This window comes from Ranitomeya imitator, chromosome 2 (genome assembly GCF_032444005.1).
Source record: "Ranitomeya imitator isolate aRanImi1 chromosome 2, aRanImi1.pri, whole genome shotgun sequence".
NCBI lineage: Eukaryota > Metazoa > Chordata > Amphibia > Anura > Dendrobatidae > Ranitomeya > Ranitomeya imitator.
In genome coordinates this window covers 461,882,771-462,026,949 of record NC_091283.1, presented here as the reverse complement: position 1 = coordinate 462,026,949, position 144,179 = coordinate 461,882,771, and positions in this window count along the sequence as shown.

Sequence of the window (144,179 nt, the reverse complement as noted above, 5' to 3'; positions counted from 1 at the left end):
GTCAAGTGACCCCATCATGAGAACAATATTTGCATAAGAACAAAATTCACAGTATCATAATGGTTAGTACATTACAAGAGATATGTACTTGAGATCAGGGTCTAAAATACAATCTTAGTCTAACCGGGAAAATGACAAGCACCGTATTTAGCAAGAACAATCTATAGGGCACCCTTGCAACTTTCCGTTCCCTGACAAAGTCTAAAAAGCTTTCTCTGGCGCTTTAGTGTTAGCCGGATCCCATCACATATGCAGTCTCTCCCCTGCCCACTCCCAGTTCCCTGAAGCAACGGCCCATCCCACACGTCTCCTCGTCATCCAGCCCAGGCTCATGTCTCTGGCCTCAGGGCTTCTTTGGTCCTTGACTGCCGACAAGTGTGTCCTTGGTTGTATCGATGTGTGCTGATCCTCAGCTGTTGACTGGCGTTGTCTGGGTCAAGAGCCTTGATTGGCTTCATACATCGTCGTCTGGGTCTTGCTGGTACATATGGCTGCTGTCAAGCTGTAATGGCTGCTGGAGCTGCAGCAAGACCAACTGTCACTTCCCTTGTTGCCAAATGCTTCTCTCTGCCTGTTCAGGTCTTTTATTTTCAGCACCACACAGGTGTCATTTGACCTGGTGTCATTCCCCTGGGGACCATGTACTTCCTTCTTGGTTTCTGCAATCACAAGTCTTTCTTTTTTACTTTCATCTTCAGTTTTGTCCAGCAGACAGCAGTGTTCGCTAGGGTTGAGCGACCTTCACTTTTATAGGATCGGGTCGGGTTTCACGAAACCCGACTTTTGGAAAAGTCGGGTCGAGTGAAATCGGCCGATCCTATAAAAAAGTCGGGGTCGGGGTCGGCCGAAACTCGAAACCCAATGCAGTGCATTGGGTTTCCATGGTTCCCAGGGTCTGAAGGAGCGGAAACTCTCCTTCAGGCCCTGGGATCCATATTTAAGTGTAAAATATAGAATTAAAATAAAAAATATCCTTATACTTACCCTCTGACGCGCCCTGGTACTAACCGGGAACCTTCCTTCCTTAGAATCAGCCTTCCAGGACCTTCGGTGACGTCGCGGGTGACGTCGCGGCTTGTGATTGGCCGCGCGAGCGGTCACATGGGCGGCCGCGCGGCCAATCACAAGCCGCGACGTCACCGCGACGTCACGGCAAGGTCCTAGAAGCGTGGATTCGAAGGAGGAAGGCTGCCGGTTAGTACCAGGGCGCGTCAGAGGGTAAGTATTGCAATATTTTTTATTTTAATTCTATATTTTACACTTTAATCTGAATTCCGATACCAATTCCCGATATCTTAAACATATCGGGAATCTGGATCGGAATTCCGATTCCAGATTCAAAAGATCGCCGACTTCATGGCCGACCCCCCACTGGGGTCGGGTCGGGTTTCATGAAACCCGACCTTGCCAAAAGTCGGCGACTTTTGAACAATTTCGACCCGTTTCGCTCAACCCTAGTAGGCTACTTTCACACTAGCGTTAACTGCAATCCGCCGCAATGCGTCATTTTGCAGAAAAAACGCATCCTGCAAAAGTGCTTGCAGGATGCGTTTTTTCCCCATAGACTTGTATTGACGACGCATTGTGATGGATTGCGACGGATGCATCGTGCTTCTGCGGACCGTCGGGAGCAAAAAACACTACATGTAACGTTTTTTGCTCCAGACGGACCACTTTTTCCGACTGCGCATGCGCGGCCGGAACTCCGCCCCCACCTCCCCGCACCTTACAATGGGGCAGCGGATGCGCCGGAGAAATTCATCCGCTGCCTCCATTGTGCAATGCGTTAAACGCTAGCGTCGGAATCTCTCCCCGACGCATTGCGACGGGGAGATTCCGACGCTAGTGTGAAAATAGCCTTAGAGTTGCTCAGTCTCCCTTGTCTATCTCTCTACATACACATTTTCCCAGCCAGGGCCCATCTAGTGGTCGTGGCCTTGCTCCTTACACTTGTACTCTTAATTTTTGCCAGAGGTGTATTTAAGTAACTTGTAAAAATTCATATCTTTATGGTACCTGAAAGTTAATGCATTAGGTAAACACTAGCAGTACTGTTTACCTGTTTGATGAAGGCAATGCTCAGGTTGCTTTATGTTGAGGTGGGTCAAGTCAGAGGTTATCTAGGGTCAAAACTGTGGTAAAGAGAAAAATAATATTTAATCAGAACACTACTATGTCCAAATTGTATCCAAATAACTATTGTGCCCAGTTTTTTAAACACCATATATACTATTCAATGAATAAAATGTCCGGTGAACATGAATATAAGATCCCTTTAAAACGGAGTCCTTTTAAAAAATCCTCTAGATAAGTCCCCCCCCAAAAAAAAACCCTGGTGCTCTGTAAGAATGCGGATTCACTCACATAAGGGATTCTATAAATGACAAGGTAATTTCTCAATACCTGTGATGGAGGTAATGGCATAGATTGAGAATTGTCCGTAAGTTCCAAGCAATAGTAGAGCAGAGTTACTTAGCTTAGTGATTGTAGTAGCTGTGTTCACTTGTTGGCTTCCAGGCAGCTTGTGCGAGTGCCGTCCCGGCCGGTGACAGACGCTCGCGCGGCCTGTATTTAGAGATCCTTGCGCGGTGCTCGGCAGGACCTTTGTGACGTTCAGGTCACGTGATCGGCAGTCGCATGGTGCCCTTGAAGAGACTACGGATCGCAGTAGGAGCCAGAAAACCAACGCGTTTCAGAAAAATGGCGGATTCCTTCATCAGGGTGGTAGCCCTCATCATAACCATAGTTGTAGTGTAGCACTATTCTAAACTTAAATATTTGGCTTATTAGCAAACTTTTTCCTTTTTAACTTGGTACAATAATTTATAAATTGGGCAACACCATAATTTTACTGACCCACAGAATAAACAATTATAATTAGGATGAGCAGTTGTAAACATGCTTGCCCGGTTTGAAGGCTCATTCAGAGCTTATTTGACCCTCGTATTGAACCCCTATAGCTCAATATTCCTGTTTAAGAATTGTAACTACAAATATTATTTGTGCAGATTCAACTATGAAAACACAAAGCCTCGTCATTGTAATGCATGCAGGCACAGCAATTATAATTTTATTATTTTATACAAAAGTCTTAATTACGTAATCATCTATCCGGGAGTGTCATCCTGTGCCGCTGTATCATGAAATAATTCACCCTGGGCCATTAGCGGCGGCATGTAGTAAGAACAGACTTGTTGATGATTTTATGTTACCCAATAATATGTCAAGTTCTTGAAATGTAAATAAGTGGATGATAATTTAATTAAACAGAAAATACATGTAGACGTAGCGCTGGTCGTCTGTGAAACTTTAGCCAATTAGAGTGACGGGCGCTGTGGGATAACGGCTTTAAGTGACCCAATTTGCCAGATAAATATGACATTTTCATAACTGGCACGGTGTTAATTGCTTGCAGATATTGTGATGATTTGTTGTCTTGTGATTAAAAAGTGATGAGAACCTGTCCAACACTTGATGTGTGAATCTCAGAAGGATGAAAGCCAGTAAATGCGAAGATAGAATTATTTAACTCCCACGAGACAAAGGCAAATAGTATTATGATAAGAAAAATTATTCCTTAAAGATGTCATTGCATCCATATCTACAAGATGTCATAAACGTCTGTTAAAAGCGGGTACCATGAACCTTTCTGGCTGAATACAAGTCACTAGAGTTGAGCGACCTTGACCTTTTTAGAGTCGAGCCGGGTTTCGCGAAACCCGACTATCTCAAAAGTCGGGTCGAGTGAAATCCGCCGATTATGACGTAAAGTCGGGATCGACCGAAACACGAAACCCAATGCAAGTCAATGGGGCAGCATAGTCGGCAGTGAGTGGGGGCCAGGAAAACACCTAGAGTGCCCATTTTAATGTCAAAACCATCCATTCTTCTTAATGAAGCTTGTCAAGCGTAATTTACCTTATAATAATTGGAAGGCATTTGAAATTGGGGGTCATTTGGCTAAAGTTGTGGTGGGTAGGGCTGGTTCAAGTAATTAGTGGGCCCAGGAAATCTGGACCACGTCACGGCAGTGGAGCAGGGAGAGGTAAGTATTTCAACTTTGCAAGTGCTGTGAACCTGAGCAAGCAGGGGGGGCCCACTCGTTGGCATTGGCACTGGCACAGGGCCCCTCAAAGTACAGCGGTGTGTTTGCACGGCGGGGGCGCCTCCCACCGGCAGCAACACTTTTGCGTGCCATGAGAGGCCCTGTGCCAGTGACGTCGCCAACTAGTATTCCTCCCCCCACCTGATGAAGGAACCTGCACTTTCATCTGCACCTTCCTGTTTGTCCCCGTGTAAGGTGGTATGGTATGCGGGAAGGGGGACCTGACTTTCAGCAGGGTCACAATCTTGCAGTGTAGCGTGCACGGGAAATGTTGCGTTATGGGTCAATGTACCAGCACACTCATCTATCACTGGCTGGGCAATGGGCAGGATGAGGAGGAAACACAGATATAGGCCCAAAGAATAAAGTGGGCTAAATGCAGTTCAAAATTGGTAACACAGGACTAATCAGGGGGCATTGCAGTGGAGGACAACTGGAATGAGAGGCTGACACAGAGAGTAGGCCCAAATCAGTAAGTAGTCGAAATGCAGTTCAAAATTGGCAACAGTAGTAAACAGGCGGCACAGCTTTGTTCAGTGGAGGAGAACAGCAAGGAGTGGCAGACACCGATAGTAGGCCCCAACCCAACTAGTAGGCCAAATGCAGTCTAACATTAACAACTACTTAACGAGCGCCTGAAAACGGAATTTCAGGACAGGAAACCAGGAGAACAGCAAGGAGCGGCAGACACCGATAGTAGGCCCCAAACCAACTAGTACGCCAAATGCAGTTGTTCCGTTTAACCACAATTTAATGAGAGCCTGAAGATAGAAGTTCAGGAAAGGCAACCTGGAGAACACCTTGGAGTGGAACACACCATCTCTCTACACCCCATACCCAATTTGTAGGTCTAATGCAGCGTAGTTTCCAACAACTACTAAACGAGAGCATGATGATCGAAGCATTGGCGAGGAAACCTGGGGAACACCTTGGAGTGGAACACACCATCTCTCTACACCCCATACCCAATTTGTAGGCCTAATGCAGCGTAGTTTCCAACAACTACTAAACGAGAGCATGATGATCGAAGCATTGGCGAGGAAACCTGGGGAACACCTTGGAGTGGACCACACCATCTCTCTACAGTGGAACACACCATCTCTCTACACCCCATACCCAATTTGTAGGCCTAATGCAGCGTAGTTTCCAACAACTACTAAACGAGAGCCGGAAGATCGAAGCTCAGGAAAGGCAACCTGGAGAACACCTTGGAGTGGAACACACCATCTCTCTACACCCCATACCCAATTTGTAGGCCCAATGCAGCGTAGTTTCCAACAACTACTAAACGAGAGCCGGAAGATCGAAGCAATGGAGAGGAAACCTGGGGAACACCTTGGAGTGTAACACACCATCTCTCTACACCCCATACCCAATTTGTAGGCCTAATGCAGCGTAGTTTCCAACAACTACTAAACGAGAGCCGGAAGATCGAAGCAATGGAGAGGAAACCTGGGGAACACCTTGGAGTGTAACACACCATCTCTCTACACCCCATACCCAATTTGTAGGCCTAATGCAGCGTAGTTTCCAACAACTACTAAACGAGAGCCGGAAGATCGAAGCAATGGAGAGGAAACCTGGGGAACACCTTGGAGTGTAACACACCATCTCTCTACACCCCATACCCAATTTGTAGGCCTAATGCAGCGTAGTTTCCAACAACTACTAAACGAGAGCATGAAGATCGAAGCAATGGAGAGGAAACCTGGGGAACACCTTGGAGTGGAACACACCATCTCTCTACACCCCATACCCAATTTGTAGGCCTAATGCAGCGTAGTTTCCAACAACTACTAAACGAGAGCATGATGATCGAAGCATTGGCGAGGAAACCTGGGGAATACCTTGGAGTGGAACACACCATCTCTCTACAGTGGAACACACCATCTCTCTACACCCCATACCCAATTTGTAGGCCTAATGCAGCGTAGTTTCCAACAACTACTAAACGAGAGCCGGAAGATAGAAGCTCAGGAAAGGCAACCTGGGGAACACCTTGGAGTGCAACACACCATCTCTCTACACCCCATACCCAATTTGTAGGCCTAATGCAGCGTAGTTTCCAACAACTACTAAACGAGAGCCGGAAGATCGAAGCAATGGAGAGGAAACCTGGGGAACACCTTGGAGTGTAACACACCATCTCTCTACACCCCATACCCAATTTGTAGGCCTAATGCAGCGTAGTTTCCAACAACTACTAAACGAGAGCCGGAAGATCGAAGCAATGGAGAGGAAACCTGGGGAACACCTTGGAGTGTAACACACCATCTCTCTACACCCCATACCCAATTTGAAGGCCTAATGCAGCGTAGTTTCCAACAACTACTAAACGAGAGCCGGAAGATCGAAGCAATGGAGAGGAAACCTGGGGAACACCTTGGAGTGGAACACACCATCTCTCTACACCCCATACCCAATTTGTAGGCCTAATGCAGCGTAGTTTCCAACAACTACTAAACGAGAGCCGGAAGATCGAAGCAATGGAGAGGAAACCTGGGGAACACCTTGGAGTGTAACACACCATCTCTCTACACCCCATACCCAATTTGTAGGCCTAATGCAGCGTAGTTTCCAACAACTACTAAACGAGAGCCGGAAGATCGAAGCAATGGAGAGGAAACCTGGGGAACACCTTGGAGTGTAACACACCATCTCTCTACACCCCATACCCAATTTGAAGGCCTAATGCAGCGTAGTTTCCAACAACTACTAAACGAGAGCCGGAAGATCGAAGCAATGGAGAGGAAACCTGGGGAACACCTTGGAGTGTAACACACCATCTCTCTACACCCCATACCCAATTTGTAGGCCTAATGCAGCGTAGTTTCCAACAACTACTAAACGAGAGCCGGAAGATCGAAGCAATGGAGAGGAAACCTGGGGAACACCTTGGAGTGTAACACACCATCTCTCTACACCCCATACCCAATTTGAAGGCCTAATGCAGCGTAGTTTCCAACAACTACTAAACGAGAGCCGGAAGATCGAAGCAATGGAGAGGAAACCTGGGGAACACCTTGGAGTGGAACACACCATCTCTCTACACCCCATACCCAATTTGTAGGTCTAATGCAGCGTAGTTTCCAACAACTACTAAACGAGAGCATGAAGATCGAAGCAATGGAGAGGAAACCTGGGGAACACCTTGGAGTGGAACACACCATCTCTCTACACCCCATACCCAATTTGTAGGCCTAATGCAGCGTAGTTTCCAACAACTACTAAACGAGAGCATGATGATCGAAGCATTGGCGAGGAAACCTGGGGAACACCTTGGAGTGGAACACACCATCTCTCTACAGTGGAACACACCATCTCTCTACACCCCATACCCAATTTGTAGGCCTAATGCAGCGTAGTTTCCAACAACTACTAAACGAGAGCCGGAAGATCGAAGCTCAGGAAAGGCAACCTGGGGAACACCTTGGAGTGGAACACACCATCTCTCTACACCCCATACCCAATTTGTAGGCCCAATGCAGCGTAGTTTCCAACAACTACTAAACAAGAGCCGGAAGATCGAAGCTCAGGAAAGGCAACCTGGGGAACACCTTGGAGTGTAACAAACCCTCTCTCTACACCACGGAAGGGCTGATTCTTAGGAAGGAAGGCTGTCGGAAAGAAGCAGGGCGCGTCCGAGGGTGATTATATTCTTATTAGGTATATACTCACCCTCGGACGCGCCCTGCTTCTTTATTTGTAATGAATGTTTATTTGCAATGTGGTTTTGACTTACTCTATTTTTTTGGTAAATAATGATTTTATTATTTTCATTGTTTTGCATCTTCTTGGCAATAATATAAAGAAGACGCGACGGGACAACACTCGGTGGATGCCATATCTGTGTTTAAAATTGAAAAAACCTTTCAGTTAACTACTTGCAGGAGAAAGTTATTGTAGCTGGTGGCCATTTTTAGTACTGTACCAGATTTTTGTTGTATGTGTTTGTTTTTAATGTTAAAATGTCTGCATTTGATATCTCTCCAGTATTTTCTTTTTTATAAGCAAAATACTTATTTTTATATTTTCTGATGTTGGTTCCAGGGGTACACGGGCAGCAGTGGTGTGGTCAGTGGAGGCCTAGTGGAAGGAGTGACCGCAGACAGGCATCGAAGGCCTAAAATAATAACACATGGCTGTAGGCAATTTTAAATTGGTTCCAGGGGTACACGGGCAGCAGTGGTGTGGTCAGTGGAGGCCTAGTGGAAGGAGTGACCGCAGACAGGCATCGAAGGCCTAAAATAATAACACATGGCTGTAGGCAATTTTAAATTGGTTACAGGGGTACACGGGCAGCAGTGGTGTGGTCAGTGGAGGCCTAGTGGAAGGAGTGACTGCAGACAGGCATCGAAGGCCTAAAATAATAACACATGGCTGTAGGCAATTTTAAATTGGTTCCAGGGGTACACGGGCAGCAGTGGTGTGGTCAGTGGAGGCCTAGTGGAAGGAGTGACCGCAGACAGGCATCGAAGGCCTAAAATAATAACACATGGCTGTAGGCAATTTTAAATTGGTTCCAGGGGTACATGGGCAGCAGTGGTGTGGTCAGTGGAGGCCTAGTGGAAGGAGTGACCGCAGACAGGCATCGAAGGCCTAAAATAATAACACATGGCTGTAGGCAATTTTAAATTGGTTCCAGGGGTACACGGGCAGCAGTGGTGTGGTCAGTGGAGGCCTAGTGGAAGGAGTGACCGCAGACAGGCATCGAAGGCCTAAAATAATAACACATGGCTGTAGGCAATTTTAAATTGGTTCCAGGGGTACACGGGCAGCAGTGGTGTGGTCAGTGGAGGCCTAGTGGAAGGAGTGACCGCAGACAGGCATCGAAGGCCTAAAATAATAACACATGGCTGTAGGCAATTTTAAATTGGTTCCAGGGGTACACGGGCAGCAGTGGTGTGGTCAGTGGAGGCCTAGTGGAAGGAGTGACCGCAGACAGGCATCGAAGGCCTAAAATAATAACACATGGCTGTAGGCAATTTTAAATTGGTTCCAGGGGTACACGGGCAGCAGTGGTGTGGTCAGTGGAGGCCTAGTGGAAGGAGTGACCGCAGACAGGCATCGAAGGCCTAAAATAATAACACATGGCTGTAGGCAATTTTAAATTGGTTACAGGGGTACACGGGCAGCAGTGGTGTGGTCAGTGGAGGCCTAGTGGAAGGAGTCACCGCAGACAGGCATCGAAGGCCTAAAATAATAACACATGGCTGTAGGCAATTTTAAATTGGTTACAGGGGTACACGGGCAGCAGTGGTGTGGTCAGTGGAGGCCTAGTGGAAGGAGTGACCGCAGACAGGCATCGAAGGCCTAAAATAATAACACATGGCTGTAGGCAATTTTAAATTGGTTCCAGGGGTACACGGGCAGCAGTGGTGTGGTCAGTGTCGGCCTAGTGGAAGGAGTCACCGCAGACAGGCATCGAAGGCCTAAAATAATAACACATGGCTGTAGGCAATTTTAAATTGTTTCCAGGGGTACACGGGCAGCAGTGGTGTGGTCAGTGGAGGCCTAGTGGAAGGAGTGACCGCAGACAGGCATCGAAGGCCTAAAATAATAACACATGGCTGTAGGCAATTTTAAATTGGTTCCAGGGGTACACGGGCAGCAGTGGTGTGGTCAGTGGAGGCCTAGTGGAAGGAGTGACCGCAGACAGGCATCGAAGGCCTAAAATAATAACACATGGCTGTAGGCAATTTTAAATTGGTTCCAGGGGTACACGGGCAGCAGTGGTGTGGTCAGTGGAGGCCTAGTGGAAGGAGTGACCGCAGACAGGCATCGAAGGCCTAAAATAATAACACATGGCTGTAGGCAATTTTAAATTGGTTCCAGGGGTACACGGGCAGCAGTGGTGTGGTCAGTGGAGGCCTAGTGGAAGGAGTGACCGCAGACAGGCATCGAAGGCCTAAAATAATAACACATGGCTGTAGGCAATTTTAAATTGGTTCCAGGGGTACACGGGCAGCAGTGGTGTGGTCAGTGGAGGCCTAGTGGAAGGAGTGACCGCAGACAGGCATCGAAGGCCTAAAATAATAACACATGGCTGTAGGCAATTTTAAATTGGTTCCAGGGGTACACGGGCAGCAGTGGTGTGGTCAGTGGAGGCCTAGTGGAAGGAGTGACCGCAGACAGGCATCGAAGGCCTAAAATAATAATACATGGCTGTAGGCAATTTTAAATTGGTTACAGGGGTACACGGGCAGCAGTGGTGTGGTCAGTGGAGGCCTAGTGGAAGGAGTCACCGCAGACAGGCATCGAAGGCCCAAAATAATAACACATGGCTGTAGGCAATTTTAAATTGGTTCCAGGGGTACACGGGCAGCAGTGGTGTGGTCAGTGGAGGCCTAGTGGAAGGAGTGACCGCATACAGGCATCGAAGGCCTAAAATAATAACACATGGCTGTAGGCAATTTTAAATTGGTTCCAGGGGTACACGGGCAGCAGTGGTGTGGTCAGTGGAGGCCTAGTGGAAGGAGTGACCGCAGACAGGCATCGAAGGCCTAAAATAATAACACATGGCTGTAGGCAATTTTAAATTGGTTCCAGGGGTACACGGGCAGCAGTGGTGTGGTCAGTGGAGGCCTAGTGGAAGGAGTGACCGCAGACAGGCATCGAAGGCCTAAAATAATAACACATGGCTGTAGGCAATTTTAAATTGGTTCCAGGGGTACACGGGCAGCAGTGGTGTGGTCAGTGGAGGCCTAGTGGAAGGAGTGACCGCAGACAGGCATCGAAGGCCTAAAATAATAACACATGGCTGTAGGCAATTTTAAATTGGTTCCAGGGGTACACGGGCAGCAGTGGTGTGGTCAGTGGAGGCCTAGTGGAAGGAGTGACCGCAGACAGGCATCGAAGGCCTAAAATAATAACACATGGCTGTAGGCAATTTTAAATTGGTTCCAGGGGTACACGGGCAGCAGTGGTGTGGTCAGTGGAGGCCTAGTGGAAGGAGTGACCGCAGACAGGCATCGAAGGCCTAAAATAATAACACATGGCTGTAGGCAATTTTAAATTGGTTCCAGGGGTACACGGGCAGCAGTGGTGTGGTCAGTGGAGGCCTAGTGGAAGGAGTGACCGCAGACAGGCATCGAAGGCCTAAAATAATAACACATGGCTGTAGGCAATTTTAAATTGGTTACAGGGGTACACGGGCAGCAGTGGTGTGGTCAGTGGAGGCCTAGTAGAAGGAGTGACCGCAGACAGGCATCGAAGGCCTAAAATAATAACACATGGCTGTAGGCAATTTTAAATTGGTTCCAGGGGTACACGGGCAGCAGTGGTGTGGTCAGTGGAGGCCTAGTGGAAGGAGTGACCGCAGACAGGCATCGAAGGCCTAAAATAATAACACATGGCTGTAGGCAATTTTAAATTGGTTACAGGGGTACACGTGCAGCAGTGGTGTGGTCAGTGGAGGCCTAGTGGAAGGAGTGACCACAGACAGGCATCGAAGGCCTAACATAACAAAAATGTCAATACAATGGTATTGTCAGTGGCAGGCATTGAAGGATGTCAGCGCATAGACTAAACATTGGTGGAGCTGTGAGATAATTTTGCAAGTGGTAGAGCACTGTTTGAGCTGGGGTGGGGGGAAACTGTCTTGTGGCCGGCGGTACAGGCCCAGGGCCCCTCATATTACAACGGTGTGTCTGACGTTGGGTGCGCACCACCACCGCCAGAGACACTTTATTGTACTAGGAGGGACCCAGTGGCAGTGCCGTCGACCAAAAGCGGGCTCACCCACCTCTTCAGACAAACTGCACTCTCACGGGTGCTGTCGCCAAGTGTCGATACCACGGCCCCGTGTGGGGAGTTTGGCCATTTAGTGAGGTGTAAACATGTCGTATGCTGGACAATCAGGTGCAGAAAATTACGAGATTGGAAAAGGCATTCAGAATAGTTCACAGGCAAGACCTTTTCATAGGAAAGCTAGGTGTCAGCCGGGCAAGGTGGGGCAAAAGATTTCGAAATCCAGTTGTGGTTCATTTTAATGAAGGATAGATCATCTACATTTTGGGTAGCCAGACGAGTCCTTTTTTCTGTTAGTATTGAACCTGCAGCACTGAATACTCTTTCTGATAGGACACTAGCTGCCGGGCAAGCAAGCTCCTGCAATGCATATTCTGCCAATTCTGGCCAGGTGTCTAATTTTGATGCCCAGTAATCAAATGGGAATGACGGTTGAGGGAGAACATCGATAAGGGATGAAAAATAGTTTGTAACCATACTGGACAAATGTTGTCTCCTGTCACTTTGAATTGATGCTGCAGTACCTGTCCTGTCTGCGGTCATAGCAAAATCACTCCACAACCTGGTCAGAAAACCCCTCTGGCCAACGCCACTTCTGATTTCTGCCCCTCTAACTCCTCTGGTCTGCTGGCCCCTGCAGCTCGTGTGAGAACGATCACGGGCGCTGTGTGCAAGGAATGCCAGAAGCAAACGGTCAACAAGAGTTGATTGTTTGGTTGCTAATATTAGTTCCAAGTTCTCATGTGGCATTATATTTTGCAATTTGCCTTTATAGCGAGGATCAAGGAGGCAGGCCAACCAGTAATCGTCATCATTCATCATTTTAGTTATGCGTGTGTCCCTTTTGAGGATACGTAAGGCATAATCCGCCATGTGGGCCAAAGTTCCAGTTCTCAAATCTGCGGTTGTGCTTGGTTGAGGGGCAGTTTCAGGCAAATCCACGTCACTTGTGTCCCTCAAAAAACCAGAACCAGGCCTTGCCGCGCCACCAATTTCCAGTGGCCCCGGAAAAGCTTCCTCATTAAAAATATAATCATCCCCATCATCCTCCTCGTCCTCCTCCTCCTCTTCGCCCGCTACCTCGTCCTGTACACTGCCCTGGCCAGACAATGGCTGACTGTCATCAAGGCTTTCCTCTTCCTCAGCTGCAGACGCCTGATCCTTTATGTGCGTCAAACTTTGCATCAGCAGACGCATTAGGGGGATGCTCATGCTTATTATGGCGTTGTCTGCACTAACCAGCCGTGTGCATTCCTCAAAACACTGAAGGACTTGACACATGTCTTGAATCTTCGACCACTGCACACCTGACAACTCCATGTCTGCCATCCTACTGCCTGCCCGTGTATGTGTATCCTCCCACAAAAACATAACAGCCCGCCTCTGTTCACACAGTCTCTGAAGCATGTGCAGTGTTGAGTTCCACCTTGTTGCAACGTCTATGATTAGGCGATGCTGGGGAAGGTTCAAAGAACGCTGATAGGTCTGCATACGGCTGGAGTGTACGGGCGAACGGCGGATATGTGAGCAAAGTCCACGCACTTTGAGGAGCAGGTCGGATAACCCCGGATAACTTTTCAGGAAGCACTGCACCACCAGGTTTAAGGTGTGAGCCAGGCAAGGAATGTGTTTCAGTTGGGAAAGGGAGATGGCAGCCATGAAATTCCTTCCGTTATCACTCACTACCTTGCCTGCCTCAAGATCTACAGTGCCCAGCCACGACTGCGTTTCTTTCTGCAAGAACTCGGACAGAACTTCCGCGGTGTGTCTGTTGTCGCCCAAACACTTCATAGCCAATACAGCCTGCTGACGTTTGCCAGTAGCTGCCCCATAATGGGAGACCTGGTGTGCAACAGTGGCAGCTGCGGATGGAGTGGTTGTGCGACTGCGGTCTGTGGACGAGCTCTCGCTTCTGCAGGAGGACGAAGAGGAGGAGGAGGGGGTGCGAACGGCTACAGCCAATTGTTTCCTAGACCGTGGGCTAGGCAGAACTGTCCCAAACTTGCTGTCCCCTGTGGACCCTGCATCCACCACATTTACCCAGTGTGCCGTGATGGACACGTAACGTCCCTGGCCATGCCTACTGGTCCATGCATCTGTTGTCAGGTGCACCTTTGTGCTCACAGATTGCCTGAGTGCATGGACGATGCGCTCTTTAACATGCTGGTGGAGGGCTGGGATGGCTTTTCTGGAAAAAAAGTGTCGACTGGGTAGCTCGTAGCGTGGTACAGCGTAGTCCATCAGGGCTTTGAAAGCTTCGCTTTCAACTAACCGGTAGGGCATCATCTCTAACGAGATTAGTCTAGCTATGTGTGCGTTCAAACCCTGTGTACGCGGATGCGAGGCTAAGTACTTCCTTTTTCTAACCATAGTCTCATGTAGGGTGAGCTGGACTGGAGAGCTGGAGATCGTGGAACTAGCGGGGGTGCCGGTGGACATGGCAGACTGAGAGACGGTGGGAGATGGTATTGTTGCCACCGGTGCCCTAGATGCAGTGTTTCCGACTACGAAACTGGTGATTCCCTGACCCTGACTGCTTTGGCCTGGCAAAGAAACCTGCACAGATACTGCAGGTGGTGCGGAAAATGGTGGCCCTACACTGCCGGAAGGGATGTTGCGTTGCTGACTAGCTTCATTGGCCGAGGGTGCTACAACCTTAAGGGACGTTTGGTAGTTAGTCCAGGCTTGCAAATGCATGGTGGTTAAATGTCTATGCATGCAACTTGTATTGAGACTTTTCAGATTCTGTCCTCTGCTTAAGGTAGTTGAACATTTTTGACAGATGACTTTGCGCTGATCAATTGGATGTTGTTTAAAAAAATGCCAGACTGCACTCTTTCTAGCATCGGATACCTTTTCAGGCATTGCAGACTGAGCTTTAACCGGATGGCCACGCTGTCCTCCAACAGGTTTTGGCTTTGCCACGCGTTTTGGGCAAGATACGGGCCCGGCAGATGGAACCTGTTGCGATGTTGATGCCTGCTGCGGCCCCTCCTCCTCCGCTTCAGAACTGCTGCCGCCTGCACCCTGTTCCCCCAATGGCTGCCAATCAGGGTCAAGAACTGGGTCATCTATTACCTCTTCTTGTAGCTCGTGTGCAACTTCGTCTGTGTCACCGTGTCGGTCGGTGGTATAGCGTTCGTGATGGGGCAACATAGTCTCATCAGGGTCTGATTCTTGATCAGCACCCTGCGAGGGCAATGTTGTGGTCTGAGTCAAAGGACCAGCATAGTAGTCTGGCTGTGGCTGTGCATCAGTGCACTCCATGTCAGATTCAACTTGTAATGGGCATGGACTGTTAACTGCTTCACTTTCTAAGCGAGGGACGGTATGTGTAAAGCGCTCCATGGAGTAACCCGTTGTGTCGCCTGCTGCATTCTTCTCTGTTGTTGTTTTTGCTGAAGAGGACAAGGAAGCGACTTGTCCCTGACCGTGAACATCCACTAACGACGCGCTGCTTTGACATTTACCAGTTTCACGAGAGGAGGCAAAAGAGCTAGAGGCTGAGTCAGCAAGATAAGCCAAAACTTGCTCTTGCTGCTCCGGCTTTAAAAGCGGTTTTCCTACTCCCAGAAAAGGGAGCGTTCGAGGCCTTGTGTAGCCAGACGACGAACCTGGCTCCACAGCTCCAGACTTAGGTGCAATATTTTTTTTCCCACGACCAGCTGATGCTCCACCACTACCACTACCCTCATTACCAGCTGACAATGAACGCCCCCGGCCACGACCTCTTCCACCATACTTCCTCATTGTTTTAAAAACGTAAACAAACTAACGGTATTTGTTGCTGTCACACAAATTACACGGTGAGCTATAACTTCAGTATGATTTAGCTACCCCTTTACAGGTGAGTGAGACCACAACGAAAATCAGGCACAATGTTACACACTCTGTTGTTGGTGGCAACAAATGAGAGAGATGCCACACACGCAGGACTGTCACTGAAGCACAAATGTAAATATTAATCTCCCACTGATTTGATTTTTTTTTTTTTAAGGGAGACTTTAGGAAAAAAAAATAATAGAATAAAATGATTTTTTCAGGAAGAATTTAGAAACCAAATAAAATAAAATGATTTTTTCAGGGAGAATTTAGAAAACAAATAAAACAAAAAAAGGCTTTCTATGGCCCACTGAGTGAGAGATGACGCACAGAGGAGTCAGGAGTGGCACACAAGCCCAGAGGCCAATATTTATCTCCCACTGATTGATGTAGTGATTTTTTCAGGTAGATTTTGGAACCCAAATCAAGCTAAAAAAATAATAGGCTTTCTATGGCCCACAATTGGAGAGAGAGAGAGATGGCACACCCAGGAGTCAAGATTGGCACACAAGCAGAAAGGGCAATATTAATCTCCCACTGATTTGTTTTTTTTTTTTTTTTTTTCAGGGAGACTTTAGGAAAAAAAAAATAGAATAAAATGATTTTTTCAGGAAGAATTTAGAAACCAAATAATATAAAATGATTTTTTCAGGGAGAATTTAGAAAACAAATAAAACAAAAAAAGGCTTTCTATGGCCCACTGAGTGAGAGATGACGCACACAGGAGTCAGGAGTGGCACACAAGCCCAGAGGCCAATATTTATCTCCCACTGATTGATGTAGTGATTTTTTCAGGTAGATTTTGGAACCCAAATCAAGCTAAAAAAATAATAGGCTTTCTATGGCCCACAATTGGAGAGAGAGAGAGAGATGGCACACCCAGGAGTCAAGACTGGCACACAAGCAGAAAGGGCAATATTAATCTCCCACTGATTTGTTTTTGTTTTTTTTGTTTTTTCAGGGAGACTTTAGGAAAAAAAAAAAAATAGAATAAAATGATTTTTTCAGGAAGAATTTAGAAACCAAAGAAAATAAAATGATTTTTTCAGGGAGAATTTAGAAAACAAATAAAACAAAAAAAGGCTTTCTATGGCCCACTGAGTGAGAGATGACGCACACAGGAGTCAGGAGTGGCACACAAGCCCAGAGGCCAATATTTATCTCCCACTTTTTTTTTTTTGTTCCAGGGAAAATTTATAAACCCAATAAAAAAAATAATAAATAGGCTTTCTATGGCCCACTATCTGAGAGACAGAGAGAGATGGCACGCTTAGGACTGGCACACAAGCCCAAAGGCCAATATTAATCTCCCTTTTTTTTTTAAGGGAGAATTTATAAAACCAAAAAAAATAAATAAATAGGCTTTCTATGGCCCACTATTTGTGAGAGAGATGGCACGCTCAGGACTGGCACACAAGCCCAGAGGCCAATATTAATCTCCCACTTTTTTTTTTTCCAGGGAAAATTTATAAACCCAATAAAAAAAATAAAAAATAAATAGGCTTTCTATGGCCCACTATCTGAGAGAGAGAGATGGCACGCTTAGGACTGGCACACAAGCCCAAAGGCCAATATTAATCTCCCACTGATTGATTTATTGATTTTTTCAGGTAGAATTTAGAACCCAAATAAAGCAACAAAAAAAAAAAATGGGCTTTCTATGGCCCACTGAGTGAGTGATGATGCACACAGGAGTCAGGAGTGGCACACAAGCCCTGAGGCCAATATTTTTCTCCCACTGATTGATGTAGTGATTTTTTCAGGTAGATTTTAGAACCAAAATCAAGCAAAAAAATAAATAGGCTTTCTATGGCCCACTGAGTGAGAGATGATGCACACAGGAGTCAGGAGTGGCACACAAGCCCTGAGGCCAATATTTTTCTCAGACTGATTGATGTAGTGATTTTTTCAGGTAGATTTTAGAGCCAAAATCAAGCAAAAAAATAAATTGGCTTTCTATGGCCCACTGAGTGAGTGATGATGCACACAGGAGTCAAGAGTGGCACACAAGCCCTGAGGCCAATATTTTTCTCCCACTGATTGATGTAGTGATTTTTTCAGGTAGATTTTAGAACCCAAATCAAGCAAAAAAATAAATAGGCTTTCTATGGCCCACTGAGTGAGAGATGACACAGACAGGGATGGCACTCTAGCAGAAATGTCAATCTTAATCTCCCACAAAAAAAAAAAAAAACAGGGAGTGTCCTTCAATTACTATCTCCCTGCAGTAATCTCAGCCAGGTATGGCAGGCAGCAATAAGGAGTGGACTGATGCACAAATTAAATAAAAAGTGTGTACAAACCAAAAAGATAGCTGTGCAGAAAGGAAGGAACAAGAGGATTTGTGCTTTGAAAAAAGCAGTTGGTTTGCACAGCGGCGTACACACAGCAATGCAGCTATCAGGGAGCCTTCTAGGGCAGCCCAATGAGCTACAGCGCTGAGGGGGAAAAAAAAAAAATGTAGCTTCCACTGTCCCTGCACACCGAAGGTGGTGTTGGGCAGTGGAAATCGCTACAGCACAAGCGGTTTGGTGGTTAATGGACCCTGCCTAACGCTATCCCTGCTTCTGACGAAGCGGCAGCAACCTCTCCCTAAGCTCAGATCAGCAGCAGTAACATGGCGGTCGGCGGGAACTCCCCTTTATAGCCCCTGTGACGCCGCAGACAGCAAGCCAATCACTGCAATGCCCTTCTCTAAGATGGTGGGGACCAGGACCTATGTCATCACGCTGCCCACACTCTGCGTTTACCTTCATTGGCTGAGAAATGGCGCTTTTCGCGTCATTGAAACGCGACTTTGGCGCGAAAGTCGCGTACCGCATGGCCGACCCCGCACAGGGGTCGGATCGGGTTTCATGAAACCCGACTTTGCCAAAAGTCGGCGACTTTTGAAAATGAACGACCCGTTTCGCTCAACCCTACAAGTCACCATCAGGAACCATATGTCTTAAAATTAAAATTCACCACTATCGCTGCATTTTTCCAAACAAATTTGATTCACGACACATCTCAAGTATTTGGTCCCCACAAAGCCTCAATCACATCTTCATCGAGTCTGCCTTGGATTACAAGAAGAGATAGGATTTGCGCAAGCAACATCCAGAGAAAACCTGTGGTTAGTTCTTCAAGATGTTTGGAACAACGTCCTTGTAAATCAGTAAGCAAGTGTATGCTGTTTTGAAGACAAAGGCTGGTTATACCAAATATTGATGTGATTTGGTTAATTTAATTTGCATTTTGGTACTGTATATGTGAGGTCATGATCTGTCATTTAGACTTTATTGCTCAAATAGGAAAGTCTAAGTCACCATTTTTGTCAATTCATCAGCATATTGAGATTGTCTTGCAAAAACCAACATGTCTACCATTATAGTGCTGTAAGGCCGGCGTCACACTAGCGAGTTTTACGGACGTATGAGCGCAGAAAATACATCCAGAAAATACGCATTGCACACGGCCCAATGATTCTCTATGGGGCAGCTCCTATCTGCCGTATATTACGCATCCGAAATATACGGTATGTTACGGGCGTAGAAAATCGCAGCATGCTGCCTTTGTCAGTGTATTGCGCAAAAAATACACCAATGAAAGTCTATGGGGGCGATAAAATTACGGATTACACACGGACCATGCGTGTGACTTGCGAGAAATACACAGCGGTGTTCTATAGAAAAGCCGGCAATTTAGCGCGGTGTACAGTAAAATCACACTGACAGAATAGAATAGGTAGAATAAATATGTCCACATAGTATAGGTATATATATATATATATATATATATATATGTCAGTGAGACACACATAGCAGGCTCCTGGGTGTAAAATGATTTAACCCCTTCAGATGGATTTACAGCATGGGACAAGACTGTAACGACGGAAGGTATGTAATATTGTTTGTTTTAACTTTGTTTCAGGTGACAAGGGTCTTCAGGTGGATTAAGAGTATAATAAAATATTAAAACACCCTGTACCTTTATTTCATTAAAATACTTTTTAATAATGTGTCTGTGTTTTATTAACCATTTCGTACTATTGGATAATGGATAGGTGTCATAATTGACGCCTCTCCATTATTAACCTGGCTTAATGTCACCTTACAATAGCAAGGTGACAATAACCCTTCATTACCCCATATCCCACCTCTACACGGGAATGGGAAGAGAGAGGCTAAGTGCCAGAATAGGCGCAGATGTGCCTTTTCTGGGGTGGCTGGGGGCAGATGTTTTTAGCCAGGGGGGTCCTATAACCATGGTCCCTCTCTAGGCTATTAATATCGGCTTTCCCACTCTGGCGGAGAAAATTGCATGCAAGCCCACGCCAATTTTTTTCCGGGATTTAACCCTTTAATTTAATAGCTAGAGACCCCAAATTTGACACAAAGACACTTCTTACATTACTAAAGAGGAATATGTAATAAAAGAAGGGATATGAGATGGTTTACTGTATGTAAACCATGTCTCATATCCTGTCGAGTTTGTGAAGGAGGTAGGAAAAGCCGGCAATTGAATTACCGGCTTTTCTGCTATCTAGCGCTGAATTAAATATAAATATATATATATATATATATGTATGTATGTATATATATATATATATATATATATACTAGATGGTGGCCCGATTCTAACGCTTAGGGTATTCTAAAATATGCATGTCCACGTAGTATATTGCACAGCCCATGTAGTATATTGCCGAGCCACATAGTATATTGCACAGCCACGTAGTAAATTGCCCTGTCACGTAGTAACTTGCCCTGCCATGTAGTATATTGCCCAGCCACGTAGTATATTGCACAGCCCACGTAGTATATTGCACAGCCACGCAGGCGCACAGGACCTGTGATGACGTCGCGGTCACATGACCGTGACGTCATGGCAGGTCCTTCTCGCGAAGGCGCGCAGGGCCTGTGATGACGTTGCGGTCACATGACCGTGACGTCATGGCAGGTCCTTCTCCCATACCATCCTTGGCACTGGAACCTGCCGCTTGCATGGAGCGGTCACCGGAGCATCGCGAAAGGTGAGTATATAATGATTTTTTATTTTTTTATTATTTTTAACATTAGATGATTTTACTATTGACGCTGCATAGGCAGCATCAATAGTAAAAACTTGGTCACACAGAGTTAATAGCGGCGGTAACGGAGTGAGTTACCCACGGCATAATGCGGTCCGTTACCTCTGGCATTAACCCTGTGTGAGCGGTGACTGCGGGGAGTATGGCGCGGGTGCCGGGCGCTGACTGCAGGGGAGGGACTAATCGGACTGTGGCCATCGCTGATTGGTCGCGGCAGCCATGACAGACAGCTGGCGAGACCAATCAATGACTTGGATTCCATGGCAGACAGAGGCCACGACCAATGAATATCTGTGACAGACAGAAAGACAGAAGTGACCCTTAGACAATTATATAGTAGATGTGTCTCACTGACATATATATATACAGTTAGGTCCATATATATTTGGACAGAGACAACATTTTTCTAATTTTGGTTATAGACATCACCACAATGAATTTTAAACAAAACAATTCAGATGCAGTTGAAGTTCAGACTTTCAGCTTTCATTTGAGGGTATCCACATTAAAATTGAATGAAGGGTTTAGGAGTTTCAGCTCCTTAACATGTGCCACCCTGTTTTTAAAGGGACCAAAAGTAATTGGACAGATTCAATAATTTTAAATAAAATGTTCATTTCTAGTACTTGGTTGAAAACGCTTTGTTGGCAATGACTGCCTGAAATCTTGAACACAAGGACATCACCAGACGCTGTGTTTCCTCATTTTTGACGCTCTGCCAGGCCTTCACTGCGGTGGTTTTCAGTTGCTGTTTGTTTGTGGGCCTTTCTGTCTGAAGTTTAGTCTTTAACAAGTGAAATGCATGCTCAATTGGGTGGAGATCAGGTGACTGACTTGGCCAATCAAGAATATTGCACTTCTTTGCTTTAATAAACTCCTGGGTTGCTTTGGCTTTATGTTTTGGGTCATTGTCCATCTGTAGTATGAAACGACGACCAATCAGTTTGGCTGCATTTGGCTGGATCTGAGCACACAGTATGTCTCTGAATACCTCAGAATTCATTCGGCTGCTTCTGTCCTGTGTCACGCCATCAATAAACACTAGTGACCCAGTGCCACCGGCAGCCATGCATGCCCAAGCCATCACACTGCCTCCACCGTGTTTTACAGATGATGTGGTATGCTTTGGATCGTGAGCTGTACCACGCCTTCACCATACTTTTCTCTTTCCATCATTCTGGTAGAGGTTGATCTTGGTTTCATCTGTCCAAAGAATGTTCTTCCAGAACTGTGCTGGCTTTTTTAGATGTTTTTTAGCAAAGTCCAGTCTAGCCTTTTTATTCTTGATGCTTATGAGTGGCTTGCACCGTTCAGTGAACCCTCTGTATTTACTTTCATGCAGTCTTCTCTTTATGGTAGATTTGGATATTGATACGCCGACCCCCTGGAGAGTGTTGTTCACTTGGTTGGCTGTTGTGAAGGGGTTTCTCTTCACCATGGAGATTATTCTGCGATCATCCACCACTGTTGCCTTCCGTGAGCGCCCAGGTCTTTTTGCATTGATGAGTTCCCCAGTGCTTTCTTTCTTTCTCAGTATGTATCAAACTGTAGATTTTGCCATTCCTAATATTGTAGCAAATTCTCGGATGGGTTTTTTCTGTTTTCGCAGCTTAAGGATGGCTTGTTTCACCTGCATGGAGAGCTCCTTTGACCTCATGTTTACTTCACAGCAAAACCTTCCAAATGCAAGCACCACACCTCAAATCAACTCCAAACCTTTTATCTGCTTAATTGAGAATGAAATAACGAAGAGATTGCCCACACGTGTCCCTGAAATAGCCTTGGAGTCAATTGTCCAATTACTTTTGGTCCCTTTAAAAACAGGGTGGCACATGTTAGGGAGCTGATACTCCTAAACCCTTCATCCAATTTTATTGTGGATACCCTCAAATGAAAGCTGAACGTCAGAACTTCATCTGCATCTGAATTGTTTTGTTTAAAATTCTTTGTGGTAATGTCTATAACCAAAATTAGAAAAATGTTGTCTCTGTCCAAATATATATGGACCTAACTGTATATATATATATATATATATATATATATATAGACTGTATATATGTTTTTACGAATATTGGAGCCGATGGATCCATGATATGTCCATTTTGCAAGCCTGCGAGAAAAAATTGCCGTACGGAAGCCATACGGATGCCATACATATGACACACGGATAAATTTGTGCGTAAAAATCGCATCCTCGCATTGAATATGGAACAGTGTTTTGGTACAATTACTGCATATTACGGCCGTAAAAAGCGGACCGTATTTACTTATGCCTATTGTGACGCCGGCCTAAATGAGAGGGGAAGTTATGCATAGGACTTACCATTGGTCTTTCTGGAGATATCTCCAATGACCTGTCCATATGATGGATGGGCTTTTCATGTCATTACGGAAGGAGGCACCATTGGCACTAGTGGTTTGGGCATCCAGAGCTAGTGATAGATTGCGGCGTATACGTTTTGGTTGATCATTACTATGCACATTACTCTTATGATGGAAACCTGTGTTCATACTTTTTCACTTTGCTCTTTCTAAGGCCATGATTATTTTATTTGTATGTTGGGGCAGTAGAATAAAAAAATCAAAATTGCCCCACGTACCACGAAAAGACATCTATTATACCATGCGGTCACTTCAGACCCCAAAGCATAATAAATTTAGGGAAGGGGTTGAAAATAATAAAATGCATAATACTCGCCTTTCCTAGGCCCTCACTTGCCCTTACATCACCTTTGCCACTGCTCTCTCATTTACGTTCTTCGATTCTTCCGCTGCAGAAACCAGTGCTCGGCCTTAAAAGGCTAAATCGTGGGGTGAAGCACATCATTGTCACCCGAATCATGGGCTTCAGCAATTGAGTGATGGAAGAGCCAAAGACTGGAGCGGAGAGCTGCGACAGAGGTGGCATAAGGATGTGTGATGGGCCTAGTACATGTGAGTATAACGTATTTTATTTTTTGTAATCACCTCCCAGAAACAAAAAAAAAAAAAACATTTTTCTGGATTTGTAGAAATCTATTCAAGATTTAGAAATTGTGGAGACATTTGTAAAACTTTTGATTAATTCTGCATCAATTTGCTCATATTAATTGGTTATAATATCTGTTGTGTCAACACAAAGGACAACCATGGGCACACTTATTTGGGCATCATGCTGAAATGTGCCTATTACACCGTGCGGTAGTAGCAAACATGGCCAACAGTAGGTACCAAACTGGGCAACATTCAAAGTAGTGCAGGTACAGAGCACAGTCCGCCCTTGTGATTCTATAGTGCTCACTCATATCATAGAGGAGTCACTGCTCTCAGCTGGACAGTCTCTGACTTCCCTGGGCATTGGCTCGGCTCCTTTTGTTGCAGACCAGTTTAGTACACTATGGCTGGTCCAAACAACGATAGCAATTGTTACCATCCAACTCTCGTGTCTCCCCTTTTCCTCATAGATTGTAAGATTGCTAGCAGGGCCCTCACTCCTCCTGGTATCTGTTTTAATCTGTGTTTATTGTTATGCTGTAATGTCTATTGTATGTACAAGTCCCCTCTAAAATGTAAAGTGCTGCGGAATATGTTGGTGCTATAGAAATAAAATTATTATTATTATTATAGTACACACTTGTGATGCGGAGATCCAGCAAGAATGGGAAGCCTTTGAACAATGTAGACATTGTAGAGCAGTGGTCCCCAACTCCAGGCCTCGAGGGCCGCCAACAGTGTAGGTTTTCAGGATTTCCTTAGTATTGCACAGGGGTTGGAATCATCACCTGTGCAGATGATCACATTACCACCGATGCAATACTAAAGAAATCCTGAAAACCTGCACTGTTGGCGGCCCTCGAGGCCTGGAGTTGGGGACCCCTGTTGTAGAGCGACAGATGTGGTAGCGCTGGTATCCCTTTAATAACACTCATCTTCTAAATAAATTATTTCTGTAATGAATATCTGTTCTATAGTGCCGATTTCTATCTCTTAAATGTTTTCATTACCGACTCCTTATTTTATTCCAGACAGGGTATAATTATAATTAGATCTATTTTATGTGTTTTTTTTTATGCTCCTGGGAGACAATCAGAAGAATATGAGTGTACGACATTGGTAATGTTGATTTGCTGTCTGACAGAATCCATTCTAAGACAAGTGCCAATTCTGTACTGCAGATAATCCTATTAACTAGTAGAACCCATTTTTATCATCTAAGCAGTCAGAATATGACACAATGGTAGGTTAGTTTTGATGCTACTCCCTAAATCACCATGAATATCCAGGAGTGGTTTCATTAGGCTGGTTTGTATTTTACCAAAGTGTATAGTAGTATTATTTAGATATTCTTTTGCTGCGTTAGATACCTTCCTTTGTGTATGGAACTATTAAATGTTCACTATGGTGGTTTATTATTTGATCTCTGTATGTTAAGGGTGACTGTCGCCACAAAATGCCTATAAAGATTATGCTGCACTGTATATTTTAGTGGGACAGTGCTTGAGAATTACTTTTATTGCAAATGAGGGTTTTTTTTGCGAACCCTTGGTGTGGCTAAGGGTTCTGTGCACCATTACGCCCCCTTAATTAGCATTTTTGGAGACTTCCCCCAGCTCTGCCCTGCGTAAGCGAGTGCTGCATGATCTCAGTCTCAGCCCATATATCTGGGCATGAGCCCGGCTGTGCGCACACTGTTAATGCCAATCTCCTTCTTGGAAGGGTCCATTCCCATCCCTGTCACCTCCATAAGGCCACTCACTTGCTACACTTCAGGATATTAATGTTGTTAACCACAGGCACAGAGAAGAGCCAGGTCAAATAATGCACCCTCCATACTGTGTGCACACTGGCACTGACTGTGTGCACATGGCCAGGCTTAAGCAGTGTCAGTGTGGACAAGTTCAGGTAGTGCTTACTTTGAGGAAGCAAGTGCCAACAGGCAAAATCAGGGAAAGTCCCCAATATGCTAATTGAAGGGGAATAAAGGTCCTCGGCCACAGCAAGGGTGCACTGAAAAATCCTTGTTTGCAGTTGAAAGCCATTTCCTCATGCACTGTAACACTAATATATGCAGTACAGTTGGGTAGAAATGCATTTGGTGAACAGATTCCATTTAAAGTAGCACTCCAAGTTTTGTTTTTCACATAGAATAGTAATTCGCCAGCAGTATACCAGCTATGTAATTTGTTTTATCCATGCTCAATTTCATCCATACATTTCCAACCGTTCATTACTGTCATCTGTATCATGTGACCTGTGAGAATTCTTCAGAATATAATTGTAACAATGCTGTTTAGACACTGTACAGTATAGTATTCTTGCACTGCATGGCCGGATGAGGCACTGTCTAGCGCAATATTTATTTTGGAAATGCTATAGAAATTTTATTTAGGCTTCATAATCCTGTATATTGTAAATTGTGTTTTGCAGCAGTAACTCCTTTTAAGCTTTGCAGTTATGTGGAAGTACAGATCTGAAGACTTCACTCAGTGCTGGATAAAGTAGAGCTCAGAGTGCCAAGTGCTAAGTGGAGGAGGAATAACGCACACTGATTCTACACACAACAAGGGTTAGAGGAATGAACGTTCATGTTTGGTTTAGTTAGGCTCCATTTACCACTAACACCAATGAGCTGAAAAGAGAGTGAGTTGGGTGTATGTCTTCCCATGTAAAAGGGGCATTAGCCTCCTGCAGGGAAGTTATGGCAGGTGGCATGTGTGAATGTGAAAATTTAGTTATGAAATTTGTGTAGAGCAGGATGCAAGGCAGCACCCAAGTGAATCGATGTATTGATCCCCTTGCCCCGTGCCCTGTCACTTTGCATTGTAAAGGATTGCATTGTAAAGGAGTGGGGAAGCCGTACTTTAAAGATTTTATGGCTATATAATGCATTATGATGTGTTAAATGTTGGATGTGTTGTTTTATCTATTTTGTGGCCTGTAAGAGTTGGTTAGCTACAGACAGGGTTAACTATTAGAGCCAGCCAATGGTGGGAGAAACTAAGTGGGCAAAAGGAACTAGGTTCTTGTTGATAGCCAGACAGGTAGTTTTCCCTTCAGGATACTGTTCCCTATGGTCCTGTTGCTCGCAGACCTGCATTGAAAATGGTGTTTGTGTCCAAAAAAGGGAGGCCATTATTGGATAGCATGTTCTGAAGGAAACCAGGCAAAGGGAACTAAAGCAAGGACTAAGTAAAAGGAGGATTAATCTCAGGCAAATGGGTTTAAAACAAACATTATCTACTGTATACTACATAAGAAGCTAACATGCAGCCTGACCTGAGGGTCATAGAGGAGAAGATGGCTAGGTTGGGACATGTCTTCCTCTACTGGGAACTGAAAATGCAGTGACACACCAAGGGGAGTGTGTCCCTCATCAAATGGATTTTTAAAGTAGTAGTGAGGAGTCATACTGATGTACCTCAGCTAATGAGGTCCTCACAAATCATCTGGTAGTTGAGACTAGCTGTGAGGGTCCACAGAGACACACCTCGACCCATGTGGTCCTCACAGGGAAAGATGGAGCTTCCCTCAAAATACTGCCTATGCATTAAGTGATTGGATTGTTTATGATGGAACAGAAATCATTGTTCTCAGCAGCACATTACCCTGTGAAAACTGCAGATATGCTGCCTAGAAGATGATACTGCATGGAGACAGATTGATCTATTAGTGATTGTTCTGTCCCCATCATTCTCCCTCAGCCTGTGTAAAGAGGCCAGGAAACAAGCGTTCAACGACTTCAATATTGTTGATCGCGCTCGTTTATGGTGTGAACTCTTGCATGTAAATACAGCCAAAATATTTCTGTGTGATGTTGCAATGTGTTAGCATTTGGGACCCCACTTTAAACTTTTGGCCAGGGCCCCTCTTTGTTTAAAACTGTCCCATCATGCAAAACTGCCTAAATAATCTCGAAAGTCTGAGATGGGTAAAAATAGGGAAAAGTGTTACTGCCAATTAGGAATGGAGGTTTGTGGCATAATAATACAGTGAAAAAGGTGGAAAGTGGAAATCCTTGCTGCCCGCCTCAACTATGCATATATGGCTGATAATTATGTAATTCAGAGCATACTGTGAGTCCAACTCCATCATTAAAGTCAATAGCCCCAGCAGCGGATGCAGACGAATCCCACTTTGCTGGTGTTTGCATATAAGCCCTGAAGGAGACCCTCTTCTTATGGCAAAACTTGATGCAAACATGGCCTTAGGGCTCATACTCAATTGCAAGTAAAATCTACGAGTGCAATCTGATAAAAAATTGGATTGCACTTGGACCAATGTTATTCAATGGGTGACATCTCATCTGCGATTTTTTTTCTCAGCCGAAATTGGACTGAGAAAAAAATCAAAGCATGCTGCAATTTGCTGCGTATCTCAGACGAGACTCCCTAATGCAAGTCAATGGATGCGAGAAAAAAACGCACAGCACTCGCACCATGTGAGCGCTGTCCGTTTTCTTCATACCGGTGTCCTTTGAAAAGCTGGTAATTCATGTGCCACTACTGTAAAAATCACACTGACAGGTTAAAATAGAAAAGACAGAATAGATATATACATATAGGATACATAATATATATATATATATATATATATATATATATATATACACATGTCAGTGACACACACACACATACTGTATATATGTATTTATATTACATAGATAGAGAGATAGATAGAAGAAAAGCCAGTAATTCATTTGCCGGCATTTGTAAAATCACTGCAGGAGCCAACAGGATAGGAGACATGGTTTACATACAGTAAGTCCATGCAGAATAGTTAGATATACAGATGTGTGTGATCAATACAATTAGTACAATGTGTGTGCAAATTTCTGGACATGTTTTTAATTCATAAAAGATTAATTGGAAAAAATGGCGTGGGCTTCTGCGCAATTTGAAAAAAACAGCAGAGGGAAAGCCAGCAACGTCTGTTTATAGCCTGGGAAGGGGGTAATACCCATGGAGCTTCCCAGGCTATTAATATCAGCTGACAGCTGTATACGTAGCCTTTACTGGTTTGTTAGGCATCGAGTTCCTGCCTCTGCACAGGGGGAATCTAAAGCCATGTCTGCTGCGGTCTCCCATTCTTCTCCAGTCGCAGTGGAGTCTGCTCAGCGGAGATGTCGGTCCCAGTGCCTGGCCAGGACAGATATTGCACGTTTAGTTACTGCTGCCCTTCCAGGTTCAGCCATTATAACTAGTGCTGTTCAGCGGCGAGTAGGCACTCCTGTGACTAAGTCCTGCTTTTCCCCTCCTGAGCATGCCCAGGGGAAGACCTCTCATTGGAGGTGGGGGGTCACATGCTCAGGTCCTGTAGCAGCTCCTATTGGTCCACTAGGAAGGTTCTGAACTGCTACAGCCATGCGCTATTATCATTTGTGTTTGGCAGTTGCCAGTGGATACTCTGCCACACTGTATATAAGTGGTGTGAGTCTGTTTAGCCTTGGGGCTGTACACTCAGACAGGCAGCTAGCGTCAGTGGGGGCAATTAGCCTTGGCTTAGCATCTGGTTCCTTCATGTGTGTGGTTAGCACAGAAGAGTTCCAGAGCAAGGACAACTTTTAGTTAGGGTTTTAGTTCCTGTGTACAGCGCGACTCTGTGAGGCAACAGAGCTCACTTTCATTTCACACGGGGTGAAGTTTTGTCCATCTGCCATTACTTGCAGCAGGTATCTCTGCACGGTGGACCCCAGACTGTGAACGCATCTCGTATCTATCACACTATTACTTGGTGCATTCCGCTAGCCCTAACAGGGTTCCCCATAATTAATATCCAGCAAAGGCTATGCAGACAGCCGCAGGCTGATATTAATAGCCTAGGAAGGGGCGATGGATATTGACCCCCTGGCTAAAAACATCAGCACTCAGCTGCCCCAGAAAAGGTGCATCTTAGCCTCGCTCTTCCCACTTTCCCTGTAGCTGTGGCAAGTGGGGAAGTAGTTGTGCGGTTGATGCCAGTTTTATATTGTAAGGTGACATCAAGCTGGCTTAGTAATGGAGATGTGTCAATAAGGCACCTATCCATTACTAATCCTATAGTTGATAAAGGATTAAATTAAAGACACAGCCAGAATAAAGTATTTTAATGAAATAAAACACTGAACACAGTTTGACAATGTTATTGTCACTTCTAATCCATGTGACGCCCTCGATCTCCTCTAATAAATAAAAAAATACCATACAAACAATATACCCATACCTGTCCGGCATACAGTCAGTCCTACGTCGTAATCCATATCTAGTGGATATACAGTTTACACTTCAGCCACATGAGGTCTGGCATTGTCCTGCATTAGGAGGAACCCAGGACCAACCGCACCAGCATATGGTCTCACAGAGGGTCTGAGGATTTCATCTTGGTACCTAATGGCAGTCAGGCTACCTCTGGCGAGCACATGAGAGGTTGTGAGGCCCTCCAAAGAAATGCCACTCCACACCATTACTGACCCAGGGCCAAACCGGTCATGCTGAAGGATGTTGCAGGTAGCAGATCGCTCTCCACTGCATCTCCAGACTCTGTCATGTCTGTCACATGTGCTCAGTGTGCACCTGCTTTCATCTGTGAAGAGCACAGGGCGCCAGTGGCGAATTTGCAATCCTGTTGTTGTGTAGCACATGCCAAGGATCCTGCATGGTGTTGGGCTCTAAGTACAACCCCCATCTGTGGACGTCGGGCACTCAGACGATCCTCATGGAGTCGGTTTGTGCAGACATATGCACATTTGTGACCTGCTGGAGGTCATTTTGCAGAGCTCTGGCAGTGCTCCTCCTTTTCCTCCTTGCACTAAGACTGAGGTAGCAGTCCTGATGCTGGATTGTTGCACTCCTAAGGCCCCCTCCAGGTCTCCTGGAGTACTGGCCTGTCTCCAGGTAGCCCCTCCAGCCTATGGACACTACGCTGACAGACACAGCAAACCTTCTTGCCACAGCTCGCAATGATGTGCCATCCTGGATGAGCTGCACTACCTGAGGTCCTTGTCTGGGTTGTAGAGTCTGTCTCATGCTACCACGAGTGTGAAAGCACAACCGACATTCAAAAAAGACCAAAACTCTTAAATGAAGCTCATCAAGAGAATGCCAAGAGTATGCAAAGCAGTCATCAAAGCAAAAGGTGGCTACTTTGAAGAACCTCGAATATAAGACATAATTTCAATTGTTTCACACTTTCTTGTTAAGTATATAACTCCACATGTGTTAATTCATAGTTTTGATGCCTTCAGTGTGAATATTCAATCTTTATAGTCATGAAAACACAGAAAAATCTTTAAATGAGGTGTGTCCAAACTTTTGTTCTGTACTGTATATATATATATACAGTATATATATATATATATAGTATTGAAGAATATTTAGTTTTAAAAGGATGGGTACGGTTGTGTATCACAATGCAATTTTAACATGAGCTTTTACATACAGAGAACTGTCTGATGACCCAGTGATCATCTGCAATCAATAAAAGTCTGTGAATCTGTCAGAGTGACACCCGCGCCTGAATTATGTCACTTTTGCATACTGGAGCCTTTCTTTAGATTTTTGTATTGATCTCCCAAAAACACTAACAAAGTTGTCATTCTACTCCATGGTTGCAATAAAAAAAAAACCCGAATGTTCTTTATTTCTACCCTAGAAGCTCATAGTATGTAATCAAACACAATTTTGATTTTTAGAAAACCAGTGCAGCTCTTGAAGCTGAAGACTATGCCTGAAAATCTGTTTTGCTGTAAAATAATATTCAATATACACTTCCAGCTCCTTGGCTACAGTTCCTGAAATTACAGGTATGATATAAAAAATCATTTAACTTCCAGCAATACAAGTAAAAAGTTCTATGTGATAGATGCCATCCACCTGCAGCATGAAACTTAGAACTAGAGAAAAGTACATCAGAATTTGTCAAATTCACCATCCAGGAAAATGCTAACATTGTTGCTTCACATTTGCCACTATTACCTCTATGCAGCTTTAAAATCCAAATCTAGTAGTTTTTTTAGACCTTCAGTAGATGCCATTACTCTTGTGAGCACATGATCTATCCAATATGATCCTAACAGACCGTTTTTTATCTCCCCAAGTGAAAGACCTCTGCTTTGAAGTTGTAATCCAAATTAGGCAGAGAAAATTTTTCAACTGTGAACAGGCTAAGGTATTGATTGGCAGCAACAGAGGATAGCGATGCACTAGCCGTTTCTGTGCACAAAGCAGAGACAGTTGTATGGGCTGACAGTATGTTTAATAGGCAGTTTGCTCCAAGATCGTACATATGTAAGGAGGAAAACCGGGCTGTGGGTGCCTGTGTGAGGCCAGGTCCGGAACTGTCAGGGCTGCTTCCAGTGTTGCCAAGGGGAAAAAATGGAGAACCGGACAGGACTGATGACCTGGTAAAAGAGGGCATGGTGAGCAGAGGGAGGAGAGAGCAGGAAGTGCGGGAAGAGTCAGAAGGTTCCTGTGGGCAGAGAGTAGAGACTGGTGCAGACACAAAGGGAGCACAGAGCTGAGACCCGTCTGAGGGCCCCGTGGGAACAGGGAGCGTGCAGTGAGTTGGGTGCACCTCCTGACAGTGTGAGCAGTTCGCAGTAAATAATGGGTGCCAGGTGCCAGATCGTGAGCTGTATTTCCCTTTGTGGACCGGCGTGAGCCGAAGCACGCACCAGGTGTGGACTTCCTCAGTGTTATCCTCTTCGGTTCTACTGATTGATGAACTAGGGGCTCAACTGGTAAAACCGGAGATGGCCCGTTTCCGCCAGAAGCTTGTTCCTATGTTGGTGGGAAATGCCTGAAGACGCCATGCCGGCCGCTGCTGGGACTACAACCCTCATCAGGCTGCATGCGGCTGAGGAACATTGAAATCACAATAAGTTTAATAATAAGACTGTTGTGCTATATTGCAATTTCATTTGTTAATGACCTGTTGTCTCCCTGCTAGGAGTTTTCTCAATTGTTATAAGTGAATTGCATTATTGTTAACCCTAGCTCTGCATTCCCTGCCTTCCGGTATCCCGATACATGCTTACACATGCGTGGCCATCAAGAAGTATTGCAATGTATTGATGTTATGGCAAGAAACAGTGACATTCCCTATCTACATTACATATTATTTTATTATATTATGGATGAATTTATCCACACTATTTAAATTACTGGGAAAACTCCTGTACAATTCATTAGACTATGTTTCTATTGGCATTTTACCGCTTTGTGATGTATTACAGATGAAAGCTTGCTCATGTGTGATGAACATACCTGCGGTCAGATGCAATTAGATTCTCTTTCTTCTCTCAATGTTCCATGTTCCAATGAGAGAAGCCAGAAGAAATGTTAATCAGTACATGACTGACGCAAGTAGGAAAATCACATGAGTGGTCATGTGTTGACTGCTCAAATCGTCCACAGAGCTGAATCTTACCAGCATGCATGGAACTATTAGGATTTTGCATGATACAGTTACTGCTATAGATTCTGCATGGGCTTCAAAACCCTTTTGTAATATTTCCTATTAGCAGATGGTACATAACACCATGATGTAAAGCAAATAACCCTTAATTTTCTACGATGATATAGATAAAACATCAAGTTTATTACGTTTAATTAAAACCATGACACAACAACAACCAGATTTACACAAAAATAACACACAACCATGCACTCTAGATTGCCACCGATAACACCATGATGGCAGACTCAAACTGTCATGTCAGGTCTGACAGATGATCGGAGAAAAATACTGTTTGTTTCCAATATTAACTTGCAGAATTAAGCATAACACACATAATACTTAATATTGTACTTACACACATGATTCTGATTCTATCATATTGTAAAGGGGAGACAATGTCGAACACCCTCTTTTAAGACTTGGTCTATTTTAACCTCATGTCAGCTGCAGTTTTCTGTGTAAGGGGATGGACAGGGTTAACTGTACGTCCGGCCCATGGTTTGTGGAGGAGAAAGTGGGCATTAGAAGTTAGTTCCTCTTTTATCAGTTGGTTCAAGTTCCACTTCAGAGAATGAAGAGACAAGCATTGTCAACTGTATTGAGTGTATGTAAGAAGAGCAGACTCTCAGAAGGTAGTATGCTCTAGAAATATCAAGTAACAGAGGCAGCAGTTCTTCTCATAGCAGGCAAGTTGAGACACCTACTGAAGGTGACTTTTAAAGCAAGAATTTTAGAGTTTGCCAGGTCTGGAAGTCTTAGTGAAGGAATAGAGGATTGGCCAGGCTTGGACATGGTCATAATGTACAGCAACTGGAAAGACTCCATTATATAGTTCACAGAGTGTAGTGCTGGGTGCAGTGGTCACAGCAAAACACATCAACCCATGTGGCCCTATACTGGAAAGATGAAGGTCCTCAGCGTAACCTGTTGTACTTCATCAATGTTCTTCACAAGTGTTGTGCTGCCGTCCAGAACCAAAATATTTGTGCCTCTGACATGTAATGCTTTAAACTAGGTATAGTTGAAGAAGATTTAGACATTATACAAACTCTAACAGGGCTGTTGGATGAGAATATACATGACTGAGGATCAGGCCCATTACAAGAAAAAAAGCACCAGGTTGCTTCCATTCAGGGAACTTGACAGTGTTGACATTTTCCTCAAAGTTGTTGAGAAAGACCTACTGTATATAGAATTCAAACAAACGGCGTGGGTGACTTTAGGACCAATCTCATACAATCTGATTGTGAGGCCCTAACTGCTTTGGAGAGAAATCAACAACTAATCATAAAACCGTCTGACAATGGGGGTTACCTGGTGCTCCTAGATCAGAAGCAATATTTTTCTATGTGTCAGCTCATCCTACAGGATTCTGAGACATATGAGGTAATGGATAGAGATCCGACATCTGAATACATGAAAAGTTTGACAGACCTGTTAATAGAATATCTAGAATCCCAATTAATATAGAACACTGAATTTGTTTTCTCGTGTCTGCATTTCCCACACTACCGTCCTTCTATGCGTTACCAAAGATCTATAAAGGGTTCACCCCTTTGAAGGGACAACCAATTGTATAGGGTGAATTCTATAAGCCAGAAACTTGGCATATATGTGGATAAAGTTCTGCATCCATTTGTGATGTCACTGTCATCATATATTAGGGACACGTCTCATGTGCTGATCAAATTCGATGATGTAACCAATAATGAAAATACCTTTTTAGCATCTATAGATGTTGAACCCTTATATAGTAACATCCCGCACTGGACAGGTCTAAAGAGGATGGTTCACTTCTTGAAAACACAGGCTATACATTGTGGGGGTCATACAGTTAGGTCCATATATATTTGGACAGAGACAACATTTTTCTAATTTTGGTTATAGACATTACCACAATGAATTTTAAATAAAACAATTCAGATGCAGTTGAAGTTCAGACCTTCAGCTTTCATTTTAGGGTATCTACATTAAAATTGGATGAAGGGTTTAGGAGTTTCAGCTCCTTAACATGTGCCACCCTGTTTTTAAAGGGAACAAAAGTAATTGGACAGATTCAATAATTTTAAATAAAATGTTAATTTGGGTTGAAAACACTTTGTTGGCAATGACTGCCTGAAGTGTTGAACTCATGGACATCACCAGACACTGTTTTTCCTCCTCTGCCAGGCCTTCACTGCGGTGGTTTTCAGTTGCTGTTTGTTTGTGGGCCTTTCTGTCTGAAGTTTAGTCTTTAACAAGTGAAATGCATGCTCAATTGGGTTGAGATCAGGTGACTGACTTGGCCATTCAAGAATATTCCACTTCTTTGCTTTAATAAACTCCTGGGTTGCTTTGGCTTTATGTTTTGGGTCTTTGTCCATCTGTAGTATGAAACGACTACCAATCAGTTTGGCTGCATTTCGCTGGATCTGAGCACACAGTATGGCTCTGAATACTTCAGAATTCATTCGGCTGCTTCTGTCCTGTGTCACATCATCAATAAATACTAGTGACCCAGTGCCACTGGCAGCCATGCATGCCCAAGCCATCACACTGCCTCCGCCGTGTTTTACAGATGATGTGGTATGCTTTGGATCATGAGCTGTACCACGCCTTCGCCATACTTTTCTCTTTCCATCATTCTGGTAGAGGTTGATGTTGGTTTAATCTGTCCAAAGAATGCTCTTCCAGAACTGTGCTGGCTTTTTTAGATGTTTTTTAGCAAAGTTCAGTCTAGCCTTTTTATTCTTGATGCTTATGAGTGGCTTGCACCGTGCAGTGAACCCTCTGTATTTACTTTCATGCAGTCCTCTCTTTATGGTAGATTTGGATATTGATGCACCTACCTCCTGGAGAGTGTTGTTCACTTGGTTGGCTGTTGGGAAGGGGTTTCTCTTCACCATGGAGATTATTCTGTGATCATCCACCACTGTTGTCTTCCATGGGCGCCCAGGTCTTTTTGCATTGATGAGTTCACCAGTGCTTTCTTTCTTTCTCAGGATGTACCAAACTGTAGATTTTGCCACTCCTAATATTGTGGCAATATCTCGGATGGGTTTTTTCTGTTTTCGCAGCTTAAGGATGGCTTGTTTCACCTGCATAAAGAGCTCCTTTGACCGCATGTTCACTTCACAGCAAAACCTTCCAAATGCAAGCAACACACCTCAAATCAACTCCAAGCCTTTTATCTGCTTAATTGAGAATGACATAGCAAAGGGACTGCCCACACCTGTCCATGAAATAGCCTTGGAGTCAATCGTCCAATTACTTTTGGTCCCTTTAAAAACAGGGTGGCACAGGTTAAGGATATGAAACTCATAAACCCTTCATCCAATTTTAATGTGGATACCCTCAAATGAAAGCTAGAAGTCTGTACTTCAACTGCATCTGAATTGTTTTGTTTAAAATTCATTGTAGTAATGTCTATAACCAAAATTAGAAAAATGTTGTCTCTGTCCAAATATATATGGACCTAACTGTAAGCTGTTGTTTCAAAGCTGATGTCATATATAGTTACCCACAATTACTTCCTTTTCAATGGAAAGACGCACCACCAGCTCATGGAAACTGTGATGGGGAGCCCCTGTGCCCCGTCGTATGAAAATCTCTTCCTGGGCTGGTGGGAAAAGACCATAGCCTTTCAAGGGGACACCTGGTGGAGTTCTTATATTTTTTTGTGGACTAGTTTTATAGATGATGTTTTGTTACTTTGGTCCGGATCCGTTCAGGAGTTTCATCTATTCATCTAATGCCTAAATTATAATAGAATTGGCATGAGGTTTATGTAATAAATTAATGAAAAGGAAATCCCTTTTCTGGATCTTATCATTGACAGATATACTAAGGATAAAATTATCACATGAGCAGGCCAAAAATCCACAGCCACAATGGCTTATTAAGTTGGAAAAGCCATCACCCATGTCCTATAAGGAGAGGAATCCCAAAAGGACAATTCATGCGGATATGGAGGAACTGCTCAGATGTATATTACTTTCACATACAGAATCACAAATTTTATGGCTGGATTTAGTTTTACCAGGACACAGACATCAAAGATATTCTATATGAGGGACTATGCCGATTGTAAATCAATGGGTGTTGTAAATATGGCCACCTGCTCATGCCTCCATAACTATACTGGAAAGACCAAAAGAGAATTGATGAGAAGATTGGGAGAACACCTTGGGGCATATCAGGTGCACGAGGGACACCATTTTGGCAAAATTTGGGGTGTGTTATAATCCGATAGAATTTATAATCTGCAAAATACGGTAGTTGTATGAAAACTGATCATCCGCGGATGTCAGACAGGCATAAAAAATGGATACACATATGGCACATGGATAAAAATCTGATGAAAATTAGAAAACAATTGTCTGAGTTTTCAGGGTTAAACTCAGACGATTTTTAAAATGCTCATCTACAGGCGCCCTTAACATTCACTTCTTGCATTACCAGGCTCTTTGAACCTTATCATCCTGAAATATTGCAGAAATGGATGACTGCATACACTTTTCTATTGGGGACCCAATATAAGAACATATCATTCATTTTTATTGCCTAAACAGGTTTCCACATTGTAAAATAGGTCTTAAAATAGAATAATTCAGCTTCATGGGAGAGAAGTCAATAGAGCAGCGGGCAAGTAATAGTCTTGGCCTAGCGACGTCTGAATTGAGGTCCTCTAAAATAAAAGCTGTTCTCCACATCTCTAGCATAACAGAAGAAATATATGATTTATCCCTTGTCCGAATGTAAACACCACAACAGAATGAAAGAGGCCCCGGAGTTTTCGGCCAGTCTGAGCCATTCCTACATAAACCAAGAGCTAGTACCACTGTGGGAACCTTAAAACACAGATTGGGTCAGTCATTGTGTTGAGCTGTAAAATACCATTGAAATGCTGCATGGGGAGGCTTAAATTACAGAGGCTTGTAATTCTGGAAGCTGAATTCCTTTTTACGGGAAATTGCGAATGATTTGACCAAAGGTTGATGCCTGGGGAGCCCAATGGAACTTAAACAGTCTTCAATTACTCAGGTCAGTGCCTGTACTATCTGACTTTTAAAGAGTCAGAACACATATTTTGCCTGTTGTATAAAACATCATGTAGGTATATGCACACACACTATATGTGTTGTATATGACGTACACACTACTCTGTTGCTGCACTGTATCTGTCAAGTTGGTGGCCACTGGCTACTACATCTGTTGTGGATACATCAGGGTGGTCATACACAGTGGTGTAACTACAAAGTTATGGGCCCCAGTGCGAACTGTCAAATGGGGCCCCCCACCATGCCAAAATATTTCTCACCCAAATTCACATTTTCCCTATTCATTTTGCACACTATAGCTTTATTGTAAAGTTGTATAGTGTTGCCTCAGTGGCAAAAACTATCCGGTGCCCCATCCTGGTATATATTTGTCCCCCGAACTGCCATTGTTATGTAATGTATAAAAGAATATAAACCATTATACTCATCAGGGCTTACATAGAAGTCATGGGGATCTGTTTAAGAAGTATAATGCACTCCTTATAATATAATGCACCCCCATAGTCCTCTATATAATATACTGCACTGTTCATAGCCATCCATATAGTATAATACTCTCCCCATAGTCCTCCATATAGTATTATACACTCCTCAGTCCTCCATATAGTATAATACACTCCTCAGTCCTCCATATAGTATAATACACTCCTCAGTCCTCCATATAGTATAATACACTCCTCATAGTGCTCCATATAGTATAATGCACCCAGGGCCGGATCTGGCAATTCTGGAAAATGCCAGAAGGGCCTTTGTGGTCATGGGCTGCCTTGTCTGCTACATTGTTAACAGAATCAGTGTTCTCAAGACAGCCATACATCCATCAAGAGTTGTGATGGAGCACAAAGTCGCTGAATCCGTCACTTACCCCAGCAGTCCACAGATATCATTAGAAATATTGGTGTTGTGTAAAATCTTCCTTTCCTCCATCCAGAGTAATATTAATAATATATTTCATCTGGTGCTTGGGGACAGGGACAACATGGGCCTGTGTGATTTCAAATGCCAGGGCTGAATTTCAGCCCCAGTCCGTACCTGAATGCACTGAATGCACCGCCATCGTCATCCATAGCTTACAATTCACTTCCCATAGTATAATGCACCCCATAGTGCATAGAGATTGTCTTGTGCAGGCATGTACTACGGAGGACAGAGAATAAACTTCAATCCAATATTGCAGCCAGCATGCAGCCGGCGGGTAAGGAAAGGGTGAATCAAACACCCGAAAACCCCGCCTCTATGGCTGAAAATTGTTCCCTCCAAATTCAGGTGACAGAGTCCCTTTAATCAGCCCAGAAGGCAATCAGCCTTCTGGACTGATTAAGTAGCTCCTTTTCACCACAAACGGCGTGTTGCCTCCAATTTTTAATTTTTTTTTATAATTGAGGTTTGGTATTTGCCTGGGGGGCTATCTTTGTGCTGCTCTAATTGTCTTTCTTTGTCTATCTATCTATCTATCTATCTATCTATCTATCTATCTATCTATCTATCTATCTATCTATCTTAGGCTGGTTTCACATTTGCGTTTTTTGCCGCTGCGTTTTAGCGCAAAAAAACGCATGCGTTTTGTTTTCCTATATTTTACATTAAAAACGCATGCGTTTTTTTGTACGCGTTTGGCCGCGTTTGACGACGAATGCGTCTTTTCTATGCTTGCGTTTTGTTGCGGAAATGCAACATGTAGTAATTTCTAGAGGCGTTTTTTTGCCGCAAAAAAACGCATGCGTTTGCATGCTTTTTCATGAGTTTTTTTCACCACCTGCGGATGCGTTTTAAACGCTGCGTTTTTAAACGCAAATGTGAAACTAGCCTTATACAGTTATATGAAAAAGTTATACTTATGCACCTGTCAAATTTTGTTTGTTTGCAGATTGCATATTTTCTGTCCATTAGTTATTAGATATATGAAACTGAAATAGCTGTTGCAAAAAAACAATTTTTATAAAACATTAAGCTTTAGATTAATAGGGGTGCCCAAACTTTTTCATATAACTGTATATATATATATATATGTATATATATATATATATATATGTTTTGATGAATATTTGCTAGGTGTGCAAATTCAGATTGTACTCGCACAAAAATGCATGACATTCGCATTACACTCGTCCGACTCTCCTGCATCAAAATCGGACCAATTTTAAAATCGCTAGGGTGTCTCCAGGATAAGGTCTAGAGTTTATAATTCCTGAAGGTAATGGCCTAGACAGGACTGAGTATGAAACACGAATAGACAGGGGTGAACCTAGCCACACTGCTGCCTGAGGCGACCTTCAAAACGGCGCCCCCCAAAACATATATACAGTACAGCCCACTATAGGGCTCCCATGATGCTCCATACTGTATAATGGGCCCACATGATGCTCCATACTGTACAATGGCCACACATGATGCTCCATACTGTATAATGGCCACACATGATGCTCCATACTGTATAATGGCCACACAGTGCTCCATACTGTATAATGGCCACACGGTGCTCCATACTGTATAATGACCACACATAATGCTCCATACTGTATAATGGCCACACATGATGCTCCATATTGTATAATGGCCACACAGTGCTCCATACTGTATAATGACCACACATAATGCTCCATACTGTATAATGGCCACACATAATGCTCCATACTGGATAATGGCCACACAGTGCTCCATACTGTATAATGGCCACACAGTGCTCCATACTGTATAATGGCGAAACATAATGCTCCATACTGTATAATGGCCACACATGATAATCCATACTGTATAATGGGCCCACATGATGCTCCATACTGTATAATGGCCACACATAGTTACTCCTACACACACGGCTGCGCTCTGTACACCTTGCACACATGGCTCCATTCCGTACTCATGCGGCTCCGCTCCATACACCTTGCACACACCCGGCTCTGCTCCATACACCTCATACACACCTGGCTCCGCTCCATACACCTCATACACACCCGGCTCCGCTCTGTACACCTCATACACACCCGCCTCTGCTCCGTACACCTCATACACACCCGACTCTGCTCCGTACACCTCATACACACATAGCTCTGCTCCGTACACCTCATACACACACGGCTCCGCTCCGTACACCTCGTACACATTCAGCTCCACTCCATACACCTCATACACACACAGCTTTGCTCCGGACACATTCAGCTCTGCTCCATACACCTCATACACACATGGCTCCGATCCATACACCTCATACACACACGGCTCTGCTCCGTACACCTTGTACACACACGGCTCTGATCCATACACCTCATACACACACGGCTTTGCTCCGTACACGTTCAGCTCCGCTCCATACACCTTGCACACACCCGGCTCTGCTCCATACACCTCATACACACCTGGCTCCGCTCCATACACCTCATACACACCCGGCTCCGCTCTGTACACCTCATACACACCCGGCTCTGCTCCGTACACCTCATACACAGCCGACTCTGCTCCGTACACCTCACACACACATAGCTCTGCTCCGTACACCTCATACACACACGGCTCCGCTCCGTACACCTCGTACACATTCAGCTCCACTCCATACACCTCATACACACACAGCTTTGCTCCGGACACATTCAGCTCCGTTCCATACACCTCATACACACATGGCTCCGCTCCATACACCTCATACACACACAGCTCTGCTCCGTACACCTTGTACACACATGGCTCTGATCCATACACCTCATACACACATGGCTTTGCTCCGTACACATTTAGCTCTGCTCCATACACCTCATACACACATGGCTCCGCTCCATATACCTCATACATGCATGGCTCCGCTCCATACACTCACACATGGCTCCACTCCGTACACCTCATGCACACACAGCTCCGCTCCATACACCTCATACATACAGGGCTCCGCTCCATACACCTCATACACACATAGCTCCGCTCCATACACCTCATACACACACAGCTCCGCTCTAAGAAGTGGAAAGTTTATAAAATCTTTGCTGAGTTGAGATAACATCTAAAATTCATTACTTTCACGGCTGCCCCTTGTAATAAAACTCTTTCCTTCCACTGCTTTAAGAAATTAAGTTAATCGAGTCTCTGCATTGACACCAGGCACTCGCTCCTTGAATCTACTTCAATCTGATGGAGGGAGGCTGTGAACCCTGACAGACTTGCTGTGCAGCAGCAGCAGTGTGAGGGATGTGGGGGGTGGCGAATTATGTTTTTTATAGTTACATTACTTACTGCTGCCGGTTACTGCTCCGAGTTCCAGCAATGTGTGTGTCCGACTCCCAGCACAGCAGCCAGCAGGTCAGGAGACAGGGCACCACCTCTGCACCTCAGCCCGGGCCGGGTGGTAACAGTCACCTGCCGGGCACACCACACGTTAGCTTGTTTGTGACACTGTCTGCAAGTGTCAGAGCAGGGATTGCAGGGAGAGTCGGAACCACATGTTCTAACTTCTGACTGCTGCTCTGCCGCCCCCTGTTTTTAGGAATGCTCCGCCACTTGAAGCAAAGTATTCAACTTGCCTCATGATATCAGCGCCACTGCGAATAGAGTGCCCCTGGCTGGAGTTCCAGAACATCAGCATTAGAGAAAATAATTACTAGTCATACTAGCACCATAACTTCCCTAAGGGGAAAGAAGACAAGGAATCACTGGTTAAGTAAAGGACTCTTGCTAAGCAGAACTGTAGTGTGTCGAGCTGTGTTGTGGTAAAGTAGTGAAGAATAGAGAAGACAAAGGACAAGTAACGAGGAAGAAATTGAAACTGTGTGGAAAATGCTCTGTGTTGTGAAGAAAATTGTTTTGAAGTTGTATACTCGCTATCAATTGCATATATTCCCAACCAAGTTTCTGTTCAATAAAAAGTTTATTTTTGAATGGTGGTCTCCATCATTGAAATATGAAATATCTGGTTCTGGCAAAGCAGCGTCAACGGGTACATGCAGCATGCACAGGTGTTGCGCCTTCACAGAAAGGTACTAGCAGGAACGAGGGATGCAGTGACGAGCAGGAGGCAGAGCAAGAGTTAACAAGTTTTATATACACTGCTCAAAAAAATAAAGGGAACACTTAAATAACTCCAAGTAAGTCAAACTTCTGTGAAATCAAACTGTCCACTTAGGAAGCAACACTGTTTGACAATCAATTTCACATTCTGTTGTGCAAATGGAATAGACAACAGATGGAAATTATTGGCAATTATCAAGACACACTCAAAAAAGGAGTGGTTCTGCAGGTGGGGACCACAGACCACATGTCAGTACCAATGCTTTCTGGCTGATGTTTTGGTCACTTTTGAATGTTGGTTGTGCTTTCACACTCGTGGGAGCATGAAACGAACTCTACAACCCACACAAGTGGCTCAGGCAATGCAGCTCATCCAGGATGGCACATCAATGCAAGCTGTGGCAAGAAGGTTTGCTGTGTCTGCCAGCGTAGTGTCCAGAGGCTGGAGGCGCTACCAGGAGACAGGCCAGGACACCAGGAGATGTGGAGGGGGCCGTAGGAAGGCATCAACCCAGCAGCAGGACCGCTACCTCAGCCTTTGTGAAATGAAGAACAGGAGGAGCACTGCCAGAGCCCTGCAAAATAACCTCCAGCAGGCCACAAATGTGCATGTGCCTGAACAAACGGTTAGAAACCGACTCCATGAGGATGGTGTGAGCGCCTGACATCCACAGATGGCGATTGTGCTAACAGCCCAACACCGTGCAGGACACTTGGCATTTGCCACAGAACACCAGGATTGGCAAATTCACCACTGGCGCCCTGTGCTCTTCACAGATAAAAGCAGGTTCACACTGAGCACATGTGACAGACGTGACAGAGTCTGGAGATGCCATGGAGAGCGATCTGCTGCCTGCAACATCCTTCAGCATGACCGGTTTGGCAGTGGGTCAGTAATGGTGTGGGGTGGCATTTCTTTGGAGGGCCGAGATGAGATCCTCAGACCCCTTGTGAGACCATATGCTGGTGCAGTTGGCCCTGGGTTCCTCCTAATGCAGGACAATACCAGACCTCTTGTGGCTGGAGTGTGTCGGCAGTTCCTGCAAGGTGAAAGCATTGAAGCTATGGACTGGCCCGCCTGTTCCCTAGACCTGAATCTGATTGAACACATTTGGGACATCATGTCTCGCACTATCTACTACGTTGCACCACAGACTGTCCAGGAGTTAGCGGATGCTTTAGTCCAGGTCTGGAAGGAGATCCCTCAGGAGACCATCCGCCGCCTCATCAGAAGCATGCCTATGCGTTGTAGGGAGATCATACAGGCACATGGAGGCCACACACACCAGTGAGCATCATTTCCTTGTCTTGAAACATTTCCACTGAAGTTAAATCAGCCTGTAACTTCATTTTCCACTTTGATTTTGAGCATCATTTCAACTCCAGACCTCCATGGGATATTAGTTGTGATTTACGTTGATCATTTTTAGGTTTTATTGTTCTCAACACATTCCACTATGTAATGAATAAAGATTTACAACTGGAATATTTCATTCAGTGATATCTAGGATGTGGAATTTTAGTGTTCCCTTTATTTTTTTGAGCAGTGTATATAAATGTCTCAACAGTAAATACTCCACGCAGGGAGTAAAGGGTTGTAAACATACAGGCCCTCAATGTGTACATAGCAATAAAGTAAATGCAACGGGTGAAATAACAGGTTAACTTATCAGTCTCTGGTTCCTGGACGATGGTGGCTGGAAAATCCCACGATGGCGCCATAAGTGGCGCATGACGTCTCTGAGCCGGTCCTGGAGAAAAGTGAAGCACTGTCTCTGTACGGCGGCAAAGTATCCTGGTCTTCTTACGCATGGTCTTGTGAACCTGGAACAAGGTGCAGAATGAGGAAAGGTCTGCTGCACAGCCAAAGAAGTATCGTACAAAGTCCCGGAGTGGAAGCCACAGTTTCACCGCTGCGAGCCACGTGCAATGCCGGATCAGCATTGCAAAGAGAGTCAGCAGATTTGTGATGCACCGACCGGTTAGTGTTGTCAGGGTCGAGGAATATCGGGGAATCAGTCTCAAGAGAGGCACAGTCTGTATGCGTGAGGGATGGTACGCTGCAAAGCGGGCCTGTCAATTGTCATTGGTCAGCAGAGAGGGAGTCAACCTTCTAATGTAGCACACATTTGGTCCCCGCCAAAAGCCCCGTTTCAGCAGTCAGGTGCAAAGGTCTACTTCGGTCAGAAAGTGCTTCCCCCGACAACAATGGTGAAAGTCTCAACAGTTCCGGTCCGGACACGCAAGAGACAACTATTCTGGTCCATCTTCCTACACATACACATGTCAGGAACCAGCTTTCAGGTAACGTGCCGGGGCGTACGATATGAATACCTTGCCATGGATACCACTCCACGCCACGTTGCACACAAACAGTGCATATTGTCATTAATGTGTAATGTGACTTTATTACAATATATAAACACAGTCTGATTTTTTGGAATTGTTGTGGATTTTGCAAAGGAAATTCCACAAGAATGTGCAACACATTACAGTACTATGGTGTTTCCAAAATTTTATGTATTCATGCAGAAATTTGTAGAGAAAATCTGCCAAAGTCTGCCTAGAATATTTGCTTCAGATCTGGGGCAAACTTCACTGTGCTACAACTCTGATCAACATCTCATTACATGCTACATGAAAAGCACATGGTAAAGCTTTCAATCTGTTGCTGTCTGAGAAAGCAAGAATCTTAAAAACTGAGAGTAGGAAAAACAAAGTATATTGGGATATACTTTTAATTGTAGAGCAATTCTTTCTACTGGCAGATTTTAAGGATGACACAAAGATGGATGATATATGCTGCTATTCTATTCCTAAAGGTCCTATTTAGGCAACATGGGCCACATCTTACGACTTTGCTAAGGCAGTTATATTTCAATCAATCGTTTCCTAAGTCAGCTTCGCATCAATTTTACATGCTGGATCCGAGCGGAAAGACTGCCCGCTTTTAGGCATATTGAATAGCCAGGTCTCCCTGGGGAATAGGTTTTGGTATTCATTTAAAACATTTCTCATGCTACTTTTTAAAGCACCCGAGGCAAAATGTAATGGGCCCGTCCTATGTCAGGGCTGAAGTGTTCCTAGGTGCAGAATCCTAGCTCTGGCGGCTGCTAGTTCCGATACTGGGAACTTTATTTTGCAGGGTTTGCATTAACAGAGCTTAGCACAGATCGAGATAACTGAAACCTAGCCAACCGTGTTAACGGCTCAACAAAATCCCTACACAGCTCACAGCAATGTTCTGAAGTTTGGTATCTGCAATAAGAAAAAAAAAGCATTACAAGACGACAGGTAGGGTTTTTTCTCTTTTTGATAGTGTTAGTTTGTGTTGTACAATTTGCTGCTTTGTAAAGAAAGATTTCACAATCACTTGTTGCAGGACTATGGTCATCTGACGGACTCCAACACCATACTTTTGCTGACTTTTGAGTAACATACATGATTGTCCATTTTGTCGTTAACTGGTGGCAGAAGCTTTTTATTATTATTATTATTATTATAATACATTTTTATAGCGCCATTTATTCCATGGCGCTTTACACGTGAAAGGGGCAAATACAGACAAGTACAAGAGACATGAGCAAAGGCACACATAAGTACAGAAGGAGAGAGGACCCTGCCCACGAGGGCTCACAGTCTACAGGAGATGGGTGAGGCTACACTAGTAGAGGGTAGAGATGGTCATGCGGCGGTTCAGCAGACTAAGGATCACTGCAGGTTGTAGGCTTCTCGGAAGAGATGGGTCAAGCTTTCCACCTACGGTGATGTCACATGATTTCTTCTTATAACGGTAGGTGCAGAAGGCCGTAGATTATCTCGTCTGAGAGGATCAGGTCAATTTTGCAAATGATAGTCTGATCAAACTCTGAGCAGAGTTTGATCAGAGTGTCAGCATACTGTGATCTGTTTCTCTCGGATGAGGAGAAGATGGAGAACAAAAAAATCTCCATTCTGTGAGGCTGTGGAAATTGGACTGCACGGAGATGCCATCCAATGGTTTCCACGGACTCATAGGAATATCGAATCAAACTCAGACATGCAGCAACATTGGTCTTAATGAGATCCAATGTTCTATAGGATCGCTCTTGGACAAAAAATAAGCTTGTGTGCACCTGCCCTAAAAATAATAATGTTTATCTCAATAGGGCCAATATATTCCGCAGCACTTTACGATTCAGAGAGAACTTGTACAGACAAGATAAGACATCAGAGTAACACATATCAAGAGAAGTGAGGGCCATGCTTTTAAGCTTACAATCTTCAAGTAAATTGGGGAGAATAGGATTGTTATGTAAGGTCCAATACTATATTCTTAATTATATTGTTATACATTGTTTTTTTAACTTTTTATTATATTCTGTGTTTTTATGTAACAATTTTATTACCCAAGCCCTAAACCTAACTTTACCCTAACTCTACCACTTTCCATAGCCTTAGCATTATCCCCAACTCTCGCACTCGCCCTAGTCTTCATATTATCCCTAATCCTAGTCCTTGCCCAATACTTAACCCCAACCCTTTTTACGGTTAGAAAAATTATGTCAAAGCTTAAAATGTATTTATTTTTTCTTAAAGGGGACTTTTTTAAATTTGGGAAAGCTTCACCAGGATATCCGTCTCTCCTTTCTGAAAATTACAAGTTACAGGAGAGACAGGTAGCTCAGTCACTCACTACATATACATAGGGCAGCAGTCGAGATTACTTTTCCATTGGCTGCTTTGCATAGACGCAACCGAAATAACGCCATACTGAGAGCTTTTTCATCTCAGTCACTGCCTATGCAGAGCACAGCAGCCAATGAAAAATTCATAGGTACTTGATGAGCCCCACCCGCTGGGGTCGGAGTTTTCTGTCCTCAAAGAGCTTGGTGTCTGAGGCGACTGTCCCTGGACACCCCACGCTACACCACTCCTTCTAGATAGGGATGCAAGCAAATGTGCATTGTAGCTACAAGAAAATGAGAATGGATATATTTTATATCATACAAATACTTGTACTGGAATTTTGAAAATTGCCAAGCAACTCGCTATAAAATACCTATGAATATTCAATGAAAGTCCAAGCTGGGAATACCCCTTTAATTGCTTCTTTTATTACACTGCTCTAAAATAAATGTACTGTATGTATAAAAAAGTTGAAATGTCCCTACACCTATGATAATTACACAGGGAAAATGAAATCTGGACTTTGATTGTGTTTTTTGTGGCCAGGTAAGCCTGTCTTAATATATTCTCATTCCTGACAAGAAAATGACTGATTTCTATGCCATCTTATTAGACAATGTTAGCGAGCATGATAAAAAAAAATGTAACATTTACCGAGTGTCATAATGAGGGAGGTAAGGGGCCGGCGTATTGAATTAGCTATGCATTCATCAAATCTTATCACACAACTAATTTTCCTCTGAGAAATACAATGTAATGAACGGGAAAAAAAGCTACATTTCTGGAACAGGCAGGGAGCAATAATGTGTTATTTTTAATTTTGTGGGGTAAGTCATTTGGGAGCGATCCACAGAAGCTGCATTTAATTTAGTGCTCTGGTGGTTTGCAAGGTTTGCAAACTAAAGAAAGGTAATATTGTGTAATTACTCAACTGAGATTGTTTTTCATTAAAACTTTAAATTCAGTTGTCACAGGGAATGTAATGTGTTTACCCAGGCTGGAAGCGCCGCTCTTTACATTGTAGAAGTTAGGCACGCTTGTCCTCTTAAAAGTAAGATGTATGATGGCTGGAGTGGATGGTGTTATTGGAGAAACAGTCTCAGGATGGATCATTATTTGGCTGTGAAACACTGCTACTCAATTTAAAGCTGAACACTAACTCCCCAGGACCTTTTTTTCACAAATGTAGTTGAGCCAAATATTGCTTGAATTGCAAATGCTACCCCAATTGTTACCCTACAAAACTCGTTGCAAGGCATCCCAGGGTTATATCATACCTACAGGTTTAGCTATTGGGGGTGCAGAGGTAGCAGTCTTTCCAACGTCAAGTGTCTGAGGGGGCCTTATGGAACTTTTATCGCATAAAAACATTTCAGTATTATAAAGAGATGGTTACCTTTTCGAGATGATGCAGATCGATTCTGATGTCCCTGTCCACTGGTGATGACAATGCTCTGTGGCCGCTGGATGGAAACAGGAGAACTGCCCCGTACTTAATGGCTTCTGCGGCTCTTCTTTTCATTAGCCAGCCTTAACGTGATGTTATCATTTCAATAATGAGTGAAGCATGGTGGAATATTCTGCAAGCTTGGGGCAGCATTTCAGCAAATGGAGTTGAGGATTTGGTCAGGATTATTGGTGTCTTCAAAGCTGAGATATAGAGGCTGATACTTATCCATCATGCAAAACCATCAGGGAGGCGGCTGATTGTCTTCACATGTATTGTGCAGCAGGACAACAACCCCAAGCATACAGCCAGTATCATAAAGAAGGATCCTCAGCATAAAGAAGAACATGGAGTCCTGGAAGTGATGATATGGCCCCCACCGAGCCCTGATCTCAACATCATCCAGTCTGTCTGGGATTACATGAAGAGACAAAAGGGTTTGTACAAGCGACATCTACAGATCTGTGGTTAGTTCTTCAAGATGTTTGGAATAACTTCCTGCTGAGTTCATTCAAAAACTGTGTAAGTGTGCAGAGAACAAATGCTGCTGTTTTAAAGACACAGGTGTCACACCAAATATTTACTCGATTTAGACTTCATTAATCTATTAACGCTTTTTACTTTACTAACACTATTTTTGAAAGCATGTTACTTTTTAGCATTTTTTTTCCACATTTGCCTAAATATTTTGCACAATACTGTATAGCCCGAAAGCTTATTTTGATTCCTTTAAAAGTACATTTTCAGAATACTCTAGCTGGATCGTAACATTTTCCAAGTAATATAAACTCCAATGTTTGATTACTCCTCTGACCGACAATTTGCGGGAAAAGTCAAAGTCTTCTCCTGTTACAGTGTACAGTTTCCAGGAGACCGTTCATTGTGGTGTAGACACAAAACCTTTGTCTTTGTTGTAGTTTATTCTGTTTTTCCCTAGTTAATAGCTTAAAGGCATTTAACTCGCTGACTGCTGCAAAACTTTGGAACCGTACTACTAGAAATAGTAGCCTCGTAACACTTGCTTATTGAATACTTCTATTCCTATTTATCATTATAATAAAACAAATTCAAACTGTTTAATCTTTGAGCATTATTGTCTGACCTCTGTGTACAACAATGATGATGTCTCACTGTGGTCAAGTAAAAGTGGAAATATTGTTCTTCATCAGATATTCATGATATTCGTTTTGTGTGAGCTCATATTTATAGAATCATAGAATATTAGCGGTAGACGGGACCTCCAGGGTCATCATGTCCAACCCCTGCTCAATGTCTGTCCAGCCTGTGTTTGAAGACTTCCATTGAAGGAGAACTCACCACCTCTGCTTGTAGCCTGTTCCACTCATTGATCATCCTCACTGTCAAAAAGTGTTTTCTAATATCTAATCTGTATCTTCTCCCTTTCAGTTTCATTCCATTGCTTCTCCTGTTTCAATGTGTAACTGAGAATAAGGATTATCCCTTTAGACTGTGACATCCCTTCAGATATTTATGGACAGCTATTAAGTCTCATATGTATGTCTCTATGTCCATATTTGCCTGCTCGCTCCTAAAACATCCAGGAGACACCAGGAAAAAATGTCAGACCTCTCAGATTCCAGGAAAAGTTGGCAAATCTGATTTCACAGAATTTTCCTGGAGTTTCACAGAAAACAGCACTCCCCCACTTTTACCATTGCAATTATCCTTTTGCCATGCTGAGCCATATTCAGGGAACAAGAATCGAAAAAGGAACGCCGTTAATCCAAACATTCCAAAAAGTTATTTTGAATAGTTGCCAAGCACGTGTAGAAGGCATAAAGCACATGTGGCGCGTTATGCTGCCACTGCCCCTCTATAGCAATCATTTTTAGAGTGTACAAATACCCACATCTTACCAACTTTACCTGCACTGTATGATCCAGCTGATCAGTTAACATCTAGCGAAAAGGGGAAAGAACTAAATAATTTACATTTTTCAAAGTGAGAAGCCTAAGGGTGCGGAGCAGAACACAAGGATTGAAAAACTACCATAGAATGAAATTGAGTACTGGCACCTGTGGTTCTACACTAACATAACACAGTTAATCCATTTTAACAGATGTTTTCCTATAAAAAGATCTTCTGGACTTACATAAAATAAGTAATGACTTAAACAGAATCTGTCAATTTTACTGATCAATATGGTGTTTCGACCATATAAGTTGCAAAACAACACTAAAACTTCTAAAATGATGGAGCCCCATAGCAAAAGTCCATATTGGGACCCTTTTCACCTAAAGGCAAATTTAGCATTGGACAGGCTCCCGGCACATGGTCAGGCACAGAAACGCATTCCTCATGATGTTTAAACACATGGAGAGGAACAAGAAGTGCAGCACATACACAGAAAAACTGCTTCTGCTGAATGCCCTTAGTGTTCTCACCAACTATGATATCCCTTTTATACACCAATGCAGTATGATAAATGCCCCAAACATTCACGTGCAATATAATACCCCGCAGTGAGTTCCTCAATACTATTTGCCCCATAGTATATGCCACATGCATAGAATGATGAGTAATGACCCCAGAGCAAGACCCCTTCTCCGGTGTCACTCCCCAGCCCCCCATACCGTATGATGCCACCACAGGGCCACATACAGCATAATACCACCACAGCTACCCCCACACTCATATGGTATAATGCAACCAAGTAATGATTTACAAAATATAAATTAAAATATACCTTGTCCCTTTTTTCTCTGGTCTGTGCATTGGGCGGATTGAGGCTCCGTGTAGCAATCTAGTGACATCATGACGCATGCTACTTTCAATCTCAGGCTGAATAAAATAACAGCGATCTCATGGCTTTCCATTCCACCATTGTGTTCAACTTCATCTACATTCTGAGGATGCAGAGATCGTTGAAATTGGAGTCCCTAATAATAGCTGGGGAAGTTCCGCTTGGAACGGGGAACCCTAGCTCACGAGCCCCATAGCAGTTGTGTGGTCTGCCGCTATGGGCGGTATGCCTCTGCTTTGACGCCACATGCAAATTAAGCTGGAAGTGCATTGAGGCATGTCAATGACTTCTGAATGCATTGACTCATCCCCGATGCACTTTCAGGAAAATTTGCATGTCTTTTCATAGCTCAATTTCTTGTTGATACTGTACAGCAGTGTTCCCCAGCTCCGGTCCTCAAGAGCCACCAACAAGTCATGTTTTCAGGATTTTATTAGTATTACACAGGTGATACTGGCATCAGCTGGAGGACCAAGAATCCCATCACATGTGTAATACTAAGGAAATCCTAAAAATATGATCTGTTGGTGGCTCTTGAGGGCCGGAGTTGGGGGACACTGCCGTACAAGATTACTACAAGTCAGGTATCATTTTTACTGTTGCTCTACAACCTATAAACCAGATACTCAGAAAAAAAACTATATGTAGAACCAAAAGAAATAGATTCTTGGTGTAAAAAAACACCAATAAATATATACGAGAACAAATCTGAATACTGAAAAGGAAAAAGCTTTAGATACTGAGGCCGAATAAAGAGAGCACAAGTGCATATTAAAAGCAATTAAAAAGCAAAGACAAAAAGGAATTTGTTTTTTGCAGAGAACACAAAATCTCCACAGTAGAAGATGACTGCAGAAATATAAATAATACGAGAAATAGTCGGCGGCACCAAAACACAGCTTTAATAAAAATGTATGTATAGAACAACTAGCTATGTCAATAAAATGGAATAAGATGGTGCATTGCTAACACAAATAGTAGTTGATCCATTCCATAGAAAAAGAAAAAAAAGAAAAAGCAGCAATCAATCACCATTTCCAGGATTAAAAGTCCTTTATTGTGGCAATCAGGGGAATCCTCTGCACTCATTGCACGCTGCAAACATGTCCTGATTGTGACTGTGGAAATATAAGTTGACTCCGTCCAATATATACAAATGGGTAATATGTCCAAAAATTACAACAAAATATAACAGTGACAAATGTATTGGAAAAAAAGGAACACGAAAAATATAAAGAATATAATAAATTCAAATAAATACTATAGGTATCCTACAAGAATAAGCACCAAAGAGAACCAAGTAATAAAAAATATAAAACTTTATTGAAAACAAAATATATAAAACCATGTAACTAAAACTAAATAGGGATATGATAGTGGTAAGCCAAAGGAGTGGAACCACAGTAAGACTCAGGAGAACCAGCAGGCCTATAAATAATAAACAGCTTTGCTCAAAAGTGCAAGTGCATAGGTGCAATGTAATATAGCCTAAAAAAAGTGTATCCAAACCAGGGGATAAAGCAAGTGTCCAAGGAGGCTGTGTACCAAATCCAGGACATAGATTGCTGAGCAAAGACAAATATAAACAAACAGTACAGTATTATCCTTGAAGGTTACCTGAGATTCTGTGGTGCCACTTGCCCCAACGCGCGTTTTGGCGCTGTGCCTTCTTCCGGGGGTGTGACATCCATGAGTACTCGGAGACTTAAATGTACTGGGGGAACCTATCAGGGTTACAAAGCAGAGTAACGCTGCCTATCAGCGGCATATGGGATGCCGGCCACTACCGGATGTCAGCGTCACCAAGGGCATCATCGGTCAGGAGGGTCCACGTCATATGGTACCGCCCACATGAAATCACATGAGCAAGGCTGCAGACACAAACACAACAAGGCTGAGGAAGGAAGCCGTCAGCGGTGCCAAGCAACGAGGCGCCAGCACACAGCGCACAAGCAGGTAAGTAAGGAGAAAGCGAAGAAACTAAACTTGCACTTTTCAGCAAAGCTGTTTATTATTTACTAGATGGCAGCCCGATTCTAAAGAATCGGGAGTCTAGAATCCTTATATACTTTATTTATTCAAATGTAAGAATAATACAATTAATAAATAATAGTAAGAAAGAACAAAAATAATAGGCAGTATATGGAGAAAACACCAAACAAAAGTTCAAAATTGGTGTGAAAATGTCACTGAACCACTTCACAACTAAATATATATAGTTTTGGTAAATGGTATTATCATTTTTTTGACGAAATTCGGCAGGAGCTTGAAGAGCAACGTCACTGGGCCCGCCTCCACGCAGTAGAAACTTGCTGTGAGGTAAAAATTCAAAAATCACACCAAAATGGCGGGCGGAGTGTGTCACAGTACGGCACGTTTCTGATTGGTCGCTCGCAGCAGGCGGCAACCAATCAGACACTGGACACTGTTGACATCACTTATCTCCGGACATTAGCTCCGGACATTAGCTCCGGACATTAGCTCCGGACATTAGCTCCGGACATTATCTCCGCACATTAGCTCCGGACATTAGCTCCGGACATTAGCTCCGGACAAAGCCACGGAAGTTGGCACAAATTGCAGGAAGTAGTATTCTAGGCAATTAATCTCCGGACATTAGCTCCGGACATTAGCTCCGGACATTAGCTCCGGACAAAGCCACGGAAGTTGGCACAAATTGCAGGAAGTAGTATTCTAGGCAATTATATATTAGATAGGCCTGCTGGTACACCTGACTCTAACTGTGGTTCCACCCCTTTGGCTTACCACTGTCATATCCCTATTTACTTTCATTTACATGGTTTTATATATTTTGTTTTCAATAAAGTTTCATATTTTTTATTACTTGGTTCTCTTTGGTGCTTTTTCTTGTATGATTTCTATGATTTATGCACTGAACCTACTTTATCTATCCTTGCAGCTTCACACTGATCGGTTGATAAGGATTTTATTGTGGGTGTTGACCTTGTTACAGGTTTTAAATAATATAGGTGCAGATCAAGAAAGAAAAAAAATGTAACCTATTGCTATTACCTAAAATAAGGATAAAAGTGAGGAAGAAGGAAAAAAGTGATGGCCACTCTATATCCACCATAGTGATGATAAGCCAATGGACAATTGTGAGCGGTCATGGTATTGCGGCACGGGGTAATCAAGTAACCAATAGGGTTGAGCGAAACGGATCGTTCATTTTCAAAAGTCGCCGACTTTTGGCAAAGTCGGGTTTCATGAAACCCGACCCGATCCCTGTGTGGGGTCGGCCATGCGGTACGCGACTTTCGCGCCAAAGTCGCGTTTCGTATGACGCGCTTGGCGCCATTTTTTCAGCCAATGAAGGAGCATGGGCAGAGTGATGACATAGGTCTTAGGGGCGTGGACGCCTATCGTCATCTTGTCGCATGTGCGCTGTAGCGATTTGAAATGTGTAACACCAGCTTTTCTGTTCAGGGACGGAGGGGGGAGAGAGAGAGAGAGAGAGAGAGAGAGAAAGAAAAAACAAACAAAAAAAAAAAAAACCTATTGACTTTGCATTGGGTTTCGTGTTTCGGTCGATCCCTGACTTTTCGCCATAATCGGCCGATTTCACTCGACTCGACTTTAGAGATAGTCGGGTTTCGCGAAACCTGACTCGACCCTAAAAAAGTCGCTCAACCCTAGTAACCAATGTAGTACTGCATAGCACCCATCCATAATACATGGTCTTATCCACTTCTTCACAGCAACTCTCCACTGAAGCTATTAGAAGTGGGCTCTCACATAGGGGACCCCCTTCCATCATATCCCTAAAAGGTGCAGATGTGACAACCCCCTTTACCATCTAATGCAATTAAAGTAAATGGGCCACTCCCAATGGAAATAAAGTGGGGGTATTCTCACCGTTAATATATTCTTTCTGAATTTGCAGTCTCCTGTAGTTTATCGCTGCGCGACCTCATGTACAACAGATGGGAGAAAAAAATGACAGTGGCCTCTCGCTTCTCATTTTGTGTTACCATTTTGCTAAATATTATTTTACAACCAGGGTCACTAATTACAGACAATTAAAAGAAAAAAAATGCACAATTTGTTAATAATTATTCATATCACTATAGAAACCATGTCCGAAAAACAAACAGATTACCTGTAATTTCTCAAAAAAAAAAAAAATCTTTCATCCCGTATTATCCTGCCAGGGAAAATACATAGCAATTACTTGACATGTTATTATTATTTTTCTTAATTGCATATAAACTATGCATTTGCATTGCCAAATAACACTATGTACCTCGCAATCGAACAAAACAATGACCAGCGTCGGAGGGTAATTGCTGTTATTTCATATCATAAGACCATACTTTGCGCAAAGGTAAAGCTTCTAAAGAAAGTAGTGAAGCAGAGAAATATGGTCTTATGAATGAAATAAAAGAATATGAATATCTACTCTATATGAGGCTGAAACACTGGACAAAAGCCTATACTAGGATGGTTGCCATAGAAACCATTACTACCCAGTATTGATAAAAGTGGGCAGAGATAAGATGGAGCATCTCATCGTAGTGCCAGCTTTGAAGCTCCAGGATGGGAACACTTCTGAGGTGGCTTATTTTGGATTGTGAAATGTATGATAAAGCAATTATGATGAATGTATAGCACCAACATATTCCATAACACTGCACATTGGGCTTATAAATGACTTGAAATAAATCATCTAGCAAAATAGGAAGAAAGGAGCTGGGTGTAATGGTTAAGTGTGGTTAAAGGCAACTTCATGGCCTGCAAAAGTTGGTCTTCCTGAATCCAAAATGAGACCAAGGACTTCTATGATTATGCAGAGAGTATTACATTTAGAGACAGAACCAGCCGGTCAGGATGGAGTTTATTTAGGTTTTGGTGGGGGGTGATAAATATTGGTGGATCAATACAAAACAGACTACTATCTTCAAAATTTATGATTCCCATACTGTGATGTTATCACCAATATGACTTTCCTTGAGGATTGATGCCACCGTCTACCATCAAGTCAGAGCCCACTTCATCTTCCAGTACACAAGGAGCTTCTGTCATAGACCGAATAATTGGACTGCAAAGGGCCCATATACCATTCTTGCACAGGTATCTGTTTCTGTCTGAGTCCATTGTCATGTCCCACGACTTGGAAATCATACAGTATTGTATTGTTGCTATTGAACGGCTATGTAATGAGACTTGCCTTTTAGAAGTTTGTCCTCCTTCTCTGCCTCCTTAGCTCTGAAGTCAGTAACCCTTCCCTTCTTCCTCATTCTTTGTATGTTAGCTATGTTAAGAAGCTCATGTCTTCGATCCGTGGTTCAGGATAGTCTTTTTTACCGGCAGTAATTGTGAATATCTACAAGAATTCAGCTTGAAAATAAACCTTGTTCAGGAATCTTCATATGTGCCTCTACAGTTGAGCCAAGCCGTCTAATGAAATCTCTTCGTGTGAGCATTGGTACATAGAGACAGACAAGAATTGGAGTCTCAAGAACCCCACACAACCAGACTCGTTATGGAGTCAAAATATCCCATACTGCATCAAGTGTATATTGGGCCTTGCCTTTCCACTTGCCTAGCAAGCATTTTTTTAAACTCTGGTCTGGTTCAGGCTTTTGATGATAAAAACAGAAGAAGTAAGAGAAGTAAGAGATAATACATGTACACCACTGTATAACAAAAGAAAGAGAAAGCATATTTGCCAAATTCCTCTAGAAGTATATTAGTTCCTATGCACGATGTCATGTATTTCGCCATTGCCATGCCCTTTTTCAAGTCATACATCCCCTGCTCCTCTTCTGCCTCATCTGTGCTTCTTTCACAGACAAAAGTATGTGCATATGGACATCAAGGCTTCAACTAATGTTGTAACTTCACGGAATTAAACAAGAAACCTACTGGTGGCTAGTGTTGAGCGATACCTTCTGATATCCTGAAATATCGGATCAGATTGGATCGGATCGATACCCCAAAAATATGGTGTATTGCCGATTCCGATACCGGAAACCAATGCAAGTCAATGGGACAAAAATATCGGAATTAAAATAAACCCTTTCTTTCCTTGTAGGTTAATTCCACATGAAGGAAAACAACTAAGAATAATGTAGAATGTATTGTGGGAGGCGGAGGAGACATTAAAGGCATAGAGGTTTAGCCCAATCAAATGGAATAGCAGGAATTAATTTTTTTTTAAGACGTTCGGAGTTACAAAGATATTAACTATGTTAAGCTTTTTTATATTTTGTCAGATATTTCACTACTTCCATGCTCTTCACCTTCTTTTTTACTTCTCCCATACTTTCTCCTTCATCACCCTCAGCAGCAGCATCTTTTTCATCAACTTCTTTGTCACCTTATTCATCTTCTTCTTCACCTTCTTCCTATTATTCTTTTTTTTTACATTCTTCATATTCATCTTATTCAACTTTTATTCTTCTTCATATTCTACTTCTTCATCTTCTTCATATTCTTCTTCTTCATCATATTCTTATTTGTGACAGGCATTCCTGTAGTTGTTATCCATAAAAGTTTGAAGATTGCACCTTCCGTTCTGCTTGTCACAAAAGATTTACAACAGGATTTGTCCGCGTTCAGTTTGGCCTGCAGCAGCAGGTTTTTTCCAGGGGCACCACAAGGAGGAACGGACTCACCCCCATACACTGCTTAGCCTTCTTCTGCTTATAATTTAGATAATATCTTTTGCTCTGATTTTTAGTCTTATGCTTAATGTTCTTCTGCTTTTTGTTCTGCAGCTTCTTGTTCTTCTGCTTCTTGGTCTTATTCGAGGTGATCTTCAGGGTCGTCGTCTCCAGGGTCGTCGTCTCCGAGGTCGTCATCTCCGGGGTCGTCGTCTTCTTCGGGGTGATCTTCAGGGTCGTCTACGGGGTCGTCGTCTACGGGGTCGTCTACGGGGTCATCGTCTTCTTCGGGGTGGTCTTCAGGGTCATCGTCATCTTTAGGGTCATCGATAGGGAGATCCAGAGTGAATACCAAAAACCATTTCAAAAAGCTTGAACTTGGAAATGTAGCAGAAGGTACAAGAAGGCTGAGGAACTGCCGAGAACTAGCTGATGGTACTGAAACCCGGATGGATAGCCGAAGGTAGAAGAGCCAATGGAACTACCGAGGACCAGCTGATGGTACTTGAACCCAGTTACTAAGCAGGAGGTACCCATGCCAGAAAGCACTACCAAGGACCACCAGCCGTTGGTGGAACTCGGATACCGAGAAGGAGGCACCTAAGCCAAAGGCTCTGCCTGGAACCAGCTGATGGTACTGGAACCAGGATGGGTAGCAGAAGGTACAAGAGCCAATGGAACTACCGAGGACCAGCTGACAGTACAGGAACCTGGTTATTAAGCAGGAGGTACCCGTGCCAGAAAGCACTACCAAGGACCACCAGATGTTGGTGGAACTCGGATACCGAGAAGGAGGCACCTAAGCCAAAGGCTTTGCCTGGAAACAGCTGATGGTACTGGAACCAGGATGGGTAGCAGAAGGTACAAGAGCCAAAGACACTGCCGAGAACCAGCTGACAGTACTGGAACCCAGATGGGTAGCAGAAGGTACAAGAGCCAATGGAACAACTGACGACCAGCTGACGGTACTGGAATCCGGTTACTAAGCAGGAGGTACCTGTGCCAGAAAGCACTACCAAGGACCACCAGATGTTGGTGGAACTCGGATACCAAGAAGGAGACACCTAAGCCAAAGGCATTGTCTGGAACCAGCTGATGGTACAGTAAACAAGGGGGACCTATTCAAGATTGACTTCCAAAGAACCAGCTAATGGTGCTGGAACTCAGATAGGCAGCAGAAGGTCCACATGAAAAAAAATTGCAAGGCCGCGAGCCGGCCAGAGTTACCGAAAACCCACAGTCCTACAGGGGGAGCTTGTCCTATTGGCACTATGGAACCAGCCTTAATTGCCAGATCCTGCAGCCCACATACGAAGCACCTAAACTGCAGGCACCATAGAGTCGGCTAACCCGACCACAACCCAACAGGACAACGTATTGGAGGCAAAGTGACCTTGACACTACCCAGAAACAGCTGGCGTGCTGGAACCAGGCTGAGCAGGAGGGAGTAACCGTGCCAAAGACACTTCTGAGCAGCAACTGGTGGTGTTGGAGCCCAGGGTCAATGCTAGAAACAGAGTGTAGCCAGAGGCCTAATTGGAGCAAGTTTAATATCTGTAGTAGTGTGAATGTGGAGGGAGCAGGCGAAATTGCCGGATACACAGCAGGGGATCAGCTGATATTACTGAACCCCAATAACACTAGAGCATGTGTTGACTGTGCAGCCGGCACTTCTGAGCAGCAACTGGCGGTGTTGGAGCCCAGGGATTACAGGGGAAACAGAGTGTAGCCAGAGGCCTAATTGGAGCAAGTTTAATATCTGTAGTAGTGTGAATGTGGAGGGAGCAGGCGAAATTGCCGCACACACAGCTGGGGATCAGCTGACGTTACTGAACTCCAATAACAGAGGAGCAAGTGTTGACTGTGCAGTCGGCACTTCTGAGCAGCAACTGGCGGTGTTGGAGCCCAGGGATTACAGGAGAAACAGAGTGTAGCCAGAGGCCTAATTGGAGCAAGTTTAATATCTGTTATAGTGTGAGTGTGGAGAGAGCAGGAGAAATTGGCAGATACACAGCAGGGGATCAGCTGACGTTACTGAACCCCAATAACACGGCAGCAAGTATTGACTGTGCAGACAGCACTTCTGAGCAGCAACTGGTGGTGTTGGAGCCCAGAGATTACAGGAGAAACAGAGTGTAGGCAGAGGCCTAATTGGAGCAAGTTTAATATTTGTAGTAGTGTGATTGTGGAGGGAGCAGGAGAAATTGCCGCGCACACAGCAGGGGATCAGCTGATGTTACTGAACCCCAATAACACAGGAGCAAGTGTTGAATGTGCAGATGGCACTTCTGAGCAGCAACTGGTGGTGTTGGAGCCCAGGAATTAAAGTTCAGGTGGTAGAAACATGAACACAGCAGGAGACCTGGATACTGTTGCCAACCAATTATTTAATCTGGAAGAGGACTGGCAAATTCCTGCGAGATCCAGGCCTTGTTCATTTTCAGAAAAGTAAGCCGGTCAATGTTATCGGAGGATTGTCGCATGCGACGGTCTGTTAGTACACCACCTGCGGCACTAAAGACGTGTTCCGATAATACACTAGCAGCAGAGCAAGCCAGCACCTCCAATGCAAACTGGCTAAGCTCTGGCCATGTATCCAGCTTAGAGACCCAAAACTTGAAGGGGGAAGAGCTGTGTGGGAGAACACTAAGAGGGCAAGACATGTAGTCTGTCACCATCTGATGGAAACCTTGCCTCCTGCTGACTGGAGCCGTCTGTGATGGTGTAGACATTTGTGGCGGGGACATGGAACTTTGCCACATTTGGGCCATACTGGTCTTGCCTTGTGCTAAGGCATTGCTTCTGCTCCCTCTTTGTGCAGAGCTTCCTCCACTGCCTCAACGCACTGAGCTGCTTTTAAAGCACTAGCAGCAGTGCTCTCGGTTGGAATGGAGAACATGATGGAATGCACCAGTGTGTCTTGGTACTCCCGCATTTTACGCTCCCGGTTCAACGGTGTTATGAGGCTTTGTAAGTTGTCCCTGTAGTGAGGATCTAGGAGGGTGTACACCCAATAATCAGCCATGTTGAGAATGTGGGCGTTGCGGCGGTCGTTTCTCAGGCACTGCAGCATGAAATCAACCATGTGCTGCAGACTGCCAACTGGCCAAGAAATGCTGTCCCCTGCTTGAGGCGTCATCTCTGCCTGCTCTGCATCACCCCACCATCGCTCTACATACTAACTACTAGAGCATTGTGCAACTCCCTCCTCTGGACAGATGTCTTCCTCCTCCATTGACTCCTCCTCATTCTCCTCACAAGTGTCTCCTGCCTAGGCCTTTGTGAAGAACCACATTGCGCAGACTGTCCAAAAGCAGATGGCATTTGTGACTCCTCATCCTCCACCTCTTCCACAACCTCCTCCCTTAGTGCTTGCAGTGTCTTTTCAAGCAGGCAGATAAGGGGGATAGTCATGTTGACTAGTGAATCATCTGCACTTGCCATCCGCGTGGAATCATCGAAGGCACGCAAAACGTGGCAGATGTCCTTCATAGAGGCCCACTCAGTGGTGGTGACATGGATGTGAGTGAGGTTGCCTAGGCCCAGAGCTGCCACCAGATTTCGGCCATTGTCACACACTACCATGCCTGGCTGGAGATTCGCTGACACAAACCACACATTGCTCTCCTGCTTGATGACATTCCAGAGCTCCAGCTCTGTGTGGCTTCGATTCCCCAAAGAAATTAATTTCAATACGGCCTGTTGACATTTGGCCACGGCTGTGCTCATATCGGTTGTAATAGGTAAGCGTTCATGGGTCCATGTGGAGGTAGACTGTGACGCTCCTGCAGCACTGATTCAGAGGAACTGGAGTATGAGGAGGAGTCAATGTGTACAGACTGGATTCCTGCAATCCTTGGAGTTGGCAGAACACGTACAGCGCCACTCTCAAGATCTGTACTTGGCTCCACAACATTTACCCAATGGGCAGTGAGGGAAAGGTATCGTCCCTGTCCATGGTTATTGGTCCATGCATCGGTGGTCAGGTGGACCTTGCTATTGACGGAGTTTAGTAGCGCATGTTTAATGTTTCCCTCCAAATGCTTTTGCAGGGCAGGGACGGCTTGCCTGCTGAAATAAAAGCGACTGGGCACATTGTATTGTGGGACTGCCAATGCCATGAAGTTACGGAAGGTGTCAGTCTCCACCAGCCTGAATGAGAGCATTTCAAGGGACAGGAGTTTAGCTATGCCAGCATTCAGAGCCTGTGCTCGGGGGTGGTTTGCTGAGTATGGGTGCCTTTTCTCCCACGCCTGTGCTACCGATGGCTGTAGACTGGCCTGGGAGTGTGAGGATGACAGAGAACGTGGTGCTGTGGGAGGAATTACATTGTGTCTCTGTACAACAGTGACAGAGGTTCTTCCATGGCGATCCTGTGAGGAAGCCGAACCAGCTGTGTGTGAGCTGAAGGCAGAGGCTACAACACGAGCTGAAGAAGTGGTAGGTGGCGCTGTAGGTTGGCCTAGGTCTTCAGTGTGTCTTTGTAACTCCACCACGTGCTCGGTCCGCACATGTTTCCACAAATTTGTGGTATTGAGGTTGCTGACACTTTTCCCTCTTTTCACTTTCTGATTACACAGCTTGCATGTGACAAAGCAAATGTCATCTGCAACTGTGTCAAAAAAGGACCAGGCACTGCAAGTCTTGGGAGCGCCCGTTTTGGGTTTTGGAAGAGGCATGCTCTAATGGATGCCGAAGTGGAGGCTACAGGCAACCCAGTCTGCCCCCTCCCTCTCCCTCCTTTTTGGGCCATTCGGGGAATCTCTTCCTCAGAGCTGCTCCCACCACCTTCCTGTACCTCACGCTATGATGGGTTTTACGCAATCTAGCAGGATACGGATGGAAACACACTAATAGAAGAAATCAGGAAAAATGTGCAGCAGCACTAATTCAAAAAAGGACAATGGAGCAGTATGAGGCAGTGATGCACACTGAGCGGACTACAACCAGATGTAGCTGCAGAACAGACTACAGCGTGAGCTGCACTCACACACAGAGACCTTGCAGACAGCCATGAACAGCACTGCAAGGCTGCAGAAAAGCTCCTCCATCTACTCCTATATAGTGTTTGCACGCAATCTAGGTGGATACTGATGGAAACACACTAATAGGAGAAATCAGGAAAAATGTGCAGCAGCACTAATTCAAAAAAGGACAATGGAACAGTATGAGGCAGTGACGCACGCTGAGTGGACTACAACCAGATGTGGCTGCAGAACAGACTACAGCGTGAGCTGAACTCACACACAGACACCTTGCAGACAGCTGTGAACAGCGCTGCAAGGCAAAAAAAAAGGTTCTCACACAGCGGTTGCTAAATTAGCCTGGGTAAAGCACAATGAAGCAAATCGCTATCTAAAACTGTCCCTCAGTCAGAACAACAGCGTCCTGTCCCTAACTGAATTCACAGCAGAGTGAACCCAAAATGGCGGCGGCGGATTTTATAGTGCATCATGGCATCATTTCAGCAGCCAATCACAGCCATGCCATTAGTTACATGCCTAACATGCATAACGGGATGTGCTCACACTTCTTAGGATTCCTCATTGGCTGAATTAAATCAAACTAGCTCATTGCATTATGGGAACTTCCGATTCCGGTATTTGATATTGCAAAAGTATCGGAACTCAGTATCGGAACTCCGATACCGCGAATATCGGCCGATACCCGATATTTGCAGTATCGGAATGCTCAACACTACTGGTGGCACTTTTCAAGGAGGTTTCATCAGGACCTGTGAGCTTAACAACATTTTCTTTTTTCTTAGAGCCACCCCAATATTTAAAGGGGTATTCCCATCTCCAAAATCCTATTCCGATATGTAATAGGAATAATAATATTAATATTAGCAAATATCTCCAATTAGAAATGTAGTAGAGCTTTTCTGATTCGCTATGTCTCTTTCATCTTGGGCAGGCATTGCAGGACCTTAGCTATTTATGGTTATGACCACTTATATAGTGACAATTAGCTAGTTGATAGTGGTCATAACCATGTATACCTAAGGTCCTGCAATGCCTGGGTGAGGGAGAGCCAGGGCCGAGGTCATAGCCATGGACACCGGGGGATTAGTACCCTGACTTCCCTTTTCATGAAAATAGTGTCCATTACTCTGCATACCTGTGGTTCCACTTTCTATGCCGTCAGCTCCTCTCTGCTCTGCTGTTGGCTCCCTATAGATGGTTCCTCATAAATAGAGGCACAGTCCATTTCAACTTTCAAATGAACAATTTTACTGTTTTCTTTATGCAGCACATCCATATTCTTCACAGCATTTAAAGCAGGTTTCACATTACACATTTCTTTCTCTTTCCCTGCACTTCTCTCTCTGCCACACCGCACGTACCCAGGTCGAACCATCTCACATGGTTCCTCAGCATCCTCCCTGTTCAGCTCTGCTACGGTTAGACCTTCTGTTTCACCCAAGACATCAGAGGATCAGCATGGCAAGCGACCTGCCCACCTGCACTGTCTCTTGTGGTGACACAGCATCCTACAGGTCCAAACTCACTGCACCTGAGAATTCCTTCAGCCGTTTCACCCCGGATCTGGGGGCTTCAGCCCATATGATAAGTTGCCACATTATGGAGCTGCCTGTATCTCCATATTGTCACTGCTTCGGTCTTAAGCATGTTTTACTGCTTCTGTTCTGGCCTGCTACTGTACAGGCCTGGTGCTGCGGATGGCTGGGCTTCTCACTTAATCAATGTTGTGTGGTCGCTGTTATCATTCCGGTCACTTAAGCCCGTGCAGGCGGTTTGGGCACCCTGGCCCATCTGACTCCTATCAGGAAATCCTCCCTCTCTTAGCTGCAGCTGACCCCTTCTAAGTTTAACTATTTACTACACTATACTATCTTCCATTCTATATCTTGTCCCATCTAGTGGCCAGAAATGGGTACTATCCTTTCTCTAATAACAGGTTCACAACATAACAATTATGTACGTTACTCTATACACATAATATTCTCAGTATCAACCCAAAGGTAAGAAGTGGAGGATTGACAGTCCTGTACACCCCTTACACCTGCACATTAGGAAAGAGATACAGTGAATCAGAAAAACTACAAGACATTTCTAATTGGAGCTATTTGCTAATATTATTATACCTACTACATATTGGAATAGGATCTTGTAGATGGGAATATCCCTTTAAATATGAAACAAAGAAACCATAACAAGATGTCTAATCATAAGACAAACCATAATGATGTAATGGAGCCCCTTTATCAAGTTTTACAAATGAACCACAGGCCAAAAAGCCTTCTGTAGAGCCCCTTAATGTCCTACTCACTGCACTGCGCTGATGTGCTAGGCAGTAAAGATGGATTTAAAGTTCTAACTACATTGGAGTGAAGCACTGAGTCTCAGCGCAAGGCAAGATCTGCTGAATTCATGCACTTGTCTCCGTTTGTTTTTTTCTATGGCTCTAGGAAATATCTGATCGATTGTGTGTTAATTGATATTTGCTACAATGCATCTCACAGTATGACTTCAGGCTCAGATGTGAGAAGCCATTACAGACATCTTAAGCTAGGAGATAATTGGTCACAGTGGTGCGGTGTGGGTTAGTTAAACATACAGCCGCCTACACGTTTATACTCTGGTAAACAAAGTGAGTTTAATCCCTGCAAAGAAAACTCTGAGGATCTGAGCCTTAGGCCGGCGTTACACTGGCGTTTTAAACGGCCGAGTGCAATGCGATAAAAAATCGCATTCCACTCAGACCAATTTTAAGCTATGGGGCAGCTCCCACCAGCTGACTTTTTGTCGGCCGTTTTCCTCGGTCCGAGACAATCGCAGCATGCTGCAATTGTCTCGGACCGAGGAAAACTCTCGGCTCACTTGCACCCATATAAGCCTATGGGTGCAAGTGAGACAGCGCACACCACTCAGATATCATCCGAGTGCTGTGCGTTATAAGCGGACCCCAGCAATGGAGGAGATGGAGAAATTAGTTTCTCCGCCTCCTCCGTAGCTGTGCTCCGATCCTCCCTGCGCGAGAGAATCGGAGCTCTCGCATCGGATGCAATACGCCAGTGTGACGCCGACCTTATACTGGAAGTTAGCTGGCAGCAGTGAAGGGCAGGCCTGGATGATGTTGGAGGGGCTGTCTGGCATCAAATCGCTCCTCTATCCACAGCCAAATAGTCACCAATCTACCAACCAAGTATTGTAGTCTGATACATTATTCTGTAACATTAGTTCAATAATCCTAAAAATCCAGCACAGTACCACAACTAAGGCCTCATTCAGACATGAATAAAATACAGACCCATTATAATCTATGGAGCTGTTCACATGGGTTTTTTGCTGACCATTTGTCCGCAACAAAAACATGAAGACTTGTCTTTTTTTGATCCGCGTCACTGATTAAAATAGAAAAAACATAATAAGCAAACTAATAACATTCAAATTAAAAAATAAAAAATATCATTAATAATAGCAGAAAATACATTGTAGTTGTGCAGCTCTATTTACTCCATTTTAATTTTTCTTGAAAAAGGTATTTTGATGATTTTAAAAAGTGGAAAACAGTAAGAAATGTATAAAGCAAAGAAATTAGCTTTATAATACATATTTTTTAATCACCTGCCACTTTGTTGATTTCCGCTGGTACTAGAAGTGATGACATCCATTCCATCATTTGCGTGACAGAGGTCAAATGTCATCACCACTCCAGCCAGTGATTGTTATAATATATCATGTGAATAATAGGACGTCACCAATTCCAGTACAGTCAGGGACCACTAGATCAGCAGAGCTAATGTATTCAAGGGGCCAGAAATGATTATTTCTTCTTTTTTTTAATGTATACTATTTCTTTTTGAAACTCTTCTTCACTAAATTAACATTTTCTTTTCTCGTTTTTTTTTTTTTTTTTAAATGTGTGCCTGTAATGTATATACTTCTTTGTATAATATTTTTCTTGTGACCATTCTGTGGTATAAATCTTTGTAATTTGTTCGTTTTATTCATTGTTTGTAGTCTGTAATGAAAGTTTTTGCATGCATTTTTTTTTCTTTCCTATTCTGCGTTCATGAATTGTATTGCTTTTTTTTTTTTTATATTTTTCTGAGAATTCAACAACTTATGACCTACTGCTTTTTTTTTCTTTTGCTTGTTTTTTGTTGTACTTGATTGTTCATGGTCTATGTAATATACACTCCAGTATGTACTGGAGGATAACAGTCACTTTTATGGTTCTGCAGTAGTCACTGTCTGATACTGAACCTCCAGAGTGTGAAAGCAACATCCACACTAAGTCAATTTTAAGCACAATGCCCCTCCAGCTCTTGTTTTTTTCTTTTCTTTTGACTTCTCTGGTGACCCAACATTTAAGCACCGGCCAGTTTAATGGGCGACAGTCAAGTGAAAACGTTCTGTCACAGAAGCGCCGCGTTTTGCCAAAATGGGCCAGCTCATTAATTGTTCTCCTTTAGAGCTGGCTCAGTTCACAGTTCACAGAGTCTTTCTTTTTCTTTAAACAATCCAATTCAAAGCCAACGGTCGGAAAGAAAAGTTTCTCTTTGAAATCTTTTTTTTTTCATCTAAGGATGCGGAAAGCAATACATTTCCTGACACTCACACCATGTTGTTAGTCAGTGTCTTTTCCTTATGTGATCTTCTCATCCTGCCGAGTGAGTTTTATTTAACTTGATTTGTCCACCTGGTAGCAAGCAAGACAAAGAAGCGGCTCCTTTTGTAAAAAAAAAAATTAAATTAAATGTGCTTTGGCATTTATGTGGTGTTTGAGAAATGCGAAGCTGTGTTAGAAGACACAGTCCTCTATCCAGTGTGTTCCCTCCGTTATGCCAATACTTAAGCTGGTATTTCACAGCAGAGTCATGAAACTCAAGAGAATGTATGGACAGGTACCATGTAAGTCATGATAACACCATATGTTGAATTATGTCACTGTACATGTGACAGGAATATGTATTAGGGATTAGAAGGATGAATGGAGTTCACATACTGTTGAATAAAGATCAGTTTTTGTGCTAGACTTATGACCTATCTTTTATCAAACGTTACAGTGTCGCCCTCTCCCACAATATAGTAACATAGTAGCATAGTTAGTAAGGCTGAAAAAAGACATTTGTCCATCCAGTTCAGCCTATATTCCATCATAATAAATCCCCAGATCTACGTCCTTCTACAGAACCTAATAATTGTATGATACAATATTGTTCTGCTCCAGGAAGACACACAGGACTTTCTTGAACCCCTCGACTGAGTTCGCCATCACCACCTCCTCAGGCAAGCAATTCCAGATTCTCACTGCCCTAACAGTAAAGAATCCTCTTCTATGTTGGTGGAAAAACCTTCTCTCCTCCAGACGCAAAGAATGCCCCCTTGTGCCCGTCACCTTCCTTGGTATAAACAGATCCTCAGCGAGATATTTGTATTGTCCCCTCATATACTTATACATGGTTATTAGATCGCCCCTCAGTCGTCTTTTTTCTAGACTAAATAATCCTAGTTTCGCTAATCTATCTGGGTATTGTAATTCTCCCATCCCCTTTATTAATTTTGTTGCCCTCCTTTGTACTCTCTCTAGTTCCATTATATCCATCCTGGACACATTACTCCATGTGCGGTCTAACTAGGGATTTGTACAGAGGCAGTATCCCTATGATCTCATAGGGATGACTATAATAGCCATGGCTTGTGTGGGGACATGGGGGGGGATCGGCGGGCGCCCCGGTTTGCTAGTCGAAACCACATGGACCAGGGATCGTCCCACTGAAGGCCCACTCTCCCTTTAACATGGGCTTAACGCTACTCAGACAACACAGGGTGAGGGTAAAACAGTGTGGCAATGCTTTATTGAACCACAAAACAGGCAGATAACACGTAGAACAGTCCCAGCAAAATACCCTAAGATGGGGCACAATACAGAGTCTCATCCTTCCGCTGACTCGCCGGGATAATAGCTGTTACTTCAGAGCTACCAGGGTCGGCTACCCCACCTGTGGCACGCACACAGAGAGGAGGTCTGTGTCTCTGTCAGAGGCGTATCACCTCTTTTTATGTTTAAACTTTGTCCTTTAGTCCAACATCACAGATAACAGGGAAGAATGGTGACGACCAAGTCACCTTGTTTAATTATGCAATCTATTTACATAGATTTTCCTCCTCTGTTTTAAAAATCAACAAACTATCTGGGCTACTCAATGCATAATTAGCATATCACTAGCACACTGTCCTCCATGTCATTCTCTCCCCCACAGACTGTCCTCCACATTATTCTCTCCCTCACAGACTGTCCTCCATGTTACTCTCTCATTCACAGACTGTCCTCCATGTTATTCTCTCCCTTACAGACTGTCCTCCATGTTATTCTCTCCCTCACAGACCGTTCTCCATGTTATTCTCTCCCTTACAGACTGTCCTCCATGTTATTCTCTCCCTCAAAGACTGTTCTCCATGTTATTTTCTCCCTCACAGACTGTCCTTCATGTTATTCTCTCCCTCACAGACTGTCCTCCATGTTATTCTCTCCCTCACAGAGTGTCCTTCATGTTATTCTCTCCCTCGCACACTGTCCTCCATGTTATTCTCTCCCTCACAGACTGTCCTTCATGTTATTCTCTCCTTCACAGACTGTCCTCCATGTTATTCTCTCCCTCACACACTGTTCTCCATTTTATTCTCTCCCTCACAGACTGTCCTTCTTGTTATTCTCTCCCTCACAGACTGTCCTCCATGTTATTCTCTCCCTCACAGACTGTCCTCCATGTTATTCTCTCCCTCACAGACTGTTCTCCGTGTTATTCTCTCCCTCACAGACTGTCCTCTATGTTATTCTCTCCTTCACAGACTGTCCTTCATGTTATTCTCATTCTAGTATATGTATGTAGTTTATTTATAAACGCTGATTGGTCGAGGCCGGCCAGGCGCGACCAATCAGCGACGCGGGACTTCGGTTACAGACAACCAGAACCTTAGACAATTATATATATATATATATATATATATATACATATATATATATATATATATAGACTAGATGGTGGCCCGATTCTAACGCATCGGGTATTCTAGAATATGTATGTAGTTTATTTATGAAATTTTCAGAATAATGCAATTTAAACAAAGGATTTAGCCGACCGGCCGCGACCAATTATTATTATTATTATTTATTGTCATAGCGCCATTTATTCCATGGCGCTTTACATGTGAGGAGGGGTATACATAATAAAAACAAGTACAATAATCTTAAACAATACAAGTCATAACTGGTACAGGAGGAGTGAGAGTGAGGACCCTGCCCGCGAAGGCTCACAATCTACAAGGGATGGGTGAGAATACAGTAGGTGAGGATAGAGCTGGTCATGCAGCGGTTTGGTCGATCGGTGGTTACTGCAGGTTGTAGGCTTGTCGGAAGAGGTGGGTTTTCAGGTTCTTTTTGAAGGTTTCGATGGTAGGTGAGAGTCTGATATGTTGTGGTAGAGGTCCAGAGTAGGGGTGATACGCGAGAGAAATCTTGTATACGAATGTGGGAAGAGGAGATAAGAAGGGAGTAGAGAAGGAAATCTTGTGAGGATCGGAGGTTGCGTGTAGGTAAGTACCGGGAGACGAGGTCACAGATGTATGGAGGAGACAGGTTGTGGATGGCTTTATACGTCATGGTTAGGGTTTTGTAGTGGATCTCTGGGCAATGGGGAGCCAGTGAAGGGATTGACAGAGGGGAGATTAGCGAAGCATGGTTCAAATTCGCGGCCGGACTGCGCCTGTCGCTGATTGTTCGCGGCCGGGAGTGACCAATCAGTGAAGCCAGGTTTTTGAGGGCCCCGGGCAAAAGAGTCTCAGTGGACCCCCCTCTTTAACCCCTTCATGACCCAGCCTATTTTGACTTTAAAGACCTTGCCGTTTTTTGCAATTCTGACCAGTGTCCCTTCATGAGGTAATAACTCAGGAACGCTTCAATGGATCCTAGCGATTCTGAGACTGTTTTTTCGTGACATATTGGGATTCATGTTAGTGGTAAATTTAGGTCAATAAATTCTGTGTTTATTTGTGATAAAAACGGAAATTTGGCGAAAATTTTGAAAATTTCGCAAATTTCACATTTTGAATTTTTATTCTGTTAAACCAGAGAGTTATGTGACACAAAATAGTTAATAAATAACATTTCCCACACGTCTACTTTACATCAGCACAATTTTGGAAACAAAATTTTTTTTTGCTAGGAAGTTATAAGGGTTAAAATTTGACCAGCGATTTCTAATTTTTACAACGAAATTTACAAAACCATTTTTTTTAGGGACCACCTCACATTTGAAGTCAGTTTGAGGGGTCTATATGGCTGAAAATACCCAAAAGTGACACCATTCTAAAAACTGCACCCCTCAAGGTACTCAAAACCACATTCAAGAAGTTTATTAACCCTTCAGGTGCTTCACAGCAGCAGAAGCAACATGGAAGGAAAAAATGAACATTTAACTTTTTAGTCACAAAAATGATATTTCAGCAGCAATTTTTTTATTTTCCCAATGGTAAAAGGAGAAACTGAACAACGAAAGTTGTTGTCCAATTTGTCCTGAGTACGCTGATACCTCATATGTGGGGGTAAACCACTGTTTGGGCGCACGGCAGGGCTTTGAAGGGAAGGAGCGCCATTTGACTTTTTGAATGAAAAATTGGCTGCACTCTTTAGCGGACACCATGTCACGTTTGGAGAGCCCCCGTGTGCCTAAAAATTGGAGCTCCCCCACAATTGACCCCATTTTGGAAACTAGACGCCCCAAGCAACTTATCTAGATGCATAATGAGCCCTTTAAACCCCCAGGTGCTTCACAAATTGATCCGTAAAAATGAAAAAGTACTTTTTTTCACAAAAAAATTCTTTTAGCCTCAATTTTTTCATTTTCACATAGACAACAGGATAAAATGGATCCTAAAATTTGTTTGGCAATTTCTCCTGAGTACACCGATACCTCACATGTGGGGGTAAACCACTTTTTGGGCACATGGTAAGGCTCGGAAGGGAAGGAGCGCCACTTGACTTTTTGAATGAAAAATTATCTCCATCGTTAGCGGACACCATGTCGCGTTTGGAGAGACCCTGTGTGCTTAAACATTGGAGCTCACCCACAAGTGACCCCATTTTGGAAACTGGACCCCCCAAGGAACTTATCTAGATGCCTAGTGAGCACTTTAAACCCTCAGGTGTTTCACAAATTGATCCGTAAAAATGAAAAAGTACTTTTTTTTCACAAAAAATTTCTTTTCACCTCAATTTTTTCATTTTCACATGGGCAATAGGATAAAATGGATGCTAAAATTTGTTGAGCAATTTCTCCCGAGTACGCCGATACCTCATATGTGGGGGTAAACCACTGTTTGGGCACACGGCAGGGCTCGGAAAGGAAGGCGCGCCTTTTGACTTTTTGAATGGAAAATTAGCTCCAATTGTTAGCGGACACCATGTCGCATTTGGAGAGCCCCTGTGTGCCTATGCAATGGAGCTCCCCCACAAGTGACCCCATTTTGGAAACTAGACCCCCCAAGGAACTTATCTAGATGCATACTGAGCACTTTAAACCCCCAGGTGCTTCACAGAAGTTCATAATGCAGAGCCATGAAAATAAAAAATAATTTTTCTTTTCTCAAAAATGATTTTTTAGCCTGGAATTTCCTATTTTGCCAATGGTAATAGGAGAAATTGGACCACAAATGTTGTTGTCCAGTTTGTCCTGAGTACGCAGATACCCCATATGTGGGGGTAAACCACTGTTTGGGCGCACAGCAGGGCTCAGAAGGGAAGGCACGCCATTTGGATTTTTAAATGGAAAATGAGCTCCAATCATTAGCGGACACCATGTCGCGTTTGGAGAGCCCCTGTGTGCCTAAACATTGGAGATCCCCCACAAATGACCCCATTTTGGAAACTAGACCCCCAAAGGAACTAATCTAGATGTGTGGTGAGCACTTTGAACCCTCAAGTGCTTCACAGAAGTTTATAACGCAGAGCCATGAAAAAAAAAAAATTTCTTTTCTCAAAAATGATTTTTAGCCCGCAATTTTTTATTTTCCCAAGGGTAACAGGAGAAATTTGACCCCAAAAGTTGTTGTCCAGTTTCTCCTGAGTACGCTGATACCCCATATGTGGGGGTAAACCACTGTTTAGGCACATGCTGGGGCTCGGAAGTGAAGTAGTGACGTTTTGAAATGCAGACTTTGATGGAATGCTCTGCGGGCGTCACGTTGCGTTTGCAAAGCCCCTGATGTGGCTAAACAGTAGAAACCCCCCACAAGTGACCCCATTTTGGAAACTAGACCCCGAAAGGAACTTATCTAGATGTGAGCACTTTTAACCCCCAAGTGCTTCACAGAAGTTCATAACACAGAGCAGTGAAAATAATAAATACGTTTTCTTTCCTCAAAAATAATTTTTTAGCCCAGAATTTTTTAATTTTCCCAAGGGTAACAGGAGAAATTTGACCCCAATATTTGTTGTTCAGTTTCTCCTGAGTACGGTGATACCCCTTATGTGGGGGTAAACTACTATTTGGGCACTTGCCGGGGCTCGGAAGTGAAGTAGTGACGTTTTGAAATACAGACTCTGATGGAATGCTCTACGGGCGTCACGTTGCGTTTGCAGAGCCCCTGATGTGGCTAAACAGTAGAAACCCCCCACAAGTGACCCCATTTTGGAAACTAGACCCCCCAAGGAACTTATCTAGATATGTGGTGAGCACTTTGAACCCCCAAGTGCTTCACAGACATTTACAACGCAGAGCCGTGAAAATAAAAAATCATTTTTCTTTCCTCAAAAATGATGTTTTAGCAAGCAATTTTTTATTTTCTCAAGGGTAACAGGAGAAATTGGACCCCAGTAATTGTTGCGCAGTTTGTCCTGAGTATGCTGGTACCCCATATGTGGGGGTAACCCACTGTTTGGCGCACGTCGGGGCTCGGAAGTGAGGGAGCACCATTTGACTTTTTGAATACAAGATTGGCTGGAATCAATGGTGGCGCCATGTTGCGTTTGGAGACCCCCTGATGTGCCTAAACAGTGGAAACCCCTCAATTCTACCTCCAACACTAACCCCCCACACCCCTAATGCTAATCCCAACTGTAGCCATAACCCCAACACAACCCTAACCCCCCCACACCCCTAACCCTAATCCCAACTGTAGCCGTAACCCTAATCACAACCCTAACCCCAACACACCCCTAACCACCCCTAACCACAACCCTAACCCCAACACACCCCTAACCCTAACCACAATCCTAATTCCAACCCAACCCTAACCCTAAGGCTATGTGCCAACGTTGCGGATTCGTATGAGATTTTTCAGCACCATTTTTGAAAAATCCGCGGGTAAAAGGCACTGCGTTTTACCTGCGGATTTACCGCGGATTTCCAGTGTTTTTTGTGCGGATTTCACTTGTGGATTCCTATTGAGGAACAGGTGTAAAACGCTGCGGAATCCGCACAAAGAATTGACATGCTGCGGAAAATACAACGCAGCGTTCCCGCGTGGTATTTTCCGCACCATGGGCACAGCGGATTTGGTTTTCCATATGTTTACATGGTACTGTAAACCTGATGGAACACTGCTGCGGATCCGCAGCCAAATCCGCACCGTGTGCACATAGCCTAATTCTAAAGGTATGTGCACACGCTGCGGAAAACGCTGCGGATCCGCAGCAGTTTCCCATGAGTTTACAGTTCAATGTAAACCTATGGGAAACAAAAATCGCTGTACACATGCTGCAGAAAAACTGCACGGAAACGCAGCGGTTTACATTCCGCAGCATGTCACTTCTTTCTGCGGATTCCGCAGCGGTTTTACAACTGCTCCAATAGAAAATCGCAGTTGTAAAACCGCAGTGAAATGCGCAGAAAAACTGCGGTAAATCCGCAGCGGTTTAGCACTGCGGATTTATCAAATCCTCTGCAGAAAAATCCGCAGAGGAACAGAATACGTGTGCACATACCGAAACCCTAACCCTACCCCTAACCCTACCCCTACCCCTAACCCTACCCCTAACCCTACCCCTAACCCTACCCCTAACCCTAACCCTAGTTCTTACCCCAACCTTAGTGAAAAAAAAAAAATCTTTATTTTTTTTTTATTGTCCCTACCTATGGGGGTGACAAAGGGGGGGGGGGTCATTTACTATTTTTTTTATTTTGATCACTGAGATAGGTTATATCTCAGTGATCAAAATTCACTCTGGAACGAATCTGCCGGTAGGCAGATTCGGCGGGCGCACTGCACATGCGCCCGCCATTTTGGAAGATGGCGGCGCCCAGGAAAGAAGACGGACGGACCCCAGGAGGCTAGGTAAGTATAAGGGGGGGGAGATCAGGGCACGGGGGGGAGATCAGGGCACGGGGGGGGGGGGCGTCGGAGCACGAGGGGGTGGATCGGAACATTGGGGGGTTGATTGGAGCACGGGGGGTGTGATTGGAGCACGGGGGGAGCGGACAGGAGGACGGGGGAGCGGAGCACAGGACGGAGGGGAGCGGACCACAGATCAGGGGGCTGGAGGGTGATCGGTGGGGTGGGTGCACATAAGTGTTTCCAGCCATGGCCGATGATATTGCAGCATCGGCCATGGCTGGATTGTAATATTTCACCAGTTTTTTATATGAAATATTACAAATCGCTCTGATTGGCAGTTTCACTTTCAACAGCCAATCAGAGCGATCGTAGCCACGGGGGGGTGAAGCCACCCCCCCTGGGCTAAACTACCACTCCCCCTGTCCCTGCAGATTGGGTGAAATGGGAGTTAACCCTTTCACCCGATCTGCAGGAACGCGATCTTTCCATGACGCATATGCTGCGTCATGGGTCGGAATGGCACCGACTTTCATGACGCAGCGTATGCATCAAAGGTCGGGAAGGGGTTAACACATATCACGATTCAGGATGCACACATACAGCAGAGAAATATAGCACAGCCAAGTAGCGTATAAAACAGCCCACGTAGTAAATAGCACAGACACGTAGTATATTGCCCAGCCACGTAGTATATTGCCCAGCCATGTAGTATATAGCACAGACACGTAGTATATAGCACAGACACATAGTATATTGCCCAGCCATGTAATATATTGCACAGCCACGTAGTATATTGCACAGCCACGTAATATATAGCACAGAGACGTAGTATGTAACACTGCCCATGCAGTATTTAACCCAGGCCATGTAGTATAGAGCACAGCGATGTAGTATATTGCCCAGCCACATAATATATACCACAGCCACGTAGTATATAGCACAGCCCACAAAGTATATAGCACAGATATGTAGTATATAACACAGCCCATGCAGTATCTAACACATAGGCAGCATCAATAGTAAAAAGTTGGTCACACAGGGTTAATAGCAGCGTTAACGGACTGCGTTACACCGCAGCATAACACGGTCCGTTAACGCTGCCATTAACCCTGTGTGAGCGCTGATTGGAGGGGAGTATGGAGCGGGCACTGATGACAGGGGAGTAGGGAGCAGCCATTTTGCGGCCGCACTGTGCCCGACGCTGATTGGTCGTGTCCACGACCAATCAGCGACTTTGGATTTCCATGACAGACAGACAGAAAGACAGACAGAAAGACAGAAAGACGGAAGTGACCCTTAGACAATTATATAGTAGATTATTGACTAGAGATTGACTCTAAAGCATAGTTGAGATAATAACTTGGTAGTGGCTGCAGTATAATGATTATAGATCTTAGTAGTCTTGGTCTACAAAAGTATACTCAGTTGGGTCCATACTTTGACAGAGTAAGAGCACACACACAGACGTCTGTGGTCTGTCCACAAGTCTCTAAACTACAACTTGACAGGCTTATAGGCATATATTAAGCTGTCGAGTTCAGATAGTGAGACCCATGAACAGTCCATGCATGAGGGTCCATGCTTGAACTGAGTTCTATGGACATTTGCATGAGCCCTAATGAGTCCAGAAGTTCTCGTAGAAAACAACTCTGTTTAGAGGTAACTTTAAAGTCAATTACTTGTCATTAGGGTTTGTGAGCTAAAAGATTATTTTAAAATATCCTATTAGATGTATTTTAACCCCTTTCTGACATAGGATGTAATAGTACGCTGATGTCAGACTCCCCCTGCTCTGGTTCTCAGCCCGCACCTTTCCGGGCACATGTCAGCTGATATATACAGCTGACATGTGGCGGCAACAACCACAGGTGGAATCGTGATCCACCCGCGGCTGTAAACATATTTAAATGCCGTTGTCAGTTTCTGACAGCGGCATTTAACTCACGCTTTCGGCAAGCGCATCGGAAATCCCTCCCATCGGTGACCCCGTCACGTGATCGCAGGTCACCGATGGGTTGGCATGACAACCAGTGGTATCCAGCAGACCTCTATGGTTGTCACTGCCAGATTGCTGGCGCTCACAGCAAGTGTGCAATTCTGCTACATGCAGGCGATCTGATCATCGCCTGTATGTAGCAGAGCCTATTGGATTATGGCACCTTCTAGTCTCCCATGGAGACTATTAAAGCATGCCAAAATTAAAAAAAAAATGTAAATATTAAAAAAGTAAAAAAAAAATGAATGTTCAAATCACCCCCATTTTGCCCCATTCAAAATAAAACAATAAAAAAATCAAACATACACATATTTCATATCGCTGTGCTTAGAATTGCCCGATCTATCAATATAAAAAAAGGATTAACCCTCTCGTTAAACGGCGTAACCAGAAAAAAGTAAAAACGGCAGAATTATGTTTTCTCGTCACCGCAACATTGCATTAAAATGCAATAATGGGCAACCAAAAGATCGTATCTGCACCAAAATGGTATCATTAAAAAATCAGCTCGGCGTTCAAAAATTAAGCCCTCACCCAACCCGAGATCATGAAAAATGGAGACACTACAGGTATCGGAAAATGGCGCGCTTTTTTTTAACACACTTTGGATTTTTTTTCACCACTTCACCACCAATAAAAAACAACCCAGACATGTTTGGTGTCTATGAACTCGGAAAAGTTTTAGCATTTAGTGAACATGGTAAAAAAAAATTCACTGCACTTGGAATTTTTTTCCCCATTTTCCAGTACATACTATGTTAAATCAAATGGTGCAGTTCAAAAGTACAACTCATCCCGCAAAGAACAAGCCCTCACATGGCCATTTTGACCAAAAAATTAAAAAGTTATGGCTCTGGGAAGAAAAGGAGCAAAAAACAAAAGCTCAAAAACAGAAAATGGCTCCGGGGTTAAGGGGTTAACTGATGAGCCCATGTCACTCTAGTCTAGCACTGTTAATAAATCTTTCCACTATTTTTAACCATTGCTTTTGAGAATTGTGGTAATGTATCATAAAATTTTCAATTACATTATGTCCTCTGACCTGATTTAGGAGGTTAAATACACTTGTAACCTCCTAAATCTCCTGCAGTGCCTCAAAAATATCCAGCCTTTGCATCTAGATCCTAGTTTTGCAAAATACATCATATCATGTAAGATTACTGTATTTGAAGTCAATCCACCTTTTGCCATCCATGCTCCCTTTTAAGACTCTTTTGTTGAGAAATGGGACTCACGTTTTTGAAATACGATGCCAGCTAATTCCACCTGTAATTTAAATGAACTGACTGACTGCTATCAGAGGCGTAGCTAGGGTTTTTGTTCGGGAAGGCGAAACTTCTGAGTGTGCCCCTAACCAGGTAACCTTGATTGCAAGTCGGTGACGCACCCTAATACTGGAGGAGAACCTCAGCAGATGACTGCGCTGTTACTGAAAATAATCTCTATATAAAGACCAATATTGATATTACCGCCAGATGGTCAGTGGTAGATACCAGTCCTACGGAACATATAAGAGATCACAGCACAGTTACAGATAATGACTGACCGCTGATGTTCTTTCTGATGAAATCGTTCTCTTTTCCCATCTTTTCCATCTGGCCCAGACCAATATGACAACTTCTCCAGCCAGGACTCGTCTACAGAGAATACAACAAAGACACATCTGACTTCTCATGTTTTCAGCACTGTCCCAAATTGGGACTATTCCCAACCTGCACAAATTCCTCATCCTGCCGATACCCCAATGCTTAGCCGCTGCTGCCGTATGTGTCCCTATTACTGCACCTGATACTGAGCCTCTGACGTATGTGTCCTTATTACTGCACCTGCTGTGTGGTCATGTGTGACCTTTAGATGGTAAAGCAAACCTCTAGAGTATAGTAATGTCATGTGCAAGGACCCTAGAAAACAGTGCCCACATTTTGTGCCCTAGAAAGTAATAGTCCCCTCTGTGTGCCTCTTTGACAGTCACAGTAACAGTAACCTGAGTTCCCCTATAACAATTAGTGCCCAGTTTACATTTAATAATGTCCCCAGTCTCCCCTTTTAAATCTCCCCTAATATAATGCACCCCCATAGGCAGCCTCTATAGAATAATGCAGCCCATAATATAATGCATCCCCACAAGCAGCCTCTATACTATAATGCAGCCCCTAATATAGTGAACCTGCATAGGCAGTCCTTTAATAGTATATAATATAATGCAGCCCCCCATAGGTAGACTGTAATATAATGCACCCCCTTAGGCTTCTATAGTATAATGCAGTTCCATAAAAAATACAATACCTCTTCTCCTAGTTCCTCCGCGGCTCTGAGTGCCCGCACATCTCTGGACCGCGAGTAGTGTTGTCATCGTGACCACCTGTCAGTGTCAGCATCGGCAACGTCAGACGATGAGAGGGGGATGATGGGAGAGGGAGCGTAATGCTCCTCTCATCAATGTGGTCAGCTGTATCGGCACCCAGCCGATACAGTTGCACCAGTTGAACCAGGGATTCAAGCTTCAGGAGGCTAATTTGCATATTCCAGGTGCCTTCTGGGAGAAGCGAAGTCTCCCTAAGCTAGAAGATCGTTGGGTACAGCCGGGACCAGCTGCTTCGAAAGCATCACCAAACCAGGGATTCAAGCTTCAGGAGGCTAATTTGCATATTCCAGGTGCCTTCTGGGAGAAGCGAAGTCTCCCTAAGCTAGAAGATCGTTGGGTACAGCCGGGACCAGCTGCTTCGAAAGCATCACCAAACCAGGGATTCAAGCTTCAGGAGGCTAATTTGCATATTCCAGGTGCCTTCTGGGAGAAGCGAAGTCTCCCTAAGCTAGAAGATCGTTGGGTACAGCCGGGACCAGCTGCTTCGAAAGCATCACCAAACTTTTTGCCTGTAGGACATTATTGCAAGAGAGCTTGGCTGAGTAGATTACACAAGAAGGAAAACACACAGCAAGTCAGCAGGATCTAGGAGCAACATGGCAGATGTGACAACCTACATGGTGAGCTGCAGCATGTGCTACATGTTCACAGATCGACCAGAAGAAGAATCCAATTTCACCTGTCAGAAGTGTAGACTAGTGGCCCTTTTAGAAGAAAAGGTGCGGGGTCTGGAAGAAAGAATAGCAACTTTGAAACTCATCAAAGAGAATGAAGACTTTCTAGACAGAACAGAAGCATCTCTACTGGTCACAGAAGGTGCAAAAAGTGTCAGAGAACCTCCAAAAGCAGATGAGTGGAAGCATGTGACCAAAAGAAGCAAGAAGACCATGGAGAAATCACCAACCACACAACTGAAGAACCGATATCAAATCTTTGTAGAGGATGAAGATGGCACACCTAAGAATGAAGCAATACCAGCAAGCAAAAAAGAAAAGGGCACACAGCAACAAGTGACAGCAAAAAGTACAGCCAAGAAGCAACGAAGAGTGGTGGTGGTGGGAGACTCACTACTGAGAGGCACCGAAGCAGCCATCTGCAGACCGGACATAACTGCAAGAGAAGTATGCTGCCTTCCAGGTGCGATGATCAAGGATGTGACCGATAGGATACCAAAGCTCTTCAGCTCCAAGGACGTCCACCCATTTCTTCTGATACATGTTGGCACCAATGACACGGCAAGGAAGGACCTACCGACAATCTGCAAGGACTTTGAAGAGTTGGGGAAGAAAGTAAAGGAACTGGATGCACAGGTAGTTTTTTCTTCTATCCTTCCAGTAGACGGGCATGGCACCAGGAGATGGAACAGGATCCTTGATGCAAACAACTGGCTAAGACGATGGTGCAGACAACAAGGATTTGGATTCCTGGACCACGGTGTGAATTACTGGTATGATGGACTCCTCGCCAGAGACGGACTACACCTCAACAAACCTGGGAAACACACATTTGCCAGAAGACTCGCTACACTCATCAGGAGGGCGTTAAACTAGAAGAAGAGGGGACGGGAAGAAAAACATTAGACTCGAACAAAGACAACCCAGGAAAACATACTCAGAAGGGAGGTAAGAACATTTCTAAAACAATCCACAGTGAGGAGATTGGAACAAAACAAAATCCTCTAAACTGCATGCTCGCAAACGCCAGAAGCCTGACAAACAAGATGGAAGAACTAGAAGCAGAAATATCTACAGGTAACTTTGACATAGTGGGAATAACCGAGACATGGTTAGATGAAAGCTATGACTGGGCAGTTAACTTACAGGGTTACAGTCTGTTTAGAAAGGATCGTAAAAATCGGAGAGGAGGAGGGGTTTGTCTCTATGTAAAGTCTTGTCTAAAGTCCACTTTAAGGGAGGATATTAGCGAAGGGAATGAGGATGTCGAGTCCATATGGGTTGAAATTCATGGAGGGAAAAATGGTAACAAAATTCTCATTGGGGTCTGTTACAAACCCCCAAATATAACAGAAAGCATGGAAAGTCTACTTCTAAAGCAGATAGATGAAGCTGCAACCCATAATGAGGTCCTGGTTATGGGGGACTTTAACTACCCGGATATTAACTGGGAAACAGAAACCTGTGAAACCCATAAAGGCAACAGGTTTCTGCTAATAACCAAGAAAAATTATCTTTCACAATTGGTGCAGAATCCAACCAGAGGAGCAGCACTTTTAGACCTAATACTATCTAATAGACCTGACAGAATAACAAATCTGCAGGTGGTTGGGCATTTAGGAAATAGCGACCACAATATTGTGCAGTTTCACCTGTCTTTCACTAGGGGGACTTGTCAGGGAGTCACAAAAACATTGAACTTTAGGAAGGCAAAGTTTGAACAGCTTAGAGATGCCCTTAATCTGGTAGACTGGGACAATATCCTCAGAAATGAGAATACAGATAATAAATGGGAAATGTTTAAGAACATCCTAAATAGGCAGTGTAAGCGGTTTATACCTTGTGGGAATAAAAGGACTAGAAATAGGAAAAACCCAATGTGGCTAAACAAAGAAGTAAGACAGGCAATTAACAGTAAAAAGAAAGCATTTGCACTACTAAAGCAGGATGGCACCATTGAAGCTCTAAAAAACTATAGGGAGAAAAATACTTTATCTAAAAAACTAATTAAAGCTGCCAAAAAGGAAACAGAGAAGCACATTGCTAAGGAGAGTAAAACTAATCCCAAACTGTTCTTCAACTATATCAATAGTAAAAGAATAAAAACTGAAAATGTAGGCCCCTTAAAAAATAGTGAGGAAAGAATGGTTGTAGATGACGAGGAAAAAGCTAACATATTAAACACCTTCTTCTCCACGGTATTCACGGTGGAAAATGAAATGCTAGGTGAAATCCCAAGAAACAATGAAAACCCTATATTAAGGGTCACCAATCTAACCCAAGAAGAGGTGCGAAACCGGCTAAATAAGATTAAAATAGATAAATCTCCGGGTCCGGATGGCATACACCCACGAGTACTAAGAGAACTAAGTAATGTAATAGATAAACCATTATTTCTTATTTTTAGGGACTCTATAGCGACAGGGTCTGTTCCGCAGGACTGGCGCATAGCAAATGTGGTGCCAATATTCAAAAAGGGCTCTAAAAGTGAACCTGGAAATTATAGGCCAGTAAGTCTAACCTCTATTGTTGGTAAAATATTTGAAGGGTTTCTGAGGGATGTTATTCTGGATTATCTCAATGAGAATAACTGTTTAACTCCATATCAGCATGGGTTTATGAGAAATCGCTCCTGTAAAACCAATCTAATCAGTTTTTATGAAGAGGTAAGCTATAGACTGGACCACGGTGAGTCATTGGACGTGGTATATCTCGATTTTTCCAAAGCGTTTGATACCGTGCCGCACAAGAGGTTGGTACACAAAATGAGAATGCTTGGTCTGGGGGAAAATGTGTGTAAATGGGTTAGTAACTGGCTTAGTGATAGAAAGCAGAGGGTGGTTATAAATGGTATAGTCTCTAACTGGGTCGCTGTGACCAGTGGGGTACCGCAGGGGTCAGTATTGGGACCGGTTCTCTTCAACATATTCATTAATGATCTGGTAGAAGGTTTACACAGTAAAATATCGATATTTGCAGATGATACAAAACTATGTAAAGCAGTTAATACAAGAGAAGATAGTATTCTGCTACAGATGGATCTGGATAAGTTGGAAACTTGGGCTGAAAGGTGGCAGATGAGGTTTAACAATGATAAATGTAAGGTTATACACATGGGAAGAGGGAATCAATATCACCATTACACACTGAACGGGAAACCACTGGGTAAATCTGACAGGGAGAAGGACTTGGGGATCCTAGTTAATGATAAACTTACCTGGAGCAGCCAGTGCCAGGCAGCAGCTGCCAAGGCAAACAGGATCATGGGGTGCATTAAAAGAGGTCTGGATACACATGATGAGAGCATTATACTGCCTCTGTACAAATCCCTAGTTAGACCGCACATGGAGTACTGTGTCCAGTTTTGGGCACCGGTGCTCAGGAAGGATATAATGGAACTAGAGAGAGTACAAAGGAGGGCAACAAAATTAATAAAGGGGATGGGAGAACTACAATACCCAGATAGATTAGCGAAATTAGGATTATTTAGTCTAGAAAAAAGACGACTGAGGGGCGATCTAATAACCATGTATAAGTATATAAGGGGACAATACAAATATCTCGCTGAGGATCTGTTTATACCAAGGAAGGTGACGGGCACAAGGGGGCATTCTTTGCGTCTGGAGGAGAGAAGGTTTTTCCACCAACATAGAAGAGGATTCTTTACTGTTAGGGCAGTGAGAATCTGGAATTGCTTGCCTGAGGAGGTGGTGATGGCGAACTCAGTCGAGGGGTTCAAGAGAGGCCTGGATGTCTTCCTGGAGCAGAACAATATTGTATCATACAATTATTAGGTTCTGTAGAAGGACGTAGATCTGGGTATTTATTATGATGGAATATAGGCTGAACTGGATGGACAAATGTCTTTTTTCGGCCTTACTAACTATGTTACTATGTTACTATGTTACTTGTGATGACGGGTGGGGGGACCCACTGCTGCCCACGCCGATGCAGTTACAGTAGTGTAGCTCCAGGTGGGCCCCTTCAGAGTGTGGGGCCTGGGACGACTGCCCCATCTGCCCCCGGTAGCTACGCTACTGATTCAATCCCAAGAGTGCCCAGATCGTAGCTAGAGAAAATTTCTGATTTGGGCAAATGAAATGCCGAAAGAAGTGCCATATTCAGTTAGAGCCATTTATCAGAATCAATGGGAAAAAAGTAAATAGAAATGACCTGCTAATCCTTATTTCCTAAAAATGTATGAATTGGACATTTTTTGCAATGTAGGTTGGAATGTTCCTTTAATGCCGATATCTGGTTGTTTTTGGTATATTAACTGGGCACTCACTGGTAAAGGGTACGCCTCATTTTCTAATGAAATCTTATTACTTCTGGTGTCGCTCTCAGGCACATACACTATGAATAACGTGGTAGACAAATAACATGAATAATGCAATAAAGCCTGCGGTTCTGGTGATCACCCCATACATCAATCCCTTGTTATTGAAGAAATCCAGAACTTTAAGATACTCTTTGTTTATCTGTCTGAATGTTCCATAGAGGGGACTTATCTTTCTGTTCTTGCCCATAGCAAGGTTTGCTCGTACGCTTTTGAAGTAAAACTATAATAAGCTTCAGAGCCAGAACCTAGAATACCTCTGAGGTAGAGAGAAATCATGTTACGATATAATCAGAACTCATCCTCTTCCTCGGGGAGTTGAAGGGTAAAAAGGTTGAAGTAGGGTCATAAAAGTTTTGCGCAAAGTCCCAAAAATCCCTATTTACTCATTTATTCAAGAATTGAGAAAATATACCATAAAATAATAAAACATTCATAAAATAAATAAATGTAGAACCGTAGAAGTGCATTCAGGATCATTGAAGTTTTCAGAACTTCATAAAATAGAGTTTAGGGAAAGTTTGGGATTTTTTTGTTTCAGGATATTTTAGAGACTCATATATCAAAATGGTGTAACCTTGTGTTCCTAATATAGATGGTACCTGCATATGTGACATGAGATACTTATTATTTGGAAATATCTACGGATATAGAAGAAATGCAAGTTGAATACACAAAGTTGGTTTTACTAGAGGTCCATACAGACCAGGAATATAATATCTGTGCTCCACTTGGAACTGCTGACCTGTGATGACCCAGTTACTGATCCCCACTATACAAGGTATCATAATCCGCTAGATGTCATAGCTGCAGGGCATTATGAGGAATACCGAGTGGCGATGCAAAATGATGTTTCACTGATCTCTGATGCTTCAGCAGTATGGGAAATGGCACCGTAGGAGGTGCTTGCGCAGATTGACTTTCTGGTGGTCTTCAATAAGATGACATTGGCGCATGCGCCAGATTTAGATCTCGGCTCAATCACATCTCTAAAGGGCGTAATTTAGGCAAGATCACAATTTGCGCACGCAACACCACCAGTGCCATTTTATTGAAGACCGCCAGATGATCAATCTGCGCACGCCCACCTGTGGCAGGGGCGACATCAGCACTATATTTCAAATATGAGGTAGGTCACTCAAAAAGCAGTGAACTTTCGTACAGACAACAGAGGCAAGCGAAGAGGCTGAGGCAGGAGCCAAAGACTCTATCCACAACCAAACCCCTGTGCACCTAAAGCTAATTATCTGAAAACTACAAATGTGGCTTAACCCCTTAAGCCCCAAGGGTGGTTTGCACGTTAATGACCGGGCCAATTTTTACAATTCTGACCACTGTCCCTTTATGAGGTTATAACTCTGGAACGATTCAACAGATCTTGGCGATTCTGACAATATTTTCTTGTGACATATTGTTCTTCATGATAGTGGTAAAATTTCTTCGATATAACTTGCGTTTATTTGTGAAAAAACAGGAATTTGGCGAAAATGTTTTAAATTTTGCAATTTTCCAAATTTGAATTTTTATGCAATTAAATCACAGAGATATGTCACACAAAATACTTAATAAGTAACATTTCCCACATGTCTACTTTACATCAGCACAATTTTGGAACCAAAAATTTTTTTTTGTTAGGGAGTTATAAGGGTTAAAGTTTGACCAGCAATTTCTCATTTTTACAACACCAATATTTTTTAGGGACCACATCAAATTTGAAGTCATATTGGGGGTCTATATGATAGAAAATAACCAAGTGTGACACCATTCTAAAAACTGCACACTTCAAGGTGCTCAAAACCACATTCAAGAAGTATATTAACCCTTCATGTGTTTTACAGGAATTTTTGGAATGTTTAAAAAAAATTAACATTTAACTTTTTTTCACAAAAAAATTTTTTCAGCAACAATTTGTTTTATTTTCCCAAGGGTAAGAAAAGAAATTGGACCCTAAAAGTTGTTGTGCCATTTGTACTGAGTATGCCGATACCCAACATTTGGGGGTAAACCACTGTTTGGGCACACGGCAGAGCTCGGAAGGGAATGAGTGCCGTTTGACTTTTCAATGCAAAATTGACTGGAATTGAGATGGGACGCCATGTTGCGTTTGGAGAGCCCCTGATGTGCCTAAACCCTGAAACCCCCCCACAAGTGACATCATTTTGGAAAGTAGACCCCCTAAGGAACTTATCTAGATGTGTGGTAAGCACTTTAACCCACCAAGTGCTTCACAGAAGTTTATAATGCAGAGCCGTAAAAATAAAAAATCATATTTTTTCACAAATGTGATTTTTTCACCCCCAATTTTTAATTTTCCCAAAGGTAAGAGAAGAAATTGGACCCCAAAATTTGTTGTGCCATTTGTACTGAGTATGCCAATACCCCACATGTGGGAGTAAACCACTGTTTGGGCACATGGCAGAGCTCGGAAAGGAAGGAGCGCTGTTTTGACTTTTCAATGCAAAATTGACTGGAATTGAGATGGGACACCATGTCACGTTTGGAGAGCCCCTGATGGGCCTAAACATTGAAAGCCCCCACAATTGACAACATTTTGGATAGTAGACCCCCTAAGGAACTTATCTAGCTGTGTTTTGACAGCTTTGAACCCCCAAGTGTTTCATGGCAGAGCTCGGAAGAGAAGAAGCGCCATTTGGAATGCAGACTTAGATGGATTGGTTTGCAGGTGTCACGTTGCATTTGCAGAGCCCCTGATGCACCTAAACAGTAGAAATCCCCCACAAGTGACACCATTTTGGAAACTAGACCGCCCAAATAACTTATCTAGATTTGTTGTGAGAACTTTGAACCCCCAAGTGTTTCACTACAGTTTATAACGCTGAGTCTTGAAAATAAAAATTATTTTTTCCCACAAAAATGTTTTTTTAGCCCCCAAATTTTTATTTTCCCAAGGGTAACAAGAGAAATTGGACCCCAAAAGTTGTTGTCCAATTTGTCCTGAGTATGCTGATACCCCATATGTTGGGGTAAACCCCTGTTTGGGCGCACGGGAGAGCTCGGAAGGGAAGGACCACTGTTTTACTTTTTCAACGCAGAATTGGCTGGAATTGAGATCGGACGCCATGTCGCGTTTGGAGAGCCCTGATGTGCCTAAACAGTGGAAACCCCCAATTCTAACTGAAACCATATCCCAAACACACCCCTAACCCTAATCCCAACCATAGCCCTAACCACACCTCTAACCCTGACACACCCCTAACTCTAATCCCAACCGTAAATGTAATCGAAACCCTAACTTTAGCCCCAACCCTAACTTTAGCCCCAACCCTAACTTTAGCCCCAACCCTAACTCTAACTTTAGCCCCAACCCTAACTTTAGCCCCAACCCTAACTCTAACTTTAGCCCCAACCCTAACCCTAACTTTAGCCCCAACCCTAACTCTAACTTTAGCCCCAACCTGTTGTGAATTCTGTGGCAGAGCTCCCTCCTGTGGTCACAAGTGGTACTTCGGCTGATTCTCTCTGTGAGTTTCTGTTGGTGGAGGAAAGTGGTATTGCGGCTTCTGAGTTTCCTACCTCAGGTGATGTGGTGAGGTCGTTAGGTACTGCTCTACTTAACTCCACCTAATGCTTTGATCCTGGCTTCCTGTCAATGTTCCAGTATTGGACTTGTTTTTCCCTGGATCATTCCTGTGGCCTGCTGCTCTGCATAGCTAAGTTCTTCTTTGCTATTTGTTTGCTATTTTTTCTGTCCAGCTTGTCTAATTGTTTTGCTGGAAGCTCTGGGACGCAAAGGGTGTACCTCCGTGCCGTTAGTTCGATACGGAGGGTCTTTTTGCCCCCTTTGCGTGGTTTTCTTTAGGGTTTTGTGTAGACCGCAAAGTTATCTTTCCTATCCTCGCTCTGTTAAGAAAGTCGGGCCTCACTTTGCTGAATCTATTTCATCCCTACGTTTGTCTTTTCATCTTACTCACAGTCATTATATGTGGGGGGCTGCCTTTTCCTTTGGGGTATTTCTCTGAGGCAAGGTAGGCTTATTTTCTATCTTCAGGCTAGTTAGTTTCTCAGGCTGTGCCGAGTTGCATAGGCAGAGTTAGGCGCAATCCACGACTGCCTCTAGTGTTGTTTGGAGAGGATTAGGGATTGCGGTCTGCAGAGTTCCCACGTCTCAGAGCTCGTTCTATGATTTTGGGTTATTGTCAGATCACTGTATGTGCTCTGACCGCTATGTCCATTGTGGTACTGAATTGCCTATCATAACAGTACAGGAAGCCAAAAGTACTAATGATTCTCAATAGAGGGAAAAAAGAAGTTCTGAGACCATTTTTTTTTCTTTGCACTGTGTTTTGCCTTTTTTTTCCCCTAGACATTTGGGTGGTTCAGGACACAGGTGTGGACATGGACATTCAGGGTCTGTGCTCTTCAATGGATAATCTCGTTATAAATGTACAAAAGATTCAAGATTTGGTGGTTCAGAAGCCTACGTTTGAACCAAGAATTCCTATTCCTGATTTGTTTTATGGTGATAGAGTCAAGTTTGTGAATTTCAAAAATAATTGCAAACTGTTTCTGGCCTTGAAACCTCACTCCTCTGGTGACCCAGCTCAACAAGTGAGAATTATTATTTCTTTTTTGCATGGCGACTCTCAAGACTGGGCATTTTCCCTTGCGCCAGGAGATCCTGCATTAAGTAATATTGATGCGTTTTTCCTGGCGCTCGGATTGCTGTACGATGAGCCTAATTCAGTGGATCAGGCAGAGAGAAATTTGCTGGCTTTGTGTCAGGGTCAGGATGAGATAGAGGTATATTGTCAGAAATTTAGAAAGTGGTCAGTACTCACTCAATGGAATGAAGCTGCGCTCGCAGCGATTTTCAGAAAGGGTCTCTCTGAAGCCCTTAAGGATGTCATGGTGGGATTTCCTATGCCTGCTGGTCTGAATGAATCTATGTCTTTGGCCATTCAGATCGGTCGACGCTTGCGTGAGCGTAAATCTGTGCACCATTTGGCGGTATTACCTGAGATTAAACCTAAGCCTATGCAGTGCGATAGGACTTTGACCAGAGTTGAACGGCAAGAACACAGACGTCTGAATGGTCTGTGTTTCTACTGTGGTGATTCCACTCATGCCATCTCTGATTGTCCTAAGCGCTCTAAGCGGTTCGCTAGGTCTGCCACCATTGGTACGGTACAGTCAAAATTTCTTCTGTCCGTTACCTTGATCTGCTCTTTGTCATCGTATTCTGTCATGGCATTTGTGGATTCAGGCGCTGCCCTGAATTTGATGGACTTGGAGTATGCTAAGCGTTGTGGGTTTTTCTTGGAGCCCTTGCAGTGTCCTATTCCATTGAGAGGAATTGATGCTACACCTTTGGCCAAGAATAAGCCTCAGTACTGGACCCAGCTGACCATGTGCATGGCTCCTGCACATCAGGAGGATATTCGCTTTCTGGTGTTGCATAATCTGCATGATGTGGTCGTGTTGGGGTTGCCATGGCTACAAGTCCATAATCCAGTATTAGATTGGAAATCCATGTCGGTGTCCAGCTGGGGTTGTCAGGGGGTACATGGTGATGTTCCATTTCTGTCAATTTCATCATCCACCCCTTCTGAGGTCCCAGAGTTCTTGTCTGATTACCGGGATGTATTTGATGAGCCCAAGTCCGATACCCTACCTCCGCATAGGGATTGTGATTGTGCTATCAATTTGATTCCTGGTAGTAAATTCCCAAAAGGTCAACTGTTTAATTTATCCGTGCCTGAGCACACCGCTATGTTATGTGAAGGAATCCCTGGAGAAGGGGCATATTCGCCCGTCATCGTCGCCATTAGGAGCAGGGTTCTTTTTTGTAGCCAAGAAGGATGGTTCGCTGAGACCTTGTATAGATTACCGCCTTCTTAATAAGATCACGGTTAAATTTCAGTACCCCTTGCCATTGTTACCTGATCTGTTTGCTCGGATTAAGGGGGCTAGTTGGTTCACCAAGATAGATCTTCGTGGTGCGTATAATCTGGTGCGAATTAAGCAAGGCGATGAATGGAAAACTGCATTTAATACGCCCGAGGGTCATTTTGAGTATCTAGTGATGCCATTCGGACTTGCCAATGCTCCATCAGTGTTACAGTCCTTTATGCATGACATCTTCCGAGAGTACCTGGATAAATTCCTGATTGTGTACTTGGATGACATTTTGATCTTCTCAGATGATTGGGAGTCTCATGTGAAGCAGGTCAGAACGGTTTTTCAGGTCCTGCGTGCTAATTCTTTGTTTGTGAAGGGATCAAAGTGTCTCTTTGGTGTGCAGAAGGTTTCATTTTTGGGGTTCATCTTTTCCCCTTCTACTATCTCTGATCACCTTCGGCCATCTCTGTCGCGGGATGTGCGTACTTTTGTGCAGTCCTGTGGGATTTGTGCTCGGGCTAAGCCCTGCTGTTCTCGTGCCAGTGGGTTGCTTTTGCCCTTGCCGGTCCCGAAGAGACCTTGGACACATATCTCTATGGATTTTATTTCAGATCTTCCCGTTTCTCAAAAGATGTCAGTCATTTGGGTGGTCTGTGATCGCTTTTCTAAGATGGTCCATCTGGTACCCTTGTCTAAATTGCCTTCCTCCTCTGATTTGGTGCCATTGTTCTTCCAGCATGTGGTTCGTTTACATGGTATTCCAGAGAATATCGTTTCTGACAGAGGTTCCCAGTTTGTTTCGAGGTTTTGGCGAGCCTTTTGTGGTAGGATGGGCATTGACTTGTCTTTTTCCTCGGCTTTCCATCCTCAGACTAATGGCCAGACCGAACGAACCAATCAGACCTTGAAAACATATCTGAGATGTTTTGTTTCTGCTGATCAGGATGACTGGGTGTCCTTTTTGCCTTTGGCTGAGTTCGCCCTTAATAACCGGGCCAGCTCGGCTACCTTGGTTTCGCCATTTTTCTGCAACTCTGGGTTCTATCCTCGTTTCTCTTCAGGACAGGTTGAGTCTTCGGACTGTCCTGGTGTGGATACTGTGGTGGACAGGTTGCAGCAGATTTGGACTCATGTAGTGGACAATTTGACCTTGTCCCAGGAGAGGGCTCAACGTTTTGCTAATCGCAGACGCTGTGTGGGTCCCCGACTTCGTGTTGGGGATCTGGTTTGGTTATCTTCTCGTCATATTCCTATGAAGGTTTCCTCTTCAAAGTTTAAACCTCGTTTCATTGGTCCGTATAGGATTTCTGAGGTTCTTAATCCTGTGTCTTTTCGTCTGACCCTTCCAGATTCCTTTTCCATACATAATGTATTCCATAGGTCATTGTTGCGGAGATACGTGGCACCTATGGTTCCATCTGTTGACCCTCCTGCCCCGGTTTTGGTGGAGGGGGAGTTGGAGTATATTGTGGAGAAGATTTTGGATTCTCGTGTTTCAAGACGGAAACTCCAGTATCTGGTTAAGTGGAAGGGTTATGCTCAGGAAGATAATTCCTGGGTCTTTGCCTCTGATGTCCATGCTCCCGATCTTGTTCGTGCCTTTCATGTGGCTCATCCTGGTCGGCCTGGGGGCTCTGGTGAGGGTTCGGTGACCCCTCCTCAAGGGGGGGGTACTGTTGTGAATTCTGTGGCAGAGCTCCCTCCTGTGGTCACAAGTGGTACTTCGGCTGATTCTCTCTGTGAGTTTCTGTTGGTGGAGGAAAGTGGTATTGCGGCTTCTGAGTTTCCTACCTCAGGTGATGTGGTGAGGTCGTTAGGTACTGCTCTACTTAACTCCACCTAATGCTTTGATCCTGGCTTCCTGTCAATGTTCCAGTGTTGGACTTGTTTTTCCCTGGATCATTCCTGTGGCCTGCTGCTCTGCATAGCTAAGTTCTTCTTTGCTATTTGTTTGCTATTTTTTCTGTCCAGCTTGTCTAATTGTTTTGCTGGAAGCTCTGGGACGCAAAGGGTGTACCTCCGTGCCGTTAGTTCGGTACGGAGGGTCTTTTTGCCCCCTTTGCGTGGTTTTCTTTAGGGTTTTGTGTAGACCGCAAAGTTATCTTTCCTATCCTCGCTCTGTTAAGAAAGTCGGGCCTCACTTTGCTGAATCTTTTTCATCCCTACGTTTGTCTTTTCATCTTACTCACAGTCATTATATGTGGGGGGCTGCCTTTTCCTTTGGGGTATTTCTCTGAAGCAAGGTAGGCTTATTTTCTATCTTCAGGCTAGTTAGTTTCTCAGGCTGTGCCGAGTTGCATAGGCAGAGTTAGGCGCAATCCACGGCTGCCTCTAGTGTTGTTTGGAGAGGATTAGGGATTGCGGTCTGCAGAGTTCCCATGTCTCAGAGCTCGTTCTATGATTTTGGGTTATTGTCAGATCACTGTATGTGCTCTGACCGCTATGTCCATTGTGGTACTGAATTGCCTATCATAACACCAACCCTAACTTTAGCCCCAACCCTAACTCTAACTTTAGCCCCAACCCTAACCCTAACTTTAGCCTCAGCCCTAACCCTAACTTTAGCGCCAAACCTAACTGTAGCCCTAACCCTAGCCCGAACCCTAGCCCCAACCCTAGCCCTAGCCCCAACCCTAGCCCCAACCCTAACCCTAGCCCTAACCCTAGCCCTAACCCTAGCCCTAACCCTAACCCTAACCCTAGCCCTAACACTAGCCCTAGCCCTAACCCTAACCCTAGCCCTAACCCTAGCCCTAACCCTAGCCCTAATAGGAAAATGGAAATAAATATATATTTTTAATTTTTTTATTTTTCCCTAACTAAGGGGGTGATGAATGGGGGTTTGATTTACTTTTATAGCGAGTTTTCTAGCAGATTTTTATGATTGGCAGCCGTCACACACTAAAAGACGCTTTTTATTGCAAAAAATATTTTTTGCGTTACCACATTTTGAGACCTATAATTTTTCCATATTTTGGTCCACAGAGTCATGTAAGGTCTTGTTTTTTGCGGGACGAGTTGGTGTTTTTATTGGTAACATTTTTGGGCACGTGACATTTTTTGATCACTTTTTATTCCGATTTTTGTGAGGCAGAATGACCAAAACCAGCTATTCATGAATTTCTTTTGGGGGGGGGGTGTTTATACCGTTCCGCGTTTGGTAAAATGGATAAAGCAGTTTTATTCTTCGGGTCAGTACGATTACAGTGATACCTCATTTACATCATTTATTTATGTTTTGGCGCTTTTTATGCGATAAAAACTATTTTATAGAAAAAATAATTATTTTTGCATCGCTTTATTCTGAGGACTGTAACTTTTATTTTTTCACTGATGATGCTGTTTGGCGGCTGTTTTTTTGCTGGACAAGATGACGTTTTCAGTGGTACCATGGTTATTTATATCCGTCATTTTGATCGTGTGTTATTCCACTTTTTGTTCGGCGGTATGATAATAAAGCGTTGTTTTTTGCCTCGTTTTTTCACTGAAGGGGTTAACTAGTGGGCCAGTTTTATAGGTCGGGTCGTTATGGACGCGGCAATACTAAATATGTGTACTTTTATTTTATTTTTTTATTTAGATAAAGAAATGTATTTATGGGAACAACATTTTTTTTTCTTTATTTAGGAATTATTATTTTTTTTACACATCTAAAAAATTTTTTTTTACTTTTTTACTTTGTCCCAGGGGGGACACCACTGTATAGTGACAAATCGCTGATCTGACACTTTGCAGAGCACTGTGTCAGATCAGCGATCTGGCGTGCCCTGCTGCAGGCTTACAGGTGCCTGCTCTGGACCCGGAAGTACTCCCTGCAGGACCTGGAAGTAGCCCCGCAGCCATTTTGGATCCGGGGCCTGTAGGGAGGAGACGCTCGGTACAAGGTGAGCACATCGCCTTGTACCGCTCGTCTCAGGGAAGCCCGCAGGGAGCCCCTCTCCTTGCGCGATGCTTCCCTATGCATATATCATGCTTGATCGTGGTGTGTCGGGGGTTAATGTGCCGGGAGCACCGCTCCTGGCACATAGTGCTGGATGTCATCTGCGATAGTCAGCTGACACCCGGCCGCGATCGGCCACGCTCCCCCCATGAGCGCGGCCGATCGCATATGACGTACTATACCATCACTGGGAATTAAGTCCCAGGTGACCTTGACCGGATAGTACGTCATATGGGATTAAAGGGGTTAAATAAGAACCACAAATGACAGAGACAAAGTATACTGAACTCTATTTAATACTTCATACTAAAGCCTTTGTTGTTGATGACAGCTTCAAGATACCTCCTGCATAGAGAAACTAGTTGTATGCATTGCTTAGGTGTGATTTTGGCCCATTCTTCCACACAAACATCCTTTAAATCTTGAAGGTTTAGTGGGCTCCTGCTATGAACTTTGAACTTTAGTTCCTCCCATAAATTTTCTATTGGATTCAGGTAAGGTGATTCCCTGGGTCATTGTAGCATCTTTATTTTCTTTCTCTGAAAAGAATTAAGTTTTTGCTTGGATGTGGATTGGATGGGTTGTTATTGAAATCTTGTGAGAATTTCATGTCAATAGCACCTTTATACACTGATCAAAAAAATAAAGGGAACACTAAAATGCCACATCCTAGATATCACAATGAAATATTCCAGTTGCAAATCTTTATTCATTACATAGTGGCATGTGTTGGGAACAATAAAACATAAAAATGATCAATGTAAATCAAAATGATATCCCATTTGGAATAATACTCAAAATCAAAGTGCAAAATCAAATTACAAGCTTATCCAAGTACAATGCCTCAAGACACCAAAATGATGCTCAGCAGCGTGTGTGGCCTCCACATGCCTGTATGACCTCGTTACAATGCCTGGACATGCTCCTGATGAGGCGGCGATGTCCTCCCAGACCTAATTTAAAGTATCAGTCAACTCCTGGACAGTCTGTGGTGGATGGAATGAGACATGATGTCCCAGATGTGCTCGATTGGAATCAGGTCTGGGGAATGGGCAGGCCAGTCCATAGCATCAATGCCTTGATAGGAACTGATGAAATACTTCGGCCACACAAGGCCTAGGATTGTCAAGAAAGGCCGTACTGGGGGGCCCACGGCACTTAAGTGGAGGCCGCCATGATGGAGTTACGTGGGACCTGGGGAGCTGGAGCAGTTTAGAGGGGGTACAGAGGGAAGGGTTAACCGGAATTCAAGGGGTGGCTTAAGGGCAATTTTTGAATGAAGGGTGTGGAGCTATGGGACTGCGGGGAGGGGGCACATAAAAAGGGGCCCGCTCCTCACGCAGGCATCCATTTTAGGTGCCTGCATGACAAGTGAGGAATCTTCATCACACTTACCAGCATGGATGTTGAGGCAATACTCCAGCATCTCCGGGCGGCAGCCAGCTCTCAGAGGACAGATTGGCTGAATGCGTCCGTCAACAGCCTTCTCCAGGGGACAGCTGAAGCACCATCGCAGGCACAGCAGGACGGGCGCCGGCCACGGAGGACCAGGCCTCCGGCGCGCCTAAGCCCCGACGTGATCCCCAGGGCCCGGCGCCAAAATAGGAGCCCCTCCGGGGACCCTCCGGTAAGCAGCGCTGGCCCTTCCACCTCACAGTGCAGCGCCGGGAGGAATCCTCCAGAGCGGCGGGGCCTACCCCAGGGGGGCGGATCCTTCCTCCCTTCCTTCTGTGACCGGGCGGCGAGAGGCGACAGGAGCAGGAGCCGGAATTGCGGCCGCCAGCATGTCCGCTGTCACCGCTCAGCGAAGGAGGCAGCGACAGCCGAGGAGACGGGGGTCAGGTGTGGTGGCCCCTCAGTGCTGGGGACAATGCGGGCGGCAGTCGACCGGCTCTGGCAGCAGCGTGCGGCCCTCAGCAGTGCACAGCTCCGGAGTTTTCAGCGCAGCAGCGCCCTCTGCTGGTGGTGGCCAGTATTTTCCTGGAACAGCGCCCTCTGCTGGTGGTGGCCAGGATTTTCCAGGAGCTGCGCCCTCTGCTGGTGGTGGCCGGGGTTTTCCGGTTTCTGGCAGGCAACATTCCGTCGCTTTGGGAGGCAGTGCCAGGGACGTATCCGTGGCAAGGAGCCACACATCTTCCAGCGTGCGGCAGGATGCTGGCTCGGCCTATTCCCCATCCGCAGCGCAAGGGCAGTCGACGGCATCACCGGGTCGCCAGTACACGGATACGGCCGCCAGGAGTTCGGCGGTCAACATCGCGGATCAGGCCGGACTGGATTCAGGACACCTTCGGCTGGGAGCTGGATCTTCGGCTGCTGGGCTCACAGCACCCAGGCAGCTAGGTGAGAACATTTTCCCTATGATTAATATGCCAGGCATAGTTTCCCTTGAAGCTAGGAATACTGATATTACTTTGGGAGTCGCTAGTGGGGGTATGGGTTTAATCCTTAGAGGTTTAGGGGAGCTAGCGGGCTTGTGGGGGTCCGGGCTTAACAGGGGGTCTTTGCCGTCAGCAGCTTGGTTAGGAAATATGGGATCGTTTGAGGGGTCTAGAGAGTTGACCGAGATTACGGGTACGTCCAGCAGTGTGGGTCCTGCGTCAAATACTGGGGGCTTATCAAGGGAGAATGATGGAGCGGCACCGGCGTTATCCATAGGGCCCAGGTCAGGGATTGACGCGTCAGGTGAAGGAGCTTCGCAGGATAAGGAAAAGGAGGACGTCCCGCAACTGGACGATGCGGCTAGGGGGGAGGTTTATGTCTGCTTTGAGGGGCGCACTTAAAACAAGAAGTTAGGGAAAAAATCTGGAAGGGGAGTACATAGAAATATTTTCTCTTTTACCCCTAGAGAGATTTAACTTGGATAGACCTAGAAGGGAGGAATCTAAGAAAGAGGATGAGGAGAAACGGAGATTTAGACTGATTCCTAGATCGTTTTCAAATTGGCAACAAGCTTTTGCTATTATGGCTAGCGTAATCGGGAAGAAGGCCCCGGAAAATTGCTCGGCGTTATTCTGTTACTTAGATGCCATAGGGGAGGCTTACAGAAGTTACGGGGGACAGGGTTGGCTACGCTATGACGAACAGTTTCGTCAGCGGAAGGCTTTTAGGCCAAATATCAGGTGGGATCACAAGGACATAGCGTTGTGGATGAAAGTTATGGTCCCGTCCCGTTTAGGTCAGACCAGCCAGCCTTTTCACGGGGGCGTTCGGGACAGTCAGGACACTTGGCGGCTTTGCACAAGGGACTGTGTTTCGCCTTCAATGATGGGGTATGCAGATTCGGGAGCAAGTGTAAATTTAGGCACGAGTGTTCATCGTGCGGGGGGGTGCATAGCGCCTCAAAATGTTTCAGAGGTAACAGGCAAAAAGTTGGAGATTCAGCTGAAAAAAGGGGTGACTCCGGTGCAGTGGGTCGTGATGGAGGCATTTCTAAGTAGATATCCCGATAGGTCGGCTGCAGTTTTATTACGCGACGGTTTTAAGGAGGGTTTCAAAATTCCTTATGTTGAGCAGGACTTTATTTTAAAAAGAAAAAATGTGAAATCGGCGTTACAATTCCCAGAGGTCGTGTCAGATAAGTTGAATAAGGAAGTTGCTCTGGGAAGAATGGCAGGCCCGTATGTCGCCCCCCCCCGTTTGCAAATCTGAGGGTGTCACCTCTTGGCGTGGTCCCTAAGAAAGAACCTAATAAATTTAGGTTAATCCATCACCTATCGTTTCTGAAGGGATCTTCCGTTAATGATGGTATTGATCCCAAGTTGAGTTCGGTGTCGTACTTATCATTCGATTCAGCGATGGAGTGGGTTCGAGCATGCAGTAAGGGGGCTAAGCTGGCAGAGACCGACATCGAAACGGCCTTTCGTTTGTTGCCAGTTCCTGACAGTTTGCATTTATTGGGTTGTTTTTGGGATGGCGGCTTCTTTGTTGATCGTTGCCTTCCCATGGGTTGCTCAATTTCCTGCGCTTACTTTGAGGCCTTCAGCACATTCCTAGAATGGGTGGTGAAAGATGTGTCTGGCATTCGCTCATGTTCGCATTATCTAGACGACTTTTTGTTTATAGGGCCAGCGGAATCAGCAGATTGTTCGATTTTGTTGCACACAATGGAGAGTGTGGCAAAAAACTTCAGGGTGCCTTTAGCGGAGGAGAAAACAGTTGGCCCGGTGACAGTGTTGAGCCTCCTAGGCATTGAAATTGACACGGTAGCAATGGAGTGCAGGCTACCTGCAGATAAGCTTACTGCGTTGCGTCAGGATGTGGTTAATGCGATTGGTTTGAAGAAGATAAATTTGCGCGGTTTGCAATCGTTGTTAGGGAAACTGAACTTTGCCTGTAGGATCATGCTGATGGGTCGAGCGTTCTACCGCCGAATATCCTTGGCAACAGTAGGGGTAAAGTCCCCTTTGCATTTCATCAGGATAAAGAAAGAGTTTCGGGACGATTTGAAGGTGTGGGCGGATTTTCTTGACGAGTACAATGGCAGATCTCTGTGGATTCAGTGTTGTGAATTCTGTGGCAGAGCTCCCTCCTGTGGTCACGGGTGGTACTTCGGCTGGTTCTCTCTGTGGGCTTCCGTTGGTGGAGGAAAGTGGTGCTGCGGCTTCTGAGTTTCCTTCCTCAGGTGATGTGGTGAAGTCGTTAGGTGCTGCTCTATTTAACTCCACCTAGTGCTTTGATCCTGGCCTCCAGTCAATGTTCTAGTATTGGACCTCTGTTTCCTCCTGGATCGTTCCTGTGGCCTGCTGCTCTGCATAGCTAAGTTCCGCTTTGCTATTTTGTTTGCTGTTTTTTTCTGTCCAGCTTGTCTATTTGTTTTTTCCTGCTTGCTGGAAGCTCTGGGACGCAGAGGGTGTACCTCCGTGCCGTTAGTTCGGTACGGAGGGTCTTTTTGCCCCCTTTGCGTGGTTTTTGTAGGGTATTGTGTTGACCGCAAAGTTACCTTTCCTATCCTCGCTCTCTTCAGAAAGTCGGGCCTCACTTTGCTAAATCTATTTCATCTCTACGTTTGTCTTTTCATCTTAACTAACAGTCATTATATGTGGGGGCTGCCTTTTCCTTTGGGGTATTTCTCTGAGGCAAGGTAGGCTTACTTTCTATCTTCAGGCTAGCTAGTTTCTCAGGCTGTGCCGAGTTGCATAGGGAGCGTTAGGCGCAATCCACGGCTGCCTCTAGGGTGGTTGGAGAGGATTAGGGATTGCGGTCAGCAGAGTTCCCACGTCTCAGAACTCGTTCTATGTTTTTGGGTTATTGTCAGGTCACTCTATGTGCTCTGACCTCTATGTCCATTGTGGTACTGAATTACCTTATCATAACAATTCAGCTTGTTGCATATGCCGCCTCCTTGGGCATTTTGGTTCATGTTGTTGAAATGAGTGGCTTTGGTCTTTTCTTTCATGGTAACTGGTCAGCTGCGGCTTGGCCAGAAGAATGGAAGGAGGAAGGGTTGACAAACAACCGGCTAATGCTGTATTTGTTCCCCAGGGTAGCTGCCTTGGCCCTGTGGGGCGACAAATTGAGGAACTTGAAGATTTATTTTCATTGTGAGCATGTAGGAACGGTGACAGCGGTAAACTCGTTGTCAGCGGCTACGCCTGCAGTAGTGAAGGTCTTGCAGCACTTGGTTTTCCTGGGTCTTAAGTTTAACTTATGGATTGTATCTGAAGTTAGCTTGTCAGCGCCTGATCCAATAGTTGTTGCTCTTTCTCAATTTCAGTGGCAGCTTTTCCGGGATTTGGCACCCCAGGCGGAGAGCGCGGGTCAGGATTGTCCGGTGGAATTGTGGAACCTGCCGCGAGGGCCGTAACGGAGTTATTTACCAAATCGCTCGCGGATTCATCTTGGTCTCATTATAATCAGGCTTGGAGCCTGTGGGAATCCTGGATGTCAAGTTTGGATCAGGATATAGAGGAGGAGTATGGTTTGTTGTTGTTCCTAGGTCATCATTGGGAGGCAGGTTGGTCTGTTACACGTTTGAATAAGTTTTTTGCAGGGCTAGCCTTCAACCTTAAATGAAGGGGGTGTAAGGATATAACAAAATCCTTTTTGGTTCGGCAAGTTGTTTGGGGTTAGAAGAAAGGCTGGAAGGCTTCGGACGGTCGGCGACCCATGTCTTATGAGGTGCTTTCAGCCATTGGTCGGAAGTTGCAGGAGGTGTGTTTTTCCAAATGGGAAGTGGTTTTGTTCCGGGCAGCCTTTTCTTTGGCCTTCTTCGGGGCATTTCGGTTAGGTGAGTTGGTTTGCCCGTCCGTTAGTAAAAAAGGTACTTTGTTAAAAGAAAACGTTGATGTTGAAGGGAACAAGGTGATGGTGCTTGTTAACCCCTTCCCGACCTTTGACGCCACGTAGGCGTCATGAAAGTCGGTGCCAATCCGACCTGTGACGCCTACGTGGCGGGAATGCTTCCCTGCGGGTCCGGTGACCAGGGTCATTCAAATGTCACCGTACCCGCAGGTGCAGGGGGACCTGTACTTCACCCCAGGGGGGTGGCTTTGCCCCCCCGGGTGTACGATCGCTCCGGGTGACCTTTATTTAACCCCCTTCAGCTCTGATTGGAGCTAGCGTCCATGTGACGCTAGCTCTCCAATCAGATCTGTAGGGGCGGAGTAAAATATGTCTGTCCTCGTTCTCCAGACTCATCCCGTTGCTGGAAGCTGGAGAACGAGGACCCTGCGTTTATACCTGCCCCCCGATCGCCGCCGATCGCCGCCGATCGCCGCCGCTGCTGCTGCTCTGCCGCGGCTCCTGCCGCCGCTGCCTGTGCTCCTGCCGCCGCCAGGTACTCCCCTCTCTGCCATCCACCTCTGCGCTCTGCCCCCCTGATCACCCTCCCCCCCATCTTACCCCCTGCTCCCCTTTTCACCCCCCCCTGTTGCTGCTGCCAGCTCAATCACCTCAGCTCTCCCAGCTCCTGACAGCCCCCGCCTGCCCCCTGGTGATCACCCCCTGCCCACTTGAGCACCCCCTGCCCCCCTGATCACCCCTGCCCCCCTGATCACCCCCTGGCCCCCCCTGCCCCCCTGATCACCCCCTGCCCCCCTTATCACCCCCTGCCCCCCTGATCACCCCCCTGCTGCTGCAGCAGATTTCATCTGCTCCTGCTGCATTGCCTCAGCCCCCTCGCGCCTGACAGCCTCCCCCTGCCCCTCGGTGATCACCCCCTGCCCCCCTGATCACCCCCTGCCCCCCTGATCACCCCCTGCCCCCCTGATCGCCACCCTGATCACCCCCCTGCTGCTGCTGCCGATTCCATCTGCTGCTCTCGCATCGCCTCTGCCCCCCGCGCCTGACAGCCCCCTCCTGTCCCCCGGTGATCACCCTCTGCCCCCCTGATCACCCTCTGCCCCCTGATCACCCTCTGCCCCCCTGATCACCCCCTGCCCCCCTGATCACCCCCGTCCCCCAGATCATCCCCTGCTGCTGCCGCCGATTCCATCTGCTGCTGCTACTGCATCGCCTCTGCCCCCCTGCGCCTGACAGCCCACTCCTGTCCCCAGTGATCACCCACTGCCCCCCTGATCACCCCCTGCCTCCCTGATCACCCCCCGTCCCCCTGATCACCCCCCGTCCCCCTGATCACCCCCCGTCCCCCTGATCATCCCCCGTCCCCCGATCACCCCTGCTGCTGCCGATTCCATCTGCTACTGCATCGCCTCTGCCACCCCCACGCCTGACAGCCGCCCCCGCTCCTGACATCCGCCTCCGCTCCTGACATCCGCCCCTGCCCCTGACAGCCGCCCCGCCCCTGACAGCCGCCCCCGCCCCTGACAGCCGCCCCTGACATCCGCCTCCGCTCCTGACATCCGCCTCCGCTCCTGACATCCGCCTCTGCTCCTGACATCCGCCTCCGCTCCTGACATCCGCCTCTGCTCCTGACATCCGCCTCCGCTCCTGACATCCGCCCCTGCTCCTGTCAGCCGCCCCCGCCCCTGACAGCCGCCCCCGCCCCTGACAGCCGCCCCCGCCCCTGACATCCGCCCCTGCCCCTGACATCCGCCTCAGCTCCTGACATCCGCCTCAGCTCCTGACATCCGCCTCCGCTCCTGACATCCGCCTCCGCTCCTGACATCCGCCTCTGCTCCTGACATCCGCCTCCGCTCCTGACATCCGCCCCCGCCCCTGACAGCTGCCCCCGCCCCTGACAGCCGCCCCCGCCCCTGACATCCGCCTCAGCTCCTGACATCCGCCTCAGCTCCTGACATCCGCCCCCGCTCCTGACATCCGCCTCAGCTCCTGACATCCGCCTCCGCTCCTGACATCCGCCTCCGCTCCTGACATCCGCCCCTGCGCCTGGCAGCCGCCCCCGCGCCTGGCAGCCGCCCCCGCTCCTGGCAGCCGCCCCCGCTCCTGACAGCCGCCCCCGCCCCTGACAGCCGCCCCCGCCCCTGACATCCACCCCCGCTCCTGACAGCCGCCTCAGCTCCTGACATCCGCCTCAGCTCCTGACATCCGCCTCCGCTCCTGACATCCGCCCCCGCTCCTGGCAGCCGCCCCCGCGCCTGGCAGCCCCCTCCTGCAGTAGAAAGTTTCACCAGACACTCGCACATACACACACGCACACTATAATAAAGTTTAGTTTTTTACACACACCACACACACAATGTCCCGCTCATCCCAGTCATCCCAGTCACAAAGGCTGTACACAGCTGAGGAGGCATATTCCTTTCTTGCCTCCGAAGCTGATAGTGAGGGAGAGGACCCCACTTTTCTGTATTCCTCCCACTCTTCCTCCTCTAGTGACACCGACTCGCCACCCCCAAGATGTCGCAGGTCGAGAAATCGTCCGGAGCCCAGGGGAGGAGAGCCGGAGCCCAGGGGAGGAGAGTCGGAGCCAAGTAGAAGTAACCCCCAACCTAGTGCAAGTGACGCCCAACCTAGCACTAGTGCCCCCATCTGGACCCCGTCCCTGAAAATTTTGCTCCACGGATTCCTGATTTCATTCCCCAATCAGGAATCCAATTTGAGACTGCCAACCTCCGGGAAATAGACTTTTTCAAAGTCTTTTTCTCGGAGTCAATCGTCAGTCTCATGGTGGAGCAAACAAATTTGTACGCCCTGCAATTTTTTGCCGAAAACCCAAGTTCATCATTTACTACTTGGAATCCCGTTGACTCTGTAGAAATGATGAAATATTGGGGACTGGTCCTTGACATGGGGATTGTGAAGAAACCAGAAATTCGCCAATACTGGAGTACTGATATTTTATATCAAACTCCATTATATGGCATGGTTATGATAGGCAAACGTTTTGAGGCGATTCATAAATTTCTCCACTTTAGGGACAACACGGACATCCTTCCTCGCGATGACCCGAATTTTGATAGACTGTTCAAAATTCGGCCGGTCATCGAACACTTCAGCAACAAGTTTGCTGAAGTGTACATTCTCCAAAGGGAAATTTGTGTGGATGAATCCCTCATCCACTTCAAAGGGAGGCTTCCGTTCCGTCAGTACCTGCCCAGCAAAAGGGCAAGGTACGGGATAAAACTCTATAAGATCTGCGAGAGTACCTCAGGGTACACTCTCAGCTTTAGAGTTTATCAAGGAAAGGACAGCAGTATCCAGCCCCCAGAATGTCCACCTGCCCTGGGGGTGAGTGGGAAAATTGTGTGGGATTTGGTCCACCCACTGCTTGATAAAGGTTACCATCTGTACGTTGATAACTTTTATACAAGCATCCCACTCTTTCAATCCCTCTCTGCCAGAGCTACCGTCGCTTGCGGTACCGTGCGCAGAAACAAGAGGGGTCTCCCTTTGTCACTAATTGAGCAGGTTCTCCCAAAGGGTGAGAGCCGGGCCCAATGTAGAGGCAACATGCTTGCGGTCAAGTTCAAAGACAAAAGGGACGTCTTTTTCTTGACCACAATCCATGGTCCCGGCACCACGGCCACCACCGTTCGAGGTACCCCAGCACAGGTCCACAAACCGGACTGTGCCCTGGGGTACAACAAACATATGGGGGGAGTTGATCTTTCTGATCAAGTCCTCCAGCCCTATAGTGCCATGCGGAAGACGAAGGTGTGGTATAAAAAACTGGCTGTGCACATCGTGCAAATGGCACTGTATAACGCATACGTGCTATCACGATGTGCAGGCCAGACCAACAACACATTCCTTCAGTTCCAGGAGGCGGTGATAAAGGCCCTAATGTTTGGAGGCGAGGAAGGAGTGGGCCCCAGCACCCCTGGAACTCAAGTCTCCCGTATGGTACCAGGGCAACATTTTCCTTGTGAGGGGAGAGCAAAAAAAAGGTGCCGGGTTTGCTATAAAAGGGGGATAAGAAGGGAAACTCGTTTCCAATGTGAAACGTGTCCCGACAAACCTGGACTGTGTTTGAATGAATGCTTCAGAATTCATCACACGTCCGTGGACTAAACACATCCTGACATTCCCCTACAGAACTCACCCACACCAGGCTGATATAAACAACACCACACACACACCCCAACCTGACGTACACTACACCACACCCCAACCTGACATACTCTACACCACACACTCCAACCTGACGTAGTGTGTCAGGTTGGTGTGTATGGAGTAGTGTACGTCAGATTGGTGTGTGGTGTGGTATAGTGTACGTCAGGTTGGTGTGTGTGTATGATGTACACTACACCACACACACCAACCTGACGTACACTACACCACACCCCAACCTGACGTACACTACACCACACACTCCAACCTGACGTAGTGTGTCAGGTTGGTGTGTATGGAGTAGTGTACGTCAGATTGGTGTGTGGTGTGGTATAGTGTACGTCAGGTTGGTGTGTGTGTATGATGTACACTACACCACACACCCCAATCTGACGTACACTACACCACACCCCAACCTGACGTACACTACACCACACACTCCAACCTGACGTAGTGTGTCAGGTTGGTGTGTATGGCGTAGTGTACGTGAGGTTGGTGTGTGGTGTGGTATAGTGTACGTCAGGTTGGCGTGTGTGTATGGTGTACACTACACCACACACCCCAACCTGACGTACACTACACCACACCCCAACCTGACGTACACTACACCACACACTCCAACCTGACGTAGTGTCAGGTTGGTGTGTATGGCGTAGTGCACGTCAGGTTGGTGTGTGGTGTTGTATAGTGTACGTCAGGTTGGTGTGTGTGTATGGTGTACACTACACCACACACACCAACCTGACGTAAACTACACCACACCCCAACCAGACGTACACTACACCACACACTCCAACCTGACGTAGTGTGTCAGGTTGGTGTGTATGGCGTTGTGTACGTCAGGTTGGTGTGTAGTTTGGTATAGTGTACGTCAGGTTGGTGTGTGTGTGTAGTGAATACTACACCACACACACCAACCTGACATACACTACATACCTTCCATACGCAACATGGTGTCCGCTAATGAATGGAGCTAATTTTCCATTCAAAAAGTGAAATGGCGCTCCTTCCCTTCCGAGCCTTGCCGTGCGCCCAAACAGTGGTTTACCCCCACATGTGAGATATCAGTATACTCAGGAGAAATTGCCCAACAAATTTTAGCATCCATTTTAGCCTGATGCCTATGTTAAAATGGAAAAAATTGAGGCTAAAATAAAATTTTTGTGAAAAAAAGTACTTTTTCATATTTATGGATCAATTTGTGAAGCACCTGGGGGTTCAAAGTGCTCAATATGCATCTAGATAAGTTCCTTGGGTGGTCTAGTTTCCAAAATGGGGTCACATGTGGGGGAGCTTTAATGTTTAGGCACACAGGGGCTCTCCAAACACGACATGGTGTCCGCTAAAGATTGGAGCTAATTTTTCATTCAAAAAGTCAAATGGCGCTCCTTCCCTTCCGAGCCTTGCCGTGTGCCCAAACAGTGGTTTACCCCCACATGTGAGATATCAGTGTACTCAGGAGAAATTGCCCAACAAATTTTAGCATCCATTTTAGCCTGATGCCCATGTGAAAATGGAAAAAATTGAGGCTAAAATAAAATTTTTGTGAAAAAAAAGTACTTTTTCATATTTATGGATCAATTTGTGAAGCACCTGGGGGTTCAAAGTGCTCAATATGCATCTAGATAAGTTCCTTGGGTGGTCTAGTTTCCAAAATGGGGTCACATGTGGGGGAGCTCCAATGTTTAGGCACACAGGGGCTCTCCAAACACGACATGGTGTCCGCTAAAGATTGGAGCTAATTTTTCATTCAAAAAGTCAAATGGCGCTCCTTCCCTTCCGAGCCTTGCCGTGCACCCAAACAGTGGTTTACCCCCACATGTGAGATATCGGTGTACTCAGGAGAAATTGCCCAACAAATTTTAGCATCCATTTTATCCTGATGCCCATATGAAAATGGAAAAAATTGAGGCTAAAATAAAATTTTTGTGAAAAAAAAGTACGTTTTCATTTTTATGGATCAATTTGTGAAGCACCTGGGGGTTCAAAGTGCTCAATATGCATCTAGATAAGTTCCTTGGGTGGTCCAGTTTCCAAAATGGGGTCACATGTGGGGGAGCTCCAATGTTTAGGCACACAGGGGCTCTCCAAACATGACATGGTGTCCTCTAAAGATTGGAGCTAATTTTTCATTCAAAAAGTCAAATGGCGCTCCTTCCCTTCCGAGCCTTGCAGTGCGCCCAAACAGTGGTTTACCCCCACATGTGAGATATCATTGTACTCAGGAGAAATTGCCCAACAAATTTTAGCATCCATTTTAGCCTGATGCCCATGTGAAAATGGAAAAAATTGAGGCTAAAATAAAATTTTTGTGAAAAAAAAGTACTTTTTCATATTTATGGATCAATTTGTGAAGCACCTGGGGGTTCAAAGTGCTCAATATGCCTCTAGATAAGTTCCTTGGGTGGTCTAGTTTCCAAAATGGGGTCACATGTGGGGGAGCTCAAATGTTTAGGCACACAGGGGCTCTCCAAACACGACATGGTGTCCGCTAAAGATTGGAGCTAATTTTTCATTCAAAAAGTCAAATGGCGCTCCTTCCCTTCCGAGCCTTGCCGTGCACCCAAACAGTGGTTTACCCCCACATGTGAGATATCGGTGTACTCAGGAGAAATTTCCCAACAAATTTTAGCATCCATTTTATCCTGATGCCCATGTGAAAATGGAAAAAATTGAGGCTAAAATAAAATTTCTGTGAAAAAAAAGTACGTTTTCATTTTTATGGATCAATTTGTGAAGCACCTGGGGGTTCAAAGTGCTCAATATGCATCTAGATAAGTTCCTTGGGTGGTCCAGTTTCCAAAATGGGGTCACATGTGGGGGAGCTCCAATGTTTAGGCACACAGGGGCTCTCCAAACACGACATGGTGTCCTCTAAAGATTGGAGCTAATTTTTCATTCAAAAAGTCAAATGGCGCTCCTTCCCTTCCGAGCTTTGCAGTGCGCCCAAACAGTGGTTTACCCCCACATGTGAGATATCATTGTACTCAGGAGAAATTGCCCAACAAATTTTAGCATCCATTTTAGCCTGATGCCCATGTGAAAATGGAAAAAATTGAGGCTAAAATAAAATTTTTGTGAAAAAAAAGTACATTTTCATTTTTATGGATCAATTTGTGAAGCACCTGGGGGTTCAAAGTGCTTAATATGCATCTAGATAAGTTCCTTGGGTGGTCTAGTTTCCAAAATGGGGTCACATGTGGGGGAGCTCCAATGTTTAGGCACACAGGGGCTCTCCAAACGCGACATGGTGTCCGCTAAAGATTGGAGCTAATTTTTCATTCAAAAAGTCAAATGGCGCTCCTTCCCTTCCGAGCCTTGCCGTGCGCCCAAACAGTGGTTTACCCCCACATGTGAGATATCGGTGTACTCAGGAGAAATTGCCCAACAAATTTTAGCATCCATTTTATCCTGATGCCCATGTGAAAATGGAAAAAATTGAGGCTAAAATAAAATTTCTGTGAAAAAAAAGTACTTTTCATTTTTATGGATCAATTTGTGAAGCACCTGGGGGTTCAAAGTGCTCAATATGCATCTAGATAAGTTCCTTGGGTGGTCTAGTTTCCAAAATGGGGTCACATGTGGGGGAGCTCCAATGTTTAGGCACACAGGGGCTCTCCAAGCACGACATGGTGTCCGCTAAAGATTGGAGCTAATTTTTCATTCAAAAAGTCAAATGGCGCTCCTTCCCTTCCGAGCCTTGCCGTGCGCCCAAAGAGTGGTTTACCCCCACATGTGAGATATCAGTGCACTCAGGAGAAATTGCCCAAAAAATTTTAACATCCATTTTAGCCTGATGCCCATGTGAAAATGGAAAAAATTGAGGCTAAAATAAAATTTTTGTGAAAAAAAAGTACTTTTTCATATTTATGGATCAATTTGTGAAGCACCTGGGGGTTCAAAGTGCTCAATATGCATCCAGATAAGTTCGTTGGGTGGTCTAGTTTCCAAAATGGGGTCACATGTGGGGGAGCTCCAATGTTTAGGCACACAGGGGCTCTCCAAATGCGACATGGTGTCCACTAAAGATGGGAGCTAGTTTTTCATTCAAAAAATCAAATGGCGCTCCTTCCCTTCTGAGCCCTGCCGTGCGCCCAAACAGTGGTTCCCCCCCACATATGAGGTTTCAGCGTACTCAGGACAAATTGGACAACAACTTTTGTGGTTGAGTTTCTCCTTTTACCCTTGGGAAAATAAAAAAAATGTTGCTAAAAGATCATTTTTGTGACTAAAAAGTTAAATGTTCATTTTTTCCTTCCATGTTGCTTCTGCTGCTGTGAAACACCTGAAGGGTTAATAAACTACTTGAATGTGGTTTTGAGCACCTTGAGGGGTGCAGTTTTTAGAATGGTGTCACTTTTGGGTATTTTCTCTCATATAGACCCCTCAAAGTGACTTCAAATGTGAGGTGGTCCCTAAAAAAAATGGTGTTGTAAATTTTGTTGTAAAAATGAGAAATCGTTGGTCAAATTTTAACCCTCATAACTTCCTAGCAAAAAAAAATTTTGGTTTCAAAATTGTGCTGATGTAAAGTAGACATGTGAGAAATGTTATTTATTAACTATTTTGTGTCACATATCTTTCTGGTTTTACAGAATAAAAATTAAAAATTTGAAAATTGCGAAATTTTCAAAATTTTCGCCAAAATTCCGATTTTTTTAGAAATAAACGCAAAAATTATCGGCCTAAATTTACCACTAACATGAAGCCCAACATGTCACGAAAAAACAATCTCAGAACCGCTAGGATCCGTTGAAGCGTTCCTGAGTTATTACCTCATAAATGGACACTGGTCAGAATTGCAAAAAACGGCAAGGTCTTTAAGGTCAAAATAGCCTGGGTCATGAAGGGGTTAAGGCCTCAAAAACGGACGTGTATGGGAAAGGGTGCAAAGTGGTACTGTTCAATGTTGAAGGATCCCCGGTGTGCCCGGTGGCATCCGTGAAGAAGTACATGGCAAAGGGCAGTGTGTTAGACGAGCCATTCTTGGTACACGAACATGGGTTCTTCTTTCAGTTTATTTCGGTATTTAGGAAATGTTTGGCGGCAGCGGGCTTACCTGCAACACAATATAGCGGTCACTCCTTCAGGATCGGGGCAGCGACTGAGGCCGCTAGGTTGGGCCTTGGTGAGGATGTGGTTCGGAGAATTGGGAGGTGGGAATCTTCTAGATTCCGGTCGTATGTTCGCCCAAACCTATTGTGAATTAGAGGCTGTGGTGAGTTAATTGTTTGTTGCCTTTCTTTTTTTGTTGCATGGGCTGATCCGGTGCTCGTCTGGATCATGGGGCACTCTTTTGTTGTGTGGGCTGCGTTGCGTGCTGCGGTTCGTCCGGACGGTCGTCAATTGGGTCTTTCTCGAGAGACAGTGACATTACAATGGATCGGTAAAAGGGGGATGGTGTGGAAGGAATGATTACCTGAATTCCATCGTTTCTTTAAACTGGATAGAGTGCCGGAGATTGTGGTGATTCACCTAGGAGGGAATGATTTGGCTAAACGGTCTTGTAGGGAGCTGATTAAGGATGTTAAATTTGATATCCTGAGGTTCTGGGTCATGTTTCCAAAGGTGTTGTTGGTGTGGTCCAACATCATTCCGCGCAAAAGATGGCGAGGTGCTAGATCCCATGAGGGGGTGAATAGGGCCCGGATCAAAATAAACAGGGCCATATATCGGTTCATGGTGAGGAATGGCGCGTTGGCTGTGAGACATGTGGACTTGGAATTGGGTCAAGGAGCTTACTAGAGAGTCGATGGCGTGCACCTGAACGCAGTGGGAAATGATATGTGGTGTTTGGCTATCCGCAGTAGCATTGAATTAAGCTTGAAGGTGTGGAGGGACATGAATGGCTAAGGTGTCAGGCCATTCATGTTCTTGGCGAGGGTGGAGGTCCTCGAGTCGGTGGAAATGGTAAATGGTGGTTCAATGAGGGGACCCCCCATGAGAGAATTTAATAAGGCGCGGTACGGTTATCCCGCGTGAGGTGGATTTATGGGCCCCTGGCATGGGGGTGGGTTTGGTGGACCAGGATTGGTTGTTAGCTATCCCTGAGCTGGTGCTTTTCGGCTGGGGGTAAGACTTATCCTGGGCTGAACATTGTGGAATTTTGGGATGCTGAGTTTTATAACTTTGGGGCTTCGAGGACCGCCCCTCCTATTCTGGGTTGTTATAAAAGTTATGTTATCTTTTATTTTAATAAAATGGCTGCTGTGGCCAATTAAATCCAACATATGCCTCAGTCTGTTGTTTTGTGTACGATAGAAGTTTATTCTTTAGGTTGTTATGGGGCCTGTTTAAGGGGATTGGGGGAATTTTTTCCAGGTCACGGAACTCACGTATACCCTATGTCAGAGGTCCCCAACCTTTTTTGCCCCAGGGACCGGCTTTAAGCAAGACCAGTTTTCCATGGCCCGGTGGGGTGGGGGTGGGGCAGGGGTGGGGCTCTGGTCATATGGGGGTGGAGTTATGGAGGGGTGGAGCTTAGTGCATACTTATCATGTAATTATGACATTTATAATGAGAATTTGATTCACACATTCTCACACACACATTCTCACACACACATTCTCACACACACATTCTCACACACACACACACACACATTCTCACACACACATTCACACACACACTCACACATTCACATTCTCACACACACACACACACACACACACATTCACACACACACACACATTCACACACACACATTCACACACCCCTCTCACCTCTCCTCGCACTCTACCACAGCATCTCATTGCCTTCCTCTGACACAGCCGGCCGCTGAATGATGACGTCATCCAGCGGCGCGTCTGTGTGAGAGGAAGCAGGGAGACAGATCGCTGGGCAGCGGAGCTGCACGGATTTCTCCCTGCCTGCCGCAGCCACCCTGCAGGGGCTCCCCTCCACACATTGGGATCCGGCGCTCTGCAGCTTCTCAGTGCCGGCTGTCAGCTTGACAGTCGGCACAGAGAACAGCTGACTCCCTGACCGGGGACGGCAGAATGCAGCCGCCGGAGGGAGACACTGCGGACGGCCGAATGAGGCGGCCCGACTGCGCCCCTCCCTGCCGGCTGCACCCGGGGCAAATGCCCCGGCTGCCCCCCCCCTAGATACGCCACTGGGCGTGTCAGTGAGGAGAGCCTGCCGCCCCACCCCATCAGGAACACACCATGCTGCGCAGGAGGGCTGCCCCCTCGTCCTGCATAATGTTCTCTGCCGGGAACTGCGAGCTGTCACAGAGCGTGCTCTGACCAGGCGCAGGGCCGCGAAGCTAGCTGTCAGCGGCGCCGCGGACCGGCTGAAAAACCTCAACGGCCCGGTCCTGGTCCGCGGACCGGCGGTTGGGGACCTCTGCCCTATGTCATGCATCATAAGGAACCCAGGGCCCATCGCACTTGCATATGGTCTCATAGTGGGTCTGAGGATCTCATCCCTGTACCTAATGGCAGTCAGGGTGTAACAGGGCACAGGGTGGTAGTCATGGGCAAGTGTCACTTCTTTGACATCCGAGCCCATTATGAAAATAGGGGGCCCTTTTGGCCCCTGAGGTTTTACCTGGTGGTGTGTGTGTGTTACCATTGTTTCCAATTCAGACTTTTTTCTTGATGGTCATACCACGCTCGTCATCAGCCACCTGCGACTAACAATAAGGAGACCAGATTAGTTCCATAAAACCAAGTCCTTTTTACTAGTTGTTAAACTTGCTCCCAAGAACTGACAAAATAGACATCAACAATTATTATCTTTACATAAAACAGTGATGCATGTCGTATGGTTAGGAACAGCGATACAGTTGTAGAAATAGGGACTTTCACAGTACTTCAGTTTAAGTCATAGTCCTCCATCTTCCAGCCTGCATCCTGGAAGCCGAGTAACAATACACCTCTTGCTGTACCTTACCCAAAGTGCCTCCTGCCTCCCTGACTTTGTCTTTCTGACTGCAGTGTCTCAGACCCGGCTGACAGAAGTGCGTTCCCCTGGAGTCCCTTAAGGGTCTGTCACATACTCCCAGATGAGTTTCTTGCTTGCTCTTCGGGTGTCTGTTGTCTCGATTTGATATTTTCTCTTTTCCTTGTTTCTGTAGTCTTCTTTCCACACCACTGGGTAAAGAACACTTGGCCCATCAGGTGTCCTGTAATATTGACTTTCCAACACACACCACCTGCTCCTTTCCTAATACCCCAGCACTCTTATCTCCTCTCTCACTGCATCTCTTTCTGACTAACTACCCGGAAGTATCCTACTTTTTTTTACTTCTTTTTGCAGTGTCATAACTGACACTATACACTTCCTGGTTCTATTGTGCCCACAATTGAATTGTTTGCAGTACTAGCTTATATCTAATGCTAATTCTACATCTTATGTCCTATACTTTCCCTATGTCTGACTCATCAGACATTATGTATTTATCAGAACCCATATTATAGCATTTACATTACTTATGCACCTCGGTGCCTATAAGGTTCTATGTGATATAATACACTCTTTAATAAACACAACTGTTTTATACACAAAGGGGAGGCATATGACCATACCAGTCACACTCTTACAAGGGAACCTCTGCCTAGAACATGGAGGGCTGTGCAGTCCTCCAAAGAAATGCCGCATGATGTTGCAGGCAGCAGAACATACTCCACAGCATCTCCAGACTCTGTCACATGAGCTCTGTGTGAAGCTTCTCTCATCCGTGAAGAGCACAGGGCGCAAATGTTGAATCTACCATTCTTGGTGTTATCTGCCAAATGTCAATTGCCCTGCATGGTGTTGGGCTGTAAGCACCACACCCACTTGTAGACTTCGGGCCCTCCTACCACCCTGATGGAGTTTGTTTCTGACAGTTTGAGCAGACACATGGATGTTAGTGGTCTGCTGGAGGTCATTTTCCCTGGCACTGGCACTGCTCCTCTTTGCACAAAGGAGGTAGGGGTCCTGCTGTTGGTCTGCTGCTCTCCTACAGCCTCCTCCACGTCTCCTGGTGTACTGGCCTGTCTCCTGGTCTCTGCTCCATGCTCTGGACACTGTGCTGATAGACAAAGCTACTCTTCTTGCCACAGCTCGCATTGTGGTGCCATCCTAGATGAGCTACACTACTTGAACAACTTCGGTGGGTTGTAGACACTGCCTCATGTTACTGTACAGTACCTTTAGGGTTGAGAGCAATGACAACATTCAAAAGTGACCAAAACAACAGCCAAAAAGGATGAGAATAGAGAAACAGTCTGTGGTCACCCCCTGCAGAACCACTCCTTTATAGGGGTTGTCTTGCTAATTGTCTATCATTTCTACCTCTTGTCTGTTCCATTTGCACAACAGAAGGAGAAATTGATTCACAATCAGTGTTGCTTCATAAATGGACAGGTTGATTTCACAGAAGTGTGAATGATTTGGAGTTACATTATGTTGTTTAAGTGTTCCATTTATTTTTTTGAGTAGTGTCTATACTTAGAAATATTATTTAATTGGAAAATTGGTGATGTGTTCAATACTACTTTCACATGCTGTAGCTAACAGTTGGATAATGGAAAAGGCCAAAGAATACAACAAGGATATCTACAGTATTTTTGCTTCATTGACTACAGCAAAACCTTCGACTATGTTGAACAAAAGAAACTTTCGAATACCATGAAGGATACAGGTGTGCCAAACCATTTGATCAACCTCAGTAGGAACGTTTGAATGAATCACAACAACACTACATGGTTCAAAGTAGAAGGAGGCATCAGACAAGGCTGCATCTTGTCACCATTTCTCTTCAATTTATATGTCAAAGCTGTTTTCAAGCAGGCTGGACTTGCTGAAAATGAAAAAAGAATAAAAATTGACAGCCTAATCATCAACGCATTAAATACGCAGATGATAAAACGCTGATAGCAATAAGCTTAGATGGAATGATTGACTTATTACAGAGTGTCAAGAAGGAAAATTCAAACATGGGACTGCTACTCAACTCAAAGAAGTCAAAGATATTGACTTCTGTCAGGTATGAACATGACACAATTGAGATGGACGGCGACAAAATGGAAGTTGTAAGGACTTCAATTGACTCGGACTGATGGTCACTCAAAAGGTAGGGACAACATTGGAAGTCAATAGTAGAATAGCTATTGGTAAATCAACAATGAAGTTACTGGACAAGGTCTTAAAATTGAGGAACATTACATTGGCGATGAAAATTGTCTCTTCAGAGAGGAAGAGGACTAGAACTCTAGTGCCACCTATAGGAAGTAGCAATCCTAAAAGTTAATATTGACCCTTTAACGAGGCTTGTCACATGACTTAGGATAAAAGCCCAAACCAGAATCTCAATTTGCAGACACTGTGTTTCGGGGTATAGCCCCTAATCAGTACAAAGTGTAAGATCTGGTTTGGCTGTGTGAGAGGTGTCTGACCAGGATCCAAGGGATAATGTTTCTCAATTGAAACTTTACCTACTGGCGATGAAGACACAGTTCATACATAGTTTGGTCTTTTCCGTGGTAACATATGGATACAAAACCTGAATGACAAAGAAAACAAGGATCACCAAGCTACAACTTTGAATAGATCATACAAAGAGAGCAATCACTGAAGAATGACATCATGGCAGGTAGACTAGAAGGAACAAGGTGAAGAGGAAGACCAGCAACCCGATGGTTTAAAACTATTAACACCGGAGGAGACCATGATGGGCCTAGGCTTGAACAAGATTGATCATCCTACAGATCGTTCACCCATCAAGTCACTATGGCTCTAGATCGAGGAAAAGGCCGGTAAAACAAAAAAATTTCAACAGATCCAGAATGTTTTTGTTTAAGCTAGTCTGTCTTCCCAAAATTCAGTTTATTCTAATCAGATAGTTTTAAATAATAGTCTCTAAAAGAAATGAATGTTTAGTTTTCTTAGTAATGATTAACTAGAAAATGATTCTTCATTATTGTACAAATGAGGGTGCTCAGTGAACCTTGGCATGGCCAAACTTCTAGTGCACCATTCCCCCACTTTTGTTGATTAACATCACTTGCTCGCCCAGATCGCGCACTGTGTGAACTGAAAACGCTGCCATGCATGCACATAGGGCCCCGATCATCATTTGCTGTGTTTTTTTTGTGGAATTTGCTTACTCTTTTTGCATTTAATAAATTCACAGTATTGCCTTTAATCATTTTTGCGACTTTTTAGTGTATAAAATTGAATGTTTTGTAAAATGGCACAAAAATTGTGCAAAATTCCTCATCTACAAATAATCACTCCAGGGCAAGTGTGAAGTACATGTTCAATAAATTTTGAAACTTTTTGAAAACCCTATACCACTTCTACAGTCGTGAACTAAGAAAAAAAAACAAGTGAACACCAGCACACAACAAAAACAGTTATCCCCATAAGGATCCTTTTTTTCGCTTACTGTGTTAGTTTCAATTGGAACAAAAACTGATCGCTAATTAACCATTCACTTTTTGGTAGACTTCAATGTTAAAAAAGGGGTCCAGTTAAAATCAGCTTTTCTTAGCTGGACAAAAGTTGCGTCTGCACAACTTTTTTGTTCACTAAGTGCTGCTGGATTCATTTTAACTGATGATTACCGGACATGTGAACGTAACCTTAGTCATGCCCAGGGTGAGCCCAACAAACCTCATTTACATAATAAATAAAGATCATTTTATGGATAATCATAGCTGATAAAACTAAACTACAGGTGTGATTTTTATAGGGGCTTATATGCTACCTGATTAGCTTAAATTGAGATTTGAGAATGACAGACTCCCACTAACGTGCCCACTCACTTACTGTACTTCTTCAAGTATTTTTAGGGCCTGGGTTGCCCACATTTTTTTTTTTACAACAGGTCCCAACATGGTGTAAAAATAACAACTACAAAATGAATTTACCTTCTCGGTAACTAGTCTCCAAGTTTAAAAAAAAATGTATTGTATTAGTCCTATGGTATAAAATTTTGCAAGAGGAATCATAAAAGATATAAATTTTATTTATACTCGTTTAAAATCCACCAACAGGTGGTTCACACCACAAACCAACACACTGTGAAACATAAACCAACCAAAACAACCTTGATATGTGATAGGAATCCCTAGTACTGTGCATATGCTTACAACTTCCAAACGGCGGGGGATGGCTCCCTAGGGGGAGAGTTTGGCGTCCCTGCTCCACGATGGCTGCTCCTAGGATCTCTCGATATACCCTACAGCCTATGGAATGTCCCCATGTGCAATAAAGGGACCCATAATACTAATTTACCTTCTCGGTAACTAGTCTTCCATATGTAAAAACGTGTAGGCAGGTTCTCAATAACCCCTTAACATCTACTGATGGATCTATCCGTCATTGGACGCCTCTGTTTGGTGTTGGCTCTAACGATGAGCCTGCACCATTTCCGGCACATGACAGCTGATATGATCAACTGTCAGGTGCCACTACCAGACGCTGGAGGAATCGCAATCTACCCGTGGCTGTTAACATGTTAAACGTCGCTGTCAAACTCTGATCCGCCCATCGGTTTCCCCGTCACGTGATCACAGGTCACCGGTGGGTTGGCATGACAATCAGAGGTCTCCTGCAGACCTCTATGGTTGTCACTGCTGGATTGCTGTGAGCGCCGCCTGGAGGTTGGCGCTCACAGCAAGTGAGTAATTCTGCTACATAGAGATGATCTGATTATCTTCATTTCATCACCTGCATGTAGCAGAACCGATCGGGTCATGGCAGCTTCTAGTCTCTCATGGAGATTATTGAAGCATGCCAAAAGTTAAAAAAAACGTTTTTTTTTTTTTAAATAAATAAATAAAAGTTCAAATCACCCCCCGTTTCGCCCCATTCAAAATAAAACAATTAAAAAAACACAAATACACACATATTTTGTATCGCCATGTTCAGAATCGCCAGATCTATCAATATATAAAAAGAATTAATCCAATCGGTAAACGAGAAAAAAAATCGAAAAGCCAGAATTACGTTTTTTAGGTCGCTGCAACATTGCAATAAAATGCAATAACAGGCAATCAAAAAATCCTATACACACCAAAATGGTATCATTAAAAATGTCAGATCGGCACGCAAAAAATAAGCCTTCACCTGGCCCCAGATCCCGAAAAATGGAGAGGCTATGGGTCTCGAAAAATGGCAACATTTTTTTTTTTTACAAACTTTGGAATTTTTTTTTCACTACTGAATTAAAAAAGAACCTAGACACGTTTGGTGTCTGTGAACTCATAATGAGCTGGAGAAGGTCATTTTTAGCATTTAGTGAACATGGTAAAAAAAATTAAAAAACAATTGTAGAATTGCACTTTTTCAAAAATACAACTCCTAATGCAAAAAGCAAGCCCTCACATGGCCATATTGACAAAAAAATAAAAAAGTTATGGCCATGGGAAGAAGGGGAGCAAAAAATGGAAATGCAAAAACGGAAATACCCCAGGTCCTTAAGGGGTTAAGCAACTTTTTCATCTTTGGACTTACTATGCTTTACGTTGGCTTGTTTTGTAGCCAAAGTTTAGAAATGTTAAATAGTTATATAGGTTGGAAAAGGTCCAACAAGTTCAATCTTTCTCCACCAATTATACTGTTTATCACTAAATTAAAACCCTATTGTTATGTGTACTGAGTAAATCAGCCTTTTTTAAAAGCTGTTATAGTGTCTGCCATCACTACCTCTTGTCATTGGGAATTCCACAGTCTGACTGCTCTAACTGTAAAGAACCCTTTCCTAGTTAAGTGAAATTAAGTAAAATCCAATCAACACACCGTGAAATCGACATTCAATTTTGTAGCTCTCTTTTCATTACAGTAGGCTCTATCCATAGGGATATTTTATTTCAAGTATTTTGTACGGCTTTTACTATTTCGCCATGCATCTGTTACTGAAAATAAGGATATATTAACGGGCACACAGAGGAACCAACATAATAATGGGCAGTTTGCATTTAATATGGACTTTCTCTGCACAGCAGATTCAGGATTGATCTGTTCGGGATTATTTTTGATACTTGGCAGTTTTATTGCTCAGCGTTCCTCTTGTAAACTTGCCGGTGATGCTAAAATCATTAAAGAAACAGCTGTTTATTAACCTGTCAGTTGAGATGATTGATGCCCGTTAGTTTCGATGGCATCTGTTAATGGCATTGCGAAGATACCACAGATCGTAACAAAGAAAGAAAGGAGGCGCCATACACACAAAACATGTCCTGTCTGATAACTAAAATCCAGTGGCTGTCACTAGAGACAAAGTGACATCTCTTCATGAAAAACGCTAAGAGCTACTGAATCTTGTCAATAGCGGGGTCTGTGGAGTACAGCTGCTGGTTGAATGTTCAAAGTACGGATTGATTTATGGCATCACTAGTCGCATCTGTACAGAGAAAAGATCGGCTGTGAAGAGCAGAGAGACAACATCTGTCATGATGGGAAGAATGGAAGGCGCCGACAAGAGACCTGACACCAGTGCTCTATGAATTGGTAGCTGATGTATGGAATGGGCCAAGATGAAGGAGAAAGGGTAGGATAATTGGAACATAAATATTTGAGGAGGGTCAGAGGTATTAAGAAATATGCATAGATGTCTACGGCATGACCTGTCAATAATGAAGTAAAGCCCAAGATTCTTGACTTGTGGCACCTGTACCGTAAGTGGTCCATACTATACCATATCTGTATTTAATAGGTTAGATCATAATTTTAGGAGAGCATTGATGTATTTTATTTAGGGTTGACGGTACTTGCCTAAGCCACACTAATAAACACTGACGGTGCCATTGCACACTAAAAAGTCTGTAAAGAAGCACTATTCCCATCAAAGTTTTTATCCTCTTAATATATTGCAATCATCATATTATATGGCACGGTGTACTCACAATTGCTCATTTTTCCCTTCTACCCAGCTAATTCTTCTCTTTTCCATTAGGTCTATGACATCACGTGATTAAAAACTGACTAGATGAATCCTTCTAAGCTTTATGGAGAAACAGGAGGCCAATTTTCCATGAAAAAAGACATTGCTCTCTTCAACTCCTGACCCGGCTTCTCCTGCCTTCCCCTGCCAGGGACTTTTGAAGTCACTCATGACTGGGAAAATTGACTTCCTGTTTGTAGCTAGAGCTTAGAAGGATTGAACTAGTCTGTGTTTAATCACGTGATTTCATAGACCTACTGGAATAATAAACTGGATAGAAAGACAAAATGACAATCCAGCAATAAAAGACTACTTTTGTGGTTTTGTCCTGAGGAAGAAGGTGTATTCGAAACGCATTCACAAATAAACTTCATTCTATCTGATCTTTGGTTGACTCCATCCATCATACTTCATCTGAACAGGCAATGCAGGATCAACTTAAACTCCTTTTACCACCATATTGAATTATACTTCCACTAGAAATAGGCCTGATGCTATCGCATCGGGAGTGCGGTGAAATTACATAGACGTCACCACTATTCCCCACGCAGGCGCAGTAACAGCCTTGTCGTTACCGTGTATGCGTGGGTAGAGCGCGCAATTGTGGCTGTTACAGCGCATGCGCGGGAATAGCGGTGATGTGAAAGTCACTTACACAGGCGCAGTTGACACTGCCGTGGTGCCTCATGGGATTTGGGGATAGCGGCCGGAAGTCCTAACTGGCGATTATTTATATAGATGTGGGTCTTTCGGCCTTTCCAAAGTGATTTGTGTGGTTGTGATTGCAGAACCCAAGCCAGATGAGCAATTTCATCACCCACCAATCCTATCTTTTAACCAGTTAAGACCCTATTGTGCTATTGTTTTCTTCCAGCTCTTCCACTTAATTGTTGTGAATTCTGTGGCCAAGCTCCCTCCTGTGGTCGTGAGTGGTACCTCGGCTGGTTCTGTCTATGAGCTTCCTTTGGTGGATGAGAGTGGTACTGCGGCTTCTGAGTTTCCTTCCTCAGGTGATGAGGTTAAGTCGTTAGGTGCTGCTCTATTTAACTCCACCTAGTGCTTTGATCCTGGCCTCCAGTCAATGTTCTAGTATTGGTCTTGCTTTCTCCTGGATCGTTCCTGTGGCCTGTCTTCCTGCAATAGCTAAGTTTTGCTTGTGTTATTTTTGTTTGCTATTTTTTCTGTCCAGCTTGCTATATTGGTTTTTCTTGCTTGCTGGAAGCTCTGGGACGCAGAGGGAGCACCTCCGTACCGTTAGTCGGTGCGGAGGGTCTTTTTGCCCCCTCTGCGTGGTTGTTTGTAGGGTTTTGTGTTGACCGCAAAGCAATCTTTCCTATCTTCGGTCTGTTCAGTAAGTTGGACCTCACTTTGCTAAAACCTATTTCATCTCTGTGTTTGTGTTTTCATCTCAACTCACAGTCATTATATGTGGGTGGCTGCCTTTTCCTTTGGGGTATTTCTCTGAGGCAAGGTAGGCTTATTTTTCTTTCTTAGGGCTAGCTAGTTTCTCAGGCTGTGCTCGAGGCGCATAGGACTGGTCAGGAGCGCTCCACGGCTACCTTTAGTGTGGTTGGATAGGATTAGGGATTGCGGTCAGCAGAGTTCCCACGTCTCAGAGCTCGTCCTATGTTTTTGGTAATTGTCAGGTCACTTTGTGTGCTCTGAACTTCAAGGTCCATTGTGGTTCTGAATCTCCTGCTCATAACACTTAATATAAAGTAGGGGCAGAGACTCTGATACCAGCAGTGTGTCACTTACTAGGCCGCTTGATGCAGGTTTGATAACATGACAGTTTTCTCTGCTGCAAATCTAGCAGTTCTCTGAATGCTGAGCTCTATATAACCCCGCCCACTCCACTGATTGGCAGCTTTCTAGGTACACTTTGAAAAGGCACAAAGCCGCCAATCAGTAGTGGAGGTGGGGTTATAAAGAGATCGTGGATATGGAGGACTAAATGGTAGAAGGTTTACTAGTCCATTAGTGATAATCTGCTGCAGATAATGTAGTCATTTTTGCAAAACCACAGCAAGCAGCCCAGAAAGTGACACATTGCTAAAATCAAGATCGCTGATGCTACATCTTTCTGCTCTCAGATTTGATGGCAAAAACCTGGTGAAAGTTTCCCTTTAAATGGGTTATTGGAGATGATATATCATTCCCTAAATTCTAGCTTTTGAAACTTGGGTGTTCTTAGTGTGCCTGAAGAAAATAGCTAAATTTTAGCACATTTAGGTATCAATTCATCAAGCAGTTTTTGCCAGAATTGTTGTGTAAAACTGCTTGAAATATTGGAATTTTCACGCAACCCAACTATTGCAACTTTTGCTGTTTTTACACCACTTCCTCCAGCTTTTTAAAAAATGCGTGGCACACGGATGGACAGAACTTGGCCAAGCAAGCACTAAAACATGTTAAGAATTTACATCACAAAAGTGGCATAAGTTAGAACCCAAAGACATGTACTCCAGCCCTGACTGGCTTATACAGTTAGGGCCAGAAATATTTGGACAGTGACACAATTTTCGCGAGTTGGGCTCTGCATGCCACCACATTGGATTTGAAATGAAACCTCTACAACAGAATTCAAGTGCAGATTGTAACGTTTAATTTGAAGGGTTGAACAAAAATATCTGATAGAAAATGTAGGAATTGTACACATTTCTTTACAAACACTCCACATTTTAGGAGGTCAAAAGTAATTGGACAAATAAACATAACCCAAACAAAATATTTTTATTTTCAATATTTTGTTGCAAATCCTTTGGAGGCAATCACTGCCTTAAGTCTGGAACCCATGGACATCACCAAACGCTGGGTTTCCTCCTTCTTAATGCTTTGCCAGGCCTTTACAGCCGCAGCCTTCAGGTCTTGCTTGTTTGTGGGTCTTTCCGTCTTAAGTCTGGATTTGAGCAAGTGAAATGCATGCTCAATTGGGTTTAGATCTGGAGATTGACTTGGCCATTGCAGAATGTTCCACTTTTTGGCACTCATGAACTCCTGGGCAGCTTTGGATGTATGTTTGGGGTCATTGTCCATCTGTACTATGAAGCGCCGTCCAATCAACTTTGCAGCATTTGGCTGAATCTGGGCTGAAAGTATATCCCGGTACACTTCAGAATTCATCCGGCTACTCTTGTCTGCTCTTATGTCATCAACAAACACAAGTGACCCAGTGCCATTGAAAGCCATGCATGCCCATGCCATCACGTTGCCTCCACCATGTTTTACAGAGGATGTGGTGTGCCTTGGATCATGTGCCGTTCCCTTTCTTCTCCAAACTTTTTTCTTCCCATCATTCTGGTACAGGTTGATCTTTGTCTCATCTGTCCATAGAATACTTTTCCAGAACTGAGCTGGCTTCTTGAGGTGTTTTTCTGCAAATTTAACTCTGGCCTGTCTATTTTTGGTATTGATGAATGGTTTGCATCTAGATGTGAACCCTTTGTATTTACTGTCATGGAGTCTTCTCTTTACTGTTGACTTAGAGACAGATACACCTACTTCACTGAGAGTGTTCTGGACTTCAGTTGATGTTGTGAACGGGTTCTTCTTCACCAATTTAAGTATGCGGCGATCATCCACCACTGTTGTCATCCGTGGACGCCCAGGCCTTTTTGAGTTCCCAAGCTCACCAGTCAATTCCTTTTTTCTCAGAATGTACCCAACTGTTGATTTTGCTACTCCAAGCATGTCTGCTATCTCTCTGATGGATTTTTTCTTTTTTTTCAGCCTCAGGATGTTCTGCTTCACCTCAATTGAGAGTTCCTTTGACCGCATGTTGCCTGCTCACAGCAACAGCTTCCAAATGCAAAACCACACACCTGGAATCCACCCCTGACCTTTTAACTACTTCATTGATTACAGTTTAACGAGGGAGACGCCTTCAGAGTTAATTGCAGCCCTTAGAGTCCATTGTCCAATTACTTTTGGTCCCTTGAAAAAGAGGACGCTATGCATTACAGAGCTATGATTCCTAAACCCTTTCTCCGATTTGGATGTGGAAACTATCATATTGCAGCTGGGAGTGTGCACTTTCAGCCCATATTATATATATAATTGTATTTCTGAACATGTTTTTGTAAACAGCTAAAATAACAAAACTTGTGTCACTGTCCAAATATTTCTGGCCCTAACTGTATTTGGTTAGCGCTGATTTTTGTCCTAAATTAGTTTTAAGACTTTTCTGGAATATTTTAGCCAGACATCTCCTGACTTGTCTGCAGGCTGACTGTGCCATGTTCTTCAGAATTAACCTTCTCCTTATCTCAAGTGTCTGCAGTCTATTTAATTTTTTTATTTTTCAGTAAGTGTAATCTCGTCAGGGTTATTTAGACTGAGGGAGGCCGTTCCGCAGAGTGAAAAGAACTATATGTCATTAAATGAAATATTCGCTGGTCATTCTGTTCTTTTCAGTGTGTTTCCTCAAGTTCACTGTGACTGTGGTAAAACGTCCGCAAACTCCACTGTCTCGACGTACTTTCTTTTAACATGTTTGAAGCTGACAGCTCTGTTCAGCGCTCGGTGATTTTATGATGTGGAAACTTCTTGGAGGAAGCAAAAAAAAGTAGGAATTTCAAGAAGTTGGAAAGAATAGAAATATGGTCTTTTCTTGTAAAGGTAATAGGAGTCCTTGTGAGCTTACATCATGGTGCCTCACTTCCTGTCAACCATATTAGCTATGATGGCGCTAATGGCTTGGTCTGTTGGTCAGGAAAAGCCCATAAACCTGACCCGTAGAAGCGCCCATCAGGCACGAAACGGCCGTCGTCAGGCTTGCCGCTCTCATTGTACAGCACCCCCGGCCGTGAAGATTTTAACCATGTGTGAATAAACGTACCTGTCTCGGATGATCGGTGAGTGCTGCCTTTTTCTTCTTTGCAAATGTACAAGTCTACGTGGATGTCTGGCACAGCACCCGAGATCTGCAGATCTGACTTCCAGTGCAGGTGAGCAGTTTCCACTAAGATTAGTAGGTGGTGGTGCGGTCTATCTGTTCTCTCACACTACTGTAAAAATGTAAGACTTCTCCATTCACTTGTCAGAGTAGCCTTCTTCGTATTACAGCAGTCTCTTCCTAGTACGTCGAAGCAATTGTAATCGGAAAGAAAAAGACACAGGACAGGAGTCAATTGTAAGTATAAGATGTTCTCCAAACTTAATTGCATTGCACATGCTTATATAACATAGCTATATAACATAGCTAAATGTATAGCATAGCAAATTTTATTATGTGCAAATGCAAAGAAAAAACGTTTAATTAGTGAATGTACTATTTTAACAATCCAGATAGTCTCAGGCATACAAGCCTCCCGACAGAGTTAAATTATTTTTTTCATCTCTGAATATAGCCTTGAAAATTATCAATTTCTTAGAAAATAAGAATTTGAGCGTCAAGTCATAAAAATCTCTAAAGTTAATAAAAGACAACATAATTAGCTGAAAATATATAAAATGGAGTATAAGGATATACAAAATTGCAGCAACTAGGCTGTAATAAAAGCTTCTAACATTTCTTTTACCAGCTTGCGTTATTTATACGGCATGGCAGATGGTTGTTTTGAGATGGGTGTCCTGGACTGCCTTTAGCTACTACTCTGATCCCTAGCAAATAAAACCCACTGCCCTATTATTTTCACTGTGTTGAGAGGGTGTCTACACCTGTATCTGCAATAGTTGATCATTCGGAGGCATGGTATTGTTCCTATTACATTTAGGGGTTGTCCAGTCTTAGGCTACAAGTCTGCAGTCATTCTATGTGACATCTAACTTGTGAATCCTCACATCGTGCGCACTGTGTGCTGTGAGAATTCCCCAGTACCGACAGCAGTGGGTGCTTGACCGCAAATATGTGATTTGCATACAAGTTTTCATGTGCCGACTAGATGGGCGCAGCCTTGCTCAATGAAAGAGTATTGAATGAGGTCAGATATGGTCCAGTTGGAATCGCGTACTTGCAGTCATATGACCACCCGCTCCCTACACCGGCACTAGAGAATCCTCACAGCACAGTGAGTGCGCACTATGAGAAGATTCACAAGTCTGCAATCACATTGAGTGACTGCAGACTTGTAGCCTAAGTCCGGACAACATCTTTAAGCTAAAGCTGTCTTTTATGGATTTCTCCTTACTTATTAAGTCTTTTAGATGCTTTCTACTCCATGCCCAACAAGAGGGCACAGCTTCAAAGAAAAGAGGTAAGGGTTATCATGCTGCCAATAAATACACCAAAGCTTTGGCTCTAATTTCTGGCACAAACTAAGCCAACAAATCGATGGTTTAAATTTATACTAGGCAGCATTAAACAGATTTATTAAACAGCATGAACTACTTTAATAAATTTGGCACATTTTAAAACTTGAATTGATCAATGTGCCTCAATATTTTTACGTCAATGGTCTACAAGCTCTGTTGCCTTTCAAGGTTTTCCAAGCCCTGAAATATCATTAAAATTGACACTACCGTGAAACATTAGGAGTTGTAATTTCCCAACAGCTGTAGAAGCATGCATGCTGGATAAAAATATAAATGGTTAAAGAGATTGTCTGACGGTAAATAAAAACAGTTACAGAAGAAAGGAATAGTTGAAAATTGAAAAAGTTCTTATCTTACATTATTTCTATCTTCATCATAAACAATAACATTGGATACTGGAAGTGATGATCTGGCCCCAACAGAGCTCTGATCTCAAACATCAATGAGTCTATGTGGGATTACACGTAGAGGCAAAATATCGATATTTGCAGATGATACAAAACTATGTAAAGCAGTTAATACAAGAGAAGATAGTACTCTGCTACAGATGGATCTGGATAAGTTGGAAACTTGGGCTGAAAGGTGGCAGATGAGGTTTAACAATGATTAATGTAAGGTTATACACATGGGAAGAAGGAATCAATATCACCGATACACACTGAACGGGAAACCACTGGGTAAATCTGACAGGGAGAAGGACTTGGGGATCCTAGTTAATGATAAACTTACCTGGAGCAGCCAGTGCCAGGCAGCAGCTGCCAAGGCAAACAGGATCATGGGGTGCATCAAAAGAGGTCTGGATACACATGATGAGAGCATTATACTGCCTCTGTACAAATTCCTAGTTAGACCGCACATGGAGTACTGTGTCCAGTTTTGGGCACCGGTGCTCAGGAAGGATATAATGGAACTAGAGAGAGTACAAAGGAGGGCAACAAAATTAATAAAGGGGATGGGAGAACTACAATACCCAGATATATTAAGAAAAAAGGAGCGCACTCAGCTATCTTAGGTTGGTGCTGGCTGTACTTGGGAAAAACCCAACTTCCAATATAGAAAAATCAGCCGCACTCTTATGGTATATCTTTGCAAAAAAGTGATGTATTTATTCACATGTGTTGAGACAAAATTTTCATATATATACACACACACAGCAGGGAGTATAAACGGAGTAGTAACGTTTCGACCCTGCCTCGGGTCTTTCTCAAACTGCGTTTTCTAGATAGTGTGAAAAATAAGAAGTGTGGTCCCTTTAAGGACTCCTATTGTTGTGGTGTCAGGTCTTCCTGCTTCTGTGGGCGTGGGCAACAAAATTAATAAAGGGGATGGGAGAACTACAATACCCAGATAGATTAGCGAAATTAGGATTATTTAGTCTAGAAAAAAGACGACTGAGGGGCGATCTAATAACCATGTATAAATATATAAGGGGACAATACAAATATCTCGCTGAGGATCTGTTTATACCAAGGAAGGTGACGGGCACAAGGGGGCATTCTTTGCGTCTGGAGGAGAGAAGGTTTTTCCACCAACATAGAAGAGGATTCTTTACTGTTAGGGCAGTGAGAATCTGGAATTGCTTGCCTGAGGAGGTGGTGATGGCGAACTCAGTCGAGGGGTTCAAGAGAGGCCTGGATGTCTTCCTGGAGCAGAACAATATTGTATCATACAATTATTAGGTTCTGTAGAAGGACGTAGATCTGAGGATTTATTATGATGGAAAATAGGCTGAACTGGATGGACAAATGTCTTTTTTCAGCCTTACTAACTATGTTACTATGTTACTATGATTTGTAGAAGCCTACATCTACAGAAGATCTGTGGTTAGTTCTTCAAGATGTTTGGAAAAACTGTCTTGCTGAGTTCCATCAAAAACTGCGTAGTAGTAGTAGAGTATCGAGAAGAACTGATGCTGTTTTTAAAAACAAAGTTGGTCACACCAAGTACTGATGAGATTTACATTTCTCTTTTGTTCATTTATGGTACTTTGCATTTGTTGGTTAATAAAAAAATGTTAATACTCCCATTTTTTTTTTAAATCATTCTTACTTTGCAGGATTTTTTATACACCTGCATAAAAGTTTTGCACAGAATTGTACATTGTAAATGTAATTTTGTCCTTTGAGCATACCATCCTTTGTGGAGCAGTTTGAATAACAAAATAATTCGGGCTAAGTGTAGCTGGTGTAGATGTGGCAGCCACCTCCTGCCTTTGGTACCTAAGGGGAGTACCATGACAGTATTATAAATTATTCAGATTTTGAACTGGGACCCAGAATGTGATAAGACAAATATGTCAATCATAGCACAGCAGCATAAGCTTGGTGTAAATAAAATATACATACTTGATCCTTCCATGTCTGCAATTCTGAACAAAAGCATGTGTGAATGGGGGTCTGAACCATCGACTGTTGCAGTAACTAATTAGCACAAGGCAATGAATGCTCTGAATAAATACACTGAAAATATATAGGATCTCATAAATAACTGCACCTTTTCACGTTAATTTTCATCAAAATGCCTTTCTTCTATCAGTTCTTTATTCAAGGCAGCAATCATGACAGTTGAAGATGGCAGCTTTGCATATCTCATAACCACGGCAGTCTACATCCCTTTTATATTGAATATTACTAATTCTTGGCTATATGAAAGCAATGTGTCCATTAAGAACCATTAAAAGGAGGAACAATACTAACAGTGCAATAATAATCTTTATTTTTATATAGCGCTAACATATTCCGCAGCGCTTTACAGTTTGCACACATTATCATCACTGTCCCCGATTAGGCTCACAATCTAGAATTCCTATCAGTATGTCTTTGGAATGTGGGAGGAAACCGGAGTGCCCGGAGGAAACCCACGCAAACACGGAGAGAACATACAAACTCTTTGCAGATGTTGTCCTGGGTAATATGCAGTGTACACTTACTATGGGTCATCTTGCGGCACTAGCTGAAGATTATAGCTGGAAGAGGAAAATGGCAGTTTCCAGTGAACAACTAGTAGATAATTATAATTTTTAAAAATGTCAGAATTTATGTGTTGATTCATTTTATAAGAAATCTTTATAATGTATGATTTTTAAATGCTCAGCTCAAAAATTCGCTGTATAGAAATTGACAAAATTTTTACTACCTTCAGCCACCATTAGAGAGAGCTAAAGAGCTGACTGCATACAGTCTATACATTGTACTAAGTAATAAAGCTGTATATAATAAGCTACTAATGACGATTAAAGAGAGCCTCATCCATGAGCAGCATCTATCAGCTGTCAGGTTCCCTTAAAAGGCAGTTAGTGTGTTCATGTAGGCAATGGGTAAAGAAAGTTGAACACCACCTGCTATAAAGACATAATATTTCATGAATCTGAGTGCAGTAGTTTATTCATGGAATTGGCAACATTATTTGGTCCAGTTACCAATATTGGCTAACAGTAGGGACCTTTACAGAAATGCTGGCTAAAGTTTTATAGAGAGATGGGATCAGCAAAAATTGGTCCATAGTGTGCTCACTTCATAGAAATGGTTGAATTTCTGACAAATTTGTCAACTCAGTTTTCTCGCAATTAAGGCTGATATCATTTTGATACTACTCAGGTACAAAGATCTCCTCTTATAGGATGTCGGGTAAATTTGGTTAGAATTCCTTCATATGGTCCATGATATGAAAATATACTATATATAGTAAAGCTCATTAGTATTTTTATATTAACAATTAAATAAAAGGTGTAAATTCAAAATGTTAAGTGTGTTTAAAGGTTGCTTTTTAACCCCTTAGCGACCGCCGATACACCTTTTAACGGCGGCCGCTAAGTATACTTAAACCAAAGCGCCGTTAATTAACGGCGCTGTGGAAAAAGTGAATAGCGCCCCCCAGAGTCGGAATTTCTCCGGGGTCTCGGCTGCCGGGGGTAGCCGAGACCCCAGAGAACATGATTCGGGGTTTTTTTTACCCACCCCGCATTTGCGATCGCCGGTAATTAACCGTTTACTGGCGATCGCAAAAAAAAGGCGATCTGTTTTTAATTTCTCTGTCCTCCGATGTGATCGCACATCGGAGGACAGAGAAAAGGGGTCCCAGGTAGCCCCCCAATACTCACCTATCTCCCCCGGTGCTCCTCGTGGCTCCCGGCGCCGGGAGAATCTTTGGGGTCTCGGCTGCCGGGGGTAGCCGAGACCCCAAAGAACATGATCAGGGTCGGTTTTTTCGACCCCTGTTTTGCGATCGCCGGTAATTAACTGTTTACCGGCGACCGCAAAAAAAAAAAAAAAGTAATGTGTAATTCTCTGTCCTCTGATGTGATCGCACATCAGAGGACAGAGAAATAGGGGGATTCGGGGACCCTGTTATACTTACCTGTGTCCCTGGGTCCTCCTGCTGCTCCTCCTGGCCGCCGGCAAAAGAAAATGGTGGGCACATGCGCAGTGCACCCGCCATCTGCCTCCATCTGCTGGCCGGCAGGAGAACAGCAGTTGGAGCTAAAATTAGGGTTAGGGTTAGGGCTAGGGTTAGGGCTAGGGTTAGGGCTAGGGTTAGGGCTAGGGTTAGGGCTAGGGTTAGGGTTAGGGCTAGGGTTAGGGCTAGGGTTAGGGCTAGGGTTAGGGTTAGGGTTAGGGCTAGGGTTAGGGCTAGGGTTAGGGTTAGGGCTAGGGTTAGGGTTAGGGCTAGGGTTAGGGCTAGGGTTGGGGCTAGGGTTGGGGCTAAATTTAGGGTTGGGGCTAAATTTGAGGTTAGGGTTGGGGCTAAATTTAGGGTTAGGGTTGGGGCTAAATTTAGGGCTAGGGTTGGGGCTAAAGTTAGGGTTAGAGTTGGGATTAGCATTAGGGTTTGGATTAGGGTTGGTATTAGGGTTAGAGTTGGCATTAGGGTTACGCTTGGGATTAGGGTTAGGTTTGGGATTAGGGTTAAGGTTAGGGTTAGGGTTGTGATTAGGGGTGTATTGGGATTAGGGTTAGGTTTGAGGTTAGGGTTGAGATTAGGATTAGGGGTGTGTTGGATTTAGGGTTTTGATTAGGGTTATGGTTAGGGTTGACATTAGGGTTGTTTTGGGGTAAGGGTTGTGATTATGGTTAGGGTTAGTGATTAGGATTATGTATCAGGTTGGGATTAGGGTTAGGGGTGTGTTGGGGTTAGGGTTGGAGCTAGAATTGGGGGGTTTCCACTGTTTAGGTACATCAGGGGGTCTCCAAACACGACAGCCAATTTTGCGCTCAAAAAGTCAAATGGTGCTGCCTCCCTTCTGAGCTCTGCTGTGCGCCCAAACAGTGGGTTACCCCCACATATGGGGCATCAGCGTACTAGGGATAAATTGGACAACAACTTCTGGGGTCCAATTTCTCTCGTTACCCTTGTGAAAATAAAAACTTGGGGGCTACAAAATCTTTTTTGTGGAAAAATATATATATATTTTTTTTTTATGACTCTGCATTATAAACTTCTGTGAAGCACTTGGGCATTCAAAGTTCCCACCACGCATCTATATTAGTTCCTTGGGGGAACCAACCACAACTATAACCCGGACAGCCAAGAAAGTGTACCCACACAGAGAATTCCTTAAAAATAAGCCTTTATTTATGGTGACAATTGGCACAATATTAAAAATAATTAATAGTACGCGAATATTACAGAAATATAAATACACACATAAAAAATCAATTCAATATTATTGCAAATAAGTGCAAAAAAAATGCAAAATACATGTATGCTACCGCAAGGAGAAAAAGTTTTTTCTAAATTAATAGGAGCGATGTGCAAAAGTGCTGAGCAACTGCAATATAAAGGTACCTACAGGACACAAAATGTGCCACAATCAGGTAAATGAGCGACACCACTAAAGTGCAAGACACCACTTGTCCTTCCCCCTGACGAAAGGACAAGTTTCCAAAACGCGCGTCGGGGGTAAAGGTAACGGGACTCTGTGACCCCTGGAATAAGGTATATTGTGGAGCTACATTGCCTCTTGTGATCTTTTTGATTGCGATTTATTTTGCACATTGCACATTGCACTTTAGTGGTGTCGCTCATTTACCTGATTGTGGCACATTTTGTGTCCTGTAGGTACCTTTATATTCAGAAAAAAAAATTTTTCCTTGCGGTAGCACACATGTATTTTGCATTTTTTGCACTTATTTGCAATAATATTGAATTGATTTTTTTATGTGTGTATTTATATTTGCAGTGCACTTTATATGTTTTTTTTTTATATATATAATTTTTTTCTGTCCGATTTTTTTCTATATCAACTATTTTTCTTGGCTGTTACCACATGAGATATATATACATCCATTAATAATCTTTCTAGAGGTCACCTATTTATATCCTATTTTGATTTTAATGTACTTTTTTTATTGTCCTGTAATATTCGCGTACTATTAATTATTTTTAATATTGTGCCAATTGTCACCATAAATAAAGGCTTATTTTTAAGGAATTCTCTGTGTGGGTACACTTTCTTGGCTGTCCGGGTTATAGTTGTGGTTGGTTCTCTAAATCTAGTGTTTAGTCACTATTTTCTGCACAAAGCACCATTAGGGCTCTATTAATATTTATTTGTATATATATTTACATATTTTGTTGGATATTTTTGGTGCATTGTGTTGTATAAACAAGTTCCTTGGGGGGTCTAGTTTCCAAAACGGGGTCAATTGTGGGGGGTTACTACTGTTTAGGTACATCAGGGGCTCTGCAAACGCAACATAATGCCCACAGACCATTCTATCTAAGTCTGCATTCCAAAACGGCACTTCTTCCCTTCCGAGCTCTGCCGTGCGCCCAAACAGTGGTTTACCCCCACATATGGCGCATCAGCGTACTCGGGATAAATTGGACAACAACTATTGCAGTCCAATTTCTCCTGTTACCCTTGTGAAAATAAAAACTTGGGGGCTACAATATATTTTTTGTGGAAAAAAAATATTTTTTATTTTCACGACTCTGCATTCTAAACTTCTGTGAAGCACTTGGGCATTCAAAGTTCTCACCACACATTTAGATAAGTTCCTTGGGGGGTCTAGTTTCCAAAATGGGGTCACTTGTGGGGGGTACTACTGTTTAGGTACATCAGGGGCTCTGCAATCGCAACATAATGCCCACAGACCATTCTATCAAAGTCTGCATTCCAAAACGGCGCTCCTTCCCTTCCGAGCTCTGCCGTGCGCCCAAACAGTGGTTTACCCCCACATATGGCGCATCAGCGTACTCGGGATAAATTTGACAACAACTATTGCAGTCCAATTTCTCCTGTTACCCTTGTGAAAATAAAAACTTGGGGGCTACAATATATTTTTTGTGGAAAAAATTTTTTTTTTTATTTTCACGACTGCATTCTAAACTTCTGTGAAGCACTTGGGCATTCAAAGTTCTCACCACACATCTAGATAAGTTCCTTGGGGGGTCTAGTTTCCAAAATGGGGTCACTTGTGGAGGGTTTCTACTGGTTAGGTACATCAGGGGTTCTGCAAACGCAACATAATGCCCGCAGACCATTCTATCAAAGTCTGCATTCCAAAACGGCGCTCCTTCCTTCCGAGCTCTGCCGTGCGCCCAAACAGTGGTTTACCCCCACATATGGGGTACCAGCATACTCAGGACAAATTGGACAACAAATTTTGGGGTCCAATTTCTCTTGTTACCCTTGTGAAAATAAAAACTTGGGGGGCTAAAAAATCTTTTTTGTGGAAAAAAAGTTCTCACCACACATCTAGATAAGTTCCATGGGGGTCTAGTTTCCAAAATGGGGTCACTTGTGGGGGGTTTATACTGTTTAGGCACATCAGGGGCTCTCCAAACGTGACATGGCGTCCGATCTCAATTCCAGCCAATTCTACATTGAAAAAGTAAAATGGCACTCTTTCTCTTCCAAGCTCTGCGGTGTGCCCAAACAGTGGTTTACCCCCACATATTGGGTATTGACGTACTCAGGAGAAATTGCACAACAACTATAGTGGTCTAATTTCTCCTGTTATCCTTGTGAAAATAAAAATTTGTGGGCCAAAAGATCATTTTTGTAGAAAAAATGCGATTTTTTTTTTTCACGGCTCTACGTCATAAACTTCTGTGAAGCACTTGGGGGTTCAAAGTGCTCACCACACATCTAGATAAGTTCCTTAAGGGGTCTAGTTTCCAAAATGGTGTCACTTGTGGGGAGTTTCCACTGTTTAGGCACATCAGGGGCTCTCTAAACGTGACATGGCGTCCGATCTCAATTCCAGCCAATTCTGCATTGAAAAAGTCAAACGGCGCTCCTTCACTTCTAAGTTCTGCGGTGCGCCCAAAAAGTGGTTTACCCCCACATATGTGGTATTGGCGTATTCAGGAGAAATTGCATAACAAAATTTATGGTTACATTTCTGTTTTTACACTTGTGAAAATAAAAAAAATGGTTCTGAATTAAGATGTTTGCAAAAAAAAGTTAAATGTTCATTTTTTCCTTCCACATTGTTTCAGTTCCTGTGAAGCACGTAAAGGGTTAATAAACTTCTTGAATGTGGTTTTGAGAACCTTGAGGGGTGTAGTTTTTAGAATGGTGTCACACTTTGTTATTTTCTATCATATAGACCCCTCAAAATGACTTCAAATGTGATGTGGTTCCTAAAAAAGAAATGGTGTTGTAAAAATGAGAAATTGCTGGTCAACTTTTAACCCTTATAACTCCCTAACAAAAAAAAATTTGTTTCCAAAATTGTGCTGATGTAAAGTAGACATGTGGGAAATGTTATTTATTAACTATTTTTCGTGACATATCTCTCTGATTTAAGGGCATAAAAATACAAAGTTTGAAAATTGCAAAATTTTAAAAATTTTCGCCATATTTCCATTTTTTTCATAAATAATCGCAAGTAATATCGAAGAAATGTTACCACTACCATGAAGTACAATATGACACGAAAAAACATTCTCAGAATCAGCGGGATCCGTGGAAGCGTTCCAGAGTTATAACCTCATAAAGTGACAGTGGTCAGAATTGCAAAAATTGGCTCGGTCATTAAGTACCAAATTGGCTCTGTCACTAAGGGGTTAAGCAAGATCCATTATAACCAAATGGTCACCAGAAGTGAGTATTCGATTCCCCTGCAGTGCCACCACAGGAGAAAGATAGCATTACATGGGGCTAATAGCATCCTCTAATGCAGGGGTGGGGAACCTCAGGCCCCAGGGCCATTTACGGCCTGCGATGACCATTTATCAGGTAGGTGTATTTTGACTACAACGAGCTCGTTCATTTCTTCTTGCTCTGTTAGCACAGACACACAATGTTCACTACTAAACATTGTGTCACGCCGTTCTGTCTGTTTCTGGTTTTCGGGGTGACAATGCATATGTTTGCTTTAACCCTTTACTCTTTTCCCCCTAATTTGAGCTGGGATACTGTTGGCTGTTACCTGAATGGAGCCTTCTCAGTTCCCTGCTCTGCTGCGCAGTCGTACATGGGGTTTTAGGTATTTGCCCTGCTGCATACCTTCCTCATGTGCGGTCCCTGGTTGCTGCTGTGAAGCTGTCCACGGGTTGTGAGGTAATTTGCAGCTGGAGCATGACTTTCCACGTGGCTCAGTGTATGCAGTCTCAGCCAGGTGCCCTGAGCCTCAGATCCTGCACTGTGTGTGCTGAAATGGTTTCTGTGTGTGCTTAGGGCGTGCACGGCCACACCTCCCCTGCATTTATCAGGGTTAGGGTGTGTACTTTAAATGCTGTCCCCAGCCAATTGCTGAGGGGCAGCTCATATACAAAGCTCCCCTGCCCTATGGGCAGGGCCTGAGCTACACTCACAAAGCTCTTGAACTTTGCTATGTGTGTTTGTGTTCCTGCACCTCTCCTGTCTGTTTTGGTACCAAAGTCCTTGCCTTGATTCCTGTTTTGTCCTGTTCTGGTGCCTGTCCTGGAGGCGGTATATCCAGGTCCCAATCCTTGATCCGGTACCTGTCCTGTACCTGAACCTGTCTGAACTGTGTCTGCTGTGATTATGTTCCTGGAATCCCTTTGCATCTGGAGCCTCACTCCCAGTGATTTTGAGCCTCTTGAAACCGGTGTTTCTGTTGAGCATCTACTACTCTGTGCTCTGACTACCATGCGGTGTTAACCCCGTCTGGCTCATGTCCAGTACGGCGGTGTTTGCACCATCACGCTTGAGTTCCTTCCTAGGTTCGATGCCCGGAGCCTGACGACCGCAGTCTGGAACCTGATGACCGCTGTCTGGAGCTTGGAGCCTGATGTCTCTGGTGGTGCCTGTAGGTTGTGTCGGATGTCCAGAACCGAATGACTCCTGTCTGATGTCTGCCAGTGTCCCAGATGTTTGTCCAATATTCATGTGTCCTGATGCCCTGCCTGTGTCCTGATGTCCTGAGGTCTTTCCTGAGTCCAGATGTCCTGATGTCCTGTTTGTATCCTGATGTCTTGCCTGTACCCTGATTTCCTCATGTACCCTGATGTCCTGCCTGGGTCCTGATGTCCCGCCTATCTGTGCCTCGGTGATCCGTTGGTGCCTTGGGGTCCACTGGGTGGTACCCTTCTGAGGTGTGGAATCGGGAGCCTGACCTCGTCATGTTTTCTTTATGTACTGTGAGACTTTACTTTAGTAAACTTTACTTTCTCTATACCTGAAGTATCGGTGTAATCAAGTCCTATAAATCTCTTTCCTTGTCCACATGCTCAGCTGCCACAGAACCCCGGTCGTTGCCCTCCACTAGTTCGGGTAGGCCTGGTCCCCCTCTGTGGTATAAAGGGTCCGTATTTCGTCCCTGGGGGACGCACGTCCCACGCCTTCTGAGGTTTGTCGGCTTGGTGGCGTCTATGGGCTGGGACGCATCTGAAGGGCGTGCAATGAAAGATTACGTCCTGAAACCAGTGCCAGTCAGGATGTACTTTGTGGGCGGAGTTTGTACGGCCCCCGAAGGATGGTATAAAAACCCAAATGGCACTTGGTAGAAAAAAGATTCCCCACCCCTGCTCTAATGCATGGAAGTGCTGGGTCCCCACAGTTAGAGAGATGCTCTTTGTGACTGCTCTAAACTCTGGCTATTAGAATAAAACCTCAAATGAGGGACACCATACTATTCAATTAAAAATCCTAAAAGTTTTTCTGACAATCCCTTTAATATCAGATCCAAATTAACATGACTTTCTTTTCCAATCTCCATGGAAGGCATGTTGCATATTTTGGTCCCCAGATACTTTATAATTGTCCTAAATCCTGAGTGAATAGCAGAACCAGCCATCACTATTGTTAGTTCAGTACCAGTAGACATTGTTTAGCTCTCACTTTGCATTGTATCTTTTTTCCCCCGGGGGTCCCAGATCAGTCAACAAAGACATGTCAGCCTCTTCCACGGAAATGATTGACACTCCCCGGGGTCTCAACATTCACAGATTGCTGCTGGTAAACCTGGTTCCGTTCAGCTTCATTGGACAAACTCATTCTTGCTGAGCCTCTTTTTGTCCAGGCAGGTGAACATTGCTCGCTTTATAATTGGAAAGCTTCTGTTTAGGAATGCATTATTCACATTCTCGGACCTGGTTAGCCTGTTGTTCTTCACACTGCACAGTCCCTGCTTCTCAAAGATGGATTAAAAAACTAAAACAGCCCACAATTAGAGAAAAAGAACTTGGGTCTATAGAGTTTACTTCAGAACATTGAATGTTTCACAAACCAGTTCATATTACTGGAGCAGTACATCCCAACCGTGCTGTTTATTCTATCGCTTAGGGTGAAGACTTGGCTATCTTTGGCTCCTTCATCTGTCCTGCATCCGCAGTTGTGTACCTCCCTGAACACATTTCATAGGTACCAGGAGAAGAGATGACAATTTTGGAAATACATATATGTGGGATCAAAAGTGTTAATGCTACCACTGCCCAACTTTGACTATTCTGTGGGAAAATAACCTGGACATTTTGTCCAGTATAGACCTCGGCTTCTGAAGGGGGTGAAAAATAAAGGCATGGGGATTTCTTAGACACCATACATCAGTCTATCCTGCATAAGATGCTTTATAGAACCCACTTTCTTAAAAGAGTTGTCCACGGTGTCGACACTCACTCTTCCAGGGGCTGTGGTGCGGTGTTTTGACAAGTGACGCCGACGCCCAATCAGCGCTGGTGTCACTGTCTCCACCTTTGTAGGAACTGAACATGAAGAAGCCAGGGCTGCAGCTGTTCTCGGACTTCCTCTTTATGTTCCGTTCATCCGAATGCGGAGAAAGTGACGCCAGCGCTGATTGGGCGCCGGACATCACGTGTCATTCCACCACCTCACAGCCACGAGATTACGAGTGCTGACACCACGGGAACGGAGCCGAAACGGAAGGTGAGTATAGGTTTTATTATTTTATCGGCGCCGAATATTTAATTAGGGTCATCACCAGTACATCTTTCAGAAGAATGAGATGGGACGAGCAGGAGAATGAGATGGGAGCATAATCAAGAACCAAGATGAAGAACGTACTGAGACAAAAGCCAAACTACAAGCATCAGGAAGCATAGATAAGTGAATCGATTTGCAGGACGTTGATCCAGCAACCAAATCAGTATTCTGCGCCTACTGGACGGGAGCCCTACAACCGATCTCCTATCTGATCTTATACCCTGCTCCTCTTTTGATTAGCTTACTTGGCACTGTGCCATAGTTGTGGCGTGATGCACACGTGATGTCACACCAGACCAGATAATGAACAGAATAGCTGGGAATGTCTGCAGGTAGGAGCTGAATCACAGGTCTTCCATTCCATCCAGCAGCCATAGAATACTGAACTAGATGCTGGACTGAGTCCTGTGAATTTATTCGCTCTGCTCTATCAGGTAGACAATCAAAGGGGCAAACAGAAGTGAGGTCAAAACAACATTGTAAACAGGAGTAACCTACAGGGCAACCGTTAGGAAAGGAGGATTAAACTTAAACACCAGACAAGCATAATTGTTAAGGGGATGTTTGGACATAGGTATTTGATGACATCTACAGCAGAGGTGTCAAACTGCATTCCTCGAGGGCTGCAAACAGGTCATATTTTCAGGATTTCCTTAGTATTGCACAGGTGATGGAATCATTCTGTGCAGGTGATTAAATTATCACCTGTGCAACACAAGGAAATCCTGAAAACATGACCTGTGTGCGGCCCTCGAGGAATGCAGTTTGACACCTCTGATCTACAGTATAGATTATCAATAGCAGATCGGTCAGGATCCAGTGACCGATGCCCACATGATCAGCTGTTATTTGCTCTAGCAAATTACTGTGCAGCTTCTATGAAAAGGAAAATGAGCTGTGCTGCAGCAGCCACTACTCTTTGAATGGAGATGACCTACAGATACAGTTATATGAAACACATATTCCGCAGCACTTTACAATTAAGCGGGGACATGTGCAGACAATAAATTCAGTACAAGTTAAGACAATTTAAACAGTGACATTAGGGGTGAGGTCCCTGCTCGCAAGCTTATAATCTACAAGGAAATGGGGGGACACAATAGGTGAAAAGTGCTTGTTATTTCAGGTCTGGAAATTATAGTAAATAGGGATTTTCATATAAAGCTGCATGATCCGGTCATCAGCCCATGTATTTAAGTGCAATAGTCAAGTATCAAGTGCAGTTATCATGTGCATGGAGGGTGTGGAGACAGATGAATAGTAGGGTGCAGATTCACATGCAGACAATATTTGGAACAGGACAAAGTTAGTTTACTGAGTAGTTGATGTGGTAGGCTTGTTTGAAGAGATGGGTTTTTAAAGCGTGCTTGAATAGGTCAGGGCTAGGTATCAGTCTGATCGTCTGGGGAAGTGCATTCCAGAGAGCTGGCGCATAGATGGTGTATTGGTGGGTTTTAGTCATGTGGGTACACTGGTTGAGACACGGTGTTTCATTGGTTACTAATGTGCATGCACAAGAAACAGATGCACAGATTGGTGAATGAATACCATGGTAACCGATATTTGCCTTACTTTTGGGGTGGTCATATCTCTATATATGTGATAATTAGGTTTATTTCTTTGTTTTTCTTTATATATACTAGATGTGTTATGGGTCGCTATTAAATGTATATGTATTATGCATATTTTATGTTGTATATTTCATGTTTGCTAATATGTTAATAGCGTGGGTGGTAATGAGATGCTGATTGGAGGTTGTGAATCTACTTCCTATATAAGACCACCATTTTGACTGTATTGCATGCTTGAAAAAGACCTATATGGTTGAAACGTTGCATTTGGCACAATAAAGGACTTTTTATACTTCACCTGGATTGGATGCTGTCCTTCACTTTGCTGCGGGACCTACAGACAGGTCATCAAATGCCTATATGTGGACAACCCCTTTAGCAGTCTTGATTCTGCCTGATTCCTTGACCTCAGTCAATAAACAAGTGGGGTGCAAATTCCGTCCAAATTGGGTGTTTGGGGCAGTCCCAAGTGCAGCACTTTTATGTCACAAATTTTGGCCTTAACATGATAGTAAGAATTGAGAGTCATGATAGGATGTGATAGGATGGTTTTGCTTTAAATAGGATGTCAAGCCTGAAGTGATCTTTGGGTGCCAGTTGCATTGGCAATCACATAGTGCAGGATCCAGAGCAGCTGAGTTGTAACCCAAACCAGCATGGCCACAGTAAAGACTTGGCCATGAAATAAGGGATGAAGGAAACATCTAATTGTTCAGGAGAAACATAAACGAAGAATGTAGGTTCCTTCTTTAGACTCATTTGCTGCTAATAGCACCACTACTTATAATGCTCATAATTGTCTGCAGTTCATATTTTGCTGAAACATTCCTGTGAAGCAGGCTAGAAAAGGCCTGAGCCTTAGTACTTATCATTTGGGTGTTTTGGAGTGTCCCTAGATGTTTTGTGGAAGTTCCCAGCATTCTCTTATGTAGGGATTAAATGGTTATTACAATCCAAAAAACAAGTTATCCCTAATCCAGCAGCTGGACTCCAAGCTATCCCAAGATCGGGGCTCTGGAACCCTGAGAATGGGGCCCTGCATCCTGAATGGAGGAGTGGTGTGAATGGGATTGTCTACAGGATTGACGAGTACAGCACTTGCCTATTTCCATCAGTCCCATAGACAGTCAATGGAATGAAAGTAGAGCATTCATAGTTTTGCTTCAATCAGAATATGACTTGCAGGTCGTTGTTTTTGGAATACTGAGAAAGGTGTCTGGAATCTTAGGAGTTAACTCCTCTCTTGGAATGTAACTACTATGCACCCTGGCATTAGTGACCTGGCTCCATGGAAACAAGCTATACACTATGTAAGATGAAAGCCCATGTTGCAGGTGATTCAGAGCAGATAGAAAAAGCAAGTCAATTGCAAACTTTCTTATTCTCATATTCTCCAACTAACTAAAACAATTTCATACCAAGAGCATATACCTTTAACATTTCATGTGTGTGTGTGTGTGTGTGTGTGGGGGGGGGGGGGGGGTTGGAGTATCCAGGATAATAAATGTACTGTTAGTCTGGTGTTCTGAAAACCGTGTGATTGGTTGAGTGTCATTGCAGCTGTCACTATAAAAGAACTGAAATTGTGATCTCAAACACATGTGAAAATAATGTAGCCTTTGCTTCTGGAAGAAAGTACCCATGTTTTTCTAATCCTCAACAACATCTTTAACAATTCAGTCTCTTGGGGGTATAGGCTAAAAAGTCAAATTTCCCTTTAAATCTTTCTTTTACTAAGAGACATTTTAAAAAAATTATGACCCATTAAAGAGTAGGATTTCTGGAATTATCAATTTTGTTGGCCGTCTCGGAAAGTATTAGATAGTTCCTCATGCTTTATTAAAACATCTCTCCTTCTGCTGGTTAACTAAAATGATATATGATCATCTAATAACACCGTACTGTGCAGTTCCTAGGAAACCACGAGAAATAAAATCCAGATATCTGCCAGGATAAAGTCAGAAGTTACTTTTTAAACCTCTAAACATTTTACAAATCTGCTTTGAAGATAGAAAATCTCCTCCATTAATGCAGGTAAATTATTTTTATAGATAATCATTTTAGGACGGCAGTTGCACAGTTTTAGCCTAATTAAACATTACAGGATTCTCTCTATTACCTGTATGGTGATTATGCTAAATATTTAATGCTGTAAAAGATTATCTGGCGCATCATTGACGTACCCTACAATCTGTTCTCTCTTTGGAGTTTTTGAGCTGTTTTATCCTGTGATCTAAGCAACAAATATGTGGGTCACCTAATCGCGTGACAAAATAAAGCGAGAGCTGGCCGCAATCATGAAAAATCCTGATACTATTTTGTCTATATTCTACCCAATTGTCCCCAAGGTCTCCTAATGGGAAAAACAGGAAAAGAATTCTAGGATTTGAGAACACAACTGATGCTTCAGGCAAACAGATTTTTTTTTCTCGAAATGTCTTTTTCTAGAGTTTTTATTTTGTTTTGTTTCCTGTTTTTTTTTCCATTTTCTTAGCTGCCAGCGGATTATTTTTAGCGTTTTTCCAGCGTTTTTGGGGCATCTTTTTACTGGCATTTTATGTACAATTTTCTTAACTCCATTCAATAATGAAGAAACCGATAGTGGTGTTGCTAACAAACGTTGGCAGAAGGCTCAAAAAGGCATCTTACGGGAGAATTTTTAGTCTTTCCATCAACTTGCAAAATACACAGCTTCTTGAGTGCAGAAAATGTCTGAGCAATGTAAGTATTACTTACAGTGAGGGACATTTATATGGATACACCTGGGTGGACCATTTCTAAAGTTGGATCCAAAATGGCCGACTTCAAAATGGCCGCCATGGTCACCACTTATCTTGAAAAGTTTTCTCCCTCCCATATACTAATGTGCCACAAACAAGAAGTTGATATCACCAATCATTCCCATTTTATTTAGGTGTATCCATATACATGGCCCACCCTGGTGTATCCATATAAATGGCCCACCCTGTAGTTTAACTGCTTGGCATTTTTTTATACCTGAAGTGTTCAAAAAACGCTTAAAAGACTGAGCATTTGGACAGCAAGCCATTTTTACCTAGAAATAGATAGGTTCGTTCTTTTGATTGTTTAGTTAGCTCTTTTTCAGGCGGTCTCATAGGGACCTGCCTGATAATAATGGTCATGTACACATACCTTTATTCTTGTACCTCTCTGAAGTAGCGTGGCATGACCTATGTGTGTGCAGTCACTTCATTCCATTCCATATTGAATTAAAGGAGCATTGTCAAGTTGTCGCATGAGCAACTCAAAGCAATGCAGTCTCCTTACACCTTGGTTTCCGGAGGGGTGGGCTTTCCGCCTTGAGTGAAACCTCTGGTGAGTAGTAAAGCTTTAGTCCTAGTAGAACAATAAAGCTCAGCATAAGTTTTGCTGTAACACATTCAGCTATCGGTGCTTTGTTCTAGAGTCTAGACTGCTATTATGTTTATACATACAGTAGCTTGTGAAAGTATTCACCTCCTTTCCCCTAGGCATTTTTCATGTTTTGCTACCACACAATCTGGAATTTCACTACTTTTTTGA